Here is a 144,179-nt window from a genome sequence, read left to right as displayed (position 1 = left end):
TGTAATAAACCCTGAAATCTCTTTTTGGTGCTGTGAAGCTTTCAAAAAGCAATTCCTTCCAAATTTCCTCTTTTGTATAAAAATTAGGGTTTGAACATTAACATTTTTCAATTAAAGTCCATATAGCAAAAAATTCCTGATCAGTTCTACTGCAGCTAATTTTTTTTTTCTCTTTCATTTCTCCTAAAAAGCGCTTCCTAGAGAATGATAAAATACAGCTAGCCAGTTTTTAATCTAATCTGTCTTGGCTTTCAGTATCTAAATAGTACAAAGTTTGCCATTGTGTGTTTCTGGGAGAATTATGAACTGTGGTTTTCCCTAACTAAGTGAAAAGATGTCTTCCTTAATTTAGATTTTCCTGGAATGTCCAGCAAACAATGATTCATGAAAACTCTATTTTAAATTCCTCTCTACAGAAAGCTTTTCATTTGTTCTTTACACAGGGAGAAATTTGACCACAAGCTTGTCTCCCACAGAAGTGGTTTCCTCATCACATAATTCTTCCAGCAGAGGACAATGTCTTTTTTCATCCCTGTAGGAGTTAGGTTAACCAGAGAGGAAAGTGTGTCCAAAACTGATTATTGAAAGAAACAACCTAACAGCTTCTGAAATTATCAGCAACCAACCTTGTGCATAACACACATAATAATTTGATGACAACTGTTGTAGATTTTTCATCTTCTTAATGTGGGTCAGCTTCTTTGATATCCTTATGTTGGGGTACGGAGGCTGGCGAGAGGCGAGATGGGGGTACTGAAGAGCCCACTCAGCAGCTGCTATGCATCAGTACATCAATACGATTTATTAAGGCAATACAGCAGTTTATATAGCCCCCAGAGGGGGTGTGCACAACCAGCCTGGGGCTGGCAGAAGTGGACAGTACAGATTGGCCCCAAGTCATGTGTAAGGCAGAGATAGGTTACCCTGTGGTAAACAACCTGTGGTCCCCACCCCAGGGGGCTGGCAGGGGTCAGCCCCCTGGAGCTGTGCCTGCCTCAGGGGCCGGCAGATTCCATCCCCTAACAGGTGTGCGTGGGTTGCTCACAGTCCACAGCCTAGCTTCCTGGGAGCCTGCAAGGCTCCAAGGACATCTCCCATCACAAGGGCTGATGTTTACAGCTTTATCACAGTATCACAGTATTATCAGGGTTGGAAGAGACCTCACAGATCATCAAGTCCAACCCTTTACCACAGAGCTCAAGGCTAGACCATGGCACCAAGTGCCATGTCCAACCTTGCCTTGAACTGCCCCAGGGACGGCGACTCCACCACCTCCCCGGGCAGCCCATTCCAGTGTCCAATGACTCTCTCAGTGAAGAACTTTCTCCTCACCTCGAGCCTAAATCTCCCCTGGCTCAGCCTGAGGCTGTGTCCTCTCGTTCTGGCACTGGCCACCTGAGAGAAGAGAGCAACCTCCCCCTGGCCACAACCACCCCTCCACATCCTTATAAGTTGTATGGAGTTAAAGGGGTGGATAGCAGAAGTATTACAAAAGAAGTTTAACACTTGCCTATCCATTTAGAACTGTGATGGTTTGGGTGCTACCCACCCCCCTACTCTCATGAAAATCACCCTGTCTAGACTCAGCTCAGCTGGAAATTAAGGAATGAAGCTTTCAATTTACAGCTTAACACAATATACAAGTAGGTATTTATGATATATACAGAAATATACAAGTCAAAAAAGGAATACAGGAACACAACATCTGTCCTAGAAACCAGCCCCTGGGAGGGGCTCCCAATCACTCTTTGACCTCCTCTCTTCACCCCTCTACCTTATCCCAGACATTGCCTTACATTCAAGGTGAGTTTAGAGGATTGGCCAAGACGTTAGAAAGCAGAAGGATTAGTTACACAGACAGTAGGTTAGGGAGAAAATGCAGGCAGACAGAGACACACAGCAACTGTGTTATCTATGTGTTCTTGTTTTCATACACCTCAGCAAGCCTATGAGCAAAGTAGACATCACCATTGTTTCCTTTTCACAGCCTATAATCTAATTCTTCTCACCAAAATATTCCAGCTAGCTTCATATTAGCACACATGGAAAGGAAGCAAAACCCACATATATTTCTACCTTCTCTCTTGTTTACATTTTTTTCTTCATGTCTAGTTTGTGGCATTCATATCTCCTACTCCAGCTATCATTTGCAGATGGCAACAAAATTGGAGATGACAACAAAATCCTATTAGGCTCCTCAACACTTGAAACCAGAGGGTTTTTTTGGTGTATGTGAGAGAAAAATTAACAAGCACAATCTGCTGGGGTGTGTTAATGCTGAAATTGGTCACAGCCTCAGATTGGCCATAAAGATTGGCACAGAGGCCTTGCTTGGCATGTAAGGTCTGTGTCCTATGAATTTTTATACATAGGATCATAGAATCAACCAGGTTGGAAGAGACCTCCAACATCATCCAGGCCAACCTAGCACCCAGCCTTATCCAGTCAACTAGACCATGGCACCAAATGCCTCATCCAGGCTTTATTTCAACACCTCCAGGGATGGAGACTCCACCACCTCCCTGGGCAGCCCATTCCAATGTCAATCACTCTCTCTGGGAAGAACTTCCTCCTAACATCCAGCCTAGAGCTCCCCTGGCACAACTTGAGACTGTGTCCCCTTGTTCTATTGCTGGTTGCCTGGCAGAAGAGACCAACCCCCACCTGGCTACAGCCTCCCTTCAGGTAGTTGTAGACAGCAATGAGGTCAGCCCTGAGCCTCCTCTTCTCCAGGCTAAACACCCCCAGCTCTCTCAGCCTCTCCTCATAGGGTTTGTGTTCCAGGCCTCTCACCAGCTTTGTCGCCCTTCTCTGGACATGTTCCAGCACCTCAACATCTCTCTTGAATTGAGGAGCCCAGAACTGGATGCAGTTGCTCTGTTTCTTATCTAAATATGATACTCCTCACACAAAATTTTGGGTTGACCTTGTTGTTTGTTTGGTTTTTTAAATTTTCTGTGACGACATCCTAGCTCCTGAAGCTAAACTGATCCTCTGAGTAACTTCCCTGAGTAAGCATAACAGTCTGTTATCTTTCCCTAAAGAAACAGCAGGATGTTTCAATCATATGTACATAAAGTGTCAGTTTTCCTCTTGTTTGCAATACCTTTGTATTGAATCTTGTGAAATGGTGGCATCCTGAGGTTTAATATGCGTGGATGCTAATGTTCCTTCAAATTCTGGCATTGCTGTTGTAAGGATTCAGATTCAGCTGCAGAAAGCACATTATAATATGCTCACTATTTACTATGTACCCTAATGCCTTGTCTAAGTAGCTTAAGCAATCTTTACACCCAATCACTCATGATCTACAGACAAACTCTTATCTCTGCATGAAAAACTTCATTCTCCTCAAGGATGAGGATAAATCCGAGTCATCTGGTCTAGTTGGCGCCAAAGTTAAGAAGAGATATTGGAAAGATTATCAGTCTATAATTAGGGATTTATAATTACCTAATTAAAAGCCAAATCCTCTCAGGCCCAGCCCAAGAGTTCCCATTCAAAGAAGAAACAGCTATGAGTAACGTGCACTAATTGGAGGGTTTGGCTGATGAAGGCTGTAATCTGGAGAGCAGCCTAGTTTCTTCTGGTCATTCCTAACGAGGTTCTGCCACATATGAGACAATTTTGCCCATTGCTTCAGTGTCATGGCAGCTGTTAAGAGTGACAGAATAGTCCTTGTCTAAGCGTATTGCTCTTGGAGGTCTAAATCCATTGATACAGTACCTGTTAAATTGGACAGGTTACATTTGAGGTGAGTTATAAGAGAGATCCCTAGATAATTCTAAGTTTACAGGGCTTGAATTCCAGCAGTGCTGAGTGGATTACACCAATCAAATCTAGATTTAAGGCTACAGAGAAAGCCATCTGTTGTTCCTATTTTGAATCTGAATGCATAAAATGTGGGTGAATCAATCACCTGCCTGAAACATCGACTTTCTAGCAAAGAGTGAATAGCTTCCTCAGCAAAAAGGAGGCTTCTTGGTGGAAGGAAAATCCAGCTATTGATTTATGTGGCAAAATGTCAACTGATTAATCCTATCAGAGAAGTTTAATTAGATACATGCTCATTGGCTATCTTTGTCCCAGGGCTATTACTGTGCATAGTATAGGTTGGCATTTGGACTTGCTGGTGTCAGCACTGCACTGCCGGTTTGCAACCTGCAATGTCATCACTTAAAGAAATACTGCAATTGTGTCAAATAAAGCTATTTAAGCCTAAATTGCTTTCTACTAAAGATTAAATATATATTAAAAAAAAAAAAAAAAAAAGTGAATAATTGTAGCTGTACTTAGTGGTCTTCAAAAGTATTTTATTTCACAAACTCAAAAATAAAGGCCAGATAATGCAACATAGACATTTCAAGGGCTATATTAAAAAATCCAACCATGGTGCTTAGTGGAAGTTAATGCAGATCAAACATAGATTTGCCAAAGGGGTAGCTAAGGTAAATGAAAACTAGCCATACAATTTGAGACAGAACTGCCTACTTGTACACCTTCCTCAAAACATAATCCCCTCAAGCCCCAAACCTAAACACCTTACAGTTACAGAAATCAGGTCAGACAAAGGCCCATACAAAAGAAAAGCATTTTGCTATGAAAATAAGTGGTGGCCTTTCCATCTCTACTTTCCAGAAGAGTTTGTCTAGTGGCATGTAGGAAAGTCACAGGATTTTCAAGCGCCTCAAAGGAAACTGAAATATTGACAGTTGAATTCTAATCACCTTGCTGCCCCACAGTACTTTATAACACCTCTACTACTTGTCCTATTTCTTGTCTCTCATAAATAACGTTAAATAGCACTCTTTCTCCACTTATTCAAACAATGATGAGGGACGATTTGCAAATTCCAGCGTGTCAAGGACCAGAGAACAGAGATTAATAATATCTCTGTCCAGAGGAGCAAGATCTGTTCTTATGGATTTCTGTGATGTGAAATTAAGGTGCAAACGAGACCATATATCACCACAAAACTATTTATTAAAGGATAAAGTTGGACAAAACAGAGGGAGGGGCTCCCAATCACTCTTTGACCTCCTCTCTTCACCCCTCTACCTTATCCCAGACATTGCCTTACATTCAAGGTGAGTTTAGAGGATTGGCCAAGACGTTAGAAAGCAGAAGGATTAGTTACACAGACAGTAGGTTAGGGAGAAAATGCAGGCAGCCAGAGACACACAGCAACTGTGTTATCTATGTTTGTGTTCTTGTTTTCATACACCTCAGAAAGCCTATGAGCAAAGTAGACATCACCATTGTTTCCTTTTCACAGCCTATAATCTAATTCTTCTCACCAAAATATTCCAGCTAGCTTCAAATTAGCACACATGGAAAGGAAGCAAAATCCACATATATTTCTACCTTCTCTCTTGTTTACATTTTTTTCTTCATGTCTAGTTTGTGGCATTTGTATCTCCTACTCCAGCTATCATTTCCAGATGGCAACAGTCCAGAGAACAGAGATTAACAGTATCTCTGTCCAGAGGAGCAAGATCTGTTCTTATGGATTTCTGTGTTGTGAAATTAAGGTGCAAACAAGACCACGTATCACCACAAAACTATTTATTAAAGGATAAAGTTGGACAAAACAGAGGGAGGGAGAGAGAGAGAACAAGTCAGAGGTAGCTTAGAGGGTATTATTTGGTTTACTCTAGGTGATCCTAGCAGCTATAGCAAGCAGGGAGGGATCAGAGAGGTGGCCTAGATGATCTTCAGAGGTTCCTTCCAACTCCTACCATTCTGTGATTCTGTGATTTGTTAAAACGATGATTGCTGAAGTGTTTCTTTCACCTGAAGTTTTGAGGAAGCATTGGCTAATGTGTATGTCAGTTGGCATTAAGGCTTGCATTTTGACAGACTTATGTGGAGATGTCCTAGGTGGAGAATGCTTTCCACAGGAATGAACACAGCACTAGTGCTCTTTTGCTCCACTCTGCATCAGAGGTAGGAAAGCAGTTTGTTCTCCATGGGCACCAAGTCTTTTTTGTCTCTTAAGCTTGCCAGTAAAGGCCAACTAAAATTTTGACAGGCCATACTGTCAAATATGAACAGAGAGGTGAAGCCAGAGGCGCAAACGTAGACAAGTTACCTCAAAAGGGAAAAATAAAATAAAATTGACTTTGTATTTTAAATCAGAGAAGATGGAAAGCTTTTGCTAAAAATCCAGGAAAAGACAGAATCTTAGAATCAGTCAGGGTTGGAAGGGACCACAAGGATCATCTAGTTCCACCCCACCCTGCCATGGACGTTGAACAAGACTGGTCCCAGGACAGATCCCTGAGGGACTCTGCTTGTCAGATTCGATTCTTAGAGGTGATGCATAATCATAGAATCTTAGAATCAGTCAGGATTGGAAGGGACCACAAGGATCATCTCATTCCAACCCCCCTGACATGGGCAGGTTCTTCAACACAATTATCATATAAATGGACCAGTTTACAAACGAACTATGAGGATTCTTTCTGTAGATATCAGATTTCTCTTCTTGCTTCTTAGAAGTAGTAATCAGTTAACAGAGATTAGAATGATTCAAATGAGGCACTTAGTGCCATGGTCTAGTTGATTGGATAGGGCTGGGTGCTAGGTTGGACTGGATGATCTTGGAGGTCTCTTCCAACCTGGTTGATTTTATGATTCTATGATGTTATGAATCCAGTTTGAGACAACTTATTTTTCTGCTAAACATAACAATTCCTTGGTCCTTCTTATGCTTTTAAATTTTGTGTAAATGTTCTGTTTTTACATTATGTCTTGATTGTCAGGGTTTAGTTAATTTCCTTTTAGAATCATAGAATCACAGAATCAGTCAGGTTTGGAAGGGACCACAAGGATCATCTAGTTCAAATCCCCCTGCCATGGGCACGGACACTCTGCCCTAGATCAAGCTGGCCAGAGCCTCATCCAGCCTGGCCTTAAACACCTCCAGGGATGGGGCCTCAATATCGTCCCTGGGCAACCCATTCCAGGCTCTCACCACTCTCACAGTGAAGAACTTCCTCCTTGCATCCAGTCTGAACCTACCCACCTCCAGCTTTGCTCTATTCCCCCTTTCAGTTAAATAATACTCTTTTTTAAATGATCTCTTGCTTCTATTTGCATTTCTAGTTCAAATACTTCTAGTAACTGACAATGCTGTGATATGTGCAATGCATCAATATTCGGTAATTGCAAAAGCTCTCACTTAATTACAGCTGTATAAATAGTACAAAGAAATGTTCCATTTTGCAAACATAAAAAAAAATAACCAGACAAATCTGTAGGAAAATGCAGTTTTGTTTGAATTGCTGATTAATCTTACTGGCTCTAGAACATAACCTAACAAAAGCATGACAAATAGACCTTTTGAGTTAATCTGCTATGAAAACTCTACTTAAAAACCTTAGCTCACAAAAGCATTGACAATGGGGGAAAGGACAAACCATCCTTGCATGCAAGTATTTGTTGTTGTGTTCCTAGTAGCGACTGGTAATTAAATGGGGTTTGCAACAGATGGGAGGAATGTAAGTCAGTTTGTGGCAGAAGGCAGACATGCTAGCTAATGAGAAATCACAAAAGTATACTGCAAACAGTTGACTGAGGTGGGTAAGCGAGCTGCATCTGTTATGCAAACTGTATTTCACTTAAAGCTGTGAACATTTTAGCAGGAGAATTAACAGCACCCTTCAGTTATTTGAGTATAATGGTATATATATTTATATATATATATATATATATAAAAGTAGTATGCATGTTTCTGGTGTCTTCCAAAATATCTCAAAAGGACCAAGGGGATCTGCTCATTAAAAACAATCAGAAAGAGAAATATATATATATATATATATATATATATATACACATATATATATATATATATATATATACACACACACATTGGCCATGTAGTAACTAACAAAGGAATGTGATATCTGGTCTACAAGAACTGATGGAAAAATAAGCCATAAACTTTATTATACTTTTGGCAGAATGTGAACTGAGGCTGGAATTAGTTACTGATATTTTAACAATTTCTACCACTACTGTGACTGACTGTAAAAAGTAATGTTTGTTCTGTGGAAACAATGAGCTCATTTCTTGAAATATTGGTTAAATTCTGTGCATTTGAGCAACAGTAGGATGGTTCTACGGTTCACAAATCACCTTATAATGTAAATATCAAAGAAGAGAGGAGCTGTTTCTGTGTCTAACATGGAGATAAAACTGGAGCAATCAAGAAGATGATATCAAGAAAAAACTCTTTCATAATGAGATGTATTTGATTAATTGATCATCTGCCCTACTTTCATAGCCAGTCTTCATGGAATGATACACAGAAGAATTCACTAAATGAAAGTGTGCTGGTTTTAGACTAACTGGATATTTTAGTGAGAGAAATTAGACTATAGGCTGTGAAAAGGAAACAATGATGATGTCTATTTTACTCATAGGCTTGCTGAGTTGTATAAAAACAAGAACATAAACACAGATAACATAGTGTGGGTCTCTGTCACAGATGGTGCTTGTACTTTCCTCCCTGGCTTGCTTCTGTGTAACTAATCTGTCTGCTTCCTAACCCCCCTTGCTGATCCTCAGATCTCACCTTGCATGTAAGGCAAACTCTGGAATAAGGTAGAGGGGTGAAAACAGGTGGAAGGGTGGTTGTGAGCCCCTCCTGGGGACTCAGGTTTCTGGGAGGGCTGTTGTGTATTACATTTTTAACTTGTATATTTCTGTGTATAGCTGTATAAATTGTAAATACCTGCTTGTATATTGTGCTAAGCTGTAAATATAAAGCTTCATTCCTTAATTTCCAGCTCATCTGAGTCTAGTTTTGGTGATTTCATAAGGGGGGCCGGGTAACACCCAAACCATCACAGAAAGTTAAAGCACTTGAAAACCAGAACCATATTCAGCTCAAGACTGGGGCACACAAGTCAGAGTCTGATGTATTGTAAGGACAAATGACATGTTTGCTCAAGATGAATATCTGATGCACTACTCAAAATAATGGCTCTGACTACACTGTTTGGCATTCAGAAATCACAGAGGTGGTCATCGCACATGTTCTGTGGGTGATTGTTAGTCCTATTGAAAGCACAAAATGTAGTCACCCTACGGATCATTGACAACTGTACTGTATTTTAGTAAACTGAGATTGCTGGGCTCAGTGTACAACAGATGTTTCAAGTGCCCAGCAACTTCACATCTTTGTCATATGTCCTGCACATGATCTGTCTGAGGCTATTTTCAAATGAGGTCCCTCATGATGTTACAAGTTTACATTTGTTTTCAGATCCCATTTTGGAATCAAGTTTACTTCTGCTCCACACTTCAGCTGTAAAGAAGCCTTTAAAAAAATTAGAGGTTCAGAAAGTCAGTTGTGTCCACATCTTTCTGTCTTTTACAATGTGAAGCCCCCATGGCAATTCTATTGATTCTTCTATTTCATCATTAAGGCTTGAATAGAAAGAAAATATCTACATAGAGAATGATAGTATGATCATTCTTACCTCTCACCTGGCACGGTGTTATTTGACAGCCCTTCATTTTTGCTATGTTATGTATGCATATGTGGGGTGTTCATTGAGGTTCATTGGTTCAATAGCTCCAAGTGCAGGGTGCTGCACTTTGGCCACAACAACCCCATGGAGAGATACAGGCTGGGGTCGGAGTGGCTGGAGAGCAGCCAGACAGAGAGGGATCTGGGGGTACTGATTGATACCCGCCTGAACATGAGCCAGCAGTGTGCCCAGGTGGCCAAGAGAGCCAGTGGCATCCTGGCCTGCATCAGGAATGGTGTGGTCAGCAGGAGCAGGGAGGTCATTCTGCCCCTGTACTCTGCACTGGTCAGACCTCACCTCGAGTACTGTGTTCAGTTCTGGGCCCCCCAGTTTAGGAAGGACATTGAGATGCTTGAGCGTGTCCAGAGAAGGGCGACGAGGCTGGGGAGAGGCCTCGAGCACAAGCCCTACGAGGAGAGGCTGAGGGAGCTGGGGTTGTTTAGCCTGGAGAAGAGGAGGCTCAGGGGTGACCTTATTGCTGTCTACAACTACCTGAGGGGTGGTTGTGGCCAGGAGGAGGTTGCTCTCTTCTCTCAGGTGGCCAGCTCCAGAACAAGAGGACACAGCCTCAGGCTGCGCCAGGGGAAATTTAGGCTCGAGGTGAGGAGAAAGTTCTTCACTGAGAGAGTCATTGGACACTGGAATGGGCTGCCCGGGGAGGTGGTGGAGTCGCCGTCCCTGGAGCTGTTCAAGGCAAGGTTGGACGTGGCACTTGGTGCCATGGTCTAGCCTTGAGCTCTGTGGTAAAGGGTTGGACTTGATGATCTGTGAGGTCTCTTCCAACCTTGGTGATACTGTGATACTGTGCTTCATATGCATCCCTTTGAATTGCTACAGTGTAACAATTTCCACATTTTTTTCACTTTTGCTTGACTCTACTAAAGTATAAAAAGGCTTGGGAAAATCAGTCTTCCCAACTGAAAAATCACAGTGACTCTGGTAAGTGTGACACATTTTAAGTTAGAAAAGTCTAAAAAGAACAAAGCTACATTCTGGTACTGGGTTGTTCAAAGAGAGGAGGACAAGAATACAGAATGAATGACAGCTGAATACATTTTGATTTCTCACTTCCAATTTCCTAAGGAGATTTGCCACTAAAACTTTACTATCATTCACACAGTAAAAACATACTGGTCAATTGCTTAAACAGACCTATTTATCAGCTAGGTGGATGTGAAACATCTTTTTCCAAGAGTTTTTCCTTGGCAAAGAGCACTCTATGAACTTGTCAATGTAAATTTGCTACAGGGTTCTACGAAAATTAGTAATAGCTAGGAGAATTTTAAACTATTTAGGCTAACAAAGATCTCCTATACCTAGATCTAATGCAACTTGAAATAACAGTTGACTTTATATTTATGATACAGACTGTAGACAAAGGGACCATTGCTTAGCAATACCATAAAGAAAAAATATACAAGTGTTTGATTATAAGCTTCAATGAGATGTTTGAAATATTGCTTGAGTGGAGTGGAAGCAGCAGCATACATGAATCATCTGGTGTAGCTGATTTCCCCCACTCCCTTTTATTTAAGCAGCTTTACTGCGTCACTGAGATGGGAAAATACCAGGAATGTGTATAAATTCCAGAATTAGACTCATGTCTCAACATTTCTGGAACTATTGAACGATTATCCAAGCCATTATCTTTCAGGTTTCTCTTCATACAGCTTTTTTTTAATACATAACTGGTTTAACAACACAGGATTGAAAGGCAGCATTGTTAAACCAGCTGACCAGCTTTCATAGAATCATAGAATCAACCAGGTTGGAAGAGACCTCCAAGATCATCCAGTCTAACCTATCACCCAGCCCTATCCAATCAATTAGACCATGGCACTAAGTGCCTCATCCAGCTGCTTTCCACATTACTGTGGGGCTGTCATCTGATTTGCTTGGGGAAGGTGGCCAGCAGGAGCTGTGTATGGCACAGAGATTCCCATCATGCTATGTGAGTCCAGCTCTGGGAACTTCTATCCCTCCTAACGTGCAAGATCGTTTATACAAGACAATAAAGGGTGTAAATGAGTCACTGCCTGAAAGTCCCTAATTTACCAACTCTTTCTAAATAAGCACACATAGAATTAGTCTCAGACCTTCCTTTTTCTTGTTTGAAAAGGTATAACTTCAGACATGCATTTTTATATACAATGTTTATATTGTTTCTGTTAAATAATACAAGATACAGAAGAAGATGTGTATACTGGAATAACAGACTCAAAAACATCACACTCTGAAGCAGAGATTATTTTTGATGTTTCACACAACGAATAATAATGCATATAATGTTTTACAAACAAGTAGTAACAAATACTCTTAGGGAAAACAAACAAACAACAAACCCAAACAAAGCTAAAACAAACAAACAAACACTCCAGCCAAGGAAATTGTCTAGACCTTCTCTGATTCCCATTTCAAGTTTGTGCTTTGGCCTTGCTGAAACCTGATTGATCTGCCCTCTCATCCTTGGTTTCTGAGCAAAGAGAACACTGGTATTCTGCTCTAGAAAGGTTTGGATGATGTGAGCATCATATGGATGAACAGAGAACAAGAATGAAGGGGCAAGTGTGCTACAGATATTCTGGCAAGGTGCTACAAAAACCTTCAAAGGTCCTACAAAGGACCTACAAAGAGCTTTTTTTCATGGTAAGGGAGATTTTACTAGGTTGAGTTGAGGGCTGGGAGTAGTTACATTCTCTCAGATATGTCTACTTGCCCCTCTTCTGTTGAGTTTCACTTTCTGTGGGATGATGAAAAGAAGCCACTCTAAAGTACTTTTCATGCTTTTATCTAGTAACAGGAACACAGTAAAGTAGATGAGAGAAAACCCTCTATATCACAGTGTATGTTCTCCCTTCTGTGGCAATGTGAAAACAGGAGCTACACCAGATTGTCTTTCTTTATGGGGATATGAGCAGAAATAATGCTTAGCAGCTTTGACCCTTCAAGCAGTATGGGTACCTGAAAGGTGTCAAAACATTGGAAGTGTGTTACCTTCCATGGTAGCAGGTGTTGGGATGTCTTGGACGAAGCAGATGACTATCTAGGATACCATTAAAATCCTAGTTCTCGAGGCCCTTACATACGTTCAATGAATTCAATGTATCTCCATCTGACTTGGGAGTAATATGTCTCTTGTTGATAAGAGGAAGGGTAAGACTCTAGATCTAATTATAATTATCTCCTTTTACACCTTAGTCCACATTTTTTTTCTCTGAGATCAAAAAAACTCAAACCAATAAATCTTTATGCTCCCAGGTAGGACTATGAGGAAAAGGGCTCTCAGATTTACTCAGGCAGGGTAACTTTGATTACTCTGTCAAGAGATGTTTTTGTCAGGTCAGTTCTGTATTTCTTTGTGAAGAATAAAATAATTGAGAAAAGACATATAAGAAAGAAATCACAGAATCATAGAATCATAGAATCAAGCAGGTTGGAAGAGATCTCCAAGATCATCCAGGCCAACCTAGCATGCAGCCCTATCCAGTCAACTAGACCATGACACTAAGTGCCTCATCCAGGCTTTTCTTGAACACCTCCAGGGATGGTGACTCCACCACCTCCCTGAGCAGCCCATTCCAATGGCAAATCTCTCTCTCCTTTTGAAGTACAAAAGCACTGTGTTTTGAAAGTTATAACTGAGCCTGTTACTATGGCTGCTTGTGTATCTCCACAAATGAAGCTAGACTGCACAGAAATCACCATTACAGGTTGTTTTCAGAGCCCATTGTGCCAAAATGTTTCATTATAGAAGAAAAATAAAGGAATCTGCTGTACCTACAACAGCAACATATGCCTAGATGTATACTTAAATGTAAGTTTGGATCACGAGATTTTAGCATAAACCACAGCAATAACTAATCCAGTTTGAGGGCAATCTGTTGCTATAAAAATTAAGTGTGTTCACAGCTATGCAAATGCTCTTTTTAAAATCAGATCAGCCTGACAGCAAAAAATGCTCTGTGTGACAGGTAGTGCTCTAACAGTTTGTAATCTTCCTTCTAGACTTGACTGGAGCACTTTTCAACGTCTCTTTGGAATAACAATGCCAGCAGTGAGCAAAGCCAGCATGTTAACCATTCAAGCATCTCTTTTGTTCAGATACTGTACCTTGCAATTATAGTTTACTTTTTATGAGCTTTTACCACAATTGCTGTACTTTTCAAACACAGAACGTTCTTCTATTTTTAAGGACCCTCTTTCCCCCCACACTGTTTCTTCCATTGTGATGAATTTCTGTTTATCTGCATTGTTTGCTGTCCTTCTCCCTGCTTTCTCTACATGAACTATTTTTTATATTCCTCTTCATTTAGTGCCTTTAGATGGTTAGTTTACAACAACTGTAAAACCCCAAGTTGTGTTTTCTGAGAACATAATCTCTATTCATGAGGTAGGAAACAGCAGTGCTTCAGAGATGCTCCTTTCAGTATGGTGTGGTTTTAAAGAAAGACATTTCCATGGGTATAAGCTGAAGGATTTAAGTTTACTGTAAAAGTGGGAAGTGCAAAATCAAGTGAGATGTCATTTTCTGTGAAAAAGTGATGGCAAAGTGAGCCCACTGGTAATTTCCTGAAATGAAAGCACACATAAAACTGACACATAAAAGTTTTCCCAGCCAGAGCAACTGCTTTGCTAAAACATTTCTGTGTCAGTGCATGAGATAGCGTTCCCTTGGAGTTGCCCTGAAGAGGGAAATAAATTCCCACGGGAATGAAGAGTTACAACAAACCTCACCACCTCCTGCTGGAAAAGCAATCTGCACATCTTTGACCTTACCTTGACTAGTAGAAGTACATAGGATGCATCTAAATACCTCATTGGTCACTGCACATGATTATTGCCTAGGAAAAGGAGGAATAAACAAATATTTTAATCATGTCCTAGTGTGTCCTGTAAGGAATTTTGATGCAGCAGAGGTGAGGCCGATTACAAACACACAATGATTGTGACTGATTTTTATAAGCTTAATCACAAATAACACATTTCCCATACAATATAAAACGGTCTAGACAAATTGCTTATTAGCTTACAGCACTTTGACATGAAGGTAATTCCTCTGATGTTAGAAGAAATACTGTGATTTTAGACAGACTTGTCCAAAATGAAAGTCAGTCCCTGTTTTTTACAGATACAGAAACAGAAATACAGTGTTATTTATTAATTTATTTTTAACAAATTCTATTATCCTGAGGAGTTTGTGAAACTAAATTAATTCCATGAAGTTGCTGTAAGGGGTCATGAAATGCCCTTATGAAACTGGTAACTGAAAGCCAGCTGTTACCTGTGGGACTCAAGACATGAATTAGGATGTACAGTTTGATGGTCAATAAAGGTTTGAATTTAAGTGCTCCTTGTTGTTTTATATAGCTGTGCAAATGTGCGCACACATATCCTTCATGAGGAGGAAGAAAGAAATCCAAGCAGCCAAACATTACAGCAGGACATTGAGAAAATAAGATGGAAGTCAAAATTTCAGCCAGACCTTGCAGTACAATCAGGAATAGTACTTTGGGGAGTGCTTTGGAAATGTGAATAGCTAAAGCTCCTGACTCCATCCTCCATTTCTTCTGAAATCTCCCTGCAAGAACAGAAATATTACCTAAGTGCCTTAAATAAAAATTGAGTGCAATGGTATAAATGTGTTCTATGTGATGGCTACTGTATTTTCCTTTTCAGACAGGAGAATGAGAATCTGTTCAAAACTCATTGCTGAACACTAGATTATTCACATTCTTGTTCTGCCTGGAAACATTAAGACAGGAGCAATGCTATTCCATTAATAAAAACTCTGGCAAGATATGAAAAGGTCTAAAGATTACATGACTGCTCAAGCTAGGTAAGCTAAACAAGAACTGGGTTGAGTAATTGCTTTGCATATAGAAAAGATCTCCTGAAAGAACAAGAATTAGCTCATTAAAAAAAAAATATATGCTATACTTCAGTGGATATTCAGGAGGTCTATAGTATTGCAAACACCTGCACAAGCCCAAGAGTTCCTATGGAGATGCAAGCTACTATACATTAACCTAAAATTCACAGATATTTCAAATACACTTAAACTCATGATATTGAGAGTATGGATTTTGAAGTTAATCTTATCATAGAATTAACCAGGTTGGAAGAGACCTCCAACATCACCCAGTCCAACCTAGCACCCAGCCCTAGCCAGTCAACTAGATCATGGCACTAAGTGCCTCAGCCAGGCTTTGCTTGAACACCTCCAGGGACGGCGACTCCACCACCTCCCCGGTCAGCCCATTCCCATGCCAATCACTCTCTCTAACAACAACTTCCTCCTGACATCCAGCCTCTACTTCCCCTGGCACAACTTGAGACTGTGTCCCCTTGTTCTGTTGCTGGTTGCCTGGCAGAAGAGACCAACCCCCACCTGGCTACAACCTCCCTTCAGGTAATTGTAGACAGCAATGAGGTCCCCCCTGAGCCTCCTATTCTCCAGGCTAAACAACCCCAGCTCCCTCAGCCTCTCCTCGGAGGGTTTGTGTTCCAGGGCTTGCACCAGCTTCATCACCCATCTCTGGACACATTCCAGCACCTCAACATCTCTCTTGAATTGAGGAGCCCAGAACTGGACACAGTACTCAAGGTGTGACTTGACCAGTGTTGAGTACAGGGGAAGAACAACCTCCCTTGTCCTACTGGCCACACTGTTCTTGATCCAGGCCAGGATGCCATTGGCTTTCTTGGCCACCTGAGCAAGTCCAATAGGTGCATAGTTCCACTTCTGACTGACATTCTTATGAGCTCTCAGAGTAGACCACTAAGTCACTAGCACTGTTGGAACTGTAGGAGTTCCTGCCTGGTTTTCACTATGAATTCATAGAATCACTCAGGGTAGGAAGGGACCACAAGGATCATCTAGTTCCAACCCCCTGACATGGGCAGGGACATCCTAGCCTAGATCAGGCTGCACACAACCTCATCCAGCCTGGCATTAAACACCTCCAGGAATGGAGCCTCAGCCACCTCCCTGCACACCCCATTCCAGCTTCTCATCACTCTCATGCTTAACAACTTCCTCCTTATCTCCACTCTGAATCTCCCCTCTTCCAGATTTGCTCCACTCCCTCTGGCCCTGTCACTCACTGATAGCCTAAAAAGTCCCTCCCCAGCTTTTTTTGTAGGCCCTCTTTAGATACTGGAAGGCCACAAGAAGGTCACCTGGGAGCCTCCTCTTCTCCAGACTGAACAGCCCCAGCTTTTTCAGTCTGCCCTCATAGCAGAGCTGCTCCAGCCCTCTGCGCATCCTCATGACCCTGCTCTGGACACACTCCAGCATCTCCACATCCTTCTTGTAATGGGGGCTCCAGAACTGGTTGCAGTACTCCAGGTGGGGTCTCAGCAGAGTGGAGTAGAGGGGAAGAATCACCTCCCTTCACCTGCTGGCCACACTTCTCCTGATGCAGCCCAGGATCTGGTTGGCCTTCCGGGCTGCAAGTGCACACTGCTGGCTCCTGTTGAGCTTCTCCTCCAGCAGCACCCCCAAGTCTCTCTCCTCAGGGCTGCTCTCCAGCCAGCCACTGCCCAGCCTGGATTTGTGCTTGGGATTGCCTAGGTCCAGATGCAAGACCTTGCACTTGGCCTTGTTGAACCTCATGAGGTTAGCTTTCATAAAGACATAGAATAGTTTTCTGAACTGGGTGTTTCACCTCAACAATAATGCTGAAATCTACACCCTGGTAAAGGGTTTGTACCTGAGTCTCACTTCAGCCTCTTAGAAATAGATTCTATAAACTATTATTCAAAACAGAGGTTTCCCAAATGTAAGTAACATCAGTGAGGTGGACAAGTTTTCTAGATGCAGATAAATTTGTGTTTTCAGGGTTGGCCATTAGCTTGAACTATTTGTATTGTCTTGCATTTTAATATAAAAAATAAATCCAGCTATTCTCAGTTATCTGAGGAAAAAAAAAATCCTGGAAATGAAATAATATGAAACCCATTTTTTTTTTTTTTTAAGTATTTTTCAACGTGAGAGATTTTTTTCCTCGTTTCTTCTATCATCCAAAGAGCAGAGGATGAACTGATGTGAGGCCAGAGACCTGAAAAGATTTTAAAAGGGCTATTTTCCTCTGTTTCATTAAGAAAATGGAATTAAACAAAACAATTCCTCATTCACACCCTGGATTTGACAGAAGAGTACATGCAGTCATTGAGTAATCCTGAGCTTTCATCCATCACACTCACACAAGGTTCAAACAGCGCTCAGCCCAGTGAAGAGCACCACCAGCAGCAACACACTGCAAATGTGCATTCAGTTCTTCTACCTCTCTTCATTTCAGTGCTCATGCCTCTTTTCCCTCCTATCAAAAGGCACAAGTGAATCCTGGAAAGAAAATGTTCTTTATATATTACATAACAGAATATATTTTGATGGTTTGGATGCAATCACAGGTTTGTATCAGATTCTTTTTCTTATGAATCCATTTCTTAGTCCCTTTATCATAATAACCAACATCCTAAATATTAGCTAACAGGCTGCCTTGTTTGTTGGCTTGGTAAGGTTATGTTGTAGTGGGGGGAAAGTGAGAGGGCATAGAGGCATGCAGTTAGGATGATAGGCTCCATATGCTTTCTCTGTAGTCAGGGGAGAGCAATAAACACCTCAGGAAGGGAATTCAAAGCATCAACCCAAAACAGACCCTTTAGTCAGCTGAATCGCTCTCTAGACCTAGAGGCTTTATGGACCATATCTTCATTGACTACAGAAGAATTTAAACACTTAGCTCATATATAGACACACATGCCCCTAGGTCAGGGCAATCCTAGATGTCAGTACAAGCTAGGGGATAATGAAATTGAGAGCAGCCCTGCAGAAAACAACTTAGGGATGCTGGTGGATGAGAAGTGTGAACGTGAACCAACTGTGCACTTGCAGCCTAGAAGGTCAAACACATCTTAGGTTGCATCAAAAGAAGCATGGCCAGTAGACTGAGAGACACGATTCTGCACCTCACCTGCAGTACTGTATCCATCTCTGGAGCTCTCAACACACAAAGCACATAGACTTGATAGACCAGGTCCAGAGTAGGCCACAAAAATTATCATGAGGCTGGAACACCTCTCCTGTGAGGATAGGCTGAGGAAGCTGGGGTTGTTCAGCCCAGAGAAGGGAAGACTCCAGGGAGACATAATAGCGACCTTCCAGGACTTGAAGGGGGCCTACAAGAAGGCTGGAGAGGGACTGTTTACAAAGGCCTGTGGTGATAGGATGAGGGGCAATGGTTTGAAATCAGGGAAGAGATTAGATTTGAATGTTAGGAACATTTCTCCTAACCATTTCACCTAAGAATGGTGGAAAAAAAATGGAACAAGGTTGCCTGGGTAGGTAGGGCCCCATCCCTGGAGATATTCAAGGTCAGGCTCAATAAGGCTCTGAGCAACCTGATCTAGTGGAGGATGTCCCTGATCACTGCAGGATATTTGGACTAGATGACCTTTGGAGGTCCCTTTCATTAACCCGAACCATTCTATGATTCTATGCAGCCATCTCTTAGATCTCCCAAAGCTGAGAGCTGTGACATTATGAAGAACTTTTCTCAGTTTTAGGAATAAAAGTAATGTAAATTCTGTCAACTTTGTAATCCACTGCATCTATTGTAATCAATACAAGTAGATTGTTCATTTAGGGTTCAAATGAATGTTTAAGGCAAACAGTTTCAAGAAGTGGGTGTGGCGGAGGGGGATTCCTCAATAACCTACGCTTGTTTTGGCGGAGAGGAGAAATTAATTGGGGTGAGATAATTTGTATAAAAATATATACTTATTAAATTCAATATTCTGAACTCTCACCACCCCCAACCGCTGTATATTAATATTAAAGTTCTGTACACGGTTATGAAAACAATTCAGGATAAAATATGTGCAGGGAATTTGTTATTTAACTAGCAAATGTTCAAACTATAAACAGAGAGAGGAGTTTTCCCTGTGGCTTAACGCCGCTTGGGATCTTTATGCTCTTTGCCCAGCAGAGCGGGATGGAACTCTTTCTGCTCTATGGCAGAGGCAACTTATATTTGCAGAGGGATTAAAGCTTCTGCTCACAATTCTTATTAATTACTAATCACCCTCCGGGGCTGCGTTGCAGCCTGTGTCTCATGTCCAATTCTCCAGGGTCTCTGCCTGTGGACTCTGAGATTGGAATTCTCCCGGCTTGAGGGGAAAAGATGAACGTTCCCAGTTTCTGGGGAAATAGGTTTCCTCTAACCTTTTCTCCTGGCAAAGAGGAGATCTCTACCTTTGGTGCTGCTGGCTCCTTTTGGATGCTGTGTCCAGGGGTTATCAGCTGGCAGGATTTGAGGAGAATATCGGTGCTGTCTCTAGCATGGTTGTTCATGGCCAGCAGGCCGTGTGTGTGTGTGTGTGCAGACAATCCAGAGTCTGCTTCTTGGTTACCTCAGTGGCAGTGGCTTTTACCAGGCAATGATAGGCAGCGGGCATGCAAAGTGTGCGCAGCTGCTGGGAGTCTGAGCTCCATAAGTAAATGCAATGCAGGCTCTGGTCCTGATAGCACTATGGCCTGCAGATGTGCACAGCTGGCTTAGGAGGCTATAGGCTCCTTATATATATATATGTGCAGGCTTAAATGAGCTCTGCATCTAAGGTACGCAGGCAGGTGAGCCGTGAATGAGTCAAAGCATGAGGGTCTGAGCCTCTGAGCATTGGAGCTATGCAATGGCATCCAAGCGTGGGGGTCTGAGCGGCTGAGCACTGCAAGTGAGGGTCAGAGCTGTGTCTGAGCCGTGCAGGTGAGTCAGAGCTGAGCTGTGCTGAGTCAGAGCAGCAGAGTGCTGCAATGGGGTCCCAGCACGTTGTTTACCTGTGCACCCCTATTTATTGAATGTGGGCCGAGATTAATGGTCCCTTTGGCCACTAGAATGACCAATCAGGTTAGCAATCAGCCAAACCTTACCATAACAGGCAGAAGGCTCTTGCCTGGACTTTCCCCAAATATGGGGATCACATGGGCTTGCCCCAGGGAGACACGAGCTGGGTGTGTGTGGCTTACACAACTTGTTTACAACCAGGGGTCCTGGCAGAAAAACATGTCCAGGCAAGGCAAGGCATAAACAAGCCTCTTTTTGGGCCTACAGGCCCTCCATGACAGTGGGGAGAGAGGTCAGTAGATGAGGCCACTTTTTCTTGTCTACAGACCTCACTGCAGGGTGAGGCAGACCTCACTGCCCTTGTTTGTTAGTCTGTACTGTAACCGACTGGGAACTTTTATGTAACACATGGAGGAAAAGCTTTTATCGGGGGAGATTAACCTTTCCTCTATTTTATTTCTCACCTAATACATCACAAAGCACTTCTTTGGAAAGCAACTTTTCTTATTCTTGCTCAAAAAATCTGCTTGCCTATGTTTCCTAGGTGTATTTGCTGTCTTCTCTGTGGAAGATGGAAATGCAACTCCACATCCTATTCTTGCCACTTAAATGATAGGGCTGTGAACTGACTGGGCTTGTATACAGACACATGCAGTGAAGCCTTTCTGCCATGCATTTAAATGTGCATAACCTCCAACCTAGATGCCATATAACCAATGTTAAAGCAACCTGGTGTTTGAAATATTAAGTCTTGCTGAGAGCTGTGGTATGTTAGAATGAGCACAGCATGGCACAGACATGACTATATGGTTTCTACAGGGGATATTAACTCAAATGCAGCATTTCACTAATGCAGCTACTTGGCTTCCCAACAGGAGCTTGCCCTCAGATTAATAAATAGGTATAATCTGTATGTGTCACCAGTTTCACCAGTCTGTCTGTGCAGGCTACGAGATAAAATCAGCCGTGGATGAAGAACCTTTAGTGAATGCTAAATGTGCTCTAAAGTTTCAATTTTTTTCCTATTCATAATTTATTTGAAATACAAAATTAGACTACTGCATGCTTGATGTACACATAACATTAAGAAGACTTCTAAATGACCTTCAGGAGGTTTCTGAAGTTGTCCACAGTCCTTGAGATCTGAGATAAAAGACAGCCTGTATCTGCTGGCTCCACTAATAAACAATCTTCTGTGTTGTAAAATTAGATTATTTTGAAGCATTCCACCTTTACACAGAAAATATTAAATCTTTTACTTAATGACATTGGCCTCATTTTCTATGTCAAATTCTTAGCTAGTATCAGCTGATGCCAGCTTCATTAGCTGCTTTGAATGGCTTAAATTTACACCGGCTGAGGATCTTGGTCCTATTCTTGAAAAGCCAAGCCAACACAAAAGGACTTTCCTCTCTGCTTCTTATAGGTCTTTCCAGTATTACAACTACTAATCTCAGATGTAGCTTGTGCTGCTGACAGATGTCCTCAATAATTATATTGTTGGGTCTTCTGCTCACTATGTTTAGCATGATACTGACATATGGCAATGCTGTGACGATACTGGGGCACTGAGCCAATGTTGTCATTTCCTATTTACAAAGTAATATGTTTGGGAACCAACATAAATTCAAATAGGAAGGAGTTTTCTGATGAGGGCCCTGAAGAAAACATTGGTTAGTGGGAGGCATAATATGTAAATGGAGAGATTAAGTGCTTTACTTTAATTAATCAATTACTTAATTAAAGGGGCAGGGCTGACAGCTGCTTAATCATAGTTGGTTCTTTGGAGGTTGAAACATTTTCTTTCTCTTTTCAGGCTCTCAACCTTCATGTCACCTTACATTTCCTTCACTCCTTTTCCCATCCTAATGTCCTGCTGCTTCTTTCTTTACAGAATTTACAACATTAATCTCTTTCTCATCATGCCTGCTGCCCAGACATATTGCCTTTTTGGCATAATTTCTCTTCTAGACTACCACAACTGGCTTGCTCCCTTTATTTTCCACATAATCTCATATACAGCTGTGGAAATTTTCTGCCTCTCTTCCCACTGCCTCAGTGGCTTTCTTGCTTTTTCATTGCTCTATTCCACAGTACCAGAATTGTACACCAGCATAATTCAGACATATCCTCTTCTGTTTGATGCTTGAGGATTTTGTGGCTCTTTTCAATTCACTTCCATAGTGGACTTTCTACAGTGCCTCTTCTGAACTTCTCAGTTAGCGAAACAAAGCCCATTGCAGTTTGGGGAGACATGAGTGCCAAAATCAGGTGTCTTATCAATTCTCTTTATTTGCAAAGTTTAACTGAACTAACATCCTGTTGGATTTGTGACTCTTTCAAACAGCACTTTACCCCCAAAAAGTCGTTCTTGATAAGCTCTGTTTGTTCATTTGTTTGTTTTGAGGGTCAGGTTCTCAACATGTCTGGAGACATGTCATTTCTTTCCTCAGTGTTGTTCTTCCCACCTCAGTGATCTGTGCACACATCCATGTCTCCTAAGGCATCATTCCCTTAAATTCTTTATCTACATGACTAGTGTTTCTTTCCTCAGTGTTGTTCTTCCCACCTCAGTGCTCCATGCACACATCCATGTCTCCTAAGGTATCATTCCCTTAAATTCTTTATCAACACTAACATCACGATGGCATCAGTTTAGGCGCATGTGCTTTACAGGAGGGTTTCTACAGGTTTGGCCATCCTGTTACAAAGTGTTTAACTTCACATTATCTGACAGCTCTTATCAGATGTTGGTTTCAAGTGATGTTCAGCTCAGACTGTAATGCAGAAAGAAAATGGTCTGAGGGAAAGGCTCAAGTAGGCTAAGATTTTAGAAGGACCACTTAGAGTCAGACACAGTTATTCATCACAATAAGTCGGTCCCTCACAACTATCAAATACAAATACTTTTGTGGAACAGAATATTCTTGCTTGGTATCACATATGCTGTTTTATCTCCATCTCAGACTTAAAGACAGAGTATAGAATTTTGTAGGCTTTCTGCACCTTAAGTCTGACATTATCTTGAGAAAGCAATATGGAATTTCATCCTGGATGTTTATAAAGATGGAGCCACTCAGACTGAGACAAATTCACACTTTGATTCAGAGGTTCTACAGCCCACAAACCATTTGCAACCTGTGTTTCGTCTGCAGTGACAGATTAATTCAGTCACTTTCAACAGAATAAACCAACTGTGAAGGTTCTAACTAACACACAGATCTTTTCCAGTTGTGCCATTCCCTGTATGAATAAATGGGCACTTAGGGCCTGACGTTGTCAGCCAATTAGAAGATGGAGCAGTCTGTTTTGCTGACTTATTAACTAAGCTCCCTGGCTTTAGTCCATAAAATCCTATGTACCAGACTCCAGCTGGTTGTCTTGAATCCTGCCTCACTCCAGCAACAGATCTGCTTCAAGAGTACCATGCTTTTATTTACTATTCAGGTCAAACAACAATACCAGTTGAAATCAGACCATTAGAAGACTGATAGTCTACCCTGGAGAGCACCAGCAGGATAGATCTTCCAGTAACAACTACAGAGAAGGAGAGAGTTGTCCTTGTGCCATGAAGATTTGCATCCAGACACACGGGGCAAACCTAAGTGTATTACTGGGACTAGCACTGGCTGGTGCTTTTGTGGCTAGCAAGACAGAGGAGACCTAAATCAAGAGAAAATCATATGGACCTGAAGATTTGAAAAGAGATGCTTTCTGACACATGTGCAGTTAAAAATACAGCCAGTAAAGGACTTGGTATAGCAAGGAAAGATGGAGTGACCATGAGAAACATCACACAGGCTGGGCCACAACAAGCAGCTATGTCAGAATGAGCAGTGGCAATTCTGAGGACTAAATGTTGTTCACAGAACCGGTGGCATGCCAACATGCTGCCTGAAATACGGCTCATTGCAACCAAGATTCACCACCATCTACTGAATTGCCAGTTCTCCCAAAGATCAACAGCTATACAGATGCTACTCTTATTACCCCAGTTTTCTGCCAGCCATTGTCTGTGGACTAAAGTTGGGGCATCATAAACTATACTGGGATGAACCATCAAGATAGGAGGAAGCATCAAGGTGAAAGCCATAGTCTGAGGTACATTCAATGTCAGGCAGAAAAATCAAGGCTATCTCAATGACTACTATGATGTCAGCTCACTTTTGCTTAAGTTCATGATTGTGGAGAAACCACATGCTATGAACCAGAAACATTTTTAGCTTGTTATTTGTGAAAGCACATTAGAAACTGAACTGTGAAGAAAGCAGTGAAAATATTTCTGATCAGAATTCCCCACATCATGATTCTTAGAAAGGTACATTTATCACTTTCAGGACTTTCTTCCAGATTCTTCAAATGTATCTCCAGTGGATCCACACCATTAGGGAAGTCAAAGTCGCTACAATCTTTGAGACTACCAGGTTAATATGAAAAGAGCAGAAGAAAATCATGCAGCTGCATCTGTTCTTCTTCCTTCTATAACATTAGAAGGATGGCAAACATTAAGCGGCTTTCCTGGCTCTTTCTGTGCACTCCATTCTTGTGCTCTTTTACTTTGTGGATTTAAAGTCACAGTGTCTTTAAAGTTCCCTTTTGACAGAAAGAGTATGTTGCCTGGTCAGACCTTCTCTCTCTGAAGGAGGCAAACTCTCCTCTGCAGGTTGCACATGGCCAAACTGCTTAGGAAGAGCTAGAATCCTCTTCTTCAAAGGTGTAACTCCTTTGACTTCAGTGATGGAAAAGAAGCTGGCTATAGGATCATTTTGTACAGTGTAGTGGTTTAAAACCCTGATGCAATCAAAAGCATTTGATTCTCTGGTGAAGTCTTGGGCCCTCTGGATCTGATATTTCTATGGCTTAGTACTTGAGCTGGTTACCTTGCAACTGGAATTTTTGTTTGCTTGGGAAATAAAAGATTTCTTTTATTCAGTGCATGGATTGGATGAAATTAAAGAAAATCTGAACCAATAAGCAAAAAAAAATATCCTTTTATATAATTTCCTTTTATGAGCTTGAAATTACTGATCTATTTTTCTGTATCTAACTGTTAAAGGATACTCATGTTTAAAAAAAAAAAAGAAAAAAAATCAAATCCAAAATAAAACAGCAATCTCATATCAGACATGTGTTGTGGTAGGCTTGATAGGCTCCAAATAGGCTTGTACATGTCCTGCCTTGCCTAGGCATGTTTCTCTGCTCCAACAGAGAGGCAAGTGCAGAAAACGAACACAAAAGGACCTGGAGCCACTGAGTGTGGCCTGCCCAGGGTCCTGTGGTGTAAGGTACACACACTTAGCTTGTGCCTCCCTAGTACAAGGCCTGTGCTTTTCCCAAATGAGAGAAAAGTGAGCCTGTGGCTTTGCCTAACATGGTAAGGTTTGGCTAACTGCCATCCTGATTGGCTATTCTGTGTCCAAAGGGCAATTCATCTCAGCCCACATTGATAAAAGGAGATACACAGGTGAGCAATATGCTTTTGCTTCCTTGCTTTGCTTCCCTGCTCTTTGCCCTGGTCTCTGCTGTGCCCAGCCCTGCTGCTGTTGCACACTGCCTCATTGCTTGCCTGCTAAACTCCAGTGCCACAAGTTACCAGGAGCAGACCCTGGATGTCTGCACACGATCGGCCTGTGTCGCCAGCTGACATGGTGCTGAGACTGCACAACATCTACCTCTGCACCTGAAGGTCCTGCCTAGAGTTCCTGGACATATACACAGATCATCCAGAAGAAGCCAGGACACAAGGTCAGAGATCTTCCCAGAAGCTGGGAAGATTCAAGCCTCAACGTCCAACAAGACAGAGTTCCCCAAAAGCATTTGGGCACTGTCTGGACTGTGGCTAGCCCCTGTGAGGGTAATAATAATAATCTGTGAGTAAATGTTCAATGCCTCTTTGTAATTCTCTGCTGCCTTCTACCATAGAGCAGAAAGAGCTTGGGCCCAGCTACTGGGCAAGCGGTGTATTGGCTGCAAGCAGCATTTGACCATGGGAATAGTCTCTTCCAGTTCAATTAATGTTTACGTATTTTGCTGGTTATATTAGATGTAGATATTATCCATAGAATGTTTCCATAACCATGTAAGAACCAAAATATTATTAATATTAGTGGTTGGGGGTGGTGAGAGCTCTGAATAGCAAAATTAATAAACAATATTAATTTTGAAAAATACCATCTCACATCAATTAATTTCCCCTCCACAACAATATGAAATGGAAAATTAAAGGAAACATGAAATAAAAGTGTAAAATGTAAAATATCTGTGGACACTGCTGCCCTGGGAGAATCTCCCTACTTTCACCTTCTCTCTAGAAAGCATGAATTAATAGAATAAACTTCCTATTGTTCTAACATTTTAAATATCTTCACTTTCAGGAACTGGCATATTCAGAAGAAGTCCAATGTTAACTGTCTCTGAACACACTGACAAGGGGCTGCTACTTCTTCACCTAGTGTATGTTATTAAGGCAATTACTGAAATGTTAACACACCATATGCATATCAAATAAGTATGGCAGATAATACATCTTGATGACTTCGGTGTAGAACCCCATTCAATGAAAGACATATGTTGCAACAGACATTAATGTGTTACCTACAATCTAGACTCATTGGAGTAGGGGTGGAAGACACATCAGCCACTCACACATGGGAAAGGTGTCGACAGCAGCCAGCTTGATCTTCAAGCTGGAGACAGAAATGTATCTGAAAATGCACATTGCTCTGTCTTGAGCTTTGACATCCAACGTAAATGTATAGTTGTTTTTTGCTTCCCAGTGAAGCCAGAATGCAGACCCTTGCTACTTCTGTTATCTGTGAGCAGCTGCAAAATCAGGTGTTCTGCTGCCAATAACTGGAACAGAAAAAAGGCCTTCTTAGGTTAAGGGGACTAAACATCTCCTCTACTCTAAGAGGATAACTGTAAGCTTATAGGTGCATTTACTATTTCCCAAGCAGTTCACATGGTAACCACAATCCAGCTAATGAATATGAGACCAAACATACAGACAGCAAGACAAAGTATAATAGCATTTTCTGTTCTGCAGCTGTGGATTGCTTCTGTATTTCCATCCAAACAGATAAACACACATAAAAGGAAATGGTGTACAGAGCAGAAGCATTTCTGCTTTCTCCCAGCAGTGTTTACATCTGGACTACAAAATTAGGCTTTCTTTCACCTGTTTTCTCTGGTCTTATGGCTTTTACATCCTTTGCTGCAGAATTGCTGATTTTCAAGAATAGGATGGAAAAAACAGAGTTGCAGTTTTCAGAATGAAGTATTGAATTATACATACTCTACTCCCTCTGCAAAATCATTAATAAATAAACTGCTCTGGCACCTCTTTTGATTTTGTTTCACAGTAGAACTCGCTGTGACTGATATTTTATTCTGAAATCCACACCCTCACAATGTGTTAGGTCTGACTTAAGGGATACCACATATCTAATGTCTAAACAGATTCAGGGCCCTACATTAGACTGTTTTTCTCTGGATTTAGAGGTCTATATTCTGGTTTGGAAACATAAATTGTATTTGAGAGCTTTCCCTAGAAGCCAGTTTTCAAACTGTGACTTACAAGTATCAAATCACATGTTAGTTATTTCCCTCAATATGTTATTCATGTTTTGACAGTTAGTTGACAATCTTTTCTTTTCCTGGACATGATTAGAATTTTCAGCCACACTGCACCTCAAAAAAGTACATTTTTTGTTAATGTTTGATTAGTTCTTAATTGCAATTTTCTGACTTTTAATGATTGGAATACAATATATACATTTTAGCTTCAGGAATCTCCTGGTGCCCAAATCCTTACCTGTCGTCAACGATGATTTATGTCAGCTGACACTTTGGCTCCAGATTGCCAGCTCATTGCTTTGGGAACTGAAAGTGACCATTTAGATATTTAACCTTGGACACATAAGTTTGTAACTCAGGTCTTAACTGCTCAGTACTCATCTCCATAGAAGAAACACCTCCCTTAGGAAGATTTCACATGTTATCAGGTCTGTTTTTCATTTAATCAACAAGTAGCATAGCAACTGCCTTGTCTCTTCTTAGCTGTGAGAGCCTAAGTAGATACTTCAAAGCCCCTCTTGAAATTATAATGAAAAACAATTTCTAGCTGAGAACAGTAGAATCATTTGCTTTATGTTCCCACGGCACCAGAGAAAAGTGAAGAGCACAATGAAGCTGAAGAGGAATGTGTTGACAGAGAGAGAGGCTGAAGGATATAAAGACATGTAAACCAATAAACATTGTATGTCATGCCATCAAAATATTTCAGAGGGCAAAGCAGTTCAGCAAAACAGTCTGCTTCTGCAGCCTTGCAGTTTAGTTTTGTCAAAATCTAGTTATTGCACTAAAATTATACTGGATGCCTCTTAATCTTCCATTGCAGGGCATAGCCAGCAATCAAGCTGCATTGTTACCCCAGAGGTTACTAAAAATGGTTATTGAAATATTGAAAAGTATTTCTGCAAAAAAGCCTTTGTCACTACAGATGTTTCAGTTCTTTTGCTTTGCTTATAGACTCATAATTTATGCATTATGTAAGAACTGTTTCATTTTTGGATGTCCTCAAATGTCTCCTGTTTCCTTATCCTTATTCCTTTCTATGTTTATTGTGGCATTGCAGAGGGTAAAGACTGCCTAGAGCCAAGCTAATGAGTCCCTCTTTCTAAAGTTGAGTCTCTACAATAAATTAAGGAACAACAGGACAGTAAGCTCCCAAATATGCAACCCAAATTCAAGTTCCTGGATCACAAATTTATGTGGACTTGATTATTTATTTAATGATTGTTTCTTTCTAAACTTTTAATTTTAGCACTTTTCCAACCAGTTTGGTTGGTTGGTTGGTTGTTTTGTTGTTTTTGGTTTTTTGTTCTCCCAAGTTCTACCACATTCAATGCAGTATCTTATTATTTCTAACTTCCACTCACAAAATTCTATATAAAACCTCATTAGCACATTTCTTCCCTCTCTATTTCACATGCTCAGTTGCTGAAGCATTCATTTCTGGGCTGATAACTGGGCAAGCTGTCCTCAGGTCTGGAGCCAGTCTGTAGGTCAGCCAGTTGGAGCAGCGACAGAAGCACTGAAATGTGTGTCATGACTCAGAGGCCAGCAGCTCTCCTCTCAAAATGTGTTAATTCTTTTCTAATGTTCTGCTGGCCAGTGGCCTTCTGCTTGATGTCCACTCTGTCTTTTAAGCTGGTAGCTATCTTCTGATTTTGCAGTGTTTACACCTGAATACAAAAGCACTAAGCCTACACCGAAAAGGTGAATATTCTAGATCTTTGTAAAGTGCTTACATGAATATTAAGTGAATCAACAGCATAAATTTTAGTAATGTTTAAACATTTAGGACTGTTGAAGTCTGCATATATAAAAAACCTTACAGCTGAAGCCTTCTCTTTTGACTTGGTCATTACAGCAAAGGGAACTCATAAATCCAAAGAATCATAGAATCGTAGAATCAACCAGGCTGGAAGAGACCTCCAAGATCATCCAGTTCAACCTAGCACCCAGCCCTAGCCAGTCAACTAGACCATGGCAATAAGTGCCTCATCTAGGCTTTTCTTCAACACCTCCAGGGACAGTGACTCCACCACCTCCCTGGGCAGCCCATTCCACTGCCAATCACTCTCTCTAGCAACAACTTCCTCCTAACATCCAGCCTATACTTCCCCCGGCACAACTTGAGACTGTGTCCCCTTGTTCTATTGCTGGTTGCCTGGCAGAAGAGACCAACTCCCACCTGGCTACAGCCTCCCTTCAGGTAGTTGTAGACAGCAATGAGGTCACCCCTGAGCCTCCTCATCTCCAGGCTGCACACCCCCAGCTCCCTCAGCCTCTCCTCATAGGGTTTGTGTTCCAGGCCCCTCACCAGCTTCATTGCCCTTCTCTGGACATGTTTCAGCACCTCAACATCTCTCTTGAATTGAGGAGCCCAGAACTGGACACAGTACTCAAGGTGTGACTTGACCAATGTTGAGTACAGGGGAAGAATAACCTCCTTTGTCCTACTGGCCACACTTCCTGATCCAGGCCAGGATGCCATTGGCCTTCTTGGCCAACTGGGCACACTGCTGCCTCATCTTCAGCTACTCTCTACCAGTACCCCCAGGTCCCTGCTCTCCAGTCACTCTGTCCCCACCTGTAGTGCTGCTTGGGGTTGTTTTGGCCAAAGTGCAGAATCCTGCACTTGGCCTTGTTAAATCTCATCCCATTGGCCTCTGCCCACCCATCCAGCCTGTCCAGGTCCCTCTGCAGGGCTCTCCTACCTTCCAACAGAACAACACCTGCTCCTAGCTTGGTGCCATCTGCAAACTTACTGATGCTGGACTCAATCTCCTCATCCAGATCATCACTGAAGATGTTGAACAGGACTGGGCCCAGCACTGATCCTTGGGGAACACCAGTATTGACAGCTGCCAACTGGATGTGGCACCATTCACCACCACTCTCCGGGCACAGCCTTCCAGCCTGTTCTTCACCCAGCGCAGAGTGAATCTGTCCAAACCATGAGCTGCCAGCTTTGCCAGGAGCTTCTTGTGGCAGATGGGTCAAAGGCTTTGCTGAAGTCCAGGTAGACTACATCCACAGCCTTCCCCACATTCACCAGGGAGGTAACCTGATCATAGAAGGAGATCAGGTTGGTGAGACAGGACCTGCCCTTCCTAAAGCCATGCTGGCTGGGCTTGTATAAAGCTAGGTGTGATGCAGACAGTTGGAGGAATAGAGCTGTCACTCTGCAGTTTCAACATCATTGGCTTTTAATACTTCAAGTTAAAAATTCAGGGTTAATTCTTGCCTCAGACCAGAAAGACAATAGCTTATAACATTGCATTCAGCACAGTATGGCTACAACTCAAGTGCCAGTATAGAGGTGTTTAGAGGAAGACAAGAATATACTGATAGGCTGCACTACCTTAACTGAAAGTCTATGCTAGTTTTTGCCAGAATAACTCCTCAGAAAGTTATGGCAATATAAACTCATGCTTGTAGCAAAACAGGGGAAGTGTTCCAGCAGAATTAATAAGGACTATATTTTACAGAACAGCTATAAAAATGAGCAGAGTGGTAGATCCTATCCACAATGCAGGTAACCGAGAAAAATATGTGCTGAACACATCCTGAATCAACTTAGAGGCTTCTCTTCAGAGCTTGTCATAGATGAGCCAACAGAGTTTTCTTAAAGCAAACAGTAATTCAGCCTCTATGTAGGTTAGACAATGTAACATGGGAAAGAGTTAATATAAGCCTGCAAGAATGCTTCTATCTTCTACATGACTTCTTTTGCATATTCTTCTCTTTTGATACATTAGGCTCAAGGTTTTGCTTTATTTGAGCAAAAGCAATGCATGTCTCCCTCAAGAGACTATTTAAATTCCTTTCCTCCATCTTTATCAGTTTAATCTCCTCCATCTGTGTTTATGATCCTGGAAGGACAGTCTGGTGAGCCTATAAAGGAGCAGATGTAATCCACCACAGCTGCTGGGAAGTGCCTATTTCGACTGTTGTCCATCCTCCTCCTCATCCATCTATGGAACCTGGGTAGCACACACATAACCTTAACATTTCTCATCAAGCAGTGTCCATAAATTGCTAGAAACCACAGAGCTATGTACTGAGTGCCATCAGTGGAGCTGGCTCTGAAATGCAAATAGTGAGAGGTGGACATTACCCCAAAGGATAATGCTTGTGATGTCCATTAGAGAAAATACTACAGGGACACAAACTGCTGCTGTATTTCCTTTGGTCTTGGGAGAAAATAGCAATGTCATCTGTGTAAGCTGTGTTTGAAAAGTGATTGGCATGCTTGTATGTTAACTGTTAGAGGTAGAGTCTCAGCTTGTGTATAAATAGCTGTTAATAGAAGGACAAGTGATCTGACGTTCCTGTGGCAATTCCCACAGATCTCACTGGGCTGCATTTGTTGGTTCCTGCCACCTCCTGCCTGTCACTTTAGACTTGTCTTTTAATATCTTTAAAACGGGGTCAGGCACAATCTTTTCATTCTGCCTGTTTACAACAAGCGCAGCATAAAAGCGTCCGTGAAGCATGGTGATGACTGCAGTGCTTGTGAGAACAGCTCGAGATCAAGCCTTGTGCTTGAACCAACTGTGCCTATGCCAGACATGTGGCTAGCACTCCTACATAACACAGGGCTCCTGCCTGGGAACCTGTGCCATGTTCTCGGGGCAAGAGTCAGGCCATCAGGGAGTCTGGGCTCTAGTGCACACTAGCCTGACATGAGAGATTTCACGTGAGGCTTCATAGCTGCTTTGACCTTGTGCTGAAGGGCTAATCCTGCTGTCTCCCTACACTCTTCTTCCCACTTAATCCCATATGCCAGTGTGCTAGTTTGAAGCAGGGTAGAATGTTTTGGTGAGAAAAACTAGATCATAGGCTGTGAAAGGAAAACAGTGGTGATGTCTGCTTCCCTCAGAGTCTTGCTGAAGAAGAAACAAAAACATTAGATAACACTCTCGCCATTTTGTCGCACTCTGCCTTGGGCTGCTGGCTCAGCAACATCTTACTCCCTAACCTCACCTTCCACTCACCTTTGCTTCTTAACCTCTTGGCTGAACCTCTGTTCTTCTTTAGGACTGGGGTAAGGTTGAGAGGGGCAGGGGTGGTTGGGAGCCCCTCCTGGGGACTCAGATTTCTGGGAGGGGAGTTGTGTTTCTGTATTACCTTTTACCTTGTATATTTCTGTCTATAACTGTATACACTGTAAATATCTGCTTGTATATTGTGCTAGCTGTAAATAAATAGCTTCATTTATATTCCCAGAGCTGACTGAGACTAGTCTGGGTAACTTCTAAAGTGTGGGGGGCAGGTAACACCCAAACCATGACAGCCAACACAAATGCTGGTATAATACAATCTCTGTTTCTTGATTCAAATTTTGTTCTTATAATAAATAGCAAATGTACAAAAATGTAATTTTGATTTTTCAGTCTTTACAAAATGATGGTGTCAAATGCATTACTCTTGTCTGACACCACTATGGATGATACTGAGTGGAAGCAGAAAAAGCCTATGGGATTTTTATGTCAAGTCTTAGCTGAATTGGTCTAACATGCTCATATTCTACATTTCTTTAGCTTGTGTGGTTTCGGGGTCTTTGGATGAGATTTGTAAGACATAATTTGAGTAGATTCTTGTTGTGGAGGCAGGGAATTAATGTGGCCGAGTCAGGAATTTTATATAAAAATAGAGTTATTTTATTTTCCTGAAAAGCTGCCCCCAAAACTATAGTCAGAAATTAATTTAGTTTTAATTAGCAGATTCAGTTTCAATTGAGAAGATCTACAAGGATACCATAGGTAATTTGACTATTTTGGAAGTCAGAAGTTAGAAAAGCCTTTAGCTATTAAATTATAGTGTTTCCCACTTAATAATAAAGTTGAGCCAAACTACTCACAGGTGAGTCGGGTGGCTGAAAGGAAGGGCGGTCCAGCTGCTTCTCCCCTCGCTCTCTTTAAAGGGTGCTAATGGGTGGAAGTCTCCTTCCGAGCAGAGTGCCAGGGGCAGAATCTATCCAGGCGGGGGGGGGGGGGGGGGGGGGGGGGGAGAAGTCTCAGGCAGGCACGATCTCCCAGGCAGGGGCAAACTCTAAGGTGGGAACCCCAAGAGCGGGAAGTCCCCCAATATTTATACCCTCCCTAGACAAAGAGCAGAGTTACCACTGCCTAGGCACGAAGACCACAGCCAATCCCAGCCCGATTCCAGCGCGGGCACTGCATGGGCACCCCTGTGCCGGAAGAGCCCCTTGCTCACCCCCTTCACGCCTGCAGGGCCGGGGGGCAGGGGGGAACAGGTCTTTTCGTGCCTTTTCCTCTCCCATTCAAGCCACAGAGGGAGAGGAATTTAGTGGTATACAGGACTCCAGGACAATTCTGTAGATCATTATTTCATACAACTAAGAGTTCAGATACTTCCCAAAGTAGCTGCATCAGAACTCTTTTAACTCTTACATTATTTTGTGTAGGAAGATGAAGGATTATCTCTTCCAGCATTTCCTGTATTCAAATAAATAATGGGCTAGCATTGGTCTATATCTCAAAGTAATTCATAATGGAAAATGAACACTGTCTGTGACATGCTCCCCCTCATCCCAGCTTATGACAGTATTCCTGAATAAGAATCATAGAATCATAGAATCAACCAGGTAGGAAGAGACCTCCAAGATCATCCAGTCCAACAAGTGTCTACATTAAGCAGTTCACTCATTTACAGTTAATCTCACTGTTCTGCTCTTGAAAAGCAAATCTGTTCAGCATTTCCACACTAGCCAGGCTGAACCAGGGCCAGGGCACTCTTTAACCTTTGAGTCAAACTAGGTTACAGATGTGCAGATTCATCTGCAGTGCCTTCTGGTTTTGTAGTCTGCAGGCTCTGAGAAAACAGCATAACTTGGGAATTTTAAGGATTCTTCTGTAAGTGTCACACATTCACAAGTTGTATTTGAAGTTTCTATTATTTATCTGAGATGCCTGAGTTAGGAAGGAGTTCGGATGGATTAGAATTCAGTTATGGTTTTTTGCAGCAAGGCTAATTTTGTACCTGTGAGCTCAACATCACTGGCATTTTATTTTTCTCTTAATCAGCTTTCAGTGGAGTTGATCCTGACATAAGATAGGAGATGACCTGTCAAGGTCATACCCTTTCTGTCATCTGAAAAGCATTAACCATGGACCATTTTAAGACTTCATGTTTTCAACTGGCAAGTTTCTTGCAGAATTTCAGACTGGACTTATTAGTACTTTCTAGGAACTCTGTTAGGAGGAAGTTCTTGTCAAAGAGAGTGATTTCCCATTGGAATGGGCTGCCCAGGGAGGTGGTGGAGGCACCATCCCTGGGGGTCTTCAAGAAAAGACTGGATGAGGCACTTAGTGCCATGGTCTAGTTGACTGGATAGGGCTGGGTGATAGGTTGGACTGGATGATCTTGGAGGTCTCTTCCAACCTGGTTGATTCTATGATTCTATGAAATCCTTCTGTATATACTATATTCTGCCTACAAGTATGAGATTTCCACTTCTTCCACTCTAAAATCTGTGTTAGCAAACTTATCATCCCAAGCAGTAAACAAAAATTGTTAACAGGTCAGCGTTCTTAAAGGCAGTAAAGTTATGCAGTGTATTTCACACAGGTCTCATTGAAGTTTTTACCCAAATTCACAAAACTATCTGCTTCTAAAGGCACAGACATGACTAAAGCTGGCTGTTCCCTTGATAATTTCTTCCAGTGATGTGCTTATACTAACTATAATGCATTTTAATTCAAATGTGCATGTCTTCAACTTCCAGATATTAGTTCCTGTTACTTCCTTCCTCCTAGATTGAAGTGTTATTTAATAGCCATTATGCTTTCTCCCTGTGAAAGTGGTGTGATTGTGATCAAGGGCAAAATTACATCATGCTGGCAGAGGCATCTAAGGCATCTGAGATGTCACAGTATATACTAAGCAGCAGAAGAGGGAGTGTAGAAAAGTGTGGTACAGAGACACGGGAGCTGATTGCATGCTGAAGAGCCTAAATGTAGAGAACAATGTAGATGCATTTGAAGGCAGGCTACAATTAGAACTATTATCAGAACTTTTACCATGCTGAGACCTCACATTAGGTTGTTCCATTACTTTGATCTCAAGGTCTTTTTTAAAGTCCTGTTTATGAAAATATCCAGCTGACCTTATTTCTTTGCAGTGGTCTTATTTGTTATTTTACCATGTTGGTGGGTTCTGTTTGCTTGTTTCCTGTTTTAATTCAAAGTGATATCAGAAGTGATTTATTGTTTACTTTCAAAAATAATCAGTGAAGTCATTGAATGGTTATCAGGTCTGCTACTGATCCTCATGAAACTTCACTCTAAGTATGTTCAGCTGTTGATAATTTCCTGGAGGCAAACTCTTTTTAAGATCTATCACTTAACCAGGTCTTAATTCGTAAAACATTTGATTTATTAATAGTATACAATGCCAGTGTTTAAATCAGAACATGCTGCACTGCTACATCCAAGTATTACACCCAAATCAGATTACACAAACAAGGTTGCAGTTTCATCAAAGACTAATGAGAGATTTCTTTGACACGATCTGTTTTTCATAAAGACGTGTTGTCTGGAATGAATTTCATTTCTATCCTTTAATTATTTCTCAGCTGATCCTTTTCCCAGTTGTTTGGGGTTTGTTTGTTTGTTGTGTTCTATTGTCTGAAACAGATGTCAGACTAACTAACCTACACTTGCTCCAGCCATCTTCTCAGACTTCTTTGGAATTCTAGCACACTCAAAGTTTACTTTCACTCTTCTGGAATTTTCCTGTTATTCCAGAATCTATTAAAAATTAGGATTAAAATTTCCTAAAGCAATCTATGTGCAAACCATCTGTGCCCACTGACTCAAGAGTGTTTAGTTCTACTAAAAGCTGCTTTATATTCCTCTCATGCCACAATTTAGAGACGTGGATAGAAATCATTGCAAGGGATAGGTATGTAGCAAGTACATACTAAAGCAAGCCTCATTATCAGACTAAAATTCCTGTTGAATCCCTCCTCTCCATCAGGTTTCCCAAACTGTTTTTGCTTTAGTAAACTAAACCATTTTCTAAACAAGAAATACATCATCATTAATATTTGAGATATGTCCTCCATTTTCTCTCCTAAAACATAGACAAATGGCAATCTTCAGTCAGTAGGTTTCTAGTCCAACACTACTCTCACATTTATTCATCACTTTTGTTACACTGCTGTGGAAGATTGAAATTGCAGAAAGAAGTTTCATAGAATCATAGAATCAAACAGGTTGGAAGAGACCTCCAAGATCATCCAGACCAACCTAGCACCTAGCCCTAGCCAGTCAACTAGGCCATGGCACTAAGTGCCTCATCCAGGCTTGAACACCTGCAGGGATAGTAACTCCACCACCTCTCTGGGCAGCCCATTCCAATGGCAAATCTCTCTCTCTGACAACAACTTCCCCCTAACATCCAGCCTAGACCTTCCCCAGCACAACTTGAGACTGTGTCCCTTTGTTCTATTGCTGGTCATCTGGGAGAAGAGACCAACTCCCACCTGCCTACAACCTCCCTTCAGGTAGTTGTAGATAGCAATGAGGTCACCCCTGAGACTCCTCCAGGCTGCACACCCCCAGCTCCCTCAGCCTCTCCTCATAGGGTTTGTGTTCCAGGCCCTTCACCAGTCTTGTTGACCTTCTCTGGACACGTTCAGCACCTCAACATCTCTCTTGAATTGAGGGGCCCAGAACTGGACACAGTACTTGTTCTTGAACAAATTTATCAGCAAAGCTGAAGAATAAAGTGTAGTCCCCACTTCAGTGGGAATGTATGTCCAAATTTCTCTACTAATCATTCTAAAAATGAAATTTCATTGCAAGCTTGCTTGTCATGACTGACTATACAGAAAATTAAAATACAAAAGTGCCACTTTGGAAAAGGTATAACAACATCACATGTGAAGAACCACTGAACTAATGTCACCACAGAAAAAACAGCTTCCTCACTGAAAACATGAGCCTATATGCAAAGGGGGGCTTTCCACTGAGCATCCTTCAGATTTTAGACTAAGCCAATTGCAAAATATTACAGTGGTTCATGAGACATCTAAATGAGCTCATTTCCTCTTATCCAAGAATGTCATAAACTTTTCAACAAAGAAAGACAAAATTTTTCCTGCTTTTTACTGTAGTTTTCAGCTAACGGTAAATTGAGGTTCAAGTGAATTGTTGAAGATTATGCACAAAATATGCAGCAGACAGCAGGGATTGGAATGCCATTCTGCAAAAGCATGGAGATGTTGACTCATGGACTGATCAACCTTTCTGTAAAAATGACAGCTGTTCTTTAACTGAACAAGGAATTTACTTCCTGTGCAGTCGATTCCTTCCCCAGCAGCTCTCAGGTTTACTTTCTTCCAGCTTGTATGCTTCTAAATCTGAATAGCAGATAGACAATGGGCAGCTCTGGAATGGACTGTGTGACTACATACACTATACTAAAGCCAGATAGCACACTGAACCATCATCAGTCTACATTGACAATAAACTTACAGTAATCTGTATTCACATTTTCATCTCTCATTGTTTTAGTTAGGTTGTTTGTTTAAGCCTCTTAATCTAATTACTGAAATTCATTATTCTCATTAGTGCCATTTGTTACCAAAAAAGAAAAAAAAAAAAACAAAACATTTTCCTGCCAGAGTTGGAAAAATACCAAAGAATGTGGTTGGCTTCAGCACTTCTCTCATTCTTGGAAGCTTAGGCCAGCACAGAACATCCTTGTTTTGCAGTTGTCAAGGCCCTAAACAGTTGTTGGGGTCTCTTCACGCAGCACATTTGCCATCACTCATGGACAATATAAAATATATTGACAGCAACATGAGTATAATTCCCAGATGATTACTAAAGGCATTTTTTTTTCAGGAAGTGGAAGTGCTGTGAATTGATGCTAGCTAGAAGATTTACAGGAAGACAACACAAACAGATCTTCCTGTGGCAAATATTCTTGTCTTGTGATAAACTCATAACTAGATGCTGCCAAAGGAAGGGGTTTGTAGGAATTACAGTATGCAGGACTTGCAGTTTGCATTCCTGGTCATCTCATTCCAGTTCAGTGGCCAGACTCCTTTTCCCACAGTGCATCTATACTCATGACTACCTTTTTGTACAGAATTAAGTTCATCCTCTAATCCATTGAAAATACTGTGAAAGGAAGTATCTGTGTTAGCATTTCTTCAGAGGGTAGTGTTTGCTTTTTCAGTAGCAATTCAACTTTTACTTCAGAATGTCGACATAGATAAAATTCCAGTTGGAAGTGCAACTTTTTTCTATGGATAACAGGTGCACTCAAAATGTTTAAACCCTTGGGAATGAGAATGGACTGTGTGTCATTGTGTGTGCACGTTTGTTAACACTGAGAAAATGTGTACTTGTTCTTGTATATGCTTTGAGAACTTAACGTTTTAAAAAGTCTGAACTTTTGGAATGGTACAAAAGTTTTCTAGATTTGCTGGATTTCAAAAGCTTTAGGACACATACATTAAGGCAATCAAACCATATGCAAAAACTTGTTTCTGAAATACAGAGTTATAGAGTCATAGAATCAGTCAGGGTAGGAAGGGACCACAAGGATCATCTAGTTTCAACCCCCCTACCATGGGCAGGGACACCCTACCCTAGAGCAGACTGTCCACAGCCTCATCCAGTCTGGCCTCAAACACCTCCAGGGGTGGGGCCTCAACCATCTCCCTGGGCAACCCATTCCAGGCTCTCACCACACTCATGCTGAACAATTTCTTCCTCACATACACTCTGAATCTCCCCACCTCCAGATTTGCTTCATTCTCCCTAGTCCTGTCACTCCCTAATATCCTGAAAAGTCCTTCCCCAGCTTTTTTGTAAGCCCCGTTCAGATACTGAAATTCCATAATAAGGTCACCTTGGAGCCTTCTCTTCTCCAGTCTGAACAGTATCACAGTATCACAGTATCATCAGGGTTGGAAGAGACCTCATAGATCATCAAGTCCAACCCTTTACCACAGAGCTCAAGGCTAGACCATGGCACCAAGTGCCACATCCAATCTCGCCTTGAACAGCTCCAGGGATGGCGACTACACCACCTCCCCAGGCAGCCCATTCCAGTGTCTAACGACTCTCTCAGCTCTTTCAGTCTGTCCTCACAGGAGAGGTGCTCCAGCCCTCTGATCATCCCCATGGCCCTTCTCTGGACATGCTCCAGCACGTCCACATTCTTCTTGTAATGGCGGCTCCAGAAAATAGTTGCTATGTCCCCCACATTTGTGTGAGTGAATTACCTGAAATCTCTATTTAATAAGCCTGTGTTCTTTAAACTACTTTTCTGAAACTGCATTTTGTCCCCTTTTCTTTGCCTATTGCATTGGGTTTGGCTGAGATGGAGTTCGTTCTCCCTACAGCATCTTTCGCAGTGCTGTTTTGCAGTGGCAGCTGGAAGGGTGTTGATGACACACCATTGGTTTGGCTTCTGCTGAGCAGCGCAAGGCAAGGAAAGGGAAAGAGAAGGGAAGGGAAAAGAAACATGGAGAAGTTTATTGCAATTTCTGTTTCATTTTACACTTTGCATTATTACTCAGTAAACAGGGCATGGGATTAAGAGTCAGAAAACCAGGTTTAATCACTGGTCCTGCCAGTTTATTGTTATCTGCCCATAGGCAAGTTAATTTAGCTTCAGCTCTCTCTTCCTATTATTTGTCCACCTAAGTTTCATCAGAGTTTGACATAGAGCTCAGTGTCACTTAATATCATGACATCCAGTGGGTTATGTACATGCTAAATATGTAAAATCAAACCATGACCCTGCTTGAAAAACAAAAGGTACTTGTCCCAGGTATTCCATGTTGCTAGATTGTGTCTAAAATACCCTTTATCATGAGGCATCCATCACAGGAGCATCTAGCAATGTAAATATGGACTAAAAATACACAGCAAAAAACCTTTTTTACCTCTCCTCTTATTGCCTTCTCTCAACCTCCACCATGAACTTGACAGTCCTTTTACTTTGTACTCCTCAAACCTTCACTTCTTCAGATTACAGGTCATAGAAGTAAATATTTACCTGATTTTTTTTTCTTCTGCTATTGTAAATAACCTGACTAGTTTTAACAGGGATCTGGGGGTACAGGTAGATAGTAGCTGCACATGAGCCAGAGTGTGCCCAGGTGGCCAGGAAAGCCAATGGCATCCTGGCCTGCATCAGGAACAGTGTGGCCAGTAGGACAAGGGAGGTTATTCTCCCGTTGTACTCAGCACTGGTCAGGCCACACCTTGAGTACTGTGTCCAGTTCTGGGCTCCTCAATTCAAGAGAGATGTTGAGGTGCTGGAACGTGTCCAGAGAAGGGCAACAAAGCTGGTGAGAGGCCTGGAACACAAACCCTATGAGGAGAGGCTGAGAGAGATGGGGGTGTTTAGCCTGCAGAAGAGGAGGCTCAGGGGAGACCTCATTGCTGTCTACAACTACCTGAAGGGAGGCTGTAGCCAGGTGGGGGTTGGTCTCTTCTGCCAGGCAACCAGCAACAGAACAAGGGGGCACAGTCTCTAGTTGTGCCAGGGGAAGTATAAGCTGGATATTAGGAGGAAGTTCTTCCCAAAGAGAGTGATTTGCCATTGGAATGGGCTGCCCAGGGAGGTCATGGAGTTGCCATCCCCGAAGGTGTTGAAGAAAAGACCTAGTGCCATGGTCTAGTTGACTGGATAGGGCTGGGTGATAGGTTGGACTGGATGATCTTGGAGGTCTCTTCCAACCTGGTTGATACTATTCTATTCTACTCTATTCTATGATTCCTTCCTGACACCATGATGAATCACAAATTGCTTAGATACAAATGAGACAGAGTCAGCTTAGGGGAAAGTCTCCAGAGAACTTAATATTTTATTTCCTATTTTAATCAGGGTAGTCCCTTTTGGTATTTTTAAAATAAAACATAATAGAGAAATCAATTAGTATCCAGTTTCAATTAAGTCTACCTGTAGATTGTGCTTTTATTTCAATGGGGGAGGGGGGGGGAAAGGGCATTTGAATATATTACCACTGACATATGTTGTTGAACTATTGCTATTTCAAGGAGTTAAGGCTGAGAGATGTGAAGGTAGATCTCTTCAATACTATGGACTGAATTAACTTCAGTTGATCAAGGGTGGCATTTATTTTGGTGACATTTATTTCAACAGCACTGAGATGTCACCCTCTGTTGCAAACTCAGCAATTCTCTTTGCTTCCAAAGTGCTTGGATCAAACCCCTAGGACATCGTAAAGACCAAAGCATTTTCCTCTTCAGAAGCTTTTTGAAAGCCTTAGAAATAAAAGCTACTTTTTGATTTGAATGTGTCTGTAGGGTGGATTCCACCACAGCAGGAATGTCACCCCTTCTTCCTTCCTGGAGCTCAGGGGGAATGCAAAAAACAAGGATCCCTTGAGCACATTCAAGTGTCCTTCAGTAATGAACTCCATGCTTCTTGCTAAGTAAGCATAATAATTGTATTATATCCATGTGCAGCTTTTGATGTCTGAATTAGATGAATAACAGTAACATATTATTTACAGTACATATATAAATTTCAAATTTTGGGCTAAACTTCCTGAGTTCCAGTAGTCTATGTTGAACAGATATTTGTTTCAATACAGAAATAATGTCTGCACTGGTAAATTAAACGTGGACCACGTTGCTTTCTGCTCCTGAGGCCAAATGACACAGTAAAATCTGCACTGAGAACTGGAAGACAGAGGACATTCACTTGAAGTGCCTACTGGAAATGACATTCACCTTGTGGTAGTTTCTGAACCACTTCTGAAGCATTTGGGATAGAGAGGATGGCCCCAACTAAAGACTTGCCAAGGATCTTCCTAACAATTTAACAGCACAAATGGTGAAATTCCAGTCCCTGGGGATGTTCACTGTACAGTAACATAGAGTACAGTTCAACAGCTGCAGGACAAGGACTCAGAGCATGACCCTAGTGAGGACATTCATCAATACCCTTGCACTTGTTCTGTCATCACCTGCAGGACTTGACATTTCTAGCACACATAGAATAGAGTACCTATAATAGATGCACCACTAAAGACAGTCAAATGACTAATTTAAGTGGTTCTATGATTGAATGAGGAGTTGACAGCTGGTCTCTGTAGGATGGGATGCAGTGTACTTAGTACTCAGAGATAATTTCACAGTTGAACCAAACCGGTGCAAATCCTCTGCAGTTCTTTATTCTAATCTAATTTGCTGACCCTTGATTAAATAGATTGGGGGGAAATTAGACAATCTTACAGCATCAACACAAACTGAAAATGCATTCTAGTCTCAGATCATGTGAATCAGCATCTTATTTGCATTTCCTGCCTTTTACAAGTGACAATATTTAGCTTACCAGGGAGACTTCAGCGCGTCTGAACAACTCAGCTATTCCTAAGTGCTTTAACTGATGCCTTTTTGGTCTCAACTGGTGATAAAGGCAATGAATATTTTTAGCAAGCAAATGAACTTCCTCTAACTACCTGCTTCTCCATGTCACTAGTTCTGAAGTATATGGCGAGATGTAATACCACAAATAGACAAGGAGCTGGCAAGAGGAGGGGAAAACAGGAGAAGGGAAAAAAGAGTGGAGAACCATATATTTCCTGACATTGCAACTTCCATAATGGTTTAATTATCACATTCTTGTACCACTCTTACCTTAAAGAGCAAGCATTGCAGGAAGCAGAGAATATCTTTTCTGCTAACGCATACTGCTCATAACACAAAATGAAAATGAGTCCACTGGTGCTGTACAGTGTCCAAGCTTTCAGTCTAGGGGAGCTAATATTCCCAGAAAAGCCTGAAGTAGCACCTCAGTACTAAGAGCTGTGGCTAACAGCAAGAATTGATATACCATTTTCCAGCAGCTGGTGTGCACTTGAAAAACAGAGCAAGCAAAGCCTGAGAAAAGCAACCTATCAGATGCATTTGTCACAGATCTATGAAGTCTTCAGTTATGGATATCATTAACTGAATACAGTTTCTCTGCATGCAGTCAGGGGCAACATGCCAAGAGCAGGGGTAGAGTTACCTCAAAAAGCACCATGAATGCCAGGTTTTAGGGCCTTCCTCTTTATATCACTTCCTTTCGCCACCTAGAAAAGACTTGCTGACCTAAGAGACATCCTGGATCACATTAAAATCCCATCACAGCCCAAGTCTCTGGGAAAATTTTTTTTCCTCATTGAAACCACAACTGCTGATTCCTTGGCTTCCTGCCAGTGCTGCAATGTAATAGAACACAAATGCCTGGCATTTTGCCAAGACCATCCACATGATTTTGGGAGGTACACAAGTAGCCATCAGAGGTAAAAAAAAAAAATATTATTGCTTACCTGTCAGTAGTGGTTCTTTCCTTCTTGCCATTCACATGAAGATGTTGAAAGAAGAAATTCTGGTATTCTGAGATTTGGGGAAAATGAGAAGATAATAGATATCATCATGCTGTACAGCTCCTGAAACATTCCTGGTGAGCTGCTGTGGTCCCATCTTTCCATTTAGCTGATTTTATGGAAGAAGAACATGCCTCACATATGATAAAATATGTTCCACTATCTTCACCAATTCTATCAGTTCTATAAGTTAAAGGAGGTTGTTCCAAGCTTGTTCAGACAACTGGAGATAGTTTAGCAGTGGAATAGATCTGCTCCAAAACCAACTCACTGGATTCATTAGCCACCATTTTTGGAAAAAGAATTTTTTCCCTTTGTAAATGTAACAGGGCCCTTTGTGAAATACACTGATACATATCTGCACTGCAACAGCTCAAAGTACTCAGAGATCTGGAAAGGGAGTGGACGTGGATGAACTGCACAGCACCATCACTGAAGTGGCACAAGTCCAGTCTACCAAGCAGTAGTCAGGGACCTCATACATCTGCTTCTCAGAGCTCAGCAGGCCAGCTGTGACAGAGCGAGATTAGTTCAAATGAAACTGAAGATGAAAGTCTGGTGAAATTGCCACAAATAAAGTAAAGAGTGGTTCCTGGAGAGAAGACCAGCTCCATCTGCAGCAGACCTAATGAAGCTTGGGTTTTTTAATGTATCTGTGTATTCTCTGGTATGAGTACCAATTAAAACTTTTCCTGTGGTTGGGGCAGCCATAAGAGTTGTCTTCTGTGAGAGTTCTCCAGTGGGTGGAGAGCATGCTGCAGTCTTGTGATCAGAGAAGGTCTGACTCAATCAGGCCACTAACGACATCTTTTTTTCCTGCTCAGACACCTATTCCTATAAAATTAGATATTTAATTCACGCTAGCTGCTGTGAAAATGGGTTGAAACTAGTTAAGTGATTCAGAATTATTGGCATGCAGATGGGCATGGTGGCAGAGATTCCTGCCTGTGCACAACTGCAGTGGGATCTCATAGTGCTCATCCTGCAGAGGGAGCACTTCATTTTTTTGGTGAAGCAGAAGCCATCTTCTGCTGGGGACAGAGTGGCTGGAGAGCAGCCAGGAAGGAAGGAAACTGGGGGTACTGGTAGAGAGTAAGCTAAACACGAGCCAGCAGTGTGCCCAGGTGGCCAAGAGAGCCAATGGCATCCTGGCCTGGATCAGGAACAGTGTGGCCAGTAGGACAAGGGAGGTTATTCTTCTCTTGTACTCATAACTGGTCAGGCCACACCTTGAGTCCTGTGTCTAGTTCTGGGCTCCTCAATTCAAGAGAGATGTTGAGAAGTCTAGAGAAGGGCGACAAAGCTGGTGAGGGGCCTGGAGCAGAGCCCTGTGAGGAGAGGCTGAGGGAGCTGGGGGTGTGCAGCCTGCAGAAGAGGAGGCTCAGGGCAGACCTCATTGCGGTCTACAACTACCTGAAGGGAGGCTGTAGCCAGGTGGGGGTTGGTCTCTTCTGCCAGGCAACCAACAACAGAACAAGGGGACACAGTCTCACGCTGTGCTGGCAGAGGTCTAGGCTGGATGTTAGGAGAAAGTTCTTCCCAGAGAGAGTGATTGGCATTGGAATGGGCTGCCCAGGTGTTGCAGAGAAGAAAATTAATTGATGTGAGATGATATTTTCCAGAATTAATATTGTTTATTAATTTTGCTATTCAGAACTCTCACCACCCCCGACCACTAATTCTAATATTTCAGTTCTTACACAGTCATGGAAACATTCTATGGATAATATCTAGATCTAGTAACAACCAGCAAAATATATAAACATTTAATTGAACTGCAAGAGAAGGTTCCTGTGGGCAAATGCCGCTTGTGGTCAATATGCCACTTGCACAGTAGATGGGCCCAAGAGCTCTTTCTGCTCTATGGCAGAAGGCAGTGGAGAATTACAAAGAGGCATTTAAGCATTTACTCACAAGTTATTATTACCCAACTTGCGGGGCTTAGCCACAGTCCAGACAGTGCCCAAAGTGCTTTCAAGGGACTCTGTCTTGTCAGACACTGAGACTTGAATCTTCCTGGCTTCTGGACAAAGAGGCAGACAATCTCTGACCTTGTGTCCTGGCTTCTTCTGGATTATCTGTATATATGTCCAGGACTGCTAAGCAGGACCTTCAGGTGCAGAAGGCAGGACATCGTGCAATGCAGTTTCAGCACAATGTCACACTGACCACACAGGCTGATTGCGTGGTGGCATCCAGGGTCTGCTCCTGGTAACTCACAGCAGTGGAGTTTACCAGCAAACATTAAGGCAGTGTGCAAAAGCAGCAGGCAATGGCAGAGCAAGGCTGAGAGCAGCAGAGAGAGCAAAGCAGGTTGTTCACCTGCATATCTCCTTTTATCAGTGTGGGCCGAGATGAATTGCCCTTTGGACACAGAACAGCCAATCAGGATGGCAGTTAGCCAAACCTTACCATGTTAGGCAAAGCCACAGGTTCACTCTTCCCTCATTTGGGAAAAGCACAGGCCTTGCACTAGGCAGGCACAAGCTAAGTGTGTGTACCTTGTTTAACACAGGACCTTGGGCAGGCCAGACTCAGTTGCTCCAGGTTCTTTTGTGTCCTTTTCCCACGCTTGCCTCTCATAGAGCAGAAAAACATGCCTAGCAAGGCAGGACATGTATTTTGGGCCTATCAGGCCTACCACAACACCAGGGAGGTGGTGGAGTTGCTGTCCCTGAAGGTGTTGAAGGCTGGCTGAGGCACTTAGTGCCATGGTCTAGTTGACTGGACAGGGCTGGGTGCTAGGTTGGCCTGGATGATCCTGGAGGTCTCTTTCAACCTGGTTGATTCTATGATTCTCCACAGCTCTAATGTAAAAGTCTGCAAAATTTGAATTAATTTTCTTGACACTTCATTGTTCTTGGCACTGGAACAAGTGGAGCAGTTCTCTGAGCTACTTGTTCAACTTCTATTTTTAGTAAGCTTGAAAAGTGACAGTAAAATAGGAAAGATGGTCTTATATTTGGCACTACTCTGACTTCATTTTCTGGCTTGGTTACAGCCTTTCTGTGTGACTTGAAATCTTAGACCATTTTTCAACTTGTAAAAATCTTCACTGTAAACTACTACTTCTTCCCTTTTTTAGGTATAAAAGTACTAAAGCTTAAAAGTCTATATATGTCCATATAAACATTAAGACTAACACAGTTCTGGAGCTCCTTAGTAACTCATAGAGAAAGGATTAACAACTGAATTGAGAAAATATGGGGGGTTTTTTTGCAGTCTACAGAGTTACTGCAGGATTCTTATTTTATTCCATCATTTTAAGGACCTTTCCAGAACCATCAGCCCAGACTTATTGTTGTGAATTTTGGTGTATTAAAACTCTTAGAATAAGACCATTTCTACGATCCAGTCAAAATGCTGTCAGAGTTGGAACACAGACTAAGCCCAACTCTTCCCAGATATCAGTAGTGAATTGTCACATATTTGTGGATTTTGTTCTTGAGAAATGTTATGCCAAGAACACCCCCACCTGGTCAAGGAAAGAAATGGAGTCAGAGAAAGATTGCCACACTTGAAATACACTGCACAAAAACCTACTATTCTGGGCTTATTTTGGAACGCCCCTGCCCATGCATGTCAGTGTGAATGAAATTCTACAGGTCGTGGAGAGTGAAAGTAAAGTTCTAAATGATAATGCTCAGAAATTTAGTACTGCATATTGAAAATCTGGCACACAATCCACATTGTTCAGATTGTAGTGTAAATATTCAAGATAGCTTACCTAGCATCAGCTGTCAGGCCTCCAGAACATCAGCCTAATTGCAAACTACTTTCATTTGATGCCACTGGAATTTTCTTAAATAACAATCCCTGTGTTACATATGGAATTCCTGCACTCATATGAACTATACCATACATTTATTACTGAATAATTTACACATGGATGTTTGTATTGCCATTTGTTAACTTCACAAATAATTCTTACTATCTTACTTTCCTGAATACAAGTGAAAAAACCCCACAACATCCATAAACTGCTTCAATCTCCGCTGAAATTCCTAATGAGATTTTCAGTGTTACTTCAGTGATGCTTGGATTACAGCTTGGTCAGATCCCATTGGGAAGGTAAAGCCAAGAGCCTGTTACAGAATTCAAAGAACTGGAAATGTAATGGAAATGATGCATATGATCAGACTTAAAATCTCATGAAGGATTCATGTAACAGTTTTTCTTCTACTTGTCTCAAAAGAGCTTTTAATTAACAGCTAGGTAAAGCAATGGTGTTTCTAAACTGTCTCCTGAGAAATGAGCCCAGGCACATTCATTGAAAAACTCTGGTAAACTTTAACACCTGTTCTGGAGTTTTGTTTGTCATCATCATCATCATCATGATCATCATCATGATGATTTTTGTCAGGAAGATATGTACAGTGTTGAACATTCACAAAGAGTGGTCACCTGCTTACAGTCATGCACAAAATACATCATCAAGACAAATGATCTTCCTGTCAGTTACTCTCAACTTTCCAAGAGCAAACAATAAAATGAAGGCCTATTTTATTTACTGTAGACAATCAACTTATAATCATCCCTAATTAGGCTTCCAACAAGGTGTTTGATTCTAGTCCAGAAATACTTAATTAGTCTATGCAGCCATCGATTTCAAGGAGTGTTTTATCTGAGTCAGGATTTTGAATGAGGTCATGAGGAGTGAGCCTTGAGGAAGCAAATGGAGCCTCACCCTTGTGCAGGTGTGTGGGTGAAGTTGAAAGGAGCTTCTCCAGGCTCTGTTGCATTTTTGGTCCCCTGTAGGGAAAATGCTGTATTTTAAGTGTGGTACTACAGGAATTCAGAATCATCCAAACAGGGTTAAACATGCTTCAGAAAAGCAAAAGTTCACAGGGAAATCAAGATACAAATGTAGGGAAAAGGAAAGGAATAAACAATAAATTTCAGGGACAGCAAAGCTTTAGAAATTTGAAATTAATGTCTGAACTTGACACTGAGTCTTTGTTAAAAGAAAACACAACCCATCCTCCCCCAAAAAAAAACCCCAAAAAAACCTTAACCAGACCAAAAAAACCCTCTAGATTGTAGAAGGAGATTGGAAGGAAAATGTGAGCAAGATGTGAACTGCAGTATTGGCAAGAGGCTGAGACTGGATGGAGAATCAGAGGTCAAAGCAGCTGCCTGGGAGCAGACTTTGGGAGGTCTCTGGCTAAACCTCTTGCTCAGACATAAAAAGAAAAAAGAAACTTGGCCTGAGAATTGGTGGGTTTGTTAGAGCATAGGCAATGAAATCAGAAACCAGAATGAATTTACAGACAGAATGAGGTGATATGTTGTGCTGCTGTGGGAAGATGAGGACAGAGATAATGCAAAAGGTAGTCTTTCTGTGCTGAATTTAAAGCTTCATGAGATGGGGGTGATTAGATTATTTAAACTAAATCACCTCTGTAGTAGTTTTTTGAAGCAGACGAAGGAATTTTGGGCAACATTTTCTATGAACACACACAAAATTCTTCCCAAAGCAGATGCTTGGCTTAAAACTCATCTTCAGAAAACAGGGGAAGCTCTGAACAAGTCCAGTAAATGTAACTGCAGAAATCATCAGCTGTGTATTGGCTTTTTAATTACCTTCTCATTAAGGAAAAATTAGCTAAGGTATACTTCAGGCACTTTTCACAATTTAAAGAACTGCCAATAATTCTTTTCTTATTGAAAAAAAAAAATTGCTCCTTATTGGAAAGGCCATAAAGTAAGTAAACCTGAAAATCTTCATCCATAGAGTTTGTCTCAGAGTTCATGGTGTCATCAGTAAAACATTTCATGGGCTCCTCACTGCTGCTGTGCAGAATTGAGGACTATTAAGAGTAGCAAACATTGATCATTTCCTATCCTGACGCACGTAGAAGGGGCCTGCAGAGGGACCTAGACAGGCTGGATGGGTGGGCAGAGGCCAATGGGACGAGATTTAACAAGGCCAAGGGCAGGGTCCTACATTTCGGCCACAACAACCCCAAGCAGTGGAACAGGCTGGGGACAGAGTGGCTGGAGAGCAGCCAGGCAGAAAGGGACCTGGGGGTACTGATAGATAGTAGCTGAAGATGAGACAGAAGTGTGCCCAGGTGGCCAGGAGAGCCAATGGCATCCTGGCCTGCATCAGGAACAGTGTGGCCAGTAGGACAAGGGAGGTTACTCTTCCTCTGTACTCTTAACTGGTCAGGCCACACCTTGAGTACTGTGTCCAGTTCTAGGCCACTCAATTCAAGAGAGATGTTAAGGTGCTGGAACGTGTCCAGAGAAGGGCAACAAAGCTGTTGAGGGGCCTGGGGCCTCCCTGTAAGGAGGAGCTGAGGGAGCTGGGGTTGTTTAGCTTGGAGAAGAGGATGTTCAAGAATGATCTCGTTGCTGTCTACAACTACCTGAAGGGAGGTTGTAGCCAGGTGGGGGTTGGTCTTTTCTCCTAGGCAACCAACAACAGAACAAGGGGACACAGTCTTAGGTTATGCCAGGGGAGGTCTAGGCTGGATGCTAGGAGGAAGTTGTTGCCAGAGAGAGTGATTGCCATTGGAATGGGCTGCCCAGGGAGGTGGTGGAGGCACCGTCCCTGGAGGTGTTGAAACAAAGCCTGGATGAGGCACTTAGTGCCATGGTCTAGTTGACTGGCTAGGGCTGGGTGCTAGGTTGGACTGGATGATCTTGGAGGTCTCTTCCAACCTGGTTGATTCTATGATTCTATGTATTAGTATTGATATTGTTCTTGAATCATGTCTCACTCCTTTAGGACATGTCAGTTCAGCATCCAGCTGACCAATCTGCCATTCTTGGCATTGTTCATGTCAGGACCCATAAGATGACACCTATAAAAAACCACTTTAGCTGACAACAAAAAGGGTACAATATCCTTGTTTTAAAATTTATTTTTGCCTCAGCCACTGAACTCTGTTGTTCTTTTACACTGCAGGAAGGAGCTTGCATCTTCCACTCCAGCAGTTCCCAAAATCAGAGGGAACAAGATAGCAGTTATCTCTGTCACAGACCAAATGTTAGCTCTCACAAATCTTCTGCAGGGGAGAGAGTGTGCCTTTGCACCTGTCCCTCTTATGTATGCCATGTATGTTACATCTTCTCCTCTGTGCAGGCCAGACAGTTTTCTCAGGGCTTGTGATTTACGTTCTGCATAGATCTATGTGGATCCATACCTCTCAGCAGGAGTGATTTCTGTAGATTTACTGTATCAGCCAGAGGCCAGGGCAGGATTTGAACTTTTTTCTTATTTAGATGCATTTCACAAGAGTCTCAAGGGCAGAAGAGCCACCAGCTGCCACAGGCTTAAACTCCTGGGAAAAATCATATCCGTCCAAAAGAGAAGGTTCTTCCCAAGGCACAATCCCTGCTAAGACATTTTAAAGGAGCTAAAGAATTGTGACACATGGCCAGTTAAAAGGTTAATCTAGAAGAAGAGTTAGAAAGCACATAGAGATATCTGAACTCTTTTTGATACCCCTTCACAGTTCAAATCCTCACTTCAGCAAAATGTCTATGATGATGGCTTTTGTGATGGTTTGGGTGTTCCCCACTCCCCCACACTTTGGAAATCACCCAGACTAGGCTCAGCCAGCTCTGGAAATATGAATGAAGCTTATATTTACAGCTGGCACAATATACAAGCAGATATTTACAGTATATACAGTTATAGACAGAAATATACAAGGTAAAAGGTAACACAGAAACACAACTCCCCTTCCAGAAACCTGAGTCCCCAGGAGGGGCTCTCAACCACCCCTTCACCTTCCCCCCTGCCCCTCTCAACTTTACCCCAGTCCCAAGAAGAATGGAGGTTTGGCCAGAGGATTAGGAAGCAAAGAGGATTAGTCCAAAATGGAGGGTGAGGTTAGAGAGATGCAGCTCAGCCAGCAGCCCAAGTGAGAGTGGTGCTGAGTGTGAGTGGTTATCTAATGTTTTTATTTCTTGTTCCTATACTTCTCAGCAAGGCTGTGAGCGAAGTAGACATCAGTATTGTTTTTCTTTCCACAGCCTGCAATCTAGTTCTTCTCACCAAAACATTCTAGCCTGCTTCAAACTAGCACAGTCAGGTTATTGAATATTAATGAGTTGACATGTATCAATCAAGCCACAGTACTCCCAACATAGTTAATTGTGGTCCACTGCTACTGCCAAGGATAGCATAAAAGTATTGCCTTTCTCACTGAGGTCTGCTGTGGCTCATTTCACCTACACTTACTACAAACTGAAAGCCACATACACAGAACCAGGTCCCGTCACTCAGCTGACATGTGATAATTCATGAAACTACAGTCACAAGGGATATAGGGAAATCAGTAGTCAGGTTCATCAAAGTTTCTCAGGCACTTCTGAAATGTCATGTCAGATGTCAGTACTGTAGAAAAAGCACTAGAAAATATCTCTTGACTTAAAAAGGCATCCTTCAACTGTCAGGAGAACAGCCCCAGTGATAAGCTGAGACATTGTCTATACAGGGATTCTTTTCCTAAACTCTCTCTTTACCTTAGAAGCCTGTGCCTCATCCCAAAAGACCTTCTTTCTCACCACTACTCCTCTTCCAGTGGCCACCATGCTCTTGCAAAGAGGATAAAAGATAGGGCTTGCAAACCAGCGTAACTTCATTTCAGCGAAGTGTCTCTGGTCCTCTCCTTGTAGCTTATTCAGAAGAGTGGCTGTTCTGGATTCTGGAGATTTGCTGTTGTGAGACAGGACCACTCTATTTTGACTGGTGAAGAAATAACAGACAGGCTAATGTCATTGTGAAAAATACACTTGCTTATTTTCATCTCATTTAAATTCCAGTTCTGTTACCATCACCATCCTGATGATATGAAAGAGCAATATCTATTGCAAACATGATTTTATTTCCAGAACCATTAGCGACTTTTTTTTTTTAGAAGAATTTAATGGTTTTCCATTGAAGGTACTTAAGAACTTACAGGAAAGAATTATTTTTACAGATAGTCATTCCCTTTTGTACATTTTATATCAAAGGACATTTTGAATCCTCGTTTTCTGTCCCTTGCTCATGCATGGTGTTGGAGCTGTGGATCTCAGGAGAATGAAGGACCCTGCAATGATTGCATGATGGCCAGGCCCACAGTCAGATTTGAGGACCTGTTTCTAGCAGCTGCTTCAAGGTAGAAACACAGACTATGCCCACAGAACACGCCCATTACCCTTATATCTCATCAGGGATGCTAACTCTTTCTGTGGACTACATATGGAATAGAAATGTATGGTTTTCCTGAGTACACAGGGCCTAAAATCCTGTTTTTTCTTTCCCACTCTTTCTTTATTTCAACCAGATGTTTTCTATACTTAGAAATTAAACCATGCCCAAGCCTGTTACTTGGGCTCCCAAGTCAACCAGCATGAGCTGATCATTTTCATAGTACTAAGCTCTTAAAATCATAAAATAATTTCATGTTGGAAATGACCTTTAAAGGTCATCTAGTCCAACCCTTCTGCAGTGAGGGACATCTTTGGCTAGATCTGGATGCTCAGACTCACATTCAACCAGACCTTGAATGCTACTATCTACGACCTCTCTGGGCAACCTGCTTCAACATTTTATCCAAGTCCTTTTCCACAGAGGTGTTCTCAAACACTTCGTCTCCCAGCCTGTATTGATACTAAAGATTGCCCTGACCCGAGTGCATGAAATTGCATTTAGCCTTGCTGAACTTCAGGAGGGTCACATAGGCCCAGTTCTTGAACTTGCACAGGTCCCTCTGGCTGGTGTCTGGTCCCTTAGGCATGTCAGCTGCAGTAGTCAGCTTGGTGTTGTCTGCAAACCTGCTGAATGTGTGCTCAGTTCCCAGTGTCTATGTTACTGATGAAGGTATTAAACAGTCCTGGTCCTAGCACAGGCCCACGAGGGACACCACTCATCACCACTTGATGCTTCCAAAACAAGACGTTCCTAGAGAATTGAAGATGTCTCAGACAGATTCAGGTCTAACTGAACTTCAATGTTCAGTTACAGCTCCTGACATCTCAGCAGGATATGCCTAATTGATCTTTTTTAATTTCATAGAATCACAGAATCATAGAATCAGCCTCTTGCCATGGGCAGGGACACCCTACCCTAGATCAGGCTGGCCAGAGCCCCATCCAGTTTGGCCTTAAACACCTCCAGGGATGGGGCCTCAACTACTTCCCTGGGCAAACCATTCCAGGCTCTCATCACTCTCATGGTGAAGAACTTCCTCCTCATGTCCAGCCTGAACCTACCCATCCCCAGCTTTGTTCCGTTCCCCCAGATCTGATCATCTGCTAGACAGATAACAACAAAACTAGCACTTGGTATTCATCTGCAACATAGATACAGCAAATGTTTTCACCTACTAAGAGGCTGAGAGAGAAGAAAAAAGCCTCAACTGGTTGTCAAGACAGAGGTTAGCATTTATGCCACTACAGCATCTCCATAACACTGAACTTTGATTCTCCAGGGTTGAGATATTATTTACACTTTTTATTCAAGATTCCCAAGATAATGGTAAAGGTGCCAGGCTTTTAGTGTTAAACTTCAGGCAAGGAGGGAAACTGCATGCCCTAGGAAACATTAAAAAGCTGCTGTGAGGCAGAGTGGGGTTTTGTTTTTTATAAATACACATGACAGAAGTGTTCAGTGAAAGGAATAACTGTAAAGAGGAAAATAAAAAACATAAAGAGGGAAACCACTTGGGTCACGTAGTCCTAGAATCAATCAGGTTGGAAGAGACCTCCAAGATCATCCAGTTCAACCTAGCACCCAGCCCTGTCCAATCAACTAGACCATGGCACTAAGTGCCTCATCCAGGCTTTACCTGAACACCTCCAGGGACGGTGCCTCCACCACCTCCCTGGGCAGCCCATTCCAATGCCAATCACTCTCTCTAGCAACAACTTCCTCCTAACATGCAGCCTATACCTACCCCGGCACAACTTGAGACTGTGTCCCCTTGTTCTGTTGCTGGTTGCCTGGGAGAAGAGACCAACCCCCACCTGGCTACAGCCTCCCTTCAGGTAGTTGTAGAAAGCAATGAGATCAGCCCTGAGCCTGCTCTTCTCCAGGCTAAACATCCCCCGCTCCCTCAGCCTCTGCTCACTGGCCTGTGTTCCAGCCCTAGTGCTGCTAGTGTGGACACGTCGTTCATTTTCCAGCTTTGCCTGCTCAGAAAGGGACCGTTTGCTGTAGGTTCAGAAACCGGAGGGTCGCCCTCCCTTAGCTCTGCAGGAAGCGATGTGCAGCTCCTCGCAGCCCACCACTCCAGTGACGCCGCGGCGGGGCCGGGGTCGGGCTACAGGCGCATGTGAGCCAGTCCCCGGAGCCCTGCCGCGGGTGGGAAAAGGTTTAGCACTGCTCGCAAAGGCACGGAGCAACACGATAGCGAAGATAACTCATCGGAGCGTCTACCCCGGAGTGATTTTTTACTGCACTGCCGGCGTACTGGCCCGACAGCCAGCCCCCGTTCTCTGGGATGAACATCAGGGCTCTGGCGCGGGAGCGGTTCCAGACTGAGCGGCGAAGGAGACAATAGACAAAGCTGGGCTCTTTCATCTCGGGGCTGCTGGAGCAGAGTCCTGACAGGTAATGGATGAGCAGAAACCGACACGACTTCCCCCTGCCCTCCCCAGCACTGCGCGGTTTATGGCCCGACACACTGCGACCATTATCCTGCCCCTTGCCCTCAACTCTCCCCGGGCCTCCTCTCCCACGGGGCCCCTGCTCCCTCTGCCCGCCCCACGGGCCCCCACCGGCGGCGCTGCCGGGGGCCACTGCTGCTGCGGAACCGGCGAGACCCGGACAGGGAGCCGAGCACAGCGCCCTCTGCACCGTGCGGAAGGGTCCGGCGGAGTCGGATGCAGTGGCGGAGTGGCAGACGCTCTGTTAACCCTTTGCCCTTCCCAAAGGCGAAAAGAAAAGGAAGAAGGGAGAGAGACTTGGGCTGGAAAATAAAATTAAACCATCTTTAATGTAAACAATGATGAAATATATGCAAATATATATAAAACCAATATTGAACCTAACTCTCCTGGTGACGATTACATCGCTCGCCACTCCTGCTGTGGCAGAAGTCTCAGACTGGACTCAGTGGCAGATGGGAACCAGATTCAGGAGCTGGATTTTGGGTCTGGATTCAGAAACATGTGGGTTGGGACTGAAGACAGAATGGACTGGACCCTCCATAAATGCAAGCCATTGAAGAAGAGAGCTTGATCTCTTGGATTCCCAGCTTTATACCGAGTATGATGTGTATGGAAGGAATACCTAGTTGGTCAGTTTAGGGTCACCTGAACTGTCCGCTTCTCCCTGCAGGTGCAGCCTTTTACTTTGCACCCCAATGTGATACATGAGATTTAGCAGTGACCTTGTTCTGCATACCTGTCCTTAGTACTAACTGGAAACATCCAGCGTTATCACTGCTAGAAGCAAGCACTGTGAAAATATGTCATTGACTGCAAACAGTGATGTTGCTTACAAGAGGTTGAGCTAAAATACAAAAATCAGAGAGGAGAATTAATTCTGTTCTATCTCAAACTAGGACAGCACCCAAAACAGCCGTCTGTTTTCCTGGGTCACTCTCCATCACATTTTCAGCTGCCTAAGGCACTGAACGCCCTACTCAATCCTCTGTTACTTTAGGTACTTTGTCCTTACTAGTTGTAATAACTGTTGGATATGACCATTGCACAAGTGTTGCAGAATATATCACACGAGGCTTCTAGGTGGAGATGTTTAGAGAGAAAAGGAGCACCAGAGGTGGATTCCTCCTACTCCGTTCTTCACTGGACAGATTAAGGTAGACCTTCACAAGTCTCACATCAAGAAGATTTTAATTGGTGTGCATGGTGCATGTCCAAAAAGAGAAAAGCTATTCAAGGTCAGGCTCAACAAGGCTCTGAGAAACCTAATCTAGTGGAGGATGTCCCTGCTGACTGTAAAGGGGGTTGGAATAGATGACCTTTGGAGGTCCCTTCCAACCCAAACCATTCTATGATTCTATGGTAATTCTAAACAAGCAGGGACAAATATATAGGAGCAGGCAGATATGTAAACATGAAGATTTTTTTTTTTCCCTCTGAGGGTAACAGAGCACTGGAACAGGCTGCCCAGAGGGGTTACAGAATGTCCCTCTCTGGAGATATTCAAGACCTGCCTGCATGTGTTCCTGTGTGATCCGCTCTAGATGCTCCTGCTCTGGCAGGGGAGTTGGATTGGATGAGTTGTGCAAGTCCCTTCTGACCCCTAAGATGCTGTGATTCTCTGAATTACTGTGTAAGATCAGGAAGTGTATACACTGATAAAACTCAGCACTAAAAGACAATCAGGAAACACAGGAAAAAAAAGGAGAGTACAGACCTCTCTAACCTGCTTGGAAGTTCTAGTTGCTTCTAGATGAAGAAATACCCATTAAGCACCTTTACAGCTTGTTTAGTTCTCCAGTGACACAAACATTTAATTCTGTGATTCAATCATTTGCTCAAAACTGTTTAAAGTTGAAGATGCTCCAAAGTACCCAAAGTCCTCCTGAATATGTGTGTGAAACTCATATGTACTAACTAAGAAGAAAAAAAAAAAGGGGGGGGGAGGGGGGAAGCTTCAAAACTTCTGGAAGCACAGCAGTAATGCTACTTTATGATCTAAAAAAAAAGATCTCTGATTAGAAAGCAGGAAATTCCCTGCAGTTTAACTTGGATTTTTTCACTCACTTTCTGCTATATATCAGATAATGAGACAAGAAGGATCATGAAGGATAAAGTACAAATACTATAAAAGAGATAATAGTGTATTTAATTTTGCTTGGAAAGGGGTAATGACTGAATGAAGAATGAGTGACCTTCAGAAAGAGCTGAATTTAACAATGTACACAGAATTTGGAACATTGATATTGTTTTAACACAAGCCTAGAAAAATCACATCAATGGCCCTTTTTATGCATCAGCAAAAGGCTCTGCTTTCCCTGCAAGTGCAGTTATTGAGCATAGCTAATTTTGGGAGTGGGTTTTTTTTTGTGCTTCAGAGATAAATCATGGAGAGAGGACTAATGCTTGTCTTCATGTGTACATACGGTGCAGTTACACCTGTGGATCATGATTCAGAGACCTAAAAAGAGGCTTGGGGAAGCAAAGAGAAACTGTCTGAGCTTGCTCTTGATATACCTTAATTGATGTACCCAGTATTCCCTATCTTGCTAGTCAATACACAAAAACTTCTACTTCAGCAAAACACAGCAAAACTGATCTATACAGAGGCTTTTGAGCCCACAGTGTTACACAGAAAACATTTTGATGCATTCAGACTTCAGGTGAGCAATGCAGAATGCATAATATTAAACTGAATAATAATACCATGATGCTGCATGAGCAAGTGTTAGTATAAATGGCAACTAGATGCATTGGAAAAGCAACAAGCTAGAAAGTTGAGGTTGAAGGGTAAAAAAGTAAACCTGATTATCAGCCTTTAGACTGCTTTGCCTCTAAAGACTGACCTCACAAAACACAGACCTGTTCTTACTAATTTCACAAAGCAGTTTGTATTGCTGATGAACAGATTTGATTTAGGTTTTTGTCAGCACATAAACAGGTCATTTAAAAAGCAGGGGAGTAAAATCATTTTATGCAGCAATGCTACTATTTTAAATTACAGGAACTTGGATTTCATACAGTGTTACACCTTCAAAAGTGTTTAGGCTCTGGTTGGCATTGCATACCAAATGTGACTCTTATCATTGAGTAATCCAGCTGCAAGCCATATGGGAGGGGAGGGGAGGGGAGGGGAGGGGAGGGGAGGGGAGGGGAGGGGAGGGGAGGGGAGAGGAGAGGAGAGGAGAGGAGAGGAGAGGAGAGGAGAGGAGAGGAGAGGAGAGGAGAGGAGAGGAGAGGAGAGGAGAGGAGAGGAGAGGAGAGGAGAGGAGAGGAGAGGAGAGGAGAGGAGAGGAGAGGAGAGGAGAGGAGAGGAGAGGAGGGGAGAGGAGGGGAGAGGAGGGGAGAGGAGGGGAGAGGAGGGGAGAGGAGGGGAGAGGAGGGGAGAGGAGGGGAGAGGAGGGGAGAGGAGGGGAGAGGAGGGGAGAGGAGGGGAGAGGAGGGGAGAGGAGGGGAGAGGAGGGGAGAGGAGGGGAGAGGAGGGGAGAGGAGGGGAGAGGAGGGGAGAGGAGGGGAGAGGAGGGGAGAGGAGGGGAGAGGAGGGGAGAGGAGGGGAGAGGAGGGGAGAGGAGGGGAGAGGAGGGGAGAGGAGGGGAGAGGAGGGGAGAGGAGGGGAGAGGAGGGGAGAGGAGGGGAGAGGAGGGGAGAGAAAGAGAAAACACTACCCCCTCCAATTCCTTTGTTTCCATAACTTGCAATATATTACTTCAGACTGACAGTAAGGTTTGTGCCCATTCTCAAACAGTTGCTGGCATTTCCACCAAGCTGTTGAGGAATTTGGTTGCTGTGGGCAGGAAGAAATTTAATGAAATTCAACAAGAGCAAGTGTAGAGTCTTGCAAATGGGAAAGAACAACCCCAGGTATCAGTATAGGTTGGGGACTGACCTGTTGGGAGTCAATGAAGGGGAAAAGGATTTGGGTGTCCTAGTTGATGGGAGGTTGACCATGAGCCAGCAATGTGCTCTTGTGGCCAGGAGGAGCAATGCCATTCTGGGATGTATTAGAAGACATATGTCTAGTAGGTTGAGAGAGGTTCTCCTGCCCTTCTACTGTGCCCTGCTGAGGCCACATTTGGAGTACTGTGTCCAGTTTTGGGCCCCCCCAGTTCAAGAGGGACATAGAACTGCTTGAGAGAGTCCAGCATATAGCCACAAAGATGATTAAGGGAATGGAACATCTCTCATATGAGGAGAGACTGAGGGAGCTGGGGGTCTATAGCTTGGAGGAGTCTGAGAGGTGACCTTATCAATGTTTATAAATATGTAAAGGGTGAGTGCCAGGAGGCTGGAGCCAGGCTCCTCTCGGTGACAGGACAAGAGGCAGTGGGTGTAAGCTGGAGCACAGGAAATTTCATTTAAACATGAGGAGGAATTTTTTCACTGTGAGGGTGACAGGTCCAGGAGGGTCGTAGAGTCTCCCTCTCTCCCTCTCTGGAGATATTCAAAACCCGCCTGGATGCATTCCTGTGTGATCTGGTATAGGTGATCCTGCTCTGGCATGGGAGTTGGACTGGATGATCTTCTGAGGTCCTTTCCAGCCCCTGACATTCTGTGATTCTGTGAAATGATTTAAGCGTTTTGTGTATTGCTGTGATTAGTGAATAGTTTTGAGACCCAGGTGAAGTCCTCTAATTGTTACCTTACATGTTCTGTCCTGCACCCCTTTTAACTTGCTCACTTCCTGGGGCTGTGATTTCTGCATTCCTGAGAGCAGCTTTTAATAAGGCTGCAGGGATGGTGGAGTGAGTACAACTATTTGTAGGCACATAAGTTTTGCTTTGAAATCACAGGTGATCTTGACATTTCTAGGAGACAGAACTTCTACTGGTGTAAAACTGCTAGATTCCTTCCAGAAAATTTGACTTGGATGAGTGAATAAAGCTGAACAGAAACGATGGGAATACCTCTCATCACTGTGACTCAGAGAGGCACTGCTGGGCAAAGTTGAAAACTTAGAATTAAAATGAAAAAGCTGCTTGCTTTGTCATACATCTGTTTCTGATTCTTTTAATGAAACTATTCACATAAGGGAACTGTGCAACATTTATCTCATTTTCTGAGCAACACTACTGTATTATATAGCATCGTGCCACTAAACGTTCAGCAATCTGCACTGATAACAGTTAGCTGTATCACAATATTTGTTTTAGATTGCCCTGATAGTCTTTTCCCATAAAATACATGTCAGATCTTTCTACACACAGTCCCTGTCCATGTGTTGAAACTTCAACTTGTTCTCTATTGTTCTTACTAATGAAAAACATTGCTATGAGTGATTTTCTACACACATATATTAATTTTGGATTACTGAGATTGCCTAATGAAAGTATAATTTTCTATTAAATATTTCTGACAGAGAATACAGAACCATATTTGGAAAACAGATCTATCTCATGATGGAATCAACTTCCAGCAGGCTTTGTTAGAAATGTGATCAAGAAAGCTTTTATAGTTCTGCAAGAAATTATCCTGCATCATGCTAATAAAGCAGAATTAGTTCAGGCTGTTCCTAATAACAAAATCCTTCTCAATCATTTCACCTATCAGACTCTCACACTTGGAAGTTATTAAAACCACAAGGAACAAGAAAGTTAATATGGGAAAAAGTGGAGAGTATTTCATAGAATCATAGAATCAACCAGGTTGGAATATACCTCCAAGATTATCCAGGCTAACCTATTACCCAGCCTTAGCCAATCAGCTAGACCATGGCATTAAGTACCTCAGCCAGGCTCTTCCTGAACACCTCCAGGGATGTCAACTTCACCACCTCCCTGGGCAGCCCATTCCAATGGCAAATCGCTCTCTCTGGGAAGAACTTCCTCCTAATATCCAGCCTATACTTCCCATGGGGGAAGTATAGGCTGGATATGAAAGAAGTGGGAAATATGTGTTTGATGACTTCAGGCTATATCTATGCTTGAAAATAAAACATGTCAAGGATCACAGTTTGGCTCACAGCCATACACGTAGGCTCTTTTCCCTGCAAAACCAGGGTCTCCTCAGGTAAAAGCCTTGCTTGCTGCTAGCAAGCCACATGTCTCTCATGTAACCCAAAAATCCTCAGAAGGATTAGTTTTCAACTGCCTGTCATAGAGTGAAAAGTGCTGTGACACCTGACTCAGAATAAGAAATAGGGTGGGAATGCATAAACGGTGCTGGGGGCAGGTAGAATAGATGCCCTTTTTATCTACAGACATTGTAGATGGACCCTGCAATTGCACCCCAATAATGCAGTGAATGCCAGAAATAGAGTTCAAAATAATCTTGACAAATAGGAAATTCACTTAAGATACGAGCAAAGTACTAAAGTACTCTACTTAAGTAGCCATTGTAGGTGGATTACAAGGTCACAGTTTGAAATACATTAGATTTCCAATTCTGATCCTGTGCCTCTGTGCTAATATGTGAGTTTTGTGCTGCCTTCCCAGTTTGGTTATGATTAAGTATTAGAGCAAACCAGAGAGAAAGCTGTTATACAAGTCTGTGAGCCGATACTCAACCTGCTGCCAATGGTTACTGCAGATAACATCTGTAGTAACCCTTGCATCTTAGAATCGTTTCAGTGACAACCTCCAGTTTCTGCCTTTTCAAACAGGGCAGGAGACAAAACAAACAAAAACCTGTTCTCAAAAGCAAACCCCACAACCTAAATAATACAGTTAGAAGGCTCATGTTGTATATCCTCAGCTAAACCCAACAGTGAGGTCTTTCCTCAGCTTTCATGTAGTTATTACTCAAGTGGAAAACTTGTGGAATGGTTCAGCTCATCAGAGACCTTGTCTGCCTTCTTTATAGAATCACAGAATCAACCAGGTTGGAAGCGACCTCCAAGATCCAGTCCAACCTAGCACCCAGCCCCAGCCAGTCAACTAGGCCATGGCACTAAGTGCCTCAGCCAGGCTTTTCTTCAACACCTCCAGGGACGGTGACTCCAGCACCTCCCTGGGCAGCCCATTCCAATGCCAATCATTCTCTCTGGGAGGAACTTCTTCCTAACATCCAGCCTAGGCCTTCTCCGGCACAACTTGAGACTGTGTCCCCTTGTTCTGTTGCTGGTTGCCTGGCAGGAGAGACCAACCCCACCTGGCTACAGCCTCCCTTCAGGTAGTTGTAGACAGCAATGAGGTCTCCCCTGAGCCTCCTCTTCTCCAGGCTGCACACCCCCAGCTCCCTCAGCCTCTCTTCATGGGGTTTGTGTTCCAGGCCCCTCACCAGCTTTTTTGCCCTTCTCTGGACACGTTCCAGCACCTCAACATCTCTCTTGAATTGAGGAGTCCAGATCTGGGCACAGCACTCAAGGTGTGGCGTGACCAGTGCTGAGTACAGGGGCAGAATAACCTCCCTTGTCCTGCTGGCCACACTGTTCCCAATACAGGCCAGGATGCCATTGGCTCTCTTGGCCATTCTTATATTTAGGCTATGTATTAATTTGCTGTTCTAGACAGGCATCTTAAAGATGTATATGTGCCATTCTATACTCAACAGAGCACAAGACCTAAGTAGTTTCCTATATTGCTTTCGTTACCTTCCTACTACGAATGGAGCGATATTATGTATAGCTAACATGAGATTTCTTGTCTGAGGCTTTTACCATAGGGATAATATTTTTTCTAGTATTTTTACTAAAGAAACATATTTCATTGCCTGTTTGGTTTTTTTTTAAGAATTACCTTCTTATGTAATGGATGGAATGGAACTACACTAGAGTATAAGTAATACATAACAAAGAGAGTCAGGCTCCTAAGCCATGTTTACATGTGTCAGTGTGAGGAAACTCTTTTCTGAGCCACACACACATCGCTCTCCATGGCAGATGGTTTGAATAAAGCTGCATTGTTCCCTCTTCCAACTCACTCAGAAACTTTCTGAGTTTTTTCTGCCTTTCCTCCCCCCCCCAATCCTATACACAGCCCATTTTTCTGTTTTTGTTCTTACTGCTGCTGTGTCCTGCTTCCTTCTTTGGCCTCTTCAGGATGTAGAAGAGCTTGGAATCCCAGCTCTCAGCACACAAAGTCTCTCTCTTAAACCAGCCTGCAGTCTGCAGGAATGTCTTATTATAATAGCCTCGGCCAGGGACCAAGAGCTTCACTAAACATTCTGAGACTCTTGGCTTCTGGCCACAAAGTGAATTGCAGGCTGGGGACGTCAGTTGCTCAGCATTTAGCTTCTGTCAGCAGCGACTCACACACCCCTGGCTTTACAGGTGTATAAAAAACACTCAAAGAGAACACAAAATGTGTAATACTGAATTTGTTTGCTCCCAAAACATTGTGCTCAACATCTTATGCTGAAAAGAGAGAAAGGCGACAAAGCTGGTAAGGGGCCTGGAACACAAACCCTATGAGGAGAGACTGAGGGAGCTGGGGGTGTGTAGCCTGGAGAAGAGGAGGCTCAGGGGTGACCTCATTTCTGTCTACAACTACCTGAAGGGAGGCTGTAGCCAGGTGGGGGTTGGTCTCTTCTCCCAGACAACCAGCAACAGAACAAGGGGACACAGTCTCCAGTTGTGCCGGGGAAAGTATAGGCTGGATGTTAGGAAGTTCTTCCCAGAGACAGTGATTGGCATTGGAATGGGCTGCCCAGGGAGGTGGTGGAGTCACCATCCTTGGAGGTGTTGAAGAAAAGACTGGATGAGGCACTTGGTGCCATGGTCTAGTTGACTGGCTGGGGCTGGGGGATGATCTTGGAGGTCTCTTCCAGCCTGGTTGATTATATGATTCTATGATTCTTCCCCAGGTAAGATCAAGGAGCAATGGAACTGAGATAAAGAATGGTTCATGCTGTTGTTTGACACACATGGCTGTTAAATCCATCATTGTAACATTTGGGGTTTTTGTTGTTGTTGTGTTGCTTTTTTGGGGTTTTGCTAGTTGTTCTTTTCTTGACTATCTATTATAATGATACAGCAGGAATAAGAGAGTAACATTTTACTCATAATCGATTACGCTATAGTTGAACTTTCTCCAATTGTATTAGTTGTAATTCATGGCTTTAGCAAACCATTCTTGTAGTTAAAGGACATTCAAATAAGGAAGAAAAACAGATGTAATCTCTGACTCCAGCATACTCATACAAGCCCTGTTAATCCACTGATGAAATGATCTAGCCTTGCATAATTATCCCTGTTATATGAACTGGTAAACAAAGGCAAAAGAGTGCTTTCCTAGTGAGAGCCAGCACAAGGCTATTTTATCCATTAATTTCCACTGAAGCTTTACAAATACTATTGCCAGAATGTTAGGGTTTTCCCTTAATGTTCACAAACTTTAAGCAGGGTAAATTCTTATGGTGTTTTCATCAGGGGATGAGGGATGGCATTTAAGTCCCTCATATTTTAGACTGCATGGCAGGATTTGTAATTCATCAGCTGGCTACAGTTTTATGTAACACCAATCAAGAAAATGTAACATTTTCCTTAATGCAAATGAACATATTTTGGTTTTTGTTTAAAGGAATAACTACACTAAAGGTGTAATTTAATACAAAATCAATGTCTGATGAACATTTGTCTTTGTTTTTTCCCAACTCAGTGTCTCTGTCTCCTTGAACCACAGTTACCTGGAGTAAGATTCAAAGTCAGTCTTAAACAGGTCTAGTCTCTGGCCAGTAGGCTGACAAGCACATTCTGCCTATAACTATATCCTTAGTATTTCTCTGCCTCCTTAACCACATTGCTACAACTGACAAAGCAAAGGCTTGAGCTGTGGATGGACCTTCCCAGGTGCTGGGGCATGGGGTGGGATTGAATCATGTTAGGAGATACTCACCACTGACATCCATACCTTGGACCCATACAGCTGTACAGCTGGAGTGTCTGCGTTCAGGAAAGGGTCTTGATTCGTATTGTAACAATTTAGCTAGACTGCATTTCTACAGCTACTTACAAGAACTGTGGGGTAGTTATCAAAAACTTCACAGAAGCAAATGACTTGATATTGCTGCCTCTTCTGTGCTGTTTCTTCCTCTCTCTTAAGGGAACTACACTGCTCTGACATAGCCTGACATGGCCTGTTATCTAACTGGGCTCTTATTTTCATATCCTTTCCTTGTTTTTAATGACTGACACTTGCCTTACCTGCCTTCCAGAAGTAACCACCTAGAATTAAGAGTTTGTGCTAAACCAGTTCATCAAATACCTGGTGATGAAGGTCATCACACCCAGCTTACTAGAAAACAGTGAATTAGGATAAGGCTGGGCACTGAAGCATGAACTCAGTATTTAAGGATAACTGCTGCAGCTTGTCCCCTACTTGCTATGGGATAATGGTGAAGAAAGACTAGTGTCCAGAGAAGGGCGATGAAGCAGGTGAAAAGCCTGGAACACAAACCCTATGAGGAGAGGCTGAGGGAGCTGGGGGTGTGCAGCCTGGAGGAGGCTCAGGGGGACCTCACTGCTGTCTACAACTACCTGAAGGGAGGTTGTAGCCAGGTGGGGGTTGGTCTCATCTCCCAGACAACCATCAACAGAACAAGGGGACACAGTCTCAAGTTGTGCTGGATGTTAGGGGGAAGTTCTTGCCAGAGAGAGTGATTTGGCATTGGAATGGGCTGCCCAGGGAGGTGGTGGAGTCACCATCCCTGGAGGTGTTCAAGCAAAGCCTGGCTGAGGCACTCAGTGCCATGGTCTAGTTGACTGGCTAGGGCTGGGTGCTAGGTTGGCCTGGATGATCTTGGAGGTCTCTTCCAACCTGGTTGATTCTATGATTCTATGATTAACAGACTGATCAGCAGTAACACTGAAAGCTTTTTTATTTCTAGGGTTGTTGGTCTTGCATTAGTACTGTCAGCGCTATATGCCATTGGAATTATTACTCCTCTCTCAGTCCATTTTAATGCTTCTTTAATATTTTGAGAAAGATGCCTTCTCTAAAAACTTCTCCACTAATGCCAGTCTAGAGTAACTCCACTAAGTCAGTGCAGCAGTACCCATAGGAGGCAATTTCTAAGTATTCCCAGGACTTGAATGCCTCTTGATTTCACTGCCTAGCTCTAGAGGCTTTTTGTCGATCCTAAACATTTCCAGGTCCTCCTGTCTACAGTTGTTTGTATTCACCTCTCACGTTCTGATTTCACTGTTTAAAGGGCACACAGAGTTTACTGAATGGAAAGACCTTGGTCTACAATATCAAACAGCAGAGTGACCTCAAAGGAGAACATATTTCATGAAAAAGGTTTCCTTACAATTCCAGCTTGTTTTACCCACCCAGATCCATCTTTTTTGCTGCCTCTGTGCTAGCACATGTTTTATATGAATCTGTATTAAGATTAATTTCAACCTACAAATAATGACACAGCTATGCAGTAGGAGGGAATTCCTACAAGATGATGTAAAGCTTTTTAAGCAGTAAAATTAAAAATAGCTCATAAACCCTGACCAGTAGATTTGGATCTGAACCAAGGCAACACATTTGGGAAACATTATCAAGTTTATCAGGGGTAACATATCACAGAAAATCTGCTTCTGTTTATATGCCATTTATTATTAATTTTTGACATTTCCCTTTTTTCTTCAACCTTTTTTGCCCCTCAGCAAATATATGTTAGACTTAAGTGAAATATGAGATAACAGACTGGTCTTTTAGTTTTCTTTCCCTGTAAGACAAAAGCAGATCTGACTAGAAGTATAAAAAAATAACCCAAAATCTATGAAATATGAGTACATAAGTGCTAGAGTAGCACTAGCAATAATGGAGATATCTTTCACAATCAAAATTAAGAAAAATTAAAAGGCCCTACTATGATATAACTAAGGACCAAATTCTGTCCATTCCTACACTGTCTTGCACTTCATACATAATTAGCACATTAAAGACTTCTGACTCACGCATAGCCACATCTGTAATAAACTCCCTATTTTTTAATGGCTAGGACACCTATATTAACAGGATTATGCCAGCAGAGACTTTGTTGTCTATAGTCGTTAGAATGTTTGCAGGTCACAACAGTTCATAGTGACCAAGTCCAATGCAGGAAAAAATATAAACAGCCAAAGTGAATTGAGTCTTGGTAAATGGCCCAGTGCCTCAATTTTATTTAGGCAAATTCTCACGCATATCAACCCAATAATCTTTAAATGAGAGTGAGCTAAGACTTCACTTGCTTTTGATCTGTTTTCAAAAGCAAGGTAACCATTAAAAGTCAGTATAAACCCGGTCCAAAGTCAGCCAAGATCATGTAGTTCAAGTTGACACTCAAATTAAACTTTGATTCTTTTATATTAGTTGTTTGCCCATCAGTAGTTTGCAGTTTTCTTCACTGGATGCAAATGTAAAATAGCAATGTCTTTGAAAGCTGTTCTGCTGCTGATATCTCTGAGTCAAATGTTTATTATTCTTTGCTTGGAAGAGCAAAACTTTTGCTTGCATGAGCAGATCGAGGGAGGTTATTCTTCCCCTGTACTCAGCACTGGTCAGGCCACACCATGAGTACTGTGTCCAGTTCTGGGCTCCTCAATTCAAGAGAGATGTTGAGGTGCTGGAACGTGTCCAGAGAAGGGTGACAAAGCTGGTGAAGGGCCTGGAACACAAACCCTATGAGGAGAGGCTGAGGGAGCTGGGGGTGTGCAGCCTGGAGAAGAGGAAGCTCAGGGGTGACCTCATTGCTGTCTACAACTAATAACATAATAATAGGCATGAAATGGTGAAGACATTTATTTTAAGGTGCTAGTAACCCCCTAGAATATAATAAAATAAATATATATTATTTAGTGTTTATTTCTTCTTCTGGGTTTAATTAAATGTTCCATGTTAAGTATAGGACTTTTTCAGAACATGTGAACCTTTTTAGAACAAAAAACATAGAATCAATCAGGTTGGAAGAGACCTCCAAGATCATCCAGTTTAACCTAGCACCCAGCCCTAGCCAGTCAACTAGACCATGGCAATAAGTGCCTCATCTAGGCTTTTCTTCAACACCTCCAGGGACAGTGACTCCACCACCTCCCTGGGCAGCCCATTCCAATGCCAATCACTCTCTCTGGCAAGAACTTCCTCCTAACATCCAGCCTATACTTCCCCCAGCACAACTTGGGACTGTGTCCCCTTGTTCTGTTGCTGGTTGCCTGGCAGAAGAGACCAACCCCCACCTGGCTGCAACCTCCCTTCAGCTAATTGTAGACAGCAATGAGGTCACTCCTGAGCCTCCTCTTCTCCAGGCTGCACACCCCCAGCTCCTTCAGCCTCTCCTCACAGGGCTGTGTTCCAGGCCTCTCACCAGCAACCCATGACAAATCAGCTGTTGGTGACACTTTCGTTGAGTACCTACTGAATATCTTCAGTGAAATGATTATGGTAATAAGGATAACTGTGAGGGTTCTTGTAGTTACAATGTACAGTGGGTTTGTAGATTCACACGCAGGTATTGCTAAGGAAATCTGGGAAACTCCACGACTGTGGCAGAGCACAAATCTTTCAAAGTTTTGTCAAAGGCAAGGCAGCAAGTCTTAAACCACAGTATTTAGAAGACACTTATTAAAAGTGGATGCAGATGGAAGAGACCAGAGAGAGCAAGTCAAAAGGAATTCCTAGTAACCCAGTAAGACTGAACTGCTGAACCCTGTTGTGGAAGTTAGCATCCCTGGTGATGCTGCCAAGCAGCTGAGTGCTACTAGACAGAAAAGTTGATTTATTTGTGCTCCTGAAGAAAAAGTTACAGCTTGTAAAACTGAAGAAGGTTTATTTGGTTTTGGTTTGGTGCTTTTTTTTTGTTGTTGTTGTTGGTTGATTTTTTTGGTGGCTTTTTGTTTGTTTGGTTGGCTTGGGGTTTTTTTGTTTGGTTGGTTTTTATTGTTTACTTTCAGCTTAGTAATTTGAAGGCGATGCCCAGAGCAGACTTTGAATCAGATCCTCAAATATAAACTAAATGAGAATGAAAATAATGTATTTTATCTTCCTGCTTGTGTTGCCTCTCTTCTGCTATTGCAGAAATTCCAGCATAGGTCAGCAGTAAACCCTGCTTAAAGCAAAAACTTTCAGATACTGGGAATACTCAAATGTTTAATTGCCTCTCCTGAGGATCAGTGCAAGAGTTGGCATTTCATCCAAAGCAATAATTCAGGATCTGCATAGTTCACAGTGCAGAGATAAGAGGCATTTCTAGAGGTGATTCAGTCCACCCTAACATTTGAGGTGAAGATACAATCAGGGTCTTTAGCTGTCTGTTTCTCCACACTCTTCAGAGATCCTTATTTGCTACCTCAGGCAAAGCCCATGCCTATTCTAAGCAGTGCCCCTTGAAATGCCAAATGAAAATGAAGGTTATAACACCTGCCACTTGTAGTAGGGAAGCAGGAAAGTAGGCTTCTAATAGCATTGCCTGTGGTAGGAAAGACCCAAAATCAGGGCTTCAGTGTCAGGTGAAGGCAAACAAAACTGTGGAAGAATTCATCGCCTTCATATGAGGGTAAAAAATCTGTTTTCTATTTTTGAGAAGAGATGACAAGAAATATTAAATCATGCCATTAAAAAAAACCCAGGTGAGAGGATATCCTTTCAGCAGCTTTGTGGCCAGTATTCTGAGCATGAATTTTTTCCCTGCTTTCAAGATCAAGGACATATATGTCCTACCACTGCAAAGTCTAGAATGCCATCTCTTTATTCTAATGCTTTTTGACCCATGAAGTCAATGAAAGACGTCTCAGTGAATTCTTCCAGCACTAGTTTTTAATAAACTTGTTATACAATTGAATGAGCACCCTGGGAGAGGTGAACTTTCCAAATACACACAAAATCCCAAAGTGATTTTCCACATGAAACTAACCCTTGCAATTTCATGGGCCTGTTGTTTTACACACAAATGGTCTCACTACTACCTGACGTGAAAAGATGAAAGTAATCTGAATTAAATTGAAGCCTGTTCTTCTCAGCCCTAAAACTCACAAATGTTTGCTTGTTAGTTTTTATTGGCTGATTTTTATTAAGGATGGTATTTCAAATTCTTCCTTGGGTCAGAGATGACAGATATATGTATTTTTTAATGTTTAAGAAAGAAAGAATGGAGGAATCACAAACTTGTCAACATCAACAGTGATCAGTAGCTCGGGCACCAGTGTCAAACTCTGCCAAAATGGTTCTGTCTTTTCTCAGCTTAGCTTTACCATGATTCTTGATTCACACTACTTGCATCATCAGGCAATACTTATCACAGTAAAACCCTAGTTTCTGTTTAGTAAACATATAGAATGAGGAGGACTACTTATATTTAGGATCATAAAATCATAGAATCAACCAGGTTGGAAGACACTTCCAAGATCATCCAGTCCAATCTATCACCCAGCCCTAGACAAGCAACTAGACCATGGTACTAAGTGCCTCAGCCAGGCTTTTCTTCAACACATTGGCCAGGCCTTTCTAGACTGCAGGGTGGTAAAGGGTTGGACTTGATGATCTGTGAGGTCTCTTCCAACCTTGTTGATACTGTGATACTGTGATACTGTGATACCTCCAAGGATGGTGACTCCACCACCTCCCTGGGCAGCCCATTCCAATGCCAATCACTCTCTCTGTAAAGAACTTCCTCCTAACATCCAGCCTATACTTCCCCCGGCACAACTTGAGACTGTGTCCCCTTGTTCTGTTGCTGATTCCCTGTCAGAAGAGACCAACTCCCACCTGGCTACAGCCTCCCTTCAGGTAGTTGTAGACAGCAATGAGGTCACCCCTGAGCCTCCTCTTCTCCAGGCTAAACACCCCCAGCTCCCTCAGCCTCTCCTCACAGGGCTGTGTTCCAGGCCTCTCACCAACTTTGTCTCCATTCTTTGGACACATTCCAGTACCTCAACCTCTCTCTTGAATTGAGGAGCCCAGAACTGGACACAGCACTCAAGGTGTGGCCTGACCAGTGCTGAGTACAACGGAAGAATAAGAATAACTTCCCATGTCCTGCTGGCTATACTATTCCTGATCCAGGCCAGGATGCCATTGGCTCTCTTGGCCACCTGGGCACACTGCTGGCTCATCTTCAGCTACTCTCTACCAGTACCCCCAGGTCCCTTTCTGCCTGGCTGCTCTCCAGCCACTCTGTCCCCAGCCTGTACCACTGCTTGGGGTTGTTGTGTCCAAAGTGTAGAACCCTGCACTTGGCCTTGTTAAATCTCATCCCATTGGGCTCTGCTCACCCATCCAGCCTGTCAAGGTCCCTCTGCAGGGCATTCCTACCCTCCCTACTTGTTTGCAAAATAATCTTGTCTCAGAATTACTAGTCTCAGCAAAAAATTTCAGATTTTGAGTACTTCTGATGACTTAATACAGTACAGTGTAGCTTAAATAATTAAAAAAATCTGGCCAATTTTATAATGAATGGCAAAAATTATTATAAAAAATGCTCTTATTTGCATATCTCATTTAAAGTAATTGCAGTTGCATGACATATAATCAGTATAGTGGCTCTCAGTGTGAATGTGAAACCACTGAACAAAAGGAATCCTCATTAGCTTTCCGAGCTTCCAAATTTAATAAAGCAAGTGTCACTTTGACAGGCTATATACAACAAATGTGGCATTCACCCTGTAGTTTTAAAACACAGCTGCAAAGAATTGGCTAAGCCAATGGTTACCAATAATATTTTGCTGTATAAATAGATATTATCAATGTATACCTGAGTATGCATAATCCAAGAGCAATCAGAAGAGCAAATATGTGAATTTCATTTGATACATGTAACAAAAAATCTCCAAGAGGTTCTTTTTTTTTTTTTTGGTTTGGGTAACACAATTTTCTTTCTCCAAATTAGAAACTTTAATAGAGATGTAGTATTAGGTTACCAGTCTTATACTGACAAATCCAGTACCTTAGTAACTAGGACCACGAATATCTGTATGGTGAAGTCCACCAAGCTTGCTGGTTAAGAAGTGGCTGGAGAGCTGGCCCAAGAGTGGTGGTGAATGGTGCCACATCCAGTTGGTGGCTGTCATAAGTGGTGTGCCCCCGAGATCAGAGCTGGACCCAGTCCTGTATAGTATCTTCACTGATGATTTGGATAAGGGGATCAGTGAGTTTGCAGACCACACCAAGCTGGGAGCATGTGGTGACCTGTTAGACGGCAGGAGGGCTTTGCAGAGGGTCCTGGACAGGCTGGAGAGATGGGCACAGTCCAGTATCATGTGTTTTAACAAGGCCAAGTGCCAGGTTCTGCACTTTGGCCACAATATCCCCATGCAGCACTACAGGCTGGGGACAGAGTGGCTGGAGAGCAGCCAGGCAGAGAGGGACCTCGGGGTACTGCTTGACATCCAACTGAATATGAGGCAGCAGTGTGCCCAGGTGGCCAAGAAGTCCAATGGCATCCTGGCCTGGATCAGGAATAGTGTGGCCAGCAGGACCAGGGAGGTCAGTCTGCCCCTGTACTCAGTACAGGTCAGGCCACACCGTCACTACTGTCCCCAGTTCTGGGCCCCTCAATTTAAGAAAGATGTTGAGGTGCTTGAACATGTCCTGAGAAGGGCACCAAGGCTGGTGGAGGGGCTGGAGCACAGCCCTGTGAGGAGCAGCAGATGGAGCTGGGGTTGTTCAGCCTGGAGATGCAGCAGCTCAGGGATGACGCCATTGCTGTCTACAACTACCTGAAAGGAGGTTGTAGCCAGGTGGGGCTTGGTTTCTTCTCCCAGGCACTGAGCAACAAAACAAGAGAGCACAGCCTCAAACTGTGCCAGGGCAGGTTTAGGCTGGACATTAGGAAGAAATTCTTCACGGAAAGAGTGATTGCCCATTGGAATGGGCTGCATGAGGCACTTAGTGTCATGATTTAGTTAATGAGAAGGGTTAAGTGATAGGTTGGACTTGATGGTCCTAGAGGTTTTTTCCAACCTGGTTAATTCTGTGATTCTGTGATTCCCTGTCTCTGTTATATCTAATTCTCAGATGCTGGCATGTCACACAGGACTGGATAGTTTCTGAACAGCACAGAGGTTGCATCCATGTCAAATTTCATGCTTTGTCCTCTTTTCATTATGGAAGATCTAAATCAGTTGAGGGTCATCAAATTCCACTGTCTTCTTCCAGCTTCTTTTGTGTGTTTGTAGAAGACAAACTCTTCTAGTTTTCAAGACAGTAAGAGAGCAGGTGTTTGACACATCACTAAAACCCATGGAAAATTTCATTAAACCCTAGGATTTCACTGAAGTAGGTGCAGTACTGAAATGAGAACTATGAGAGGCTGCAATATTGATTTTGATTCAAGCCACATACAAATATACTAACCTTTCAGTTCTGTTACCAACACGAAAATGTCAGAGATATGTCAAGTTCTTAATATCCATCTGCTATGTAACTGCCAACAGCCCAAACATCCAGGGCAAAAGATTACATTAATTCCAGCTGGACCTCAAAGTGAGCTCTGTTGAAAAGTCTTGATGTGTCTCTTAACCTAGGGATTAGCATTTGGTTGGTTTACTTTTTAACTATATACTTTTTGGATTTCTATAACACCTACTGCACTGTTCATTTTAGGTTTCCTTTCAAAGCAGTCAAGTGCAAAAGATCTCTGCAAGATTATCGTGTTATGTCATTGATCTGCACTAGCAGAAGACCTAGTTTGCTCAGTAATAAGCAATTCAGGTCAAAGGCCATGACTGAGGGAAGACAGATAGTATCATTTACACCTGTGTCAGTCAAAAACAGCTCAATTCAAATCAATCAAGTTACATTTGTCTCAAATCAGTGTGAAAGAAAATTCTGTGTTTGCAGAATTTGCACTATCTGGTAGTCAGGAATTCACCTTAGTCTGTCAGGAAGTATTACAGACTACTAAATTCAAATACTAGATCTGTTCTATTGGCTTTTTAACTAAAATGAGTTTTATTCTCTTGTTGCTAGATTAAATTCATGTTAGTGCTGCAGCTCACTGGCTTCCACTGTAATTCCCATCTGTAATTAGAGAATTCATCTGAGGGAAGAGATTGGCAATTAGTGTGCTACTTTTTTTCCAGAAGATCAAAAACAGCACTAACAAACCCCCACCTCTTCCAACTATTTGCAAGCTTTTGTGTTTCTTGACTTTTCATAGTCACGGAATCATGCACTTGTAACGGTCCTAGAACATGCACTTTTGAAAGCATACTCCTGGCTATACAGCCACACGATGATTTACAGTTAAGATTTAATTTGGGAGTTTTAAGCTGATCTGCTTAGAGATCTGGTTGTACTAAAATCACAGAATTAACCAGGTTGGAAAAGACCTCTAGGATCATTGAGTCCAACCTATCACCTAACCTTTCTAATTAACTAAACCATGGCACCAAGTGCCTTATCCAGTCTACTTCTAAACATCTCCAGGGATGGTGAATTCACCAACTACCCAGGCAGCCCGTTCCAATATGCTCCATGGGATACAGCTCTGGAGAGGAGAGAAGCCCAGGAGAGGTGGCTACTCACGGCTTGGACGGGTGAATGCTTCGCTGGGTGAAAGACTGGCTGGATGGCTGGGTCTAAGGAACAGACCTGATGGGATACACCACAAATGAGAGTAGGCCAGCGTCACCCAAGGCTTGTTTATCTTGGCATTAACAAGGCTTTTGCCACTGTCTCCCATAATATCCTTACAGACAAACTACATAAACAGACGAGGCATACTGAGAACTGTCTGAACTGCCAGGCTCAGAGGGGCTGTAATTAGTAACACAAAGTTAATCTATTAGCCATTCACCTCCAGTGGCATACTCTTGTGGTTGATACTGGGCCTAATACCATTTAACCATCTTCCTTAGTGACTCAGAGGGTGGGACAGAATGCACCCTCAGGAATTTTACAGCAGATACAAAACTGGGAGTAGTAGTGATAGACCAGATGGCCATGTTGCTGTTCAAAGGCACCTTGTCCTACTGAGAATTAGACAGACAAGAATCTGTACTGTGTTTTGCCAAACCCAGATGTGTTATACAAAAGAAGATGCAGTATTTCCCAAATGTGCATCCAGCTGTTTGGCACTGTATTTTTTTTTCAGGAATACAGTGGTTCCATTAAAATTCACAAGAGTAAATGGGGGAGGAGGAAGACTGATCATTTCATATGCCCCACATTGTTTAATTCATAGGAAATACAAGAATGCAAGTCACCTTATATGCTACTTACATGTTTCTTACAGTTAAAAGTTAGCTGAAATACAACACAGAAAGCAACTTAGGGAAGATTTTTTTGGTTGCTTTTTATTTTTTTTTTAATTTGTAACAATAAATATGATCTTAGTAACTATCTTTTGTGACAGTCACTTAGTAGCAGCAGAAAGCTTGTCATAAATTATGTTTCAAATACATTCCTTTGCAGCAGCAAATTCTATTATTTCAAATTCATACTTGCCTAAAATAATATTTTCTTACAGCACAAAATAAGCAGATTGTTAGGGCTGTCCTGACAAAAACTAGTCCTGCTTATTTGTGCACATTCTGAAACAGTGCCATTGTGAGGCTTAATGATTCATCATACTACAAGCATGCATTCTTACATACTGATGAGCCACTGACAAAATGCAGGTCAACAACTTTGACTGTTAGTCTATGCAGCTCTTCTTCTAAGAGCAATTTCATTTGCACTTAAGATTAAATTAATCACCCTATGGTGACCTTACTGATTATAAATGCAACCTGAAGTGGCCACCATAGCCTAAGATGACTAATGTGAAGTTATGAAAGTCACAGAAGGGATTCATGCCCTCTACTCTGAAGAGCATCATTGACAAATTCCCCCAAGTCATGATGACAGGCAAGTGCCGAGAATGGTTAGACAAACTCAGGAGTTGAGTGACACGTGAGGATATATTGTTGGCATAGAAGAAAACCACCTTAAATGCATTTTAAACCAACTATAAACTCGATACATAAAGGTGAGCCTACTCCCTCAGATCCAAAACGTTAAATGACACAATTCTCAACCTGTTTATGTTGTCTCTAAAGGCTTCTTGTACCAAACTTTTTATTATTTGAAACAAACTACAGAAACCATTAAGGCAGGCAAAGAAATTCAGTGATTTCAGCAAACAGCACATGACAACTCACAGGTGTTTTAAGGTTTACATTTTTATTATACAAGTGACAAATAGCCTTCCTCTGGGCTACTTAAAGACTTCATTGTTTGACAAGTAATTGCAGGTAAGCATGTATTAACTTCAGTTCCCAAAGCTCAACAGAATGACCTGTCATCTGCCTGGATTTACCTAACTGGAAGTGACTATGAACAAAGCAGGATTTTCCCTAATATACATCTTTAAATGTCCCCCCCCATTAAAAATGGAGCATGTAAACAGTGGATTTACTACTGTGAAAAAGCAGTGTGATCACTTCTTCCAGAAAAAAAAAAAAAGGATAAAAAAAGATCAAAAGAACCTAGTGTGACTCTAATTCTGCCCCCAACAACAACAATGACAACGTGATTTGCTGCTACAGCTGCGGATGTGCGACATGAATGCTGGGAGTTGTGCTGCTGTCCAGTATCACAACACATAGAACATTGGTGCCTATAGGCTCTAATTAGGCTTGAGAAACTGCATAGAAATAATCTCTAAAGCAACCCCTACTCCAAAGAACTTACTGTATTAATACTGTTTAAGGACTGAGTTCAATGACTCAATTTGTCAAGCACAGCCGAGTTTCAGCAGACCAAATGCATCTTCTAAGACTTAAGGTAATGTTATTAGAAGTGGTATGCATAAAAATTCCAGTGAGAGCACACAAACCCTGGTTTATATACACAGGAATAAGCAAATCCAAATCTGTGCACAAGCACTGGAGTTTTCACACATACGTGCAAGCAAAGTACATGAAATTGAACACATTTTCAGAACATGACCTCTGCAAGAATATGTACAGCAACTGCAGACCACCCAGAAGACATACTTAACAAAGCATGAGTACTTTGCTGCTTTTGGCAAAGTATTCCTGTTCCATTTAGTGGAAAAAAAATTGCTAGAAAGTAAGAACAAACAACTCAGTAAGGAACTCAACTTCTTGAAACATCAATCACGTCTCATAAACCAAGGAAGAGCAGTCATCTGATAGATATTTCTGTGTTGACTCTGAACCATCAAATGAATAATATTACCAAGGAACTTAAGTGAGTGCCTAAGAACAGCTCAGCTTCTAATATTTATTTATATCATCCCTAGTTTGATGAGGCCATTTAGACAGCAGGAAGGTTTGCTGTCACAGAATAACGTTCTGCTTTGTACCAGTTTATATGAGCAAAAAAATTACTGGGTGGAGCTGTTTGAGAAAGAATGTTCATCATGATATATTCACACTTAGAAACCCTTTCTACTTAAGTCAAGGCATTTGTATTTTCCCTTTCTAAGTCTAATACAATTATACAGGAATTTAAAAATCTAGCAGTGGTCTTACAACGTATTTCCTTTTTATTTAAATTGAACTTGAAAAAGGATATTAATTTCCCCAACTGTTGAGAGGTACAGGGTATACTTAATCAAAAAGGTAAAAGTTACATCTCTGCCATATGCTTTTGGATGTCAGCCAGAATATAATCCTTACAATCAGCTGTTTTAGGACAGGAAAGACAAAGTATTTTAAGACAGTGATGAACATACAGGTATTCTCCTGCTCATACAAGTTTGATGAAATCCTAATACTACCTGACTGAAAATTTGTCCACGTGCTCTTAAAACATACCCAATTAATTGTATTTTCTCGTATGTTTGAAGTTCCTTTTATGTGCTACCTTTGAGTTTTCAGATTAATTTCCATTTTGCCTTCACTACTGCTGACTTCTCCAGTGGAGAAGGTGTGTAAGGATTACAATGCACAGATAAACTGTAGTAGTTGAAAGTAAGTAAAAAAAGTATTTTAAAAGTCAAAAGATAAAGACAAGCATAAAAACTTAGGCTGCACTATATAAAGTCAGTCAGGTTATGAACAGATTCATATATTTTAGCAATACCAAGAAACTGGTTATGTAAATGCACACAAGTATTAACATCAAACTGTATTAAATTATGTAAACATACACATCTTCTGTGATCAGTACAAACATCTACTTGTCTCAGGATCCTACTGCAGCATAGCTCGAATTTGTTTTGAAGTAGATTCATCATTCAGGTGTTTTGTAGTGAACCTAGAAATTACAAGTTAAAACAATGTTCTGTTAAATGGACAGGAAATTAACTGCTCACAGTCTGTGCTTTTTATCTTCTTAATATCTCTTGCAATAAATTATTAATAGGTGTTAATAGGTGGGTAATTGTGGCTGAATCTTGGCTAAACTACCTGAAGGGTGGTTGTGGCCAGGAGGAGGTTGCTCTCTTCTCTCAGGTGGTCAGCACCAGAATGAGAGGACACAGCCTCAAGCTATGCCAGGGGAAATTTAGGCTCGAGGTGAGGAGAAAGTTCTTCACTGAGAGACTAATTGGATACTGCAATGGGCTGCCCGGGGAGGTGGTGGAGTCGCCGTCCCTGGAACTGTTCAAGGCAGGATTGGACGTGGCACTTGGTGCCATGGTCTAGCCTTGAGCTCTGTGGTAAAGGGTTGGACTTGATGATCTGTGAGGTCTCTTCCAAACTTGGTGATACTGTGATACTGTAAATCCTGTTAAATACAGTCTATAACACTGTCACAGTTTTTGGTAGAAATTACCTCCTTCTTTCACAATTAAATGCCTCAAAAGAAGTAATACCATGGAAAGACATAAGAAATAACGTACAAAAAGACTTACAAAAGAATTCAATATAGATTCCTAAGTCCAAATTCAATCAGCTTTCTTAAATGTCCTGAGAGGACTGAAGGGACTGTGTTTCTTTTCATATAGGCCCATTCTCCACTTTGTGTTTGTATTTAGACTGACTACCACATAAACTCAAAACACACCTGATACCTGTAGGATTTACCTCCATACAATTTTTAATTCAAAAGACATGGTAAACAAATGTGGAATTGGTTAAGGCAGCAGTTCCCATGCTATCCAAGTGTCCAACAGCTAGAGAATACAACACAGCTCTGAAAAAAACTTAGTAACACTACTCCCTTAGCTTCAGAGAACTGAAGCACTTGGGAAGTGTGCTTCCCAAGACAGCACTTTAAACACTTAGAATCATAGAATCAGTCAGGGTTGGAAGGGACCACAAAGATCATCTAGTTCCAACTCCCCTGCCATGGGCAGGGACACCCTAACCTAGATCAGGCTGGACACAGCCTTATCCAGCCTGCTCTTAAATACCTCCAGGAATGGGGCCTCAACCACCTCCCTGGGCAACATAACTACAGGATCAAGATTTAGGTTGATGTTGCCTTGAAGTTGTATCATTCAGTAAAATACAAAAATCCCTTCAGTAAAATTAAAAGGGAAAGAAAGAAGTATCAAAGGCTTGAGAAACAGACAATCTACCCCTCACTTTTGAAAGACCCTAGTTGCTGAGGTATTTTATGTAACACATCTTAGGTTAGATATATAGTTTACCTTGGATGTATGGTTTACTTTTCAGATGGCTAAGGTTTGTGTGATCAAGTGAACCTTAAGTGTCTCTGCAGAACATTATGACTTCCATTATTAATAGTCATTGTTTATCAAAGTGAAATAGAATTTTAAACAGTGTATATTACTTAAGAAAGCCTCAGGTGATAAAGGCAAACCTGAAAGACAGTCTTCTTAATAAAGCCACTTTCTAAGATGAAAAGTATTGAATATGAAAAGATTGGGAGAGAAATAAAGAGGAATTTGTTAAGGCTGAATTGGACATTTATCCCACACATACCTGAGAGCATTCAGAAGTCCTTCCACAGTGTCAGGTGGTTGCTCCTTTAAAACTTTTATGCATCCCTTCATCTAGGAACAGAAGCATGCCACTATTGAACAATAACATTCGAACTGTGCTGGAAAATGCAGAGAAAGCAGAGGCAGAACTCATCCAACCCACTATACAGACTCCCTATCTAAATAAATAGAAATAAGGAATTCCTCTAACCTATTCAGAATAATTTAATATGTAATAAATTGTGCTGCAGAAGGACCTATTCCATCTCACTGCTATGAAGACATCTAAGTGCTATCCAGAAATTAGTCTCGATTAATGGATCTTATTTATAATGACAGATAAAGACATAGCAGTGTTGAGAGGTCAACCTTCTAATTTTCCAAGTCACATTACAGTGCCAAATCTACATGTCAGTATTTGCTTTGCAGCTGAAAGAGTGTGTCTGCCTTATCGTGGAAGTAGATGATGAAAGACTTAACTGAAGTCAAGGTCCATGTACTTGCCAATAAAATTATTACAACAACGTAGCTCAGCCTCCTGCACAACAACCAGCCTAACAGTTACAGATCAGTAACTGTTCAGCTGGCTCATTTCCACCTTGAAGATAAAACTAGCTTTGCAAATAGCAGATCAGACAAAATTCTCAGGGTAGCAGCATAGGTTTTGAAGTGACACAGCTACTTTTCCTAACTAGAGAGACTCAAGGCCAGATTCGCATCAGTTATTACAAGTTTACACACCCCATCTCATCAGACAAACTCAAACTATTCTTTCCTGGGTTTGACAGAATCCCTGAAACAATCAAAACAAGAGAAGGTGTTAGCATATCTAAGAGAAATCTGTAACTGACAGCTTGAAATACAGTCTCCAGTCATCAAAGAGGAAGGAAAGGTTAATGTGTGCCACTGTCCCTGAAACTCTCTTGAAATGGCTCCCAAGAAGTGACTAGCTTGGTAAAAAGCCACCTGACTTTCACAGTATAACAAACTCATCATCTGAAATCTGAGAAGATTTTATTATTATTATTATTATTACTATTAGAGAAGACTCTCTAGTTAGGCAAATTAAGATTTGGGATCATGTACTCATTTTTAACAACTGAGTCATACATCTACTCCCTCCCATTTACGTCTGGCTACATTTCCTGAAGGATTACAGGGCCTCAGGATGAATGTGAGGAACGAAGTGCATGTTCTGTATACTCGGTCCTTATCAAAATGTTACTTGTGCTGTCTCTGTATGCAAAAGACTGAATTAGCAGTCAGGAAGTCTGCATTCAATTCCCAGGCTCTATCTGCTGCATGACCTTGAGCAAATCAATTCACCTCTTTGTGACACATCTTTCCCTCTGTAAAACACAGTCAAAGAGGAGATGTGGCAAAATACTACTATCTGCAGATGAAAAATGCTAATGAAGACTCAGTGTCATTGAGCCAAATAATATCTACTTTTTTCTTTCCTTTTGAGGTAGGCTCTCTTGTAAAGGCAATGACTTAGCATCTGTTTTAATGAATGACCACTTATCTCTGCTGAAAGACGTGGCTTATAGTATTTAAGTTTATAAAAGCATGTAGCACAAAGCAGAGTACTTTTTTGTGCGTGCTGGCACTACCTCAGAAGATAAGAATAATGTTGATTTCCCTGTGATTGCTCATGCCAGTACTAAAAGAGAGGGATGATTATCAACATTACAAAAATAACATTTCTGTTCAGCTACTTCAGATTTCAGACAAAGCAGAGAAAATGTTGAGTATCTGCTTATTTACAACAGAACTACTGCCAAGGATGAACACAGAATCATAGAATCAACCAGGTTGGAAGAGACCTCCAAGATCATCCAGGCCAACCTAGCACCCAGCCCTAGCCAGTCAACTAGACCATGGCACTAAGTGCCTCAGCCAGGCTTTGCTTGAACACCTCCAGGGACGACGACTCCACCACCTCCCTGCGCAGCCCATTCTAATGCCAATCACTCTCTCTGCCAACAACTTCCCCCTAACATCCTACATGTCCCCTGGCACAACTGGAGACTGTGTCCCCTTGTTCTGTTGCTGGTTGCCTTGCAGAAGTGACCAACCCCCACCTGGCTACAGCCTCCCTTCAGGTAGTTGTAGACAGCAATGAGGTCACCCCTGAACCTCCCCTTCTCCAGTCTAAACAACCCCAGCTCCCTCAGCCTCTCCTCACAGGGTTTGTTTTCCAGGCCTTTCACCAGCTTTGTCGCCCTTCTCTGGACAAACACGTTAACATAAATGTGATTACTAAAGCATTACAACCATAGAACTTATCCCAGGGTATGTATAATACAAAACTACCTTAATGTAACCATACAGTTGGCAGGAAAGCAGAGCAAAGATGAATTAGTGCCTGTGTCTGGAAGGAAAAAACTATCCTTATTTTAATGAGTACATGATCCCAGATCTTAATTTACTGAAATTAAAACAAGGATAGTTCTTTTTAATTTCAAACAAGCTGATATTATGGAAGTACTCAGGTGAATTCTAAATTTTGCCATTCAAAGAAAAATTAAAATTATTTATGCAAAACCATAAGCTTGTGCTGCAAAAGAAGCTGCAGCCTAGCATTCTAAACCCTACTGAAGGAATACTAAAGGAAAGTCAGCCTTACATCGATCTTTGATGTCTTTGAGAAAGCTCCCACAGGATGAACGTGATCATACAGAATAATAACTCCCACCATTACTCGCATGCAGAACATAAGGGTCTCCTCACTGGTGAATCTACTTCTATACTCTCTGGAAAACAGAACAAAAAAAATAATCAACTGGTCTTGACTTATTACTGGACGATTTTGTGAAGTAGACTATGTGCGCACAAAAGTGGAACTAAAATTGCACCTCATGAAGATTGATCTTCAAAGGTTAATCTAGAAGAAGAGTTAGAAAGCACACAGAGATATCTAAACTCTTTTCAATGCCCCTTCACAGTTCAAATCCTCACTTCAGCAAAATGTCTATGATGATGGCTTCTGTGATGGTTTGGGTGTTCTCTGCCCCTCCCACACTTTGGGAATCACCCAAACTACACTCAGTCATCTCTGGAAATTGAATGAAGCTTATTATTTACAGCTTAGCACAATATACAAGCAGATACTTACAGTATATACAGAAATACACAAGGTGAAAGGTAACACAGAAACACAACAGCCCTCCCAGAAACCTGAGTCCCCAGGAGGGGCTTCCAACTGCCCTTTCACCTTCCCCTTACCCCTCTACCTTACACCAGTCCCAAGAAAGAATGGAGGTTTGGCCAGGGGGTTAGGAAGCAAAGTGGATTAATCAGAGAAGCAGCAGAGAGGCTAGAGACAGAAATGCAGCTCCAAGCTTCCCAGCAGAAGAAGTGAGTTATCTATGTTTGGATTCTTGTTCTTGTATCTCTCAGCAAACCTATGAGTGAGGCAGACATCACTCTGTTTTCCTTTTCACAGCCTGTAACCCTAGTTCTTCTCACCAAAACATTCCAGCTAGCTTCAAACTAGCACAGCTTCACACAAGACTTTGACAGTTCATGAAGTACGATGGAGGGAAACATAGAAGAATTCAACCACAAAAAAAATGTTTACCCCAGGTGGCTATTTAAATGACAATAAAAATTCATTCATACAAGCAAACCCAAGACTTAAGACAGAACTTACGGTGTCTCCAACATGACTTTACATACACTAGCCATTGTACTTAGACAGTCCGTTGTATTTTCAATCGGCAACGTTTTGTTCTAGAAGGGTTAAAAACAGCCAAGGCTCAGTAAACTGTCTTGAAAAACTAAAATCAGGAATGTCTCTGTTAGATCTTTTCCCCCCCATTACCTACTTCTGATACAAAATGTGTAGTTGCATTACTGAGTGTTTTCAGCATTGGTGTGGCTTCTGCATAGAAGAGGGACATCCTATTGGCCATTTCATTGTTTACTTCATTCTCTATGTCTAGCTGAGGAAAACATGAGGAAAAGCAGCCAGTTAAACTCTTTAAAATCTTCACAGCAACAAGAAAAAGATGCTCATGTCAGCAAATAGATTGCTGCATGAATAGTTCCACTCTAATCAGTTCCCCCAGACTGCTGATTAACTCTCTGTGTGAAGGGAAGAACATGACAGCTACCAAATCAAAAGAAAAAGCATTACCACAAATGGTATAAATGCAGACAGACAGCTGTGTGAACAACAGATCAGAGTTTATTTACTTACGTGCATGTTGTTTATTCTGTTGCGACTTATTGTTCGCCTGTAATAACTGAAGTCATTCTGAATTGCTGGGTTTCTCATCTTTGAGGAAGACAAATTAGGAAATCATTAATTTTGATTAAAAATACATGGGGAAAAAAAATCAGCTTGTATGAAAAGACTTTATTAACCTTAAGTTCATCAAAACGAAGAGTAAAATGTAAGATTTCTGCAAACTCTTTTGCTAGAGCCTGTTCCCGTTCCAGGTGCTGAGTTGGAGTGTAAGGTGGGCACGTCAAGGACTCCAATAAGCTTTGCAGGGCTTTCTCTGAACAAAAATCAGAAGCACAAATTCTATTCAGTCCATGTTATGATAGAATCATAGAATCATAGAATCAAACAGGTTGGAAGAGACCTCCAAGATTATCCAATCCAACCTATCACCCAGCCCTATCCAGTCAACTAGACCATGGCTCCAAGTGCCTCATCCAGTCTTTTCTTGAACACCTCCAGGGATGGTGACTCCATCACCTCCCTGGGCAGCCCATTCCAATGATGAAGTTTTCAGTAAGTATCTAAATATACTTTCTCTGAAGTAAAGGAACCCTTCAAAATGCTTTTTCTTACCCTTCCAAGTTGAGAAACGTTAATCAAAGGCAATTGCCTCTTCGGGCTCTGCCATTTTCTCTCAATTTTCTATCACTGAGCATTTTCCCATTTTTTTCACCCTTTATCTGGGTTTCTTATCAAAACTTCTAGATAAAGCATTTTTCTTGCATTAAGAAATTAAATTCTTTCTTCTTCTCCAATGAGCCACCAGCTTGGCCTAGTAATTATTCCGGCATCTAGGAGTGTGCTCTTAGGCACTGATAGCAGGGTAATTCAGCTCCCGTGGCTGTAATTCCTAGTGTAACTCAAAAAAAGTGAAAGACTTAATAAAAAGGGTCTTGTGGAAGAATTCCCTTGCATGGGAAGCTCTCCCACTTCATACATATATTTCTCCACATTGGTTCTCTTCCAGAGTCCTAATTCCAGAAGTACAATATGCATTAGTACAATATGGAGCAGTGAAGTGTAGAAGAGTGGCAGGCACTTGAGAAAAACTTTTATACAGTTTTACCACACTCTCTGCTTCTACTCTGTTTAGGTAACACAAATGTATTTCATTTTGCTGAAAAAAAATATTGAAATTAACATGCCTTGATAAATGTAACTGCAGGTAATTCTGTTGACATCACATAGAAAGAACAGTTAAAGTCTGTGGAAAAAGAAACTTCTTATTTCTTTATATATAAAGTAGCCTAATGAACAGAAATACTGGAACAGGGCTCACCTAATCTGAGGGAAAACTCATAGAAGCGTTTCAGTCTTACAACCAGAGGACATACTGAATTCCATGCTTTTTCTTGCAACTGGATATCATTGGGATTTTGTATTGCCTGAAATGAAAATAGTGCTGTAAAGAACTGTGATACAAGAAAAACAAGCAAAAGGGAGTTTGATTTTTTTTAACTATGTTATTTCAGAAAGTACATACTGTAAAACATAGAACAACTGTGAGAAATTACATTGTATGGGAGGAAGAAATTAGTAAATCCCAAAGCTACCACTTTCTCCACCTTCTATCTCCTCCTGTAGCATGCGTGACTTAAAATTACTCATTCCAGTGCACAACTGACATATGGAAATGTTTGAACATATTCTCTGGGGAGAAAAACTACAGTTCTGGGCCCCCCAGTTTAGAAGGGATATCGAGATGCTTGAGCATGTCCAGAGAAGGGCGACGAGGCTGGTGAGAGGCCTTGAGCACAGCCCTACGAGGAGAGGCTGAGGGAGCTGGGATTGGTTAGCCTGGAGAAGAGGAGGCTCAGGGGTGACCTTATTGCTGTCTACAACTACCTGAGGGGAGGTTGTGGCCAGGAGGAGGTTGCTCTCTTCTCTCAGGTGGCCAGCACCAGAACAAGAGGACACAGCCTCAGGCTGCGCCAGGGGAAATTTAGGCTCGAGGCGAGGAGAAAGTTCTTCCCTGAGAGAGTCATTGGACACTGGAATGGGCTGCCCGGGGAGGTGGTGGAGTCGCCGTCCCTGGAGCTGTTCAAGGCAAGATTGGACGTGGCACTTGGTGCCATGGTCTAGCCTTGAGCTCTGTGGTAAAGGGTTGGACTTGATGATCTGTGAGGTCTCTTCCAACCCTGATGATACTGTGATACTGTGATACTGTAAGACCTGATGTCACATATATGTATGACAAGCAGTCACCCAAAAGGTCTTTTTTAAAGGTTTTGATGCTTTTAGAAATATTCAATATATTTGAGTTCTTAAGTAACCAACAATATACACTAACAATAAAGCTGATGCAGGAAAAGGTTTGGTCAGCTGAGAATAAACCTAAGTTACAATTCAGAATTGTACTTCTTAACCAGTTTCATAAGACAAGATGCCTGTGAAGTGGGTGCAAGGTTATAATTCACTGTCCATTATTTCACTTCCACAGAATCATAGAATATAATCAACCAGGTTGGAAGAGACCTCCAAGATCATCCAGTCCAACCTAGCACCCAGCCCTAGCCAGTCAACTAGACCATGGCACTAAGTGCCTCAGCCAGCCTTTTCCTGAACACCTCCAGAGATGGCAACTCCACCACCTCCCTGGGCAGCCCATTCCAATGGCAAATCACTCTCTCTGTGAAGAATGACTCAACTTTTAAATACTGCATTTCTGATACATAAGTGTTACATTTCTTCCACGTCCTCAACTTTGAATTTTACTATGAGATATATGGAAAGGAGGCATATGAAATGGTGTTTCTTCAAGTGAAAAATAATTACCAATACTAAGAGTAAACCATTTTTAGTGATTTCACATTATGGCATTACATTCAACATTACACATAATCTGCAATGTATTTTCTAAATATAATTTTAAGGAAGATTTTCATGTAAGTTCACAGATAGATACAGAACTGAAGTAAAGAACACACTGAGTTTTGTTTGGTTTTTAACAAACATACATCTCTAATTTCTTGTCCAGCTCCTTTGTAAGCCTGAAGGTCCGCAAGCATACTTTCAGAGTCCTGTAAAACTGCACTGATCTGATTCCATACCTCCCTTTCTCCATCTGTGGGCTGTGCATCTAAGAAACAGGAAAGCAAAATGCACATAGTCAAAAGGTAGCTGCAACACAAATGTCAAGATTATTCAGTTCTACCTAACAAGATTATACCCATCTTGACTATGTGTAACTCCATTCTGAAGTGTTTCTTCACAATATACAATTACATTGCACTGCCATTCTGCTAACATCCAAGTTTCTGCTTTGTATAGCAAGGAACAAAAAAATAGCAGTTTTGTACACTCTGACTCACAATGCCTCTTCTCAAAATGCAGCTTTTTCAAGTGAAGCAGTATCATAAAGCAATGGTATTAGAAAATAGGATAATCCATCAGCCATTTAGTAAAGAAGTCCCTCTCTTTCATGAGCTCCATAGCACACTTACAATGAATTCACAGAGTCATAGATTGCATTGGGTTGGAAAGTTCACTCTCCTTGCAGCTTGGGGATAAAATCAGGCCTTTCAGTGGACGGAGCAGTGGGAGATTACACCACTTTGGCTCTCCTCCAGGCTGCCTTAACCAGGGTAATTTATTTCTCTTTTTGTAAAACTTAGATACTGTACTGTTCAAAATAAAATAAACACTTCCCTTACGTATGTGAAGAGATCATTCCCACTGCTAACATAAATCCACCTCTGTCAATGATCAGTTTTCAGGGTGGGAGTGACCTTTATTATTCAGAGCCATGACATTTGGAAGAAGATCAATTTTCCCATTCAAACCCCATCCATGGGATTTTCACAGAAGTGCGACATAAGGGATTGATGCTGTCCTTAGAACACTGACATGTTAGACAAGGTAGAGATCTTCTGCCTTCTTTTAAAGGACAAAGATGACTGGCACTGACAAAAGACTGGATGACCTATACACAGAATTCTAGTCAGTATCTTTAGAAACAATCACATTGTCCCAGTAGATTTCTACAGGAGCAGTTTTCTCCCCCTTTAAATTTGTATTAGCTTGTGGAGATAAAATTTTAACGGAGGAGAAAAGAAATACTTTGAAGGTCAATCTTAGGACTCAGGGACTACTTGTCTGAATTATAAGTAATGAGATACCTTCAGCTCAAAACTCACTGATTAGGAAGAACTAATGTACACATCTCTGTATTAACAGGCAAGAAATATTAAAAATAGTTTTTCTTCTATTTAGTCTCCTCACTCTCCTTAAGAAATGAGACACAGTTTTCCACCCACATATCAGTATGGGATTCATCTACCCACCCTCTGTTAGAAGGAAATAAACTGCTTCACCTTGGAGGGTATGGGAAGAGCAGGCATATTCTCCATGACATTTCAGGTTAGGATAATTTGTTTCATTGTCTCTAGTTATCTACAGACCATGTACAATTGAGATATAAATGGCTGGGATTTACATGTTTGTACTTCTGGAGAAACTGATATTAAAGTCCTTCTTACATTTCCATGTCACCATTAGTTCCCTGAGAGTCGGCAAGAAAATGTGAGCCCACTGCTGAACAGGATGAGAGGATACAGAGGAGGTGGAGTTACAGAATGCCTTCGTTGTTTCAGTTTTTACCGCTAAGGGTAGACTTGGGTCTCTGGAGGGGACCCTACCATTTTACTGTTCTATGATTCCTTTCATTCTAGAAGTTTTCCCATCTGATTTAAAAGACAGAACAAGTGAAAAGTAAAAATAAGCTGGGCATTGCTAAAAAAATGTTATCCTTCAAAAAGTGAAGGAAAGTAGCACCAAAGGGAAGAACTATCCTAGAGAAGAAAATCTCAGCTGGGCCATGGCTGCTGAACCAATCCAGCAGTCACATTAAGTTTACTGACTGGTTCTTTCCTCAAGCTGCAAGAAGTCTCAGGTACAGGACGTTAAGTGTCTGCCATGCTTCCAAGGTTACTGACAAAAGTGGTGATCTTGCTAAACACTTACACACCAGAGAACAGGTAAGGATAAGAGAGAAGTCACCTACAAATCAAAATCTGTATTTGAATAGTTAAATAAAAATAAATTGAAACAACATTTTCAGTGAACATTAAGACACAAAAGAAAGTAATTTATTAGTACAGTTGATGAATGTAAACTGTGCATATTTGGGTCACCTGAACAGTGGGTTGGTAATAGGGTGTTTCTGTGTTAATTTTTCACAATTGATTTGCTTTAGAAAGCATGAGCTTCTAATAGAAATGCAAATACTATAAACTGCTCAGCATTTTTGGTCTTAAAAATGGCCTTTTATAGCATATTTATATTGACAGTCTTTCTCAAATATTCCAAATTAATTCTTTTGAAAGATAGGGGGAGGTTGAATATTTGAAACCCATTAAGCTTTCTGTAGAATCCCAGCACTTGAGGAAGTAAGGAGTAGGAGGAAGACAGGTGGGTGGAAGAGGGCAAGAAAGGGAAGGAAGAGGGCTGTAGAGGCTACAGAGCAACAATCTTAGCTTGCATTTGCAGAAGCGGTTTAGATTTACGCTGAAAGTGTTTAGCTTAAAAATAAAAGGATTTCAGCCATTAAGAAAAACCAAAACCCACATGCACCTTACTTATGAAATATATTATGCAAACAGATGTCCCAATAAGAACATGGCCATGTTTCAAAAAGAATTTTACATGAAGATCTTGCCAAAGTGGTCATCTAAAATACCTGCAATCACTTTGAAAGAAAACTCTGCTATCGTGCCATTGGCACAACAATCACAATAAACAACTAAAAAGAGTGTAGATTTTTTTTTCCATGCCACATTATGGCTTTTAATTTTGGAATTTTGCTTTTATATTCCAACAATACCAAAGTTTGTTTCTCTGTTCTGAGTTTAAAAAAACAATAAAGTAGAAGCCATTCCTGAATCGCAGTGTGGAGTCACTTGCTCACCCCTTATCTCCACACCAGCAGTCAACCAACACAACTTTAAGCAATGACAGAGCATTTATAAACACTGACTAATCCATACTGAATGCAGATCTTCTCAATAATTAGTTGCCATAACCACTGGACTTAATTGCATTTCAAGTGTGAGTTTTTAGAGCACTGATGATGAGCATTCAGAGTATGCCATCTTTAGCAAGACAAAGCAGGAAACCCCTTCACCTCTCTTTGCCCAAATGTTTCTAATGTGAACCCTGAACTTGACAACTAAATGAATCCTCTACCAAATTAATTCAAGAGTCAGATGAGGCTTAACATTTTCTGTACAGTCTACCAGGAAATGTCCATCTAGAAAGCAAAAAAAAAAAAGCTATGGAGGGAAATGTAATTCCATTGGCTCCACCAGAAAAACACGATATGAAAATTCATCCATTCCATGAACTATGTTCTTTCACCTTTACACTTGATCTACTTCAAGTATGGATGTGCCTTCAGACTCTAAAAAAGCAGGGGGGGAAGCTGGACCCACCACAGTCCATTTGTGGGGTGCCAAGCTGGAATAATCATCTTATAAAAATACCTGTTGTTGATTTCAAAGCACCTCCTAACAGCACAAGGTGCTCATCTCATTCTTCACCAAGTATGCACTAGAAAACCCGTAGAAACTGCTATATTGCTAATCTATTAGTACCCATAGGATAAGATTAAATACGAAAATACCAATACAAACCCAAATATAACAATATCTCTGAGATCAGTTTTTATGAAGAGTTAACAAAACAGTACTAAAAGACGCGCTTCCAACCCCCACTCTTTCTCTATCTGAAATACAGACCAAAAGGCACAGAATTGTATTCCACCTTCAGCCAAACTGATGACAGTTAAGAGGATTCCCACTGAAGGTGGTTAGTGTCTGCATTTCAGTGAATTTGGAATCCCAGGTTTCAAAAAAAAAATCCATACAATAAGACCCCAAAAATCAAACCCCCCCCCCAAAATCCCAAACTCCTGGGGCTTTGTCAAGCTAACAAGCAAAACACCATGTCTTAAAGGCTCTGCTTTCAGAGCTTTTCTTACTCTGTCCACTGCAGAAGGTAGGGAAGTAATTCCACCAGCCACTGACAGCATGTTAGAGAGCAGTACATGTATTTTACTGTAAAAAATTAAGTACTATTTCAGGTTTGTCACCACAGTGATTTTTCCCATTCCAACCTGGGATAAAATTAAAAGGAAGTTTATGTGCTTAAAAAGGATAAAAGGTATAACAATTACAGTGAATAATTTTAGAAGGTATCAGAATCTGCTTTACTCCATGCAATATAAAATATAGTATGAGGTAGAAATAGTACCCTACAAGGGTTTTTTAAATTTCATCCTCTTTAAAATGGCTAGAACCAAGTGAAGCTCCCTAAATGGTGTGGTCAGCAGGAGCAGGGAGGTCATTCTGCCCCTGTACTCTGCACTGGTTAGACCACACCTTGAGTACTGTGTTCAGTTCTGGGCCCCCCAGTTTAGAAAGGATGTTGAGATGCTTGAGCGTGTCCAGAGAAGGGCGACGAGGCTGGTGAGAGGCCTTGAGCACAGCCCTACGAGGACAGGCTGAGGGAGCTGGGATTGTTTAGCCTGGAGAAAAGGAGGCTCAGGGGTGACCTTATTGCTGTCTACAACTACCTGAGGGGTGGTTGTGGCCAGGGGGAGGTTGCTCTCTTCTCTCAGGTGGCCAGCACCAGAACAAGAGGACACAGCCTCAGGCTGCACCAGGGGAAATTTAGGCTCAAGGTGAGGAGAAAGTTCTTCACTGAGAGAGTCACTGGACACTGGAATGGGCTGCCCGGGGAGGTGGTGGAGTCGCCATCCCTGGGGCTGTTCAAGGCAGGATTGGACGTGGCACTTGGTGCCATGGTCTAGCCTTGAGCTCTGTGGTAAAGGGTTGGACTTGATGATCTGTGAGGTCTCTTCCAACCCTGATGATACTGTGATACTGTGATACTGTGTGAAATTGTTAATTCTTGCTATGGGCATGGTGCTGTGCCAGGGATATCAATGCCAGGCTTCATCTCTGTGGTGCACATGGGAGTGGACAGCCTCCCTCTTACTGATCTGTAACTTCTTGCTTGGCGCACTCACTCTCTCTCTGCAGAGCTGAAGCTCCTGCAGGCTAGATACAGATGATATCTCCAGCCTTGCCGCCCGTGGAGCGACACATTAATTAATATCCCATTACACAAAAAAGTGGGCAGTCGGTCGGCTGCCAGACGTGCTCTAATTATAGGCACTTTTAATCATACAAGAACAAAGATAATTGAAAAATTCACAAATCATTATGGAGATGAGACAGAGGAATCCTAGCAAATAAGTGTCCTTCCTTCTTAGGGGAACTGGGATTTCAAATTAGGATCAGGTAACAAGCCCACCCGGCTAAGGAACTTGCTCAGGTTAAGATTAGTGACTTAGGGCTTACAAAAGGTATTCATAGAATCATAGAAGCAGTCAGGGTTGAAAGGACCACAAGGATCATCTAGTTCCAACCCCCCTGACACGGGCAGGGACACTACCCTAGAGTAGGCTGCCCAGAGCCCTGTCCAGCCTGGCCTTAAACACCTCCAGGGATGGGGCCTCAATCACCTCCCTGGGCAACGCATTCCAGGGTCGCACCACTCTCACGGTGAAGAACTTCCTCCTCGCATCCAGTCTGAACCTACCCATCTCCAGCTTTGCTCCATATTCGTATGTGAGGAGAGGATAGGCCTGAAGGTGTCACTTAAGGATAGCTCAATAATTTGTGGTTTAGGTTTAACCCAAAGTTTTGTTACCTCAATCTGCAAATTATTTCCAAGAATTCACATGGAATGATTTGTTTATTTTGACTGCAAGAGGCTCTCTACCTGCAACAGTAACTGGACAACCTCAAGTACCCAGAATTCATTACCTCTACTTTAAACGATGTCAACATCTAAAGAACAAACCTGTTTTTCAACTGACAAAATCCATTTTAAGAGAATTCATCCTATGTGCTCATGAAATCCTGAAATCCAGGCTCTCAAGACTTGGCCCGTGCACTCACTCTTCCTAATGTTATTTTCCAGTTCAGAGATAAGAAGGAATTACGGTGCAGTAGGTTATATATAATTAAATCCAATGAATAGCAGCTTAAGAATAACCACACCAAGATACAAGAGTGAAAGACCAATATGGCTAATTTTCCAGAAACCAAGAGAGTTGTTCTTTTCATAAACCTTTTAGGAGACCTTAAAGAAAGAGTTATTTGGCTAAATGGGTACAGTTTGAATTTCATCTCAAAGTTTTTCAACCTGCATAGAACACTGTTCCCTGTATCACTCACTGAAGTTATCACAGTTTACATCTGACTCAAGGCTGGGCTGAATCGATCCACAAACTGCTTCTCCTTGCACAGATCCAGAATGCAGAGCAGTCTCCAGAATGACTGCTGGAGAGCATACAGAACTACTTTTGCTACAGAATCATAGAATCAACCAGGTTGGAAGAGACCTCCAAGATCATCCAGTCCAACCTAGCACCCAGCCCCATCCAATCAACTACACCATGGCACTAAGTGCCCCATCCAGGCTTTCAATATGAATTGAAATTAATGCTGGATTCAAGCTTTTTCATGTATGACCAGAGAGTTACTAAACTTGGCTCCAGTTTTGGAATGAAGAATAGTGCCAGTAAAAGACTGCAAGTGATCATATAAATAGCTAAAAGAGAGGGCGAAAAAAACCCTAGAGATTATCTGAAACAATTTTTATTCTTGTAGCCTAAAAGCTATTAAAAACTCAAATCAACAACTGGAAGGTGACATTTTGAAACTTTCTTTTCTTTCATGATTCTTTCCCAAGTATAGCACAAGGCAGAATTTGAACTGTGTTCCTGTTTCTACCTTCCTATTTTTCAAGATCTCAAGACGTGCATAGAAGACATGTACTGGAGAGACTAAGTCTGAAGACGAAAATATATTAGGCTGGTAAAAAATATGTCAGAGGAAAGTCTTTGATGAAAAGTAACTTGCATTAAATATATTCTAGAACAAAAGAAGGAAAAACCTGTAACAGATATTTTCCAAAGATACAAGATTGTCCTTCCCCAATTTCTTTACATCAAAATGAAATTCTGCCCTGGAGGAAGAATAATTCCCAAGAAAATACGCTGAATTTTGTTGCACGGAACAATTCATCCTTACCAAACATTGCCTCTAAAATACGTATTAATTAAGGATAACAAGGGAAAATATTAACATAAAACCCTACTGCACTGACCTTACTGTGTCTGACTAACCTGTACAACTGCTTGCTATCCTCTCCTTTCTCTTCCCACTCATGTGCCACTGTTGGGGCTTTTTCAAACATAACCAGCATCCCTTTCTCACCCCAACTAGACTGAAAGAGTACTTAGTAGGTGGGGGTGTTCTTTGCAAGTTCTTTTTCCCACATAGTTGTCATTCCTGTGTTTGTATGCTTCAGTTCTAGCATAAAGATATGGGAAAATAAGATTATGTGACAAAGCATCACCCATGGGATGACTCTTTTGAAGCAGAACAGACTAAACTGACTCTCAAATCAAGCTAGTGCCTTAATGTTCTTTTCTCACTTTGTTCATATAAACACTTGTATTACTTTTGACCAACATCAGTCCATAAAATCACTGAGTTTTAAAGCACAGAAGCAAATGGTACCTGCTCTACATGTGCATAAGAGGAAAAAGGTTGATACTGTTTTTGTAAGCAGTGTTTGCATAGCACACCATACACATAGCAGGAGGAGGTATGTCACAGAATCATAGAATTAGCCAGGTTAGAAAAGACCTTTGTGACCATCGAGTCCAACCTATCACCTGACACCTTCTGATTAACTAAACCATGGCACTAAGTCTCCTTTTAAACACCTCCAGGGATGGTGACTCCACCACCTCCCCAGACAGCCATTCCAGTGGCCAATCACTCTTTCCGTGAAGAATTTCTTCCTAACGTACAGCCTATACCTCCCTTGCCACAACTTGAGACTGTGTCCCCTTGTTCCATCACTGGGTGCCTGGGAGAAGAGATTAACCTCCCCTAGCTACAGCCTCCCTTCAGGTAGTTGTAGACAGCAGTAAGGTCTGCCCTGAGCCTTCTCTTCTCCAGGGTGAACAACCCATGCTCCCTCAGCTGCTCCTCGTAGGGCTGTGCTCCAGCCCCTTCACCAGCCTTGGTGCCCTTCTCAAGACACGTTCAAGCACCTCAACATCTTTCTCAAATTGAGAGGCCCAGAACTAGACACAGTACTGAAGGTGTGGCCTGACCTGTACTGAGTACAGGGGCAGAATGACCTCCCTGGTCCTGCTGGCCACACTATTCCTGATCCAGGCCAGGATGCCATTGGACTTCTTGGCCACCTGGGCACACTGCTGCCTCATATTCAGTTGGATGTCAAGCAGTACCCCAAGGTCCCTCTCTGCCTGGCTGCTCTCCAGCCACTCTGTCCCCAGCCTGTAGTGCTGCATGGGGATATTGTGGCCAAAGTGCAGAACCTGGCACTTGGCCTTGTTAAAACACATGATACTGGACTGTGCCCATCTCTCCAGCCTGTCCAGGACCCTCTGCAGAGCTCTCCTATCCTCTGTTGATTGACACCTGCTCCTAACTTGGTGTCATCTGAAAACTTACTGATGATGGACTCAATCCCCTCATCCAGATAATCAATAAAGATGCTGAACAGGACTGGGTCCAGCACTGATTCCTGGGGCACACCACTAGTGACTGGCCACCAACTGGATGTAGCTCCACTCACCACCACTCTCTGGGCCCAGCCATTCTTAACACAGCACAGAGTGCCTCTGTCCAAGCCACACGCTGCCAGCTTGGCCAGGAGTTTGCTATGGCAGACAGTGTCAAAGGCCTTGCTGAAGTCCAAGCAGGCTACATCCACAGCCTGCCCCATGTCCACCAGGCAGGTCACCTGGTCATAACAAGAGATCAAGTTGGTCAAGCAGAACCTGCCCCTCCTAAATCCATGCTGGCTGGGTCTGATCCCTTGGCCATCCTGTAAGTGCCCTGTGATTGCACTCAGGATGATCTGCTCCATTATTCTGCATGACACTGAGGTCAGGCTGACAAGTCTAATTTCCTGGGTCCTCTTTTCAACCCTTCTTGTGGGTAGGCACCAAGTTGCCCAGCTTCCAGTCTTCAGGGACCTCTCCAGTGAGCCATCTTCCTATGACTGTCGATAAATCATGGAGAGAGGCTTGGCCAGCTCATCTGCCAGCCCTCTCATCACCCTAGGATAGACTCCATCTGGTCCCGTAGACCTGTGAGGATCCAAGTGGTTCAACAGGTCAGTAACTGCTTCCTCCTGGATTACACAGAGGCTATACTGCTCCCTGACCACATCTATCAGCTCAGGAGGCCACCTGTCTTGAAGACTACCTGTCTTACCATTGATAATTGAGGCAAAGAAGCTGTTAAGTACCTCTCTCTTTTCCTCATCTCTAGTTAGTTCATACCCCTCTTTGTCCAATAAAGAGCAGAGGTTATCCTTGCTCCTTGTTTTGCCATTGATGTATTTATAAAAACATTTTTTATTGTCATTCACCACAGTGGCCAGTCTCAGTTCTAACTGGGCTTTTGCCTCTCTAATTTTCCTTATACACAACCTAGCGACACCCTGAGTTACCTCCTCCTCTTTCCAAAGGTGCTACACCCTCTTTTTCCCCCTTAATTCCTTCAAAAATCCTTTGCACATCCAGGATGGTCATCTTCCCCGTTGGGACAGCCTGTTCCTGTGCCTTCAAACAGCCCCAGGACTCTCAGTCTCTCCTCACAGGGAAGATACAGGCTGGGATTGGAGTGGCTGGAGAGCAGCCAGACAGAAAGGGATCTGGGGGTGCTGATTGATACCCGCCTGAACATGAGCCAGCAGTGTGCCCAGGTGGCCAAGAGAGCCAATGGCATCCTGGCCTGCATCAGGAATGGTGTGGTCAGCAGGAGCAGGGAGGTCATTCTGCCCCTGTACTCTGCACTGGTTAGACCTCACCTTGAGTACTGTGTTCAGTTCTGGGCCCCCCAGTTTAGGAGGGACATTGAGATGCTTGAGCGTGTCCAGAGAAGGGCAATGAGGCTGGTGAGAGGCCTTGAGCACAGCCCTATGAGGAGAGGCTGAGGCAGCTGGGATTGTTTAGCCTGGAGAAGAGGAAGCTCAGGGGTGACCTTATTGCTGTCTACAACTACCTGAGGGGTGGTTGAGGGGTGGTTGTGGCCAGGGGGAGGTTGCTCTCTTCTCTCAGGTGGCCAGTGCCAGAACGAGAGGACACAGCCTCAAGCTACGTCAGGGGAAATTTAGGCTGGAGGTGAGGAGAAAGTTCTTCACTGAGAGAGTCACTGGACACTGGAATGGGCTGCCCGGGGAGGTGGTGGAGTCGCCGTCCCTGGAGCTGTTCAAGGCAGGATTGGACGTGGCACTTGGTGCCATGGTCTAGCCTTGAGAATTGTGGTAAAGGGTTGGACTTGATGATCTGTGAGGTCTTTATTTATAATTAGTATTTGGGTTTTTTTCCCATTTTTATTTCTTAGTTTTTTTCTTTATTTCCTCATTTATAAAGTTAACTCACGCCCATCCTCTTAGATCAGGTATGACTTGCCCTTCATCCAACACAATGAGCCAGGGAAGATGTCTGGTTACTACTCCTAGCAGAAATGACAAAGGGTTGGTCAAGAAAAGGCTCATTTCAATGTAAACACTACAGACCAGTATTTTTATTATTTTCATCTCACTTCTCCTCCATCTCCTTCCTCTCCATTTCCATCTCCTGTTTTCCCCAGTCTTCCTTCATTTTTCTCCATCTCACTTCCTCTTCCCCCCATTTTCCTCCTTTCCATCTCCTTCCTTTTCCCCTACCTTCCTCTCTTCATCTCTATTCTTTTCCTCTCCATCTCCCTCCTTTCAGCACAACCACCCCTTTTCCACCCTACACGGCATTTCCCCCATTTGTTCTCCCAAGCCCAGAGCACCTGGGTTCTGCTGGAGTCTCCTCCCACCCCAGGTGTGATCACTTTGCCCTCCCCGCCCACTCCCCTTTTTAATCGGCTGAGGAAAGGCAGAGGCCCCAAGCTTGCCCAACTGGGCAGAGGGATCCTTCTCTGGATCATCACTGGTGAGTCCCCATGGTGCACACTGGGTGAATGGTGAAGGTGACAAAGGCCGGGGAGCCTGGTGGCCCCCCGGTTAGGTAGGAATAGGTTTCATGATCATTCTAACGTCACCTATGGGTGCTGGCTGAGCTCCTCTATGTTTAGCTCCTGTGTGGGGTGGTTGACATGATGGAGGCAAGGGATGCCATCCAGAGGTACCTTGATTAGCTTGAGAAGTGTGGCAGTGCCAACCTCATGAAGTTCAACAAAGCCAAATGTAAGCTCCTGCACCTGTGTTGGGACAATGTCAAGCACAAAATACAGATTGGGTAGAGAATGGATAGAGAGCAGTCTTGAGGACAAGGACTTAGCAGTGCTGGCTGATGAGAAATTAAACATGTGTTTGGTAGCCCAGAAAGCAAATAATATACTGGGCTACATCAAAAGAAGTGTGGCCAGCAGGTTGAGAGAGGTGGTTCTCCTGCTCTACTCTCTCCTGAGGCTCTACCTAAAAAACTGTGTCCAGCTCTGGAGCCCCTACACAACTGTTATAGCAGGCCCAGAAGGGCCACAAAGATGATCTGGGGTCCAGAGCACCTCTTCTGTGAGGACAGGCTGAAAGAGATGGTGGTGTTTAGTCTGGAGACAAGAAGGCCCTGGGAGGACCATGGAGCAGTCTTCCAGTATTTGAATGGGGCCTAAAGCACAGCTAGTGAGGAACTTTTTACAAAGGCATGTAGTGACTCAAGGAGAGGTAACGGCCTCAACCTGGAAGAAGCTAGACTTGGATTAGACCTTAGAAAGAAATTCTTCACTATGAAGATGGTGGGGCAGTGGAAAATGTTGCCCAGAGAAGTAGAGGCTCCAACAGCCCTGAAGAAAAAAATCCACAACAAACAAACAAAAAAACAAACCCACAAACAACAGGCTTCATGGTGAAGATAATAAAATGCCCCTTTCACCACCATTCTGCTCCTCCAGGTCTTTCCACTGCTGGATCAACTGTTTCCTGCCGTGTCTGCAGCTTGATTCAGGAGCACTTTCTTACTATCCTGGGCTTGATGAGGCAGAGTTAAACCTGGAAGCTCAGAGCAGCTGAAAACTTTCATAGAATCAATTAGGTTGGAAGAGACCTCCAAGATCATCCAGTCCATCCTAGCACCCAGCCCTATCCAGTCAACTAGACCATGGCACTAAGTGCCTCATCCAGGCTTTGCTTGAACACCTCCAGGGATGGTGACTCTACCACCTCCCTGGGCAGCCCATTCCAGTGGCTAATCACTCTCTGAAAAACTTCATCCTAATATCTATAGTAGCTTGGCAAAGCCACAAAACACTACCAAGGCTTCAAAAGTTTGATAGAAAATGTTATACAGTGGCTTGGCTAAAGGTTCAATATTCAGCATTTACACTAGAAATTTGTAATTATATAGACAGAAGAAGAAAAAAAGATACATGAGCTGCAGTACATTCTCTACATCCAAACTAACCTATTACCTTCTCTTTTTTTTTTTTTTGCAGTTTAAAACTGATTCTTCATAATGAGGGGAAAAAAAATCTAGATAAGAGGATTAAGCTATGTTCAAAGATAGTCATACATTCTAACTGCCATCCAAGAAAGCGTGTTTGAACAAATTCATGTATTAGAAATATGTGTTCGAATGACTCATTGGAGCAGTGCTTTACAGTGAGTACACATTTGCAGTCTAACCTATCATGTCAGCACTTTTTTTTATTTCAAGAAAACAATTCAGAAATACATAGTTGAAGAGAACTACTTCAAGATGATAAAATTTGTGTCTGATCACCTGAAATTCTCTCTTAAACCATGCTTCAAAATAAAGGTATTTTAAAAGACTGGCTTCTCTCAGAACATTTTTGTTGGCTATTTTTTTTGGTTTTAGAATAAAGGTATTAAGAGACAAAACATCACACACTGTTAGCATTTAAAAAGAACAGCATCTCACGTAAGCAGAGGTAAGATTAACCCCCTAATTAAGGAACTGATGACCAGTTTTCAAGACGATGTCTAGAAGTGCATGCAGCGAAACCGCAACCAGCAAAGTGAAGGAACTTTGAATCAGATATAGTAGTGATAAGGAAATTAGAATGTGAAACACTGTTTTGCAAACTGATAACCATGCAATTAAGAGAGATGCAATCAAGCACATACACTTTGGCCACTTCTACTTTTTAGAAGGTATAATAATCCCAGTTAAGTTACCACTGAACCAGGCAAAAGTAGTTCTGCCTCCACTACTTTCTTTTTCATCTTTTTGTTTCATGTATCTTTTTCCATTCCAGGAAGCAACATATTTTTTTCTTAAACCTTGATTAAGAAAGCTGAGGTCGAGTTCATACATATGGAAATTTAACAAGGGCTTATAAAAGTTTTGAAACCAGTTTAAGGCAAAGTTTTAATTGCATATCTCTCTGCCCCCTTCTCTACTTAGAATGAAAGTATTTTTAAATGGTTTTCTAAGTATCAGAAAGCAATATTCAACTGAAGTGTAATTTGATTTGTTTGCAAATCCCTTTTGAATTGTGTTAGGATGCGTAAGCGCATGCAGTTTATTAGGTGGTAATAAGCAAAGAAGGCAAGCCAGGCAAGAAGCTTTGCTCACTTTCAAAGTCAAGGAAAAAATTTGGCCCCTGATCAAGCTCTGTGCAAGTGAGAACTTTTAAAAGATTTCCCATTTGGCTCCTGCAAAATAGAAAAGGAAGAGAAGAAAAGGAGTCCTGAGTGAACAAATTAGAGACAAGGATGTGGACAGACTGTTTGTGCTGGAGAATACACACTGCAAGCAATCAGATTTTAAAAGTGCTTTTTTCCCTCAGTTTGATGCCAAGTCAGGGAAAAGATTCTCTCATTGGCTTGTAATTGTTGGAACTTACTTTCAAAATCCAGGAAAAAATGTGGATAGTTTTCAATTTCCCTGGTAAGGACCTTAAGAAGATTACCCATCCCAGCAAACCTAGTAAATGCAACAAAATTGTAAACAGTTATAGACATAAACTTAAAATACTGTGACTAAGGGCTTGACATAGTCTGCATCACTTATCAAACATTTTGCTAAGTTCTGGATGATGAGAAACATTTTGATTGTCAATTCTGTGAAGTTTATGCATGGGAAGAGAGTAAGACCTCCCATAAATATAGAAACAGTTCTATTCAATGAATTTGAATTGAAACATCAGTTTAACATCACAGATTACAAACAGATGAATTTGTTTACTTAGCGAGAGAAATAAAGTTAGAACTCCCTCTTTATTTGTAAATCTTCTAAACTGCTGGACTCCAGATTACTGAATACCATTCCAGAGGGGGAAAAAAAATGAGGTCTTAATCCTTGTTTTCAATTCTTTAGTGCAAATCCATGTTATTTAATGAAAATAAGGGGAAAAAACCCAAAACTAATTGTTTCTAATCAGAAAGACTATATAAAACATTCCTATAAGCACCTATCAGAGAGCAAACCTAAAAGCCCTACTCTTTTGAACTTTTAAGAATGTATGTATGTATACTTTGGGTAAAAAAATTATATACTCTAACTTTTTGTCTGTTATTTCTGATCTTGGAAGAGCCTTTTTAGTTCAAGTTATGAAAAAAAAAATCCCCAAAGTGACTGATTGTTAAAAAAAATAACAAAGTCTCTATGGAGAACAAGAAGGAAGATTTGAAGGAAGGCTTTTTGCCAGCACAGTTCTTAGCAAGATACATCATTTCAGAACTGTGCAAAATTGTAACTTCCTTGGTCATGCTCAAAACTTCTTCACACAATCAGGTGTGAGCCCCAACAGTCATGGTTTAGGGTACTGAGAATATTTATCTTTGAATAAAAAAATCAATTTTCAATCAGTTTTAAATCTAAAATTACATTTTTCTACATGGCTCCAGGTAGAGCTATTTATCCTTGTATGTGGGTTTTTTTGTTTAGTTTTTCACTCTTCTGAGTGATGATTTTTTTTCAGTTTAACCCTTTTCCCACTCAAGAAAGCAGACCACAAAAAATTATTATAAGGATGTACATGGCTGTTACTCCACATGAGGTACATTTTTTTTCCCAAATTTTCTCTCAAGATTACAGAAGAAAACACATCCTCAACCCTAACTTCCATATAGCTATAAAGGATTTATTTTTATAGCAGGAGTGATCAGGATGGTACACATAAGGCTTGGAGATTTCAAAATAGTCATAGTCAGCCCACAAAATGATGCATGTTTTATCAGTAATCCATTCAGGCCATGCAGTTTCATACAGATGGGGCTTTTGTTGTACAAATGGTTTGGTTTTGCTTTAAATGCTTCCTCAAAATTTTCTCTCCAGAACAAATCCAGTGAGCTGACTGTCAAGCCCTTTACAGTTAGCAACCTCTTGCATATACAATATTGAAACATGAAGTAACATCCTCCATTATTCATCAAGTTACATCCATTTATATGCAGGAAAAAAAAACAACAACCCTACAGTTTTACTTTCAGAACAAGATCTGCACTGTATGAATGGAGTCTGACTTTCTGATTAGCCTACAAGGGGAAAAAACACGTAAACAAAGCAAAATGGATTTTATACAGCATTAAAACTTGTATCTTCAGTAATTTAACACTTTTATCACACTGGTATAAAACATTTTATCAGCATCAGGTAAAAAGGATTAGATAATGTGCATACACTTTTTTCATATCTTGACAAAAATAATGCTTATTATTATGAAAAATTATCACAATCTAAATTACCAACTTAGTTTGGATTCTTCACTTCCAACTTTGTAAGACATATCTTACCTCATTGCCTTCAATCTTCACACAGTATCCAACCATTTCTTCTACTGCCAAAGTTAGCACTGGATCCAGAGCTGGTTTAGTTGATAGCATGCTTCACCCAGCAAGGAAGCCTTGTTGCCAAGAACCTGAGGATATGCTACTTCATTTGCATTGAGTAGCTTGAGGTCATGTGCCCAAGCTCTGGTTTCTGATCCTTCTTACAGAAGAACAGTACACAATAGCTCTGGAGATTTCTATGTATTTTTCCTGAACTTTTACTGTGTTTCTTAGTTCGTTTTTCTTTTTTTTTTTTCTCCCCTCCTGCAATCCCTTTGCAGGAGCAGATTCAGCTATTTAGGTCACAAATATGAAACAAGAACCCTCCCACAAATCTTACACCCATTTCCATGGTCAGCCTGCGTTTTCCAATGGTCTTGAAGGCACTGGTTAGAAACAATCTAGTTTCAATGAAAATCAACGGAAAAATAGCCTTGTTCAACAACATCTAGAAGATGTGCTTCAGAAGATAGCTGCTGAAAATGCTTTCGTTATGATTTGAAGCAATTTTTGTTTCCCTACAGAACAAAACTAAAGGCAAGACCCAGTTCCAAGAAACTGTCAATTTAAACTATAGTTCATCATTTAACACTACATTTTTAACTTTACATTAAAAGGCCACCTCTCCTGTTAATGGAAGGGCTAACATAATTCTTTCTCCCAGAATGAATATTTTATATATATATTTGCTGCTTCACAGTACTTAGATCTTCCAAACTGTCTTACCCTGGAAACTCTAATGTATTCCAAACATCAGGAACTGTAAGTCACTTCCAGCATAATTTTTAATGAGATTTCCAAGTAACTAATGATATAAATTCTGAGGAAGTCAGTATATATACTCTGGTTGCAACAGAAATACGAATAACAGCTTATGCACAGAATCAAATAAGAAAGCTTTAATTAAGAGCCTAAAATTTCATTTCATTAAACTGCAAAGCATTTATTTACTGTAAAATCAGTTTAAGCATTGAGACTCAATCCACATATAAAAATGTTGCTGTTGCAGCACTCCTACATATCAGCCTCTCTTCAGTGTTCCAATCTGTTGAAATTTCAACTTCTAGCAGTACACTTTAAAAATGATGACATATTAGCATGACAATTATGATTGCATTTAAGTGTTTTATTGGTTTCCAAATCGTTACAGCTGATCTCAAAATATTATCTAAGTATATAGAAAATAATTTCTAAGCTACCACTAATACTTTAAAGCTCATTACTTGATTTTTGATGGTCAACATTTAATGAGTGGCACACAGACATAAATAAACTGTAAAACCAGTAATGAACTGGAAGGCACACTTAGCATTCTGCATTGTATATACCATTATCCAGGAGTATATTTAAAACCATTGAGCTTTGAACAAAATCACTCATAAACACATCACTTCATCTCTAAAATTTGATGTTCTAGAGGCATTATCTTAAGATGAGAAAATAATTTCCTTCTCCCTCATTACATGAATCAGCTTATTTTTGAATTGTAGTAAGTAACATAGTACTCCTTCCAAAATAAATCAAAATGCATTCCATCAAACCTTTGCCACAGATTTTATATATGTATCCAGAAAATATCCTGAAATATCCATTTATTACTTACTGAAATGGAATTTTTTTACAATTTACTAAATGTTCACAAGCTGAGCATTATCCCCTAAATATTGCATGTCTAACGCTAAGTATTCCATTCTTTAACTCTTCCTTAAAATCTTTGTTTAAACATTGTTCTAGGGAATGACATAATGTTAAAGTGTGGAGGTTTATATTGTTGTAGCTACAATACTATATAAATTGCTAGAGTAGCACACATTTATTCCTTCATCCTTTACAGGACTAATTTAGTCAATATAAACTCAAACCCATCAGCACCACTCAACATTTAAACTTGTGTGAAATGCTATGATAAAACCTGTGTTAAATGCTGTGCTAGTGAAAAAGCACAAGTTTACCAACTCAACCCTTTGCTGCTCATCAGTGCTCCTTTGCCAGACACCGTTTCCTAAATCGGACAGCTTACATAAGCGTGGTCTAAAAGGCTTTTGTCAAAACGAGCTGGATCAGCAAATACCTACTGCTTAAACTCATTTAGACCATTCTAACAAAGAGGGGCTGGGAGCTTCTCACAAGCAGCTCCATTGAGAGGCTCGGGAGAAGCAGAGCCTCCCAAGTTCAGGAGTTACAATAAATGATCAGGAATGATAACATTTAATCACACATCTGCATGGGTAGAGACAGGAATCCAGTTTGCAGTCTGTGCTGTACTAAGCATATTAGTATCATTAAAGCAGTGCAAATGACCTTACTGCACACGTAATTAACTGTGGTTTCAAAAAAACCTCAGCACCTGAACTCAAAATCCTGCATATCAAAAGCACAATTTCAAATTATTGTGATATTTGCCTACAAAGTTTACTGTGGTGCATGTAAGGAAACAGGAGAAGTGCAAGACTCAGAAAACAGGTTTATTCTGCATTTTTATGTCATTCCTTAACAGAAGTTTCTTAAGAGTGCTAATCCACTTGGTCTTCTGAAGGAAACGCTGTACCACACACTAGGGTTTGTTGGTTTTGTTGGAAGAAGGAAGATATAAAAGGTATTTTAAAATTGCATTTGCCAACTCTACTAACCCACCTAATCTGTTAAAATATTTGTGTAAGACTAGCTACAAGAAGGCTGGAATGCTGCAATGCTCAAAGTCTTATACACAGTGAAGGTACAGCCAGAGACAGCGTCACTTTGACATGGGTGTCCCACGCACACACTCCCTACTTCTTAAGGGAGCTCTGCAAGGATCAGGCCACAGAACAGGCTTATTATAGATTAAAAAAATGGGAATACCATTGCAGCACTGATGTCAGGAACAATCGAGGACATTCCGATTTATGTTCACAAGAATGTTGAAAAAAATATCTAGGTATTAAACCATGAATGACAGCAGCTCTGCCACTCTGCACAGATGTGTGTCTAATCTCTGCCTAAAGCTCTTCAAAAAGCTCTTTAAGCTTAATCATGATAGCTCATGTTCTATTATACCTGGCCAGTCTCACTGCCCGCGTTGGATATCTCTCGAAGTGGTCCAAATTTCAGTGGGTTATGATACTACATGTACAGTGCTCCACATGCATCCAAGTATGGTGCCAAATGCAATAAAGGGATTGTGTCTTGCAGAAAACTTGTTTCCCACATCCTTCAAGTATTATTTGCATAGTTTACACATTGCTTTCTTCATTTTGGCAATTCCATAATCCTGCTTCTACATACAGCACATGAGACCTTATAGTGGCCTTCCAATATCTGAAGGGGCCTACAGGAAGGCTGGGGAGGGGGCACTGACAAGATCTTACAATGACAGGATGAGAGGTAATGGGTTTAAACAGGAAGAGGTGAGATTCAAGCTAGATGTTAGGAAAGGATTCTTTACAGTGAGGGTGGTGAGACACTGGAACAGGTTGCCCAGGGAGGTTGTGGCTGCTCCCTCCCTGGAGGTGTTCAAGGGGACACAGTCTCAAGTTGTGCCAGGGTAGGTATAGGCTGGATGTTAGGAAGAAGTTCTTCCCAGAGAGAGTGATTTCCCATTGGAATGGGCTGCCCAGGGAGGTGGTGGAGGCACCGTCCCTGGGGGTCTTCAAGAAAAGACTGGATGAGGCACTTAGTGCCATGGTCTAGTTGATTGGTTAGGGCTGGGTGATAGGCTGGACTGGATGATCTTGGAGGGCTCTTCCAACCTGGTTGATTCTATGATTCTATGATTCCAATCAAATCTAAGGGCAGGCTGGATGAGGCCTTGAGCAACCTGTTCTAGTGGGAGGTGTCCCTGCCTATGGAGGGGGGAGTGGAACTGGATGATGCTTGAGGTCGCTTCCATTTTATGATTCTATGATATCTTTCCCCACCAAATTCCACAGTAGACATTTTTTTTTAATCACCTCTCCATTTTCATTACAGTTAAAAATGTTTCCATGGATACGGTAGCATCATTATTTTCAGCTGTTTTCCAGCTTTGTGCATTGATGAAATATTAACAAGTGATGTTTCATAGACTCAGTTATGCACATACATACTAGTTTTGGGAAGCATTATTACTCCTTATTTTAGAAATAAGCAAAAGACTCTGCTGTTATACTAAGGGGAAGAAAAAAAGTCAAAATAGTCATAGATTTGTGTTTGAATCATAGAATCATAGAATCAACCTGGTTGGAAGAGACCTCCAAGATCATCCAGTCCAACCTATGGGAAAAAAATCCCAAGCATATTTCACAGTGAAGTACCTAAAGTATTCTCTAGCAAGGCACAGATGAGGGAAAAACACATTTCCTGATTTTTTTTTTGGAGGGCAAGCTATATCCATTTTCCAGAAACAAAAAACAATCCTAATGATTCCAAATGCTGGTCTCTGTATACTGTATTTATAAGATTCCTATAGCATAAATAACACAGTCACAAGAATCAGCTTACACACACAACTGGTAAAACAAAGCAGTGTCACACATTCATTAAGCAGGCAAAGTAAAACCAGAGAGAAAAAGCAAATGAAAACAGAGCCCAACAAAAAAAAGGTAAAGAAAAGTGGAGTAAAAGAATAAAGTTGCTCAAGGTTAAAATAACCTAAGATAAAAGATAAAATAATTATTCCAGCTTTGAGCAATTGCTATATTATAGTTCCTAGATAAGCAACAATTCCATCCAAGAGCTTTTGCTGTTACCTGACACACAGATTGCAGGACACAAAACCCATTTAAAAAGGTAAGGCAAGTAAAAGGCAGTTAATAAATGGTTTGCAATGACAAATACATTTTTCACTGATCATAAAATGCTAAAAGAGCTGGCCAACAAATTAGTGCCTGTAGCCTCAAGGATTAAAGAGCCTGGCTCATGGTTCTACTAAAATAAAAAAGTAAAGAATAGGTTTTTTTTCAAATTACCTCAGATGAACTTGTAACTCAAGGGGGGGATTTTTCTATATACCAAGCCTCACACCTGAAGTTACTTTGAACAGAACTGCTACATATTTTCCAAATGTGTCATGTCAGAAGCGCTATCATGAAAGGATGAAAACCAGGCAACCAAAATACCTGGATTCCAATTCATAAAGCCTAAAAAAAAACCCAAAACAAACCCAAGCCCTAACAAAAAATGCAGAAGGGAAGCCAGTTAAGTAATTAGAGTCAAATTATATCTGAAATTAAGAAAACACTGCTGCACTTTGATCCTTTCACCTGAGTGTGTAGTAACTACAGCAACTTAGTTTGAATATGATACCACAGGCATGGATGCCTACACACAAAACAGGGATGTCACTCCCCTGTACACAATAAATGGAGCCCCTATCAATTGACAGTGTTAAGCAAAGCAGAATACTATTATTTACCAAACTGACAAACAGGAGAGAACTGCTTTTACTAACAGCAGAACAAGTTTGATTACTTCAGGTGTTTCTTCCTGAAACACCTTCTTCTTAATGGGATGAGATTTAACAAGGCCAAGTGCAGGGTTCTGCACTTTGGCCACAACAACCCCAAGCAGCACTATAGGCTGGGGACTGAGTGGCTGGAGAGCAGCCAGGAGGAAAGGGACCTGGGGGTACTGATAGATAGTAAGCTGAAGATGAGCCAGCAGTGTGCCCAGGTGGCCAAGAGAGCCAATGGCATCCTGGCCTGCATCAGGAACAGTGTGGCCAGTAGGTCAAGGGAGGTTCTTCTTCCCCTGTACTCAGCACTGGTCAGGCCACACCTTGAGTACTGTGTCCAGTTCTGGGCCCCTCAATTCAAGAAGGATGTTGAGGTGCTGGAACATGTCCAGAGAAGGGCAACAAAGCTGGTGAGGGGCCTGGAACACAAATCCTATGAGGAGAGGTTGAGGGAGCTGGCCCTGTTTAGCCTGGAGAAGAGGAGGCTCAGGGGTGATCTTATTACTGTCTACAACTACCTGAAGGGGCATTGTAGCCAGGTGGGGGGTGGCCTCTTCTCCCAGACAACCGCCAATAGAACAAGGGGACACAGTCTCAAGTTGTGCCAGGGTAGGTATAGGCTGGATATTAGGAAGAAGTTCTTCACAGAGAGAGTGATTTCCCATTGGAATGGGCTGCCCAGGGAGGTGGTGGAGGCACCGTCCCTGGGGGTCTTCAAGAAAAGACTGGCTGAGGCACTTAGTGCCATGGTCTAGTTGATTGGATAGGGCTGGGTGCTAGGTTGGACTGGATGATCTTGGAGGTCTCTTCCAACCTGGTTGATTCTATGATTCTATGTCACAGAGTATTTTGTACTATGCTCACAGAAAATCCACTCCAAGGGTCTGGGAAAAAAAACAACAAACAAAACCCAACAAACCAAAACCAAACAAACCCAGAATCCCAGGATGTCAGGGGTTGGAAGGGACCCAAGGAGATCATCAAGTTCAACCCCCCTGCCAGAGCAGGACCATACCATGTAGCTCAAGTCACACAGGAACACATCCAGACAGGCCTCGAAAGGCTCCAGAGAAGGAGACTCCACAATCTCTCTGGGAAGCCTGTTCCAGTGCTCTGTGACCTTTACAGTGAAGAAGTTCCCCCTTGTGTTGAGGAGGAACCTCCTGTGCTATACATTCCATCCATTGCTCCTTGTCCTATCCCAGGGAGCAGGTGAGCAGAACTTGTCCCTCCGCTCCTGAACCCCAACCCTCAGATGTAGATTCCTGCCTGGTAAACACAGGCAAAGAGGAGTAATAATACTCAGCAAAGGGTGAAAAAGACCCCAAAGTAAACTGAAAGGGGGTAAAGGGAGTAAATATGCTGTTTTTCTTAAAGATTATCCTGTGCCCTGGCAGCACGGGGATGGGGTTCTGGAGAGCAACAAGTGTTCAGCCAGCCCCATGCCCAGAACCAAGAGGCTTTCAGTACCAGCTCTGACATCACTGGTGAACAGGTCCCTTCTAAATGCTTCAGATCTTGAAAGCCTTGCTAATGAGGCTTAAAAAAACAAAAGTAAAGGGGAAAAAAAAAAGGAAAAGAGAGTGTGAAGAACATCCTGTCCTGCCAGAGAGATTCTAGTTCTTCGTACAATTCTGGTTAAGACTTTCCTCACAAATATTTTATTTTCAAGGTATTGCTGTGCCAGCTGATAATGGGAATGGTTTTGCTTGTTAACTTTGTTCTTTATCTATTTTACTAACTCACTCTAATACATAAATGCTCAAACAGCACTTCTAATTTCAGTCAAACCAGACACAAATGTGACAATGACTGAATTTCTTATTGCATATTTGCTAGTGATCTGATCTGAATGTGTCAGGATGCAAGACATAAGGCATGTTGCCAGCTAAATTTGTATTTCTGGTTTGGATGGTAGTAATTTAGAAGATAGAAATCTGAAGCAGTCATTACAAGTAGTCTTTTCCAGAAAAGGGGAGAGAAGTCAAACAATATCGTAAAATACCAAGCAGGTAATTAATTCTGATCAAAGTAAAATATGGACATTAAGATAGTTAATATTAATCAATAGCTCAAAATGATAAGAATTGAAAGATTAAATGTGGATCTTTGTGGGGATCAGCCACTATTAGTTTAAAATACTTCAATTTGAGTAACAGTGGGCTTATTTAATACCTCATTACACAAAGTAAGAAAACTTGCTGACCAGTCTGTCTGTTGATGCCATTGATGGAAACAGTTCTGCTAGGGAAGAAAAAGAATAGTAGTAAAAAAAAAAAAAAGTACTGAAAAGTACTTTTTCTTTTCCCCAATCTGAAATTTGAGAAGATAAAAACTTCCTTAGCATCTCTACATGAGGTCAAAGGAGAAAAAAATCGGTATCACTCCAAGACAGAAATTAGGTATCACTTAATCCCAAGAAGGTGGTGAGGAAGGTTTTGCTGAACTATATAGGCACTTGACCAACAGAACTGGGCAAGAAGCTCCAGCAGAGTTCATTAACCATGTATTTGCACGAGATTTTGGAATAAGAAATGTTCTTTCTAGAATATATGAGTTTGGAGAACAATGGCTACTTGAGACTTGATTGATACTTATGGGGAGAATCGCCTGAATGTAAGGATGAAAACAGGAAACGTTAATTAAAACCAGCAGAGGTTACTAAATGAGAAGAAAACAACAAAATAAAGATAATGATTTAGAAAAAATCAGTTTCAGTAAACTCAGGTATCTGGAAGAATAGGTCTTCTGGAAGTTAAGGGATATGAGAGTCCAGGAAACTCAAAAGGTAAAGAGAATACACCACAGGTTATTCCATTGGACAAAATGAAGAAATAGGAGACTCAGAAATCAATAGGTCTGTACAAGCATACAGAAGAACTGAAGGAAGTAAAGAAATATGTAAAAGAGGTAACTTTGACTGGAGATGAGAAGAGTAAATGCTATTCAGTACCATAAATTTGCTACAGTACTGAAAAACCTGAAAAAGTAGCTGTCAGTTGTTTACTGGCAAACAAGGCAATGATGTTTTTAAAGGTTATCTAACATCTTTGGTATAGACCTGATTCTGTTAAATATTTTTAATTAATGACAGAGGAAAAGGTAATACCTCTTTAAAATACACAGTAAATTAGAAGGGAATTAACATATTCTGGAAAATAAGACCAAAAATCAAACTAATTTTGATCAAATGGAGATACTACCCAGAAGAAATTCAGTAAATACACAAGTAAGATAGTGGGAAAAAAAACCAAATCAGTGCCACAAATGCAGATGGACTGGTATGCAGAAAGACTGACAACAAAACCAAACTAGTCATTACATTGGACTATAAATCAAACATAAAACAGGGAATTGCTAAAACTGCTCTTGTGTTCAAGCGTACTGAACACTGAACAAGAATGGATCTTCAAAACACAAGTCTAAGCTGTAATGATGCAGAAGGTAAAGAAAACTACAAATTTTCAGTAAAACACTTTTTCTTAATTAGCTTTGTGTCATCTTTTAATCCCTTCCTATAGTGTTTTCTTAATTCCTTTTACGTCAATGCATTAAAATGTACAGGGGTGGATAGGGTCCATGGGATTTTTCTGCAGAGCAGCCTACTTTGACAATTGCCTTTAGTTAATACGCAAGCACATGACCCTTTGTAACAATATATTTGTTACTTTGAATTCTGACCAATACTTCAAGAAATGCATCCTTAGTAAATTTACTTTCAAGTAATGTGTTTTACTTACACAGAATGGCATAAAAACCTTTTATGCCCCAACACTGAGCTGGTAAAAACCTCTCTTTTTGGGGTATATTAACTTGCCTGGTATTTACGTAAGATGACAAATAAGGGAGGAGCATTGTGGATGGTGCTGAATTAAAACCATCCTTTTAACTGGAAGCTGGTCTTTTTCTAAACTGAAATGAAAATAACATACTGACCCCTAACAGGCTGCAGTGATTAACTCAAATCACTACTGGAAGCTGCTCCTAATATAGCAGTGAAATTTACACAGTAGCTTTCTATTCAGACGATAGATTTGATGAACAATAGTGACCTCACATTCCTTTGCTCTAAAATCTATTTTTAAGCCAACTGACAAATTCGGAGGAAGTTTCCTCACAAGTCCAGTTCTGACCCAGTTTGCTCCCTTCCCCGTTCCGAGATGCAGAAGCCTACAGAGGCCCATTATACAAAGAAAACAAGAGCATTGTTAAATCACGAGAGCGCAGTCAAACGCAGGCACAAAAGCGGACATTATACGGTTGTTTTGACAACCCCACAGTGCTGCGGGGCGGATTTCCTGCGAGGCAGCCCCGCGCAGCCCGCAGCGTAGCCCAGAGCGCAGCGCTCTCCCCGCGGGGCCGCGCCGCTGCGTAGGGCGGGGGCGCCCTCTGCCGCCGTGGGCCGCTCCCGCCGCTTATGGCACCCCCGGCCGAGCCCCCGGCCCGGCGCTGAGCTGCAGAGACAAGACACGGCAGAGGCTGTGACACAAAGCACAGCGCCACCAGCCGTGAAAAAACTGCCTAACTCATCTGAAAAGCTGACACGGAGAATCAGATTCTTACTGCCTGTGTTGAATACTCCTGTTCCAAAGGCAAATCACAACTTTTAGACACTATGTTCAGGTTTAGAGCAAACTTTAGTTAAGTTTTATTTTTGCCTTAAAAGGACCTAAGAACCTTGCTTCATTTTAAATTGTAACTGACTCCATTCACACTTAGAAGAGCATAAGCCACACACAAAATACACAGTTGTAAAGGCGACATGATCAGTTGCTAGGAAAACTTCAAATCATAACCAACTATTTAAACAGTTAATTTAAAACTAATTTAGAATCTTGCTGGAAAACCCAAATTGTGTAAAAAACTAATGCATGCACACAAAGACACTCTATGTATAAACATGAGGCACCGTCCCTGGGGGTCTTCAAGAAAAGCCTGTATGAAGCACTTAGTGCCATGGTCTAGTTGATTGGTTACGGCTGGGTGCTAGGTTGGACTGGATGATCTTGGAGGTCTCTTCCAACCTGGTTGATTCTATGATTCTATGATTCTATGTGAACATAGATAGTTGCTTGCTAGAAGGAAAACATTACATTGCAACACCACCAAGACCAAAGGAATTTCCTTAACCAGAGTTTTCTGTTTGCTGATTCCAAGCTACCTACTCTACGTATCTAGAGACACAAGCACTTGTACAACAGCACAGCATACAGAGTACAGGGAAGAAGCAGGTCAGTGATTTCAGCACTAAGAGAGTCATTAAATTTGGGCTCCTCTTAACTATGGTTTAGATGATGTCATGTTCTTTAGATGATGGGATGAGGCAGAAGAACTCCTCAATTATTCCCAATTTCATTATAAACAAATGTAATTTAAAGACTTTCTGAAAAAATATTGCCATTTAAACCAACAGTAGTTTGAAGCACTGAAATATGTCTCACAAGTGAATTATGTTCTCTTTCTTCTCTGAGCCAATCATTGCTTTAGCTGCAATTTATTGAACTGATTTACTAATAAAAGTAGTGTAAGGGGTAACTTCAGAAAAGACTGAGAGATCAAGGAAAAAAATGAAGATTATCAGCATTGATAAGAAGTAATCTAATTTTTTTTAGGGGAAAAAGTTCAAAGAACACACTGCAAAGGCTGAAAAGGAAGGGAAAGACCGAAATAAGTATATTTTTCAAGAGCAGAAAACCCTTTTTCCTTTAAAAACAAAGTCATTAAATTGCACAGTGTAATATTGGTTTATTACAGAATGGGAATTCTTTTTTGATACACTGATACTAGATGGACTTGATGATCTGTGAGGTCTCTTCCAACCTTGGTGATACTGTGATATACATATATACACAGACTAAACCATACATGTGCATATACATTGGTCTCAGATAAAATGCTTGAAATTTTATATATTTAAAGTTCACATCAAATGACACCAAGTTATGAATACCACCATCCAAACTGCTTAGAAAAGTCTTTACAAAAATAATATACTCAAGAAGTAATAACTGTGCAGGATAGTAGTGGAGTAGACATTTGGTGTCTATTTAACCTTTCTGATCTTCCAAAATTATTTGAAGTATACAAAAGTTCAACCAAAGCACAACTCAGCCCAGATCTACACTCCACTTTTGTGTAAGCCATCCACACTGTCATCCAAGAACAGGCACTAACTACTTTGAACCAGGCCCTCCTCACCGAGTTCTAAAAAGAATTGGCTTATTCAAGCTCAGAGTTTGTCCAGCCACTAATCTTCCAACCACAAGGACTAAAACCAAGTATTGTCCAAATCACCAAAATTCATCAGCATACCTTTCATTAACCTAAAGAACCAGTGCAAGAATACCAAGATTGCTGTCTAATCTTTCAAGTCAAATGAAGCCTTCAAATAGGAAGATCTTTATTTTTCTATAAGAAGTTTAAAATCCTGTAATAAATTATTCTAAGATGAATTTGCTATCATCTTCCTAAAATAAGGTTGATAATGATAAGCATGTTATAGAGCCATAGAGTCAACCAGGTTGGAAGAGACCTCCAAGATCATCCAGTCCTACCTATCACCAGCCCTATCCAGTCAACTAAACCATAGCACTAAGTGCCTCACCCAGGCTTTTCCTCAACACCTCCAGGGACGGTGACTCCACCACCTCCCTGGGCAGCCCATTCCAATGCCAATCACTCTCTCTGGGAAGAACTTCCTCCTAACATCCAGCCTAGACCTCCCCTGGCACAACTTGAGACTGTGTCCCCTTGTTCTATTGGCGGTTGTCTGGGAGAAGAGGCCAACCCCCACCTGGCTACATCCTCCCTTCAGGTAGGTGTAGACAGGAAGAAAATTGTTCTAGGCAGGAAGAAAATTCTGATATAAATAGTGGCTGGCTGCTACCTGACTTGGTTTTGAAAAGAGGCTGCAGTTAAGGCTGTTATCCACTAAGTGGCATTATCAACTCAAGCATCTAAATTTGACCAAAAATAATTATAGTAAAGTGTACTTTACTCCTACAAACAAATCTTCCTTTGGAAGATTAATTTTATTCAAGCTTGCCATAAGTTTAGGCATAATTCCAAACAGTTCAATGTATTAGTAAGCCATTTATTTTTCACATCGAGACATTAGCATATAATTAGAAGGATGGTCAGGTTAGAAAGCAAAATATCATGACACACATATTAAGTAAGCAACCAAAATATCAGAGTAGTATGAACTCAAATTAGGCATGTAAAGGTATAATGAGGCATTTAAAAAGTAGAGGGGTTTTCAGGAGTGCTGCAGACCAACAGGTCTAGTATGTTCTGTGAGGAAGTGTGAAAGTATCAAATGTCACACCAGATGCTTCCTTTACTTCAGACAAAACACTTCAAAAAAAGTAAATAGAACAGATTAGATAAACTCATGCTACCTGGTATTAAAAATATTCCAATAATGGGAAAAATAGGTAATAGGTTTCCCTAACTGTTTTATTAATTTTCAAAATGTTACTTAAGGATTAATGTAAATATAGTTTATAGAGAAATATTTACTGGGAAAAAGTGTTTATAAACAGTATAAATACAGAAAAATGCATTAGAACAGAACACTTAACTAAAAATAACACCAACCCCCTTATTCCAAGTTTTGTCTATGGTCCTTTATCACTGTCAGTTTGTTCATACACCAACAGCTACTAAAAATTAAGGGTGGGGAAAATCATTCTTACTATATGTAAGAGCATAGGAAAATCTACTTCTGTCTCTCTGCCTTGCCAAAGAATGTTTTTTAAGCTTGTGAAATGTCCTGTATGTGCACTCAAAATTGTGAGCATACTTCAATATTGCAAGGGTCAAGATATTTCTGCATTAAAATTTTAAGTGACTTTTTTCCTTTGCTGGCCACAGAGGAATTGCATTAGAACATTTTCCCCTGCATCCGCCTACGACAGACAATTGCTGCAAGTAAGTGACTCCAAAACCAAATTGTTTACAACACAGAAAGCCATTAAAAATATTGTTTCTTTGTTCCAGTTGGGAAGAGAGACAGTCAGACTTGTGGCTTGTTGATCTTGCTCTTTTCTGACCTCTGAGTGTAGGAAGAACTGCAGCTGAGGAAGCAGTCAGCAAATTGTGTTAATGAAGGTGAACGTTGCAGGAAAAAAAAAAAAGGGGGGGGGGGGGCTTTTTTTTCAGGAAAGAAAAATGTTGTTTGAAGTTTTGTATAAAAAAATAATAATACAAAGCACTTTTTTTGCTATATGTGAAAAAATAACAATACAAAGCATTATTTTTCACTATAGGTGAAAAATTAAAGCCTTTGATTCAGGATAAGCCAATAGAATATGTGTTAAAAATTCTGCCCTTAATTTCAAGAACTGCATGAAGTTCCACTGCTGTAAATTAGCAACCATCTCATCGTTCACACCTGCTGGAGGAAACCACTGAATGCAAAATTCAGGAATAACATTTTAATTTTAGGCTCTGTCTGAGTCACAGTCTATCACTACAAACCAAAATCAGCTGAATTCCAGATTGTGAGTGTGCCTGCTTCTTTGGGAAAAAACATCTGGCCCGTAACACAAGACAACCAGCTACAGTTACCATAGTACCTTTCTTCACATTTCTCCCTGAAGCACATTTCTGCTTTATATCTGTACAACACCTGTCAGTGAATTAACTAGTAATCTGTGTTGAAAACTTCATTACATGGTACTCCTTGTAACAGTACAGCACACACAAGATATTCTGTGAGCGTAAGAAAACCCAGTCTCTCAAAGACTGCACAGTAACAGATGTGAAGCAGTATCTTGTTTCTGAAGTTTGGATCATTCCCTAAAAAAAAGAGTCAAAACTGCATTCTGAAGTTCTATGACTATGTTGCTCCTCATTTTATCAAGGTAGCTAGGAAGTTAGTAGAAGTTATCATGGTTTGAGGTGCTACTTAAGGACACACCTGCATGTGAAGGGCAAATTCATTCAGAGCTTTAGATATTAATTCTGGCACTAAGCATCAGCACAGACTCCTATGCAGTTAGTGAAGCTTCTGAATTTACTCAAGGCATCCAGCATAATTGGTCTGAATTAAGTTAAATGTTTGATGTTGCTCTCCCTGCATTGCTACCTTCATCTTGACATCTCACACTCATTTTGGTAGAAAATGATGCCTACTATTTTAAGAACAAATCTACCATCCAGAGACTTGAATATCACCAGAGTTCACCTTCCAAATTATGTTTACTATCACATTACTTAAGAAACTTCCCTAAGTATTCTTAGAAAACAGGAAATTGAAAATGGAGATTAGTCTATTCCATGTTCTTTTGCCTCATAAGGTCATTTAAAAAACATTAATATATCACTATACACTTCCACATAAAACATTTCTGCAGTTACAGAAATATCTCATGTCATAATTTTCAGAACAGTTGTAAGAGAAACTTGGTTTTTTTTAAAGTATAGAAGTTTCAGCCTTTCTCTTTACAGTAAGAAAAACGAAAAACCTTACCACCTAAGACTTCCAGCTCACACAGCTCACAGCTATAAGCACAAATAGTTGCTTCTGCTGCATTATTTAGAAATTACTATAGGCATGTGTGCTGGTTTGAAGCAGGCTAGAATGTTTGGGTGAGAAGAACTAGATTACAGGCTGTGAAAGGAAAACAAGGGTGATGTCTACTTCCCTCATAGGCCTGCTGACATGTATAAAAACATAAGTCAAAACACAGATAGGACACTTAGCACCACTCTCACTTGGGCTGCTGGCTGAGCTGCATCTCTCTAACCTCACCCTCCATTTTGGACTAACCCACTTTGCTTCCTAACCCTCTGGCCAAACCTCCATTCTTCCTTGTGACTGGGGTAAGGATAAGAGGGGTAGGAGGGAAGGTGCAGGGGTGGTTGAGAGCCCCTCCTGGGGACTCAGGTTTCTAGGAAGGGAGTTGTGTTTCTGTATTATCTTTTGCCTTGTATATTTCTGTCTATAACTGTATATACTGTACATATCTGCTTGTATATTGTGCCAGCTGTAAATATAAGCTTCATTCATATTTCCAGAGCCAGCTGAGTCTAGTCTGGGTGATTTTCTAAAGTGTGTGGGGGGTGGGGAACACCCAAACCATCACAGCATGTCACTGCCATGTTAGGATTTGATTTTCAGAATCTTTTCTTTTAGAAGCAATTGTTTGGATGCTTCTACAGGCTGTATTTAGCTCTAGTCTTCTGAAAAAAAAATTAAGGTCATAAATAATAATAATAATAATAAAAATATTTTTTCTTAATATCTGTAAAAGGGCATCAATAGCAAGCAGTTAAGACTGGAAAAATGTATTAGGCAAAAAACCTCAAACTACTACAATCATTTCCTACCAGTTGTAATTCCTCCTAGTTCTTTCTTGCCAATACAACGGTGAACTACACTGTGGTAATATTAACTTTCCATGAACTAAACTTGAAGGAATCCATCATTTAGCAAATTTCTATTTGATCCATTCACACAATTTGTTTTTCACAATTTCCTACTTCTTCTGACATGTTAGAGTGTTTGTCTTCATTCCTACCAGTTTTCCTTTTATTCTTCCTTTTCACTCTACTATTCCTGTCTCTAAGACCTCTCCTTCAGCTCATCTCACTGCCCTACAACTAGGGTAGATAGGCCTATGAAAAGGACTTGTTTTTGAGATTCTCCAACTCACACAGATAATTCTTAATTTTTAGTTTAAATGCTATCTTTGAAAAATCTGATGTTTATCATATACACATTCCCTATTTTAAATTCCATATGACTGTAACAAAACAGAAGGCTTGGAGGCCTTTTAGAGGAAAAAATAAAGCATTAAAAAAATGCACAAAGCAGCTTTGCTGGTTAAGTATACAGTCCTTACAATTATTACATCCTTAGTTTGCAAGGTAGAGAGTAATTTCCTGCACTGCAGAAATTGTCAAAGCTATGATTATTGCCTTTAATCTTAGTCAGTTTCCTTCCACTCTTCACATCCAGTTCACTCATCCAGTGAAATTAAACGGGAATACTGCTGCCTTTCAACTACACTGGTTGCACATGCACCAGAATCCTTTGTAGCCTTTAATGAATCTCTATACCTTCTGAACTCCTCAACTGCCAGCTTTATTTCTTTTTGAACAAACACACACACAATTAGCAAACACCTTTGCTTTGACAGACTGCTGCTGAAATCTCTGGGTTTACTACAGATAGAAAACCAGTCAGCCTGCTGGCATGTTTGGCTTGTTTCACGTGCAACAAATTGACCTTTTTTGTGGTCATCTACACAAATACTATTTGGATGCTTCTCAGGGCAATTGATTTAAGGACAGCATTCATTGTTACTAAAGAAGAGCTAGTTTAAACAGTTCTCTCCATTCTTGATGGCTTCCATTGCTCCAAGAAACCAGGTGATGAACACTAGCATCTCAGATACTTCCCACAATAAACTAACATACTCCTTCCTTTCAGACTGTAAGTATTATATGCTGCGATGGCCTAGCTCAAATGTCATGCCTGCTTTGTATTTCCTGTTGTCCTGGAAGGTTAACAGGCCTATTAGATGTCCTGGCTTGTCCCAGCCTTCTGCTGATGGGGGAAGCAAGAGAGGGAGGAAAACAAAGGCAAAGTGATAAACAGGTACCCACAGGTGTTTAGGTACTTGTTGGTGTCTTGCCCCAGTAAGGGTGAGCAAGTCCTGTTTTCACCTATTATGGTCAGTTTTGCAAATGCCTTTTTGACTGGTGAATCTCTGTGGGCAAAGGAGCCATTACACTTGGGCAAATAATAGAAATTGAGCTAAGTTGCAAGCAGTGGAGCTGCTTCTGCCTTGCTGCCTCTGCCTCACTGCTCTTGAACAATATGTTCTGCTCTGCCTCGTGCTTCAGACCAGCTTAGCCCTGATGTTTTGGTCTTGAACTACCTGGAAACTTAAGTGCCTCAAGTTTCCCAGAAGGCATTAAGTGCCTCATGATGTGGCAAAAAGTGCCACCCAAATTTAACTAATTTCTATATAGTCGTGGCCGGGGCTTCCCATTAAAAAATTAGCTACATATTTTGTAATTCCTACCTTGTTAATTGCCTCAACTAAATCACAGTATCACAGTATCAACAAGGTTGGAAGAGACCTCATAGATCATCAAGTCCAACCCTTTACCACCCTGCAGTCCAGAAAGGCCTGGCAAATGGCAGCACGTTTGGGTCAGAACCACTTGAAGCATTGTTTGTAGCTTGTAGTCCTGAAGCCTTAGCATAATGCTGACCAAAACTTGGTCATGTGTGAAATGCAACACTGAGATCTCCCTTCTGTTCCCTATAATTTATGCTGTAAATATGAGTAGCCAAATACTAGAGGCCCAACCTCCAATATTTAAGAAGGTGGTAATCATCAGTGATGGATTTATCTTGTAATTACAACCACAGATCAAAACCTTCTAGGTCTTCTCTATTACCCTCTGCTTCCTCCTCAGAAACTGAAGGTTGCAGCTGTTCACAAGTCCTTTGTAGTCTTCCTCATGTATCAAACATTTCGGAACAGAGACAAGTGAGAAACTTGAAGCCAATAAAACAATTTATTGCTACAAATACTGGCAATGGTCTCCTTGCATTAACTCTAACACTTGTCCACAGTGAGATGATACAGAGGTCTAGGCTGTCAGAAAGTTAATCTTCCAAGAAGTCTTTGCAGTCCAGCAGATTTTCAGCAGTAAATTCCCTAACTATCCACATCCCGGATGAATACAGGTGTTTATTCAAGAGATGGGGCAGAAAGAACTGAACTATCACTGTCAATGAAAACAAGCTGGCAAATGAAATTTGCACTCAACCATAAAATTAATTCTCATATGTAGATATAGGTCATGCAAAGTTGCCGGCGTAGTTTCAGGCAACATGAAAATTTAGGACAACTGAACTGTTATTATTTAAAATCTCAAATAACAGTGGACTCATTTAATAAAGACATAAACACTCTGCACAAAGTAAATTCCAGCATATTGAATGCACAATTCATGTATAAAAGAAACAAGGTACTAAACACAAAAGCTTGCTTATGTCTTACCTAGAAATAAAGTAGTTCAATTTCACATTCAAAAATCCAAAGATCTGATGCTAAACATCCAACGTCCGTCTGTCAGGAAAAAAAACACTGAAGATTACACTTGGGGATCACTGTGCTCTTCTGGAAAACTCTCTCAATTGCCTGATGAAACTGTCTAGCTTAAACAGGAAATATCCATGGACAATGGTGATTTCGAAGTGGAATTGGTAACAGCTAAGAATTTAAGTAATACCACTCAAAAATGCTGCCGGGTTGAAATGATCAGGTACTTAAAACTAAATTTTATCCTATATAATTCTGCAGAACAAATTCAATTTAATTTGGATTTTATAATGAGCTGTTGCCAGGACTGGTACAGTGAGAGAAAGAGAAAAGTAATATTCAACAGTACTGGTATGCATTCCATTAAGAAATAAAAGAAGTAGTAATGAAACAATGAAAATGCAAGTACATTTCTAAAACATGTAGCAATTAATAATAAAAGCATTATTTCTTTCAACCAATATTTACAATGAAAAGCTTGTCAAAGTGGTTCTAACTTCAGAAATTAATAACTTTTCCAACTACTGCAAAAAATAATGTAATTTAAATGCTCAGCAGTGATAATTTCATTCTGTAGATGTTGGTGGGGGCCATCTGACAGCAAGGACCAGGTTGTTCCTAAGGATCGATAAGGACAGCTATTCTTATGTGACTTTTATAGAGAAGAAAGTTATTTCCCGGAGCAAAGTCGACTTAAGAAAAACAAACACGCTATGGAAAGCCTTGGAAGTGAACTTCTGTATCATCCACAACCTCAACAATGCTAATGTAACTCTACACTCTTCCCAAATGTTCTAGTTTACTATCCTCCTGACTATGGAAACGCAGAGGTTGAGTCATCAGTTCTATAAATCAACTGAACTATGTTTTGGCTTTGAAAAACATGTGGTTGTGTTTCTGCAGTTATATGTATAAAAATATGACTGGTTCTAATGTAAAGTTTTGTTAATTTAATTTCAAAACAGTAATAATGTTTGATTGCTGCCCTAAAGAGGAATTATCTTTTGAACCTCAGAGACGGTGTGGTACAAGTATTTTTTCCCTAAAAATACATTTCTTACTGAAAATTATAACAATTCATTATAAAAGCAGATTAAATTAAATCAGAATGTAACATTAATTTCTCAAGTAGAGCACCCACATAGGGAACTAATTAGGAATAGCTCCTCTGTGTAAACAAACCTTTGTACCAATTAGTAGCTGGTCAGGGAACTCCCTTTCTCTAGAGGAAAAGAAGTCTATTTTCAGCATTGCTTTATTTTGCTGCTGGCTGCAAATCCCCCCCCCCCCCTCCCCCCTTGCCCCCCAGTTCTGTGTTTAGAACCTGCTCATGATTTATAAAGAAATTAAAAATTATTGTAGAAGGCCTTCCTTAAAAAGAAAATTAAACACTCATAAAACTATGTCTTTGTAAGGGATGAGAACAAATCCCATTCTCTGGTTAAGACAGTTCTGTCCCAAGGGTTTCCACAGACCAGAACAATAACAGTGAAATGATTCAAAACAAACAGTGGAGTAAATGAAAATAGTACATGGGAAGAACAATTCTCAGTTAATGTTCTATAATAAGAAAAGCAAACAAACAAAAACCTCGAGGTGAGAATATTATTCCTGGATAGTATTTGAAAGCATCAGTTAGGTGCAACAGTAAAACTACATAACAGGAAGCCATTCAAGGGATGCTGAGTATTCACTTATCATTTATGATGTTCAAATTTGCTAGACAGCTGCTCTGTGCAAGATAGGAAGTACCAGAGTTGAGTCTTACCTTGTTGAAGATGATCCAAAGCCTTCCAAATAATTAGATTGATGTTGCAATCTGTGAAATTTTAAAATTTGTTTTAAAAAAGTGTTATTAAGGAAACTGCTTTAGTTACTATGTAAAAAAAAAAAAAACAAAACTTTATTGAATGACCTAAAAATGTAGTAATTCCCTTCCTAATTTTTAAAGCAATGAGTACTGCTGCAAGCTATCTTCCATTGTGTAGTACACCCAAGAGGAATTACTCTCATAGAACAGTGTATCAGGATAGTGGGCTACCCTGATTGTGTTTAGGATGCTTGGTTAGCTCCAGGGAGTGGTGCAGCCTAGATGGGAAAGAAGCTGAGAAGGAAGCATCAGAAAACAAGCAAAGCACCTCAAGACTGGGAAAGAACTAGAAGCACATCCCCAAATCCAGAAAAAACACTATTTCTGACAGAACAGCGATATAAGAAGAGACAACTTTTGACCCTCCAGCCCAAGTGGGTTGCAAAAATCAGCTCTAGATGCCATAGTTTTCTACAGCTCTTACTAGTTAAAGACATATGAACACATGACCCCTGCCTTTTGACCTAACAACAACAAAACTGACGAGTCTGATTAAATGAGCATGAGAAAATTCCAGTGAGGGTATCCCACTTATCTCAGAATATATTAACTCCCCAGCTACTAAGTGTTTAGGTATTTTCCAAGCTTCATGTAATTAAGGTTAAATAGCAAGAGTGGTTAAGCAACACCACAGCAAGATTCATGTTCTATAGAAAACAAAGCAGAACATGAAAAAGTGAAGGTGGTAGAACAGAATGGATGAAAATCATGGGAAAGGATTACAGGTAGAAAGTGCAGACTGGAAAGAACAGAAATGGGAACACTGTAAAGAGGACCATGACATGCAGATGATTGTCAGAAATAGAAAGATGGAATTTAGCTTTGAAAGGGCAAGCACAGACTGCTGACATAACATCAACTGGATTTGAACAAATGTCACAACATGAAAAAAGACCCTGGGTTAGTTTAAGAAATAGGAGAAAAGTATTTGTTAGCTAAATACCTTAAACACATTAATTCACCAATTAAATATCTTGTATCAAAGCAGACGCCTGCAGAACTGCATTTATCTGAGCTATGACCTGATTCATTTATTTGAGCCATTCCAGAAGTTCAACAATGTGAAAAGATTTTTTTTTTCAGTCACTTAAGCAACAGACAACACACTTTAATTGAATTCATTACCCATTACAATGTGAGAGAAAACAGGAATAAAAAATACCTCAGTGAGAAGAAAAAAGGTACTGAATTTCAGCTTCTTTAGTACTAAAGTATTAAGTTTTGGATGTGGTGCTTAGGGATACGGTTTAAGGTGAATCTTGTAGAGTAGGGTTATAGGTTGGACTTGGTGATCCTGAGGGTTTTTTCCAACCTGAAAGTTTCTGCGATTCTGTGATAATTTGAGAGTGAACAACTACTTCATTCCTTTCAAATACAAAGGACATGTCGACTTCTACAGAAGTATCTGAATAGAAATATTTTCAGGAAATTAATTATAGAATAAGACTTACAAGTTTAATTATGGTGAAAAATTGCCACAAACCTTTAAACTTATCACAAATGGGGCATAAAAAAAAATCCAAGCTAAAACTCTATGCAATAAAAAATTGCTACAAGATATGAAATAGCATAAGAGTTGTGAATTAGATGCAAGAACAGAAGAGAAAATATATTAGGTAGAAGCTTTAGGTTTTTTTATTGCAAAGCAAGACAACTGGATTATTTTAAAAGACTGCATGCTCATCAGAGCACATAACCTTGAGAGCTAAAAACACTGAGCTCTAACATAGAGCAAAAAAAATAAGTAAATGAGAACTTTCTTGGATTACATTAGTAATTTATGATTTTTTTATGTTAGACTAGCTTGTTGTTACATAACTTATCTGGAGAAAATTAACAGCGCTGGCAAGAATAAGTTCTCATGTAGCAGGTGCAAAATATACTCACAAATGGTTTACAGATGATGGCTGGCAAGTAGGCTACAGTACAGTTACTTCAACAGCTGAGACACATTATGTACAAGAACTATATTTTGGAAACAAAACCCTAGAATTATCAAGGAGTATCTCCTTTTCAACTGAACCATGAAATTCCAAAAAAATTTGCAACTTAAACAGTGTTGTAAGCATAACTTAAGTAGTAGCTAGCCTGGATTAAATGTTGAACAAAACACATACTACATTCTTAAAAGTTTGCTTTTTCATTTTTTAATAAAATTTATCCCAGTTATCCAAAAATATTTTCAGTCTAAACTAAAATCAAACTAAACCTCATCTCAAATAGGATACAGAAAAAGTACCAGTCCAATTCATATTGTTAATATGAACAGGTATGTAATGGGTGTTAAAAAGAAAGGCTATAAACAGACGCTGGGAAGCAGTTCTTGTTTTGCAAGCAGTAACTGCACGTAAGAGGCCACACAGCAGTTCTGCTGAGGTAAGACAGTGAAGTAAGATGCATTTCTCTCAGTCCTGAGACTGCTGAGTAGGAAGGCAAGTGCCACAGGAGAGAAAGAAGATGAACTACTCTGACTGAAGTAGCTTCAAATTTACAGTTTTGGACCTTTAAAAAAGCACTATCCCTTTAAAAGTGGAGATAAAACTGTCCAAATTTCATAGCAGAGTCTTCCACAGGAAAGACAGGAGGAATGAAGAGGGACAGCACTACCATTTTTATAAAATAACTAAACATCAGAATACTTCTTACAACACTCTGACCTAAATGTGAGGTGAAGAAACAGGTTTATAAGCAACTGCACTTCTCCTTAGGAGAATCTCAAAGTCGGGAAGAAAATAGAGGTTATCATTTCTTAAACACCAGCATGATTGAAAAGGACAAAAACAGACTGGCAACCTTAGCAAAATCCTTAACGCTGCTTTAAGGGAAGAATGTCACCAAGGAGGCAAACCATCACCTATTGACACAGAAGAGAAAATTCTCTTTTACTCTTGTAGTAGGCTCCTGTAAGTTATAATGAATTTATACAATGAAACACAGAAGTCAGTTTGGTATCTTCAGTGTAGTATTCTGGGAGACGTGCTGGGAGTAAAGCTTATTATCCACCCAGGGATTTGAGCAGTCATTGTCCACAACCAATCTGACTCAAGGCAAAACATAGCTGCTACTTTGAAAGTTTCCTGCTGTGTAATAAATAATTAAGACTGTATGATCAGTATTCAACAAAGCATAAGTTGCAAAAATGCTAAATTAATTCTACTTGCAAATGAAGAGTTAAGTGAAGTTGCGTTACAAAACAGACCACATAATGTCATTCAAATGTGAAACAGAAGAGTTAAATAAAATGAAGTGAGTCAGAGGCCAGACTCTGAATCTTAATTATGCAATCATAGTATTATTTCATCGTTTAGAAGGCCTTTACTTGAAGCACACACTCCAAAATGAAATGACAAATCTGTATTTTGATTTAAGATACAAAAAAAGAGCAGCAGCAGCATAACACACATCACTGCATGTACTGAAAAAAAGCATAGGCTCATTAGAGTCTTTACTACCTAAGCTGGTGCTATTTAAAATTGTGCAGAAAGTTGCAAGAAATGTTGATGGTAATACAGGTAATTCAGGGCAACCTCACCCAATCCTTCATGCAACCCTCAGAGCAGACTTGGCCTCTCACTGTCTGCATGGGGACCAGCAGTTCAGTTTCTGATCAGCTGACCACTTGCAGGTGGAGGGGGATGTGGCCAGTCCACCAGGCAGACTATACCATCCCCACAGCAATTCCTCATCTCCTGTAGAGGGAAGTTGGTTGAGACAGATGGAAGCACTCCATGGACTAAAGTCAACCTGTAAGTTATCTGTTGGATCAGACTATGTTAAGTGATTAGGATGCTAATAGTATTAACATGGCTTAGGAAAGCCAAACCAAAAACATGTCACACCAAACCAGCACCCAAAAATCCAAAACTCTCACTCACGCCCTACATTTTTTTTGCCAAATACGAAGCAATCAGACAACTAGAAAAGGGTTAAAGCATCTTCTTTAGACAGGGATTTTCCTGGGGAAAACATGAAGATCATGCTAAGTCAGGCTTGTGCTAGCAGGCTGCTACTGCTCCTTTAGGAAACAGAAGGCAAAGCTTAGGACAGGGATCGATTTTACACTCCTGCCAGGATATATACATCCTCTGGATGAGGGAGGGCACTGTAGTTGCCATCTGTTTACATTTATTTTGTTATTTTTTCTTTAAATTGCCAAACCATAATCATTCATCAATTTCCTCCTACCTTTCTAAGCATGTGAAAACAATCCTGAATGCTAAGTCCCAGCTTTTTGGAAAGCAGGATCTGTGGCCATATGTATGTCAGAAAATAAAGCAGATCAGGGCATAGAGCCATGTGCTGGGCTCGGAACCAGCAAGAACGGTACAACTCATGACTGTACAACTAAAATCCTATCTCTCCAAAGCAGCCTGGCCAAATCCAAACAGCCTTTTTGGAAATGATCCACCATCTCTCCTAACCCCAGAAGCATTCTTGGGCATTATCTGGAAGAGTTGTTAGTTGGCACAGGACAAAACTGTGTCATGAATAATACTAAAAATGTAACAGTATAGCCTGATGCCACATCCATTCCTTATTTAGTTCCTACTATGAACATACATCATGATTATAGTAGCAAGTCAATTCTGGAGAACATAATTTTTAGAAGTTAATTCCATAAGCAGAATTTCAGAATTAACATCTCGCCTTTTCGAGGCATTGTAGCCTCCAGTTTTAATAACACATCCTCACGTAAGCATTGTTTTCAAATCAAGAGAAGAGCCAAATAAACATGTAGTAGTTGAGCATTTGTGTTTCCACATGTATTATGTGCAGACATGAAAATCTGGACTCTCACAGTTTTGAACTTTTTCAGGGTGTTCAGTCAAACTGAAGATGAGCAGCTGACTTCTTAATTTCAGCAAGCCTGGAATGCTGCCAGTAGAACACTGGTCCTGACTGTCAGCTGGTATAAAGCAGGCATAGCTCTACCAACAGCATCCCAATGCACAGCAGCTGAGACTCTCTTTCTCCTAACTTCATGCACTACTGGGGTAGTGGCCAAGGAAGAAATTAACTTTACAAGACTAGCATTTCAGCAACCTTTTTTTTTAATAATTCACACAATTAACTCTGTGAAGATTGAAATGTTTTTCTTCTCAGAAATCTCAATCTGATTACTTTAAAAAAGTCTCATGCAAACCTGAAACAAAAATATTTACTCTTATTTTGCACATAAAGGAACACAAGCAAGAAGTCTTTGTAAACTCCACACAGGCATACAGAATATTTTAAAGGACAACACTACTACCTTGGTGTAAGTGTGGATGTGAATATTATGCTTAGCAGGAATCACTGTGATTATGTGGTGTCACAGGGTACTGAAAAATTACACTAACAGTACAAAACCATACAGCCCTCTCACAAATAGATGGTCTCACTGCTCGCTTCTTCTTTACCTATTCTGCTTACACTGAAGTAGTCTTAAAAGTGTAATGGTGCTGTGTACTGGGTTTGAGAATCAAGGTTTTGGTAGCAGGTGTGACTTCTGTGTGAAGCTGCTAGAGGTTTCCCCCATGTCCAATACAGTCAATGCTAGTTGGCTGCAAGATGGACCTGATGCTGGCCAAGCCTGAGCCCATCAGCAGTTATGGTAGTGCCTCTAGAATAACATTATGGTAGTGCCTCTAGGATAACATATTTAAGAAGAGAAGAAAAAATCATGTGCATTTGCAATCAGAGAGGGGAGTGAGACTATGTGAGAGAAACAACTTTGCAGACACAGAGGTCCATGAAAGAGGGAGAGCAGCACAGAGGGGGAGCCAGAGCAGTGACTTCCCTGTAGCCCGTGATGACGACCATGGTGAGACAGGCTGTATCCCTGCAGACCACACAAGTTAACAGTGGAGCAGCTATCCACCTACAGCCTATGGATGACCTCATGCCCTTGCAAGTGGATACCCAAAGGATGTTTGTGACCCTGTAGGAAGCCCATCTGGGGCTGCATCCTGGAAGAACCTGTAGGCTCATGGAGAGAGGAATCCATGATGGAGCAGGTTTGATGGCAGAACTTGTGACCCCATGGGGAACCCATGCTGGAGCAGTCTATTCCTGAGGGTCTAAATGCCATGGAAGAGACCCACACTGGAGCAGCTGAGTCCATTTTGCCCCCAGTAATAATGGCTGAATGGTGTCTCTATCCATATCTCAACTCATAAGCCTTTTCTCTCCCTCGTCCACGTGGGGGTGGGGTATGCTGGGGAATGACAAGAGTGGCTTTGGTGAGTATCTGGTGTCCAGCCAAGGTCAGCCAACCAGAGTTTTGGCAAAACTGTATATTATTATGTAAATCCTTGCTGACCCATTTATAGCTGATGAAGTACTGGTTGTCAGTCTGGTCCAGCAGGTCTGCCTAATAGTTCACCTATATATAATAACCTTCTGCTCCCAGATAATGAACTCTCACACCTTGATTTACCTGGGAATATTTTAATCATATTGTCCTGAACTACAGGTACAATTTCTGTCTTTCATAAAAAATGAAAAGATGACATATCTACCCCAACAGTGACATCGGCATTCAACTACAGATCATCACTCTAATTAACCAGGAAAGTCACTATCAGGTCTTCCAAGAAAAACAAAGGAAAACCTACAACACAACAAAACCATTCTAAGTGAAGTAACAAATGTACTAAATCCCAATGATGGTAACACTGTTGTTATGAGACAAACATCTGCTTCTCACAGATCTTGGCCTACATCCTACTTATGATGTGGAAAAATAAAAAAGACAAAGCATCTTGAAAGAAAACATTACTTCAGATCTAGAATTAGTATAGTCCTTTCGTTCACAGAACACCAACAGTGGCACGAGAGAAGAGCAATGCTGGGAAATAACTGCTCATTACTAAGAACTCCATTTTCTCCATCTGCCTTTTGACTCAAAATGAAAAATTAAAGTCTGATTTCCACAGGTAGATCTTTCTGCTCTGATTTCTGAGCTGTCTTGTGTTAGACTGAGCAAGAAGAGAGACAGTTGATTTACATGCCCCCATGTCATATTGTTTTACAGCATCAGTAAGTAAAGGGAACATGCAAAGCCGACTGAACTCAAGTTAATCAATACTGTGAATCATTGACTCAGAGATGGCTTTGAGTGCACATGCAGAAGAGCAGCAGGCAGCACAGTTGAAGTTGACAGTTTGAGACCATTCTGGTGCTGGCTGCACATTCTGATGCCAAAGCAGGACTACATTGAACACTGTGGCAGAAGCTGGGTGGGTTAGAGCTGTTTAATGCCTTCTATCTATGGAGACAAAACACGACTCTCATCAAGTCTGTCATTTTTTGTCAAATTATGTCAAAGGAAGTCAAGCAGCTCCTATTTTACACTCAAAGTCACTGTGGATTTGCAGTGTAAGTGGGCTCAAGGACTTCTCCAGTCATGGAAAGGCACCAAGACATCCAGACTTGATTTCTGAGCAAGTCTTTGATGAATCACCTGAATAGCCTTTTTTCGGGGAAAATGGGGATTGAACTTTTAAGGAGTGAAAAATTAAGCCATAAACCTAGGCATGCCTAGCCAGAATCACTGGCAAAAGATGGGAGAATATCACACACAGTCAGTCTTTAATCAGCAGCAGGAAAGTGTCTGCAGGCTTGGAGGAAAGCCTAATTCCTGAGAACTAGGATTTTCATCTGCCTTCCAAATTTATTTATATTCAACCTCCTATCAGAATCTGTCACCCACACAGACACATAAAGGTTATTAGAAGACATAACGTTTACTCCCAATGTTAGCTGAAGGAAATAGTACCACATGCTATGCTAGTAATACCACATTAAACACAGAAAGCAGAATGCCTTTTATCACATTCAAGAAACAAAGCTACCTGAACAACGTCCCCCCTCCCTGATCCTCTGCTTGTGATTCTTTCTAAAGCGAGTCATATGGCAGCACTTTTCTCCTTTTATGGGCAAAAAAAGGAGAAAGGAAGTCAGCACCCTGAGAGGGACTGCACTGCCACATGAATCAAGAAGCTGAGAGCTGCACTACTACTCACTCATCCCTACCTCGGCACATTAAGAATATATACCCTGAGAGAGAAACACCACGAATCAACTGCCACTTATTTAACGCATAAATAATTACATGTCACCAAGAATTTCACACTGAACCCATCACTAGAGAATGTATTGAAAACTGAATAACAGAGGGCACATGCTATATTTGCATTTGCTTATCTACCATCTTTCTTTGTGTGACTGTCTTGTCAATAGCATGCAAACCTCTTCCTTGGGAAACAGCTGTAGTGATACTATGACGCAGAGCAGCAATTAAAATTATAGTTCTTTCTGCCACATGAATTTCCATATGTGTCCCACATCACCCCAGTGCTCACCACCCACACCCAGCTCAGTCCACCTTCCTTTTCTTTAGCAGTTTAACAAGACAGAGTCGGAGAACATTATTAATGATCTAACAAATCTGTTTGGGGTTTTGTTTATTTGGGTTTTTGTTGGGTTTTTTTAATAAAACTGTGGGAATTTTATTAGTGCTACACTAGGGAAAGGTAAGTGACACATAGAATTCTCTATGTATCAGGCAAAAAAGGAATATGAGACTTTTTGTTCTTGTATCAATAGAAAAATCATTGTTTCTGCCTCAATAACTGATAAAATTATAAGGACTTCTACCTGTTAACAGCTGAAGAATTGACAAATTACACAGAAAAAAAAAAACTCTTTTCCATGCATGGTGATGGGCTCAAGACTTTATAAGAACTCCTAGCTCCTGCCCAAGCACAAGGGCACATCAGGCAGACCACCACAGTGTACAGACATCTGCACACATCTTCTGTGGAGTCAGAGAAATGCATTTGTCAGCCTTACAGGTACCCGCCATTGATTCAGAACCACCTTGCTTTCCTTCAGCTGTGTATGTGCAGGCATTGTGAACTTCAACACTGCAACTTAATATTTGACTGCTTTGTTTGGGAGTGATCATATAAACAACTGAATTCAATTACATGAGTTATGCTTGCTGGGTCACAGCCCACGCATCAAAGCTAAAATACAGATAGGCATTTCCAGGGTCAGAGTCTCTGTCTTTAAAACTTTATTTTATTTTTTTTAAAGGAAGGAAACAGTCTCCCTGGTTATTAGATCATTATCAGGCCAGATCAGATGGCCAAAACAGCAGAGTTCAGTAAGGAGTTTAAAATAATCCCATCATATTCTGAAGTCTAACATTGCTCTTAAACAGAGAATGGATTTTTAAAAAATATCTATTTCTTATTTTTAAAGACTACCATTTGTTTCCTTGGAAGCCTTAAAGTGTTATCAGGATGTATTTAATTCTCTTTTGACAAATGTTACTTCAGTATAAACATGGAATGTTTCTTTAAAAAGTAGTATTTTAGCCTGTAGGTGTCCCTTTGCCTTATGAATAAATTAGAAGACACTGAGTAACAGCAACCACAGAAGTACAAACACTTTATTACGATTGTGGTGACTCAGACTGCCAGGATTTGGCAGCCCACAGTGTTCCTCAGCAGCAGAACAAAAGGGGATTTTTTTTTCTGGCAGATTTACTTTTAGTTCAGTGAAGGACAACATGATACTGTCTGTGCCATAATGAATCAAAACCTCAGCAAAACAACAGCATTAAGTAGTGAGACCCCAACTATTTTTTTTGTCTCATATATATAAAAATGGACCAGCAGATACTTATAAGGCTGCTACTGTGTGTGATCATTCCCTGTCTTTCTGGGGCGGGGGGGGGGGGGGTGTGGAAATAAAAGTTGTTGTCAGTTCTACAGGCAACATATTCTCAGAATACTTCAAGATCAGGAAACATTTTCTATTTTCCTTTTGCATACAAGAGACGTTGATATAAAATAGCAAGTAGATATTTTTAACACCTTCTCTAATTAAAAACATAAACCCTGCAGACCTAAGTATTGCACTCTAACAAAATCTCTCAAGTATTCAGAGCATGAAACCCATTTTGAGAGAGACTGATTTTCCATCATTCACATTATGATCTCATTTGGAACAGCAAACCGTTCCCACAGTAATTGGTATTACAGAGCTCGGCTGTAGCAATGCCTTGTGAGAGGGTGAGGGAAGTGTTCCAGTCCTACACAGCATTTAGGCTTTAATACTAAAAACACAGGAAAAATGGCTAAAGAATATCAGCTCCTCAGCCCTCTGCTGCCATCAATTATTAGGAAGATTATTACAGACTTATTTTCTAAATATGCCGATGTGTATCATGAAATCTTCATCCGAAGGAGTCTCCAACAGTCTACAGATGATCCTTGAAGCAAAACACCATGCAATTACAAAGTAACACAGTACAAGGAGTCAGAGTGTGCCTATGTGGGTGGAGAAAGTATAAAATAAAATTAGGTTGTTCCTGGAAATGTAATGAATTTAATAATCTAACCTTCTAAAATCTAAACAGGTTTGAACAACTGTGAAGAACTATTATTGCAAAATTGTCCCCTCAATATTACCTCCTTTCCCAAGATTCTAAAGCATTAAATGAACCCACTCAAAAAAAATTAGGACCAGCAAATCATCTGTACCAAATAAGTATCACTGCACATTTCTCATGGAGGCTATTTAAACATAATTCTGGAATCAATTTGCTGGAGATAGGATCATATGGATCAGAGAGATTTTTCCTTCTCCAAAACCAATTCAGCTCCCTAAGTGGCACCATCACTCAGCTTTTCCATATCAGCTAACAACCAACAGTAATGAATTCTTGCCCCACAGCTCCACACTGCTATTAATATGCATGAGAGAATCTAGAAGATGAACTTTCTCCCCTTCTTTCCAGAGAGCCGTTAACTCCATCTAACTTCCAGAATTAATCTGGGGCAGCTGCAAAATGAAAATTGTGATGGTTTAGCTACAAAATACATTTGTAATAATGAAAATAAAATAGAAAGCAGGTTTTGTTTGAAAGGTCTTTGAAAAACAAGAAAATGCCCCCTTCCTTCGACTTCTCACTCTAACCACATTCATCCTTAACAGCAGCAGTCTTAGGACACCACTGGACTCAGTTCACTGCAGAAGCAGATAGTACCAAGCTGTCTCAAAATATGCCACTTTCCCAGTAGGCACTCTTCATCTATTAGCCAAGCATACATGCAATAGATGTCATAAAGCATGTCAACAAGGACAAGGTGCCTATGCTGGGTGACTGAATCGCATCAGGCACAAATTATGTTCTAATCCCAGAATAAAGACTCTCCTAAAGAAGACCAAGTCTTGTAAAATTCTCCCTCATCCCCTCAAATCTACACTATCAGACTTAGAAATAGAAAACAGACTCACAGGAAAAATTTGAACATGGCCACAATAAATTTGGACATACAATGGAAATTAAGGTAACCGGGGCAGCAAGCAGAAAGCCATCTAACCTAATAGGATACAAAGTTGTGAAGGCTGTACCTTAAATGTCACCTACGCTGGAAATTCAAAAAGTACCTGTGTTACTAAAAGAGCTATAAAACCCTCAGGTCTACCCAGGAGCAAAATACAAAGTCATCCTTTTCACAAGCTGATGAGAAAAGGAGTCATGCAATTTTAAAGTTTCGGATGAGAAGGCACAAGCATGGCTCCAAGCATCATCGAGCAATTTAAAAGCATCAGGAAAGTAACCACAGAGGAAGTAAAAGTGGGCTTTTTCCAGGTTGAGAGGCTGGCTCACAGCCACATCTCTTCATGCCAGAGTAGTGCCCCAGCCCACAGCCTGTGGTCTGTCCTAGACTACTCCTGCTGAAGCTATGAAATGAAAAAATATTTACTGGATGAAAGAATGAAATACACATAGAAATCAGATTCGCTCACCTAAATGTTTTAATCACAGAGCAGGAGTCACTCTCACTCTGGCCTAATAAATTAATTTTTTTCCCAAGTAACAGCTGCAGGTGAAATAAAGGACAGTTTATGACTTGCTGTGTGTTGCACTCTCCTGGAAATAAAGAGCTGTGTGCTTGCTACTTCAGGCTGAAAAGAGGACAGAGAATTAAGTTTCAGAATTCATGAGTAAGCAATGTAACTCATGCACAATCAAATACAAGAAGAGAGAGATAAACATCATTGCCTATGCTTCTTCCTCAAGTTTGCATAAATAGCTTACACTTACTTACTTCTTAGCAAAACAAGCTTTTCAAATCCTGAGGGAATACTCCCATCTCAGGATGCCAAAAGCAGTTACAAAGAAAAGAGATGCCACTCTCCAGAACAGTCATGGTGGTGATAGCTCTGGATGGGTGCAGAAATGAAGCACTGTGCATCTGATTCTCTTCAGAGTAAAAAATACAAAACACACCAGTGTGCTTTCAGACATGAGTTTTAAGAACATGAACTTTAGCTTTGAGGCACCTAACTGTAAAATAGGCCACTCAAATAATTTATGAATTTAGGCCGTAATGCAACAGGGAGAAGGATTCCCCCTTCTCCTGCCCAGACTCCATAAATTATATATATATAAAAGCTTCTAACAACTACTTAAACTTTAAGTTAAACCTATGTGTATCAGAGAGCTATACGAGAGTACAGAATAGCATTCATCTAAAATCCCAGTCTGAGTCTGCACATCTCCTCAAAAACACCAAACCAGCTCCACAGTGCTACTGAACTGTGCAACCTCCAACGCCATCTGTCATCCAGAGTTCATCACAAACAGGGCACAAAACTCAGAATCCCAATATTCTCCACACCGTATCCTAGACATGAGAGCTCACATACCTTGTTGATGCTTTTCAACAGGTCTGAGGCACAAGACCTACCAGAAAGAGCTGAGGGAGCTGGAGTTATTCAGCTTGGAGAAGAGGACGGTTCAAGGGAGACCTTATTGCTTCCTACAACTACTTGAAAGGAAGTTGTAGCCAGGTGGGGTTTGGTCTCTTCTCCCAAGCAACCAGCAACAGAACAAGAGGACACAGTCTCAAACTACACCAGGGCAGGTTTAGGCAGGATGTTATGAAGAAGTTATTCATAGAAAGAGTGATTGCCCATTGGAATGGGCTTCCTGCGAAGGTGGTGGAGTCACCATTCCTGAAGGTGTTTAAAAGGAGGCTGGATGAGGCACTTAGTGCTGTGGTTTTGTTAATTAGAAGGTGTTAGGTGATAGGTTGGACTTGATGATCGCAAAGGTCTTTTCCAAGCTGGTTAGTTCTGTGTGTGAATCACACTTACTAAGACTTGAACCAAACCAGACTAGCACTCCCAGGATAGGCACACATAGCACAAGTTGCAGTGCTAATGCAATCTTCAGAATGACATTTTCAGATTTTACAAACTTCACAGATTTCTTACACAGGTCATTAAGAAACAATCCTTGGACCTAGGCATTAGCTTCAGCTTTTGCACTGCCAGTCACCGACATCATAGTTTCAAAATTCAGTCAACTGGCAGTCTGAACAGCCCTACAGAAGTGTTATCATGGACAGGTAAAAACTGTAAAAATGCATTGATGAGTCTATAAAACAGTGGTTTTGTAGTCTGTTGACAAGTTCATAATTCTTCGCTACTAGCATGCAAAAGTAACTACTCCTGAATTGAGGTAAGTCTGACTGATATTTCACATCAACACAAAGATAATAACCATGAGATTATTTCTAAAAATTTAAAATTCACAGTACTAAGTACAAATGTTTCAAGCACATGTGTCACTGGGTCATATTTGTCCTAAAACATATTTGTCCTCTATCTATCACTGTTATTTATTCCTGGAGAGGCAACTACTGCTACCAGTTTAATGCAGGAATTTCTATCAAGCAGTATATAAAGAGGGAAAATAAGACAGGTTTCTCATTTTAAGTGGAAGTGTGAATTGGAATTCTGTGAAAGGAGGAGGATGGTAAGTTCAGTACTTCACAAGAATTGGAACCTGAACATCTCACATCGTTCACATTGCCTTCAACATCATTCACATGAGTGCATAGCAGCTTCTAATACAATTTTAATTTAAACAGCAAAATTCAAATTTATGACTACATTTTTTGCAACTCTCAAGTTGCTCCATATATTAAATATTTTAATTTATGCCTCTCAAACTGTTTTCTCTGATTTAACGTTACTCTTTTGCATTCCCAGATAACATGAGTAAAAAGCACTGCTAAAAGAATGATGGATAACACTGAAACAGATCCAAATACATACTGAATTCACTATGGAGGGCACAGTAAGAGCTTCTGGCTCCTTCAAATCAACATACTTTATTAATATGCATATTCCTCTGTCCACTGATGTTACAGGTCACCTTGACATACTGTGTGTCTCCAGGGATTTAACAGACTTAGTGATGTCTTGATTGTACACAGGTTTCCTGTTTTGTGTAAAATGTGAACTAAGTGATTATGTTACTCTACTACTGTATGCATTGTGCACCTAGTACTGAAGTGCAAATCTCTTTTACAGTTGCTTTAAAAACTGTAATTAAAAGAGTATTTGAAAATACTCTTAAGTATAATCAATTAAAAAGGTCTTATATATATAGTATCAGTACACCTATAAAAGACAATTTCTGTTAAAGAATGGGAACTGTTATTCATCTAACACCTGGTACTTTTGACATGTATTTTAAGCTCTTATTTTGTCACACATAACATGTAAAACTCTACAATGTACTGCACATGCAAATCTTCAATGTCTTTGTGAGACTACCATACTGCTGAGGATAGCAGCCTGACAAAACAGTGTCAAAAAACGATGTAATGAAGACAAGCTAAGCACACTAACAATGAATTATCTACCCAGCACTGTTAAAACTTACTAATAGACTTACTACCAGACAGAAATGACATCTGCTGACAGTAACTATGTAGTAGTATCCAAAATGATCACCATTTTAACTTTGTGAATTAACTAAGCATTTTTTATTCTAATTTCTGGCATACATTGTCTTTTTAATTACTTGTGGTTTGTTTAATTTGTGTTTTTTAATAAGTAACAGTTGTTCACAGAAGAAAATTAAGCATCACCGCAAAAACAGCAGGATACAATAAAATACTGGGCAGTCATTAAGAAACCAGATAAGTAAGTCAGTAAGCCTTGCTTAGACTTGACAGTTTACCTTTAAGTGAAACTTTAAGGAGGACACAAACTATATGAGTGAAGTTGAAAAATGTTGGTTTTTAGTGGATTGTTTATGCTTTTAATGAATCTAAGTCAAACCCTTCCCGACGTTCCCGTAATCTGTAATGTCATTAAAACTTTCACCCTAGGAAATGAGTAGTAGGGCTTTATCATTGGTTTTTAATTCAGATCTGTTGAACTATGTGAGAAGGTGTATTGCAGGAGAGTAGAATGGAGAATCAAGAGGAGACACGATCAAGTTTATTCCTTAAAAAAAAAAAAAGTACACAGCCTTATATGTTAAAAGAATTAAAAAGCTTAGCGTAATAGAGAAACGGGAAGTAATCAGCCTGGTTCATCCCTGTGTAATGAGTTGGGGAGCTGTGCTGAGCATATGAAATTCCCTGCTAACGAGGCAACCTCATGTCACGATAGCATTTCATTCCACATCTCACGTAAGAGTTCACAAAGTTGTTTCCCTTTTCTTTTTTGGCCTTGCAGATGGTAAGGAGAAGCAAAGCTAAAATAGCTCTGTCCCCCTTAACTTCTTCCCCATACCTATATCAACTGCCTTTAGGAGCAAGTTAACAAAAACATCACAAAGATGCGCTGTATGGTAGTCAAATGCTACCAGGAACAGGCTGGAAACCAACACATATTACCACCCTCATCGAGTCATTAGCAAGGCCACTGCAAGCATATGAAGTTAAAAGTCGCCACTGAATTCTGGAGCACTCAATTTTACACAGAGGCATTACCAAGACCTTGCTGCAAAATCCAGATAGATAAAACTGAAGCTAAAGGGTCCTGATATTAAATTAGAGAAGGAAATTATAATAGGAAGAATAGACAGAAGCATGTTTATCTGTTCCCTGTAACACATCGCAACGTGGACAGCGATTCAACCAACGCGGTGAATGCAGTATTACAGATCAGGTTTTCCATCTCATGTCTAGGTACATCCCTCTGGAAATAACGTGTTTAACGCACTCGGCATCCAGTAGCTTCCAGCAGATTAAAGTTTTCGGTGTAAACAAAGTTGCGAGCTTAATCCCATCTTCTCCCCCCACTACATTACAGGCGTTGTGTGTACAGCACAGCAACGCGTTGTGTGATTGCTATCCTCTGCCAGTGGTAGAGTTAAGCCAGGCTGCCCGGGGCCCGGCTGCAGTCGGAGGCAGGTCCTCGTTACCAGCGCTGCTCTCTGCAGCCACAGCGGCTTCGGCATTCGTCGGCCGGCAACGAAGACCCAGATTTCCACGCTGGAGGGCCTGTGCCGGAGGGGAGCGTCTCCTCGGTCTGTGGCAAGAGCCAATCGGAGAACCTCCATGGGGGAATGCCTCTCCAAACGCAACCAGTAGCCGAGACGGTGCGAACCCTCTCGGTGCGAACCCTCTCAGAGCTCACCGCCCCAGTGCTACAGGCGCTGGCGACGGCCGGGGGCTGGCGCCTTCCCAGGCAACAGTTGGCTGCGTCTCCCGGAGACTCCCTGCCACCGCCTGTCCACCCGGGCCCCGCCGCCAAGCCACCCCCGCGGCGGCGGTGAGAGGGGCAGGGGGCCTGCGGCCCGGGCCGACCAGGGACGGGTGACCCTGGTCCAAGGAGTGGACACAAAGCCGGCTGCCAAGGTTCAGCCCGGTGGAGGGCAATGGGTCGAGGAAAGCCCTCTGGTTGGAGAAAACTCAGCGGCTGCAGAGCCCCATCCCCGCCCCGCTGCTGGAGGGGTCGATGCTGAGAGCAGCACGGGGACAAGCGACAGAAGCCAGCTCGCCATCGCGCAGTCCCCGGACAGGCGGCGGTTCCCGGCCCCACCGTGCCTCTCCTCCGCTTACCTGAGCCGCCCGTTGCCGCTTGCCGCTGCAAAGACCCTCGTCCATCCCGTTCGTCTCCCTCGCGCCTCAGAAGCACCCCCCCCCCCCGGCGCTGCGCTGCCCGGCTCGGCCCGGCCCAGTGCGACGTTCCCAAGCCCGCCCCGCGGTGGCTGCGTGCGGCTCCCGCCGGCGGCTGGCCCCGGGCAAGCGGGCGCGGCTCCCTCGGATCCGCCTCCCGCCGCCGCCGCAGGCTGAGGGGGGGCGAGGCGCGGCCCCCTCCGACGCCCATGAGGGTAGGAGGGGAACCGCGAGTTCGCAGGATCATAATGGATGGAAAGGGGAGGCGGCGGTATGGTTCTGAACAAGGGTAACGAGGAGACGAAGTGCCGGGAGAAGGGGTCGCCCATGTCTGCACAGAGCTTACGCGACGACCCTCAGACTCCTCAGCCAGGCGGGCGGGAAGGGGTCCGAGCCGTCTGCTTATCAATAAGGAGCAGAGAAACCTGTGTTTGTTACCCATGCTGCACCCTCGCCCCGGAACATCGGCACTGACCCAGATCCGCACCGTTTTGCACAGATCCCATCCCCTCTGCTCCCAGGCGTTGAGCTCTTTCTTTTGGGAGGAGGTGGGACGCGACCGTATGTGTGTAAATGTTTGAGTTCAGCAGGGCTGCAAACACATTTTTTTGCATTTCTGCCTTTGCAGAAGGCAGCACTTCCTCAAGACGTCAAAAACCGATCTAAGCATATTCACAGCTCGTGAAAATACTTCGTACTTCCTCTTGCTTTTTTTTTTTTGTTTGAGGGTTAAATAAGGTTGAAGTTGCAAAAGTGGCTACTCTGCAATTGGTTTTCCCCTTCCCCAAAATCCAACCTACAAAGTCATTTATGGGGGGAAAAAAAGCAAGCAACCAAAACTCCTCCAACAAAGCTACAAATAGCAATATTTGAAATACAGCACAGAAGTGCCTGGTTAATTGTTCATGGCAGGATTTTGCTTGCTGAGCACTTTAAATATGAGAAGCCATGATGCTGACCACAAAAGCCATTACAGCACTGTGCCAGTGAACTTGAGAGTTCAACACAGCTGCATTCTGCCTGGGGCAGATGCATTGAAGGAGAGGCCTATGCCCACACTGAGAGGTGTGATGCTCATGAATAAGTCAAGTTTTGAAGTGCTGTGAAGCCAAGTGGCCTGGTAGAGCTGTCAGCACATCGACTCTGCTGCTGACTTGAGCCTCTGGCCTGTCACTCCCATTGACCAAACATCCCAGAGCAGCACCACTTACTTTAAATTCTTAACCTTTACACAGGCTGTATCCAGAGGTCCTTGAATTGTTCTACTTTGGTCTGAAAATTCTGAATGTTCTAATTAGAAAATAATTCAAATTACATACTTAGTTCTATCAAGAGGCTCGGTGGCTGTGATTGTTGCACATATATAACATAGCCACCCTTACAGCACCCAGCTTAGTAGAACACTGAGCTGCTGGCTTGCATTTTTTATCCACTAGTCTCAAAGTACCTTTAAAAAAATGTAAATAGCATTGCTCCACTTTCAAGTGGGAAGAACAGTCACATGGAAAACTTGAACCAGTGTAGAGAACTGAACCTCAGATTCCTAGCTAGCAGCTTAATGTTCCATTTACTGTTTTTTTTTTCCTGGGGTATGCTTTCTGAATGCTATATAATGGGCACTTCCTTAACTGGATGCTTTAGAAAAGAAAGGGCAGCTGTCACCCATCATTTGGAAATATTCTGACCTTATTAATGCATGTTATGTATGCTCTCAGATTGTCTGTGCTGAATGCATCAGGGATTTAGCCAGAAGAATGTTTCAATTATGGACAGGAATAGTATTTAGGACTTGGAAAAGTCCAACTTTTGAAGCTTACTAAAACAAAGGCAATGTTATATATTGATGAAATAACCATAGAACATCTACATAGCTTTAGCATCACATATTGCCAAAAGACTGAAGTTGAACAGCCTGTAGGGGGAATGGCAGGCAAACGATGGATTTCAGAATCTCAGGTTTGGACAGTGGCCTTAGAGACCAGGAAAGAATTCTTTAACTGGCTACTTGCGTGTTAGCCAAGCCACAGTAACTCCGTGTGAAACTGTTACCTCAGTGCTGCTGTGAGACAAATGTCATTTAAGGCACAGCCATAGAGTTCAGATTTCTCAATAAAGTTGTCTTTTATCACTTGGAGTCTGTGAGGGATCTCACATAGTGCCTAGTTTTTGCATTGCAGAAGTGCAGAATACCAAAACAGATCTGTTTTATCTCTACCGGCCCCATCCCAATACCTCAAACACTGTAAGCATTCTTAGATGAAAGGATGTTCTTGCATTTACACAAGTCAGTTGTGCCTCTAAATTTATGTATGTTATAGACCTTCATATTCTTAGACATTAATTGGGTGTCTAGTCTCCAATTACAGTTAGAAGTAGGGTCCAAGTTGAGTGCTTTCATATGGTTGTCTCACCTCAAAGTAATCAGATTGGTGCCTACAATCAATTAGTTCTCTGGTGAGCAATGCAATGGACCAGCCATCAAGAAGCAATGCTATTTGGCCTGAAAGATAGCAAGGCTCTGATGACCTAGGTTCTGATCCATAGGTGGGATATGAAGAAACAGTCACAGCTTTTTAAGATGTCCTTGAGTATTTTCCTTGATTTCTACTGCTTTTCCAGAAGCTCAACTCTTCTGTAGGTCCTTTGACCCATAGAGATAGCTCAGAATTTCCATTGCTACATAAATGAACCTGTTTTCACTAGAATGGAAAATCAGACATCTAGTTGGATACATCTGCATACAGCAATCTAAAATGTAGTAGTCTAAAACTCATAGTGAATCCCATCCAAACTGATTTGCAGTCCCAGATCTCAGTAGAATTTAGTATGTTTTATTTCACTGTTATAAAAATGTATGCAAAACTGCTTACCATGGCTCAGCTGGGACATAACAACAGAGCAGCATTCTCCCATTTGTTTTAGAAGCTAGCCTTGTAACATCTGCTGTAATTTGAATGGTGCCACAAAGTTGGGGTTTTTTTTTAAGAGGAATTTTCATAAAATCATCTACAATATTCATAAATACATGATTTTTTTAATCTACCTGAAACAGTTTTGTCTGGTTTTTATTATAGAGTATGGCGCCTTGCAAGTCTTGAAACTCAAGGTTTTATGCAGAATTGCATTCATAATCACATCTGGATGCAAGCAGAGGTCTCATAACAGATGGGAGCATGAGTTTT

General features: G+C 41.4%; 1 protein-coding gene across 7 annotated transcripts; it reads right to left on the bottom strand.

The window, feature by feature from the left end:
• Window positions 1–76,944: 76,944 nt before the first annotated feature.
• On the bottom strand, window positions 76,945–141,118 carry CYRIA (CYFIP related Rac1 interactor A). 7 transcript variants are annotated; one of them, XM_064146427.1, is made up of 13 exons: window positions 140,941–141,117; window positions 123,965–124,015; window positions 122,155–122,223; window positions 101,790–101,869; window positions 87,831–87,952; window positions 86,153–86,258; window positions 85,011–85,147; window positions 84,844–84,921; window positions 84,470–84,586; window positions 84,295–84,374; window positions 83,269–83,395; window positions 80,641–80,711; window positions 76,945–79,006 (listed from the first exon to the last, which is right to left on the bottom strand). In XM_064146427.1, exons 4-13 carry the CDS (start codon window positions 101,857–101,859, stop codon window positions 78,943–78,945), a joined length of 972 nt encoding a protein of 323 aa, XP_064002497.1. In that variant the 5' UTR covers window positions 101,860–101,869; window positions 122,155–122,223; window positions 123,965–124,015; window positions 140,941–141,117; the 3' UTR covers window positions 76,945–78,942. The 7 variants fall into 7 exon arrangements, with proteins under 7 accessions (XP_064002497.1, XP_064002493.1, XP_064002494.1 ...); XM_064146423.1 differs by lacking the exon at window positions 101,790–101,869 and adding an exon at window positions 101,519–101,598 and having other exon boundaries at window positions 140,941–141,116; XM_064146424.1 differs by lacking the exons at window positions 101,790–101,869; window positions 140,941–141,117 and adding exons at window positions 101,519–101,598; window positions 135,875–135,948.
• Window positions 141,119–144,179: the final 3,061 nt, after the last annotated feature.

Source organism: Pogoniulus pusillus, chromosome 7 (genome assembly GCF_015220805.1).
Source record: "Pogoniulus pusillus isolate bPogPus1 chromosome 7, bPogPus1.pri, whole genome shotgun sequence".
NCBI lineage: Eukaryota > Metazoa > Chordata > Aves > Piciformes > Lybiidae > Pogoniulus > Pogoniulus pusillus.
This window is presented reverse-complemented; position numbering and strand designations above follow the sequence as displayed.

Coding starts and splice junctions, on each gene's coding strand:
- CYRIA (XM_064146423.1), bottom strand. CDS start 101,591: ATGGGAAATCTTTTAAAAGTTCTCACTTGCACAGAGCTTGATCAGGGG. Junction 86,259..87,830: donor CTGGACAAGAAATTAGAGAT/GTATGTTTGTTA, acceptor TTTTCATTTCAG/GCAATACAAAATCCCAATGA. Junction 84,922..85,010: donor TTCGTTTTGATGAACTTAAG/GTTAATAAAGTC, acceptor TCTTCCTCAAAG/ATGAGAAACCCAGCAATTCA.